We start from the raw sequence: 144,179 nt of genomic DNA on the forward strand, positions 1-144,179 counted from the left end.
TAGTTTTGTTTTTTATTTTTTGAGGGACCTGCATGGTGTTTTTCATAGTGGTTGTGTTGGTTTACATTGTTGTCAGCAGTGCACAGGTGTTCCCTTTGCTCCACATGCTTGCCGAAACTTGTTTCTTGTCTTTTCAATGCTAGTCATTTTGGCTGCTGTGAGGTGATGGGCTGTTGTGGTTTGGGTTTGGATTTCTCTGATGATTGGTGATTTTGAGCATCCTTCCATGTGGCTTTTGGCCATCTGTATGTCTTCTAAGTATCCATTGATGGGCATATATACATGGAACCAAAACAATAAAGAAATAAAAAACAAACAAAAAGCGAGCTCATAGAGACAAAAAGCTCAACCAAAAAGCGAACTCATAGAGACAAAAATCAATTGGTGGTTACTGGTGGGAAGGGGAGTGGTGATTGGCAGGATAAGTGAAGAGGGTCAAAAGGTACAAACCTCCAGTTATAAAATAAATAACTCATGCATAGTCACAGGGTAACTATAGTTAATAATACTGTATTGCATATTTGAAAGTTGCTAAGAGATTAAATTTGAAGAGTTCTCATAAGAAGAAAAGTTGTAATTGTATGACATATGGTAACTAGACTGTTATGGTTATCATTTGCAGTATATACATGCAATATAGAATCATTATGTTTTGCACCTAAAAATAATAAAATAAAATGTTATATATCAATGCCACTATATATATATATATATATATATATATATATATATATATTATTTTTTTGACATTTATTTACTTTTGAGACAGAGAGATAGAGACATATGTGGGGAGGAGCAGAAAGAGGGGGAGACACAGAATCTGAAGCAGGCTTCAGGCTGCAAACTGTCAGCATAGAGCCCGACATGGGGTTCAAATCCAATGACTGTGATCATGACCTGAGCCGAAGCTGGACACTTAACCGACTAAGCCACCCAGGTGCCCCTATATATTTTTTAATTAAAAAAAAATGCACTCACACACTATATTTTGACATGGTGCTTAAGAGATGTCATAGACCTCAAACATAAGAGCAAATGTATAATATTGATTTAGTATAAAAAATGTTAGAAGCATTATGTATATTTTATTTATATATTTTATTATACATTTATATTTATCTATTATCTATTTATTATACATATATATTTATTTATATACCATATTAATTCTGGATTAATCTATATAAATTAATGAGCAGTTAACTATAACATTGAGTGTGGAGTCTCAATGGACAAGGAATCAGAGTTTCAAAAGAAAATATAGCAGAATATATATTTTTAAATATTTTGATTTTAAAGCATGATAATGTATAATATGCTCAGAAATGAATAAATGAAATTAATTTTTAAAAGTTATATTTGTGTGTATGTGAGAGCAAAAGAGGAGAGGGAGATGGAGAGAATAGGAGGAAAAATAAAGGAAAATAAAAGAATGGTGAGAAGATATTTGAGGATCCTTTAGGGGACATGGAATAGGAGCCCAGCTTCTGAAGTCAGAGTGCCAGGTCCCAACTCTTGTCCAGCAATTACTGCCTATCAGACTTTAAGCATGTGACACATTCCCTTTCTAGTTTAGCATCTTAACTGGTAAATATTAATACTTCTTTATAGTAGATTCAAACCTATAGTGAATATCAATGAATGTACTCATTTATTATTCAAAATTTTCATTTTACAAAAAAGTCCTGAAATATGAAATAAGTTATTATTTAGTAATTTCATTATTTTTCGTTAAATGTTTATTGAATCAACTAGAATTTTTGAAGTTGAGGTATATCTAAAGGGGACCGAAAATAAATCATTTTTGTTGATTATTAATCTTCTAACATAACTAAATCCTACTTGTTAATTTAATGTAGCGCAAAAATGACTATTTATAAACATATAAACACTTATGTTATGCAGCAAAAACATAATGGCTAATGCCATACTGTATAACAAACATTATCTCATCTATAAAAAATAGAGAAAAGTAAGTAAAAAATAAGCAAGAAAGTAAAGTAGAAAATAAACTGTGATTGCCTCACAGTGATAGAAATTTGGGAGATTTTGTAATTTTCTGTAGGATTATAATTTTTTAAATTCATTCCTTTGGGTATACTTTATTATCAGTTTTATGAAAAAGCTATATAAAATGAAAAATAGTGCTTAAACATTTTATATTATTGATGTTACAGTTGATTTTATGCAGTTTAATCAGAATATTTTGAATTAGTTTTCACAATTAACTTTATCATAAAACATGTATTTATTAAAGATAATAATGTATGAAATCCAATTTTAAATGATTATGTAAGGGAAGAACCATCTTAGAAACACACAGCTACAAACCCACCTGGAATTCCCATATCCCCTTTGCTAGCTTTGTGACTTTAACAAAATCACATATTTTTATCACTGAAGATCACTAACATTCATCTAGCATGCTAAGAGTCACTAGTCTTTGTCATGTTAAGTACTAGATTTCTGGGAGTATGTAACCTATGAAAATTTTTATTTTCAATTACCTACCTAAAGAATTTGTGAAATGTTTAGAGGGAAAACTCAAGCTTCACTTTTGGACATTGTAATTATGAGATACCTATTAGGCACCCAAAATCCAAGGTTGAATAAGAAGCTGAGTGTAGGAAGTGAACTCAGTGGACAGATGAGTACTAAAGAAGCAAATTTGGAAGTCTCTAGCGTATCAATGGAATTAACACCCTGGAGATAGAGAAAATCTGTTAGGGAGAGGTTATAAATAGAAATGAAAAGGGAGCCCAGGATGAAGTATTCAGATATTCAAACATCTAGAAGTTGAGTAAGTGAAGAAGAGCTTTCAAAGAAGAAAAAGTGAGTGACTAGTGAAGTGGGAGGAAAACAGAGGGGGTGAAGGGAATTGTTAGGAGGATTATTATTATTTTTTACTGAAAGAGAGAGAGAGAGAGAGAGAGGAAGCAGAAAGAGGGAGAGAAGGAGAAAGAGAGAATTTCAAGCAGTCTCCGTGCTCAGCACAGAGTCCAACATGGGGCTTGATTTACCACCATATCATGACCTGAGCTGAAATCAAGACTCAGTCCCTGGCACCCATTTTATAAGGATTATTGTGAGGAGATAATAAAATGTTGAATGTGTGAGTACTCTGTAAATATTAATATCACCTTCATTAATAAGGAAGAGGCATATTGTCAGAAAAGTTTTTCAGATAATGGACCCAATGACCTACATCAGCTAAGTCTAGCCAGGTGATATTTGCCAGTGAGAAACACAATCATGAGAAGAATACCAATCACTATAAAAAAAATAGATACAAGATGGAAAAAATGTACCTTAGCATAACATCCTGAACAAATATTGTGGAGCGACTAAGAAAAGTAAAATAAGCTGCGCAAGATGTCAGGAAACTAATTAGTGGCCAGGACACTCAAGCACAGTTACAGCAAAGACCATAATGTCCTACCAATCTCCTTGTGAATCTCAACACAAATAATAAAATCTCTCTGGGTCTCCACTTATTCATATGTGAAATGGGAATAATTATATTACCTACCTCCTAGTGTTCTCAGTAGGAGTAATTAAAGCAATATTCACAAAGTGCTTATCACAATCCCCAGCACAGAACTCAATATGTAGTAATCAAAATGACTGCCACCATTACAGTCAATTAGGATTCAAATCGAGTCTCTGACTCCTGGACTTTGGTAGTATTGTTATAGAAGGAGTTCATGTATTAGTTGGATTACAAAACCTTAGAGAACATGTTCAACCCTGAAGTATCTATAAAAATTTGATGAAATGATGAGTTGTTTTAAGTTCAAATTTCACTTTTTTTCCTAATAATTATAAAAATCTTGCACTGTAATTTTCAATATTTCTGTGACACACACAGACATAGAAATACTTTAACTTCCTCTACATGTCCTCATAGATAATTTCATTGCCTATATGTACATGCCAATAACATGAGTATAAATGACCATTCAAGCTTCTCTGTGTGTTTTATTTCCCAATAAAGGAAGGTACCCCAGTATACAATAAATAGTGTAGGTTTGGTAGCAGAATTGGCTTTATGCCAAGCACTGCATTCTATTGGTTATACACTAAAGACAAGTTATTTGATCGATATGAGACAGCGTTCTTCCCATTTGTCAGAGTAAATAATGTACTCACAAAATATTTCATGTTTTCTCTAGCATTTCCAGTCCCATTTCCAGTTAAATAAATCCATATGAAGAAGTATGGACAATGTTGCAAATTGCAGAAGTTTTTATCTCTAGGTTGAAGCACAAAGAGATTAGGTGTGAGTTTCCATGTGAGGTCTTTGTATATTCTTTTCACCATTATTGCTATTGTGGAGGCCTTCTGTTGAGAGAGTAAAACCACAAAATCCCAGAAGATTTACTACTTGAATTACCTCATGAGTAGTAGTTGATAAGTCACCTAGACCACAGCAGAATTTTGAGCAAGAAGTAAACTTTTATTATCCTTAAATCACTTTTTTAAATTTTTAATATTTATTCATTTTTTTTTTGAGAGAGAGACAGACAGACAGAGGATAAATGGGTAGTGGCAGAGAGAGGGAGACACAGAATCTGAAGCAGTCTCCAGGCTCTGAGCTGTCAGCACAGAGCCTGACGTAGGGCTCAAACTAACGAACCACGAGATCATGACCTGGCTGAAGTCAGACACTTAACCGACTGAGCCACCCAGGTACCCCTTTAAATCGCTTATTAACATGGCAAATCTATGCTACCTTGACAAATGTACTTCTCATCTATGAAAGGATGACAGTTATGTGGGGTTGCTGTAAATATAGAGACAATGTACATAAATAGACCAGCAAAATAAGCATGTGCAAAAATAATAATTATGAATATTGTTAAGAAAAAATAGGCATTTTGACTCATATCATGGGAGAGTTGTCAAACTTTCATACAATGAAAACAATATTAGTCTTTCCAATACCACATTACAATATTGTCTCTATAAGCATCATTTCAAACATTCAAAGAGGACATCGATTTTAAAGATAATCTAGAATCAATTGTATCAAGTTTATTTAGATCTAAGCCATATCACACTCAAGCATTTTGACTACATGGTTGAGATTATATTCTGTTTTAAGAGATATACTAACTGTGGTCCTGAAATTCAATGAGATTAAATTTTAAATAGTATATACCAAATATTCTCAATTACTGTGTTTGATGAAAAAAGGAGGGGATGGTATTCATTTCAATTAATAAATTTATCATAAATTGTCAAAACAACATGCCTAGTGTAAATAAAGCCTTTGCAAATGTGTACACCATTTCCACAGCAATTTTGGGACACCTGTTATATAGGAACAGGCTTCTGAAAATTAACAACAAGAACAAACACAGATGTTAAAGACAAGTCACTTTATCTCTCCAGTTACTATCAGTAGAGTTTAAAAGTTACTATTGGTAAAAACCAAGTATTAAAAATGATTCTAATTAGAGAAGTATGCCCTATGTTGAAATAAATGTCCCTTATGCTATCTATTTCTTAACACAGACTTCAAAAGGTGTGAGAAAACTTGGATTATGGTGAAGACTTCTGAGCACAGCAGAGAAAATTAAAAGCTATACATCTTACTTTCTGTTTTGTAGAACCAGAGGGAATGATTTAAATGATTTAACTTTACCTGCAATATACAATATACAATATACTATGTACACTGATTCATAAAACAAAACCTCCAAACCTTAGTTCCCTAGACTAAAGCAGATTTACTATGCTAACTTAACATGGGATATAGACAGTTTCCATACATCATTTTAGAAATGGCAAAATATTTCCAAAAGGATGAATGCAATCTACTGTTTTATCAGTAAAATGCTGGATGACAAATATGACAATGACATTGTATCAAAATATATTTTTTAGAAATTTTTTTCTAACATTGGAGAGGAAATCAAGGCTATGGAGCCAAATCACCATATACTCCTAATCCTGCTTCATTCATACCCTTCTTTAATGAGCTAATTAAAGGATAAAACAAATAAAACCATTTTCCCCCTTGCCCAACATTGTTTATGTCTAGGTTTGGAACTTTACAATAGGTATGCACTGAGCACATTATACCTCTTGACAGGTATACCTATTATACCTATGACAAACAATAGTGGTAATGATAATAGTAACTTCTGACAAGTTGTATTTGATTTGCTTCCCTGCTTTCTGAAACAGACTTTCAGTTCAGTTTTTTAGCCTTATGAAACAGTAGGATACAATCTGTTTTAGATAAGTCATAAAATAAGAACATCCCTGTGCCATTAAGCATAGGGGGATATATAAGCAATACTCAGGTTTTGACCCTCCCCCCTCTTCCTTTTAAATATTACTTTAAGAAAACACCTATTTCATAAGTCACATGTTTTTGGTATCAACTTGCCTGGATAAATTGAATTCAATCATATTATTTGCTAAAATCTTAAGAATTATACAGGATGGAAAAGTCTCTTTTCAGTGTCTTGAACATTATTATACCATTCTATTTAATAATGGTAGTCATTAAAGGTCAAATATTAGATTTGATGACTTTAGCAAAACTTTAATTAAAGAATACCTATCAGACAAGATTAGAGATTAATGTGAGGACCTTTCCATATTTTGAAACAAAATAAAAAATAAATATCTTTAATACTAAGCATATCATTATGGATGTGAACACAATCTGATTTGCATTAAACAATATGATCATAATGATAATGGAATCTGAAAGTCAAAGTTTAACATGCACAAACACACACAGCACACATTTTATATTTTACCAAATAAGTTATAATTACAATTATAATCACTGACTTTCCTCTGTATATTTTAAGTCAGCCAATCATTAATAAGATTACTTACATTTTCAATATCTTTTTTAAGCCTCCCCTTCACCTACTTGTTCTAAATAAAACTTTATTTTCCCCACAGATTTTGCTTTCCCTGTTGCATTCTCAAGTGGTCATGTTTCCCCTACAATACTCTTCAGAGCACTGGGCTGAGGATTAAATTTCCTCTTTGCCCCTTGTTGCTTGCTTCTAGAACTTTAGCCTCCTATCCTCTAAAAATCCCAGCTTTGAATGAAGGTTAAGCCATCAATTTACACTGCCTACTAAACTTCCCTCTGGTAGTCATTTATAGCTCTGGAGACATTACCTTCATTCTTTGGATATTCAACATCTAGCTACTGCCTCCTCACTCCCAGGGGAATCCGGAAACCTTAGTGATATGACTTTCAAGGTAGCGATTGTTCCAATAGCTTTGCCCCTCAGTCCCATAACCTCCTTTACTCTAATGATCTAGCTAGCTACCTACCATATTTTGGACAACTACTCTATATTACATTATCATGTCATTACCCAGAACCACATTCATTTCCTCCTAGCAATTTTACAGATGCCATTCTCCGACCTCCACCTTTTATTTTCTGACTCACCCATTTTAGTACCAGATTCCAGCAAAGATCTTAGCAACGTTTTACTCTCCTCCTTCTCTTGTTCTAATTTTGTCCACACACAATTTAGGTAATATGGCTCTTTGTACAAATTCTCCCTTGTTTACATTCTCAACATATTCCTTCCTTTTCCCCTCTACTGAGCTCCGTCTCTGGTGAAATCCTTGATCCAGTTACTCTCTTCTGTATTTGTGCAGCTGATATTATCTAAAGACAAACTAGAGAGACCCCAAACCTATATCCATCTTTTATTATATATCTCTTGATTTTCTCCTCCAAATGTGTTCCTTCTGCTTGTTTTTTTTTTTTCCATGAGGGAAATAAATGGCACATGTAGTTTTGAGCTTCTCAGACTAAAATCCTTGTGAGCACTCTTGACTTCCTTCTTTCTCTTATATCCCACATCATCTATCCAGACTTATACCAGATTTTAGCACCTCCATCATCACCTGGGCTTAGTCACAATCCACTCTCACTTGTAGCATTGCAGTATCGCCTTTAATCATGCTTTGTCTCCCTATAGTCTATCTTCCATGCTGCAGCCAGACTGATCCCTTAAAATCCATACAAGAACATGGTTTTCTTCTGTTTAAATACTCTAAAGTTTGAATCTCACTCAGACAGAAAGTCCTCTAAGTGATCTACAAGACTCTACGTGACCTGATCCTCCCCATCTATCCACACCCTGATCCTAGTCACTGATCTCTTATTGTCTGTCTTAGCCCCATATCTAACCTTGCCACTGAGTGTGTTCCTCTGACTAGCAGCACTGGAATCACTGGGGAGCTTGTTAAGGTGTTCACATTCAGATCCCAGGGCACATCTATTAAAAATGAATCTGCATTTAAAAAAGAACACCAGATAATTTACATGCACATTAAAGTTTGAAAAGCACAGATGTATTTCTTGTGTAAGGACCAATACCAGTGAAAAATAAGAGGCTTGATCCCCTATTGAAAATAAAGGAAGAGATTTCCTTCTCCTCACTTTTCATTAGAACACTTACCTTAGAAAACTTGAAAATGGTGATACTTTCTCCTTCTCTTTAAAGTGCATATGAATCGTTTTAGAAACTAAAGAAGATTTTGTCAGCTTTATGACCTGGAAAGATCTTTCTCCTGGACCTGGGAGCCATCTCTTTGAAATATAAATATCAAGGAATGCAGTCACCTTAACTCCGTTTCTGTGGGAGGGAAGGAACCTAACTTCAGTGGGCACATTGTTCCAGGTTGCAAAATTTCCTACTGTCATAAAGGTAGAAGTTTGATTTCCCCCTGGATAAAACCAATAACACAGATGATTACCAGCATTACTAGTAAGAAAGAACTATGTATGACACAAGGTGCTGTCAAGTCGTCTTACATGAGGACTAGTTATTGTTTATCTTGAAAACTTGTTATATAATGAGTTGTATATATTGGCTATAAGTAATGGTGTTCCTTTCTGTCTTTACAATCTCCTAGCTGGCTACCTATGATGCAAAATCATATTCTAGTTTAATGTTTATTCAATAATAAAAATGTTTTCTCTCTCTACTGCCTTTGTGGAGATACTTCCTGGGTTGGGAAAATATTTTATTTTTAGTTGTATTTTCCCAACATTTGCAAGTCCTAATTTGGAAGTGTAGGGGGATTCACTCGTTAATCTGCAAAAATCTAAAACGTCCTTTGCTCACACTACTCTGAGACACCAGAGTACCAGCATCCTTTAAATTCCTTAAACACTTGAAACACTTAAAACTTCTGTTTTCTCTGCATGCAAACTCATCCCCACGATGAGTCTCATTTACCTAAAAAAAAATTGTCAACTTATCAAAGATTTTTCATTGTTCTATTTATAAAAAAAAAAAACTTCTCCTTTCCCTTTGTTGTTAAATTTTCTCTGCTCCTAAACATCAAAATTATAAATATATTTTGCTTTGTTTTTCAATCCTCAGAATGTGAACTCTGTTAGGACGGAAGTATTCTTAATTTTTTTCCTCATCTCTATGTAGCCCAGTACCTAGAATAGTACCCCTTTTATACGATATGTGTGCAATAAATATTTGTAAACTAAATTACAGAATACACTGTCATGCATATAAATGTGTTAATGATCCTAATCAAATGTTTAAGAAACATTTAGTTTTTTACTTAAAAAAATAAAGCTATCAAACTAATTAACTTAGGCTATATACTATGGTGATTTTGATGACTTTTATTTACATTATTACTGCAGAGTAAAATATTATAAATAAATTAAATCTTTTCTTTCTTGATATCCTTTCAAATTCCTGTTCAAGATCCCACTCCAGATTACCACCTCTCACTGTCTTGATTACACTGATGACCCCAATCAAAAGGCAATTACCTACTGAGGGTAGATGGTAATTATTCCTATCAAGTAGAGATTGAACACACCTGAATAGACAGCTGCAGCTCTTTTCAGGACAACATTATTACCACAAAATTTGACTCTGGAAATTTGTGATGTATGTAAAATCTATGATAAATTTTAGATTTATTTGCAAGATTTATAAGACAGCTACTCTTTCCACTAAAAGCCATATCTCTAAAAGGCAAAGTAAATAAGGGAGTATTTTGGATTTGGAGAAAGCAAAAGATTTATTCAAATGTCTAATTTAGACTTGCAAAACAGAGTGCATTTAAGTTGATTTTACTGGACTAAGAAAATCTTACAGAAATTTCACCAAAATGTGTATTTATAAAGCTTATAAAATCCTGAAACATGCAATGCACTATCACTCAGAAATGGGAAAAAGTCAATCATAAAAATGGCAAATTATTTTCACACCCTAACATAGTCGTAAGTTAAAATCATATACTACAATGAACATTATTTAGAAATTTAAACATACTAGATTTTTTTTTATTTTTTAACGTTTATTCATATTTTGAGAGACAGAGCATGAGTGGGGGAGGGGAAGAGATAGAGAGAGACACAGAATCCGAAGAAGGGTCCAGGCCCTGAACTGACAGCACAGAGCCCAATACCAGGCTTGAACTCACAGACCGTGAAATCATGACCTGAGCTGAAGTCAGATGCTTAACCAACTGAGCCACCCTGGCGCCCCCATACTAGAATTTTTTTTATATGAAATCAGTTCCATTTAGGGAGTTTCAAAGGTAGCTACTTGCAAGAAGGAGGGAAGATTCTTCTGCTCCTATTCCTACAACTTCCCTCAACCATCAGTATATACAGAATACAGTCTTCGCCTTCCAGTTCCCTTGGTAGCTTCTTTAAAGTGAAATTAGAGCATTGGTCATTGAATTAATGTTAAAATTATTTATTGTTAGAAACTTCATCCTAATTATTTATTTCATTTCTATTCCTCAGTGTGGTGTCTAAATGGGGTCTCTCTCAATCAGATGGGGGCCTCCAAATGTGGGGTGATGATAGGGTAGAAGTTGGTGACACAGGAGGTGAAAGAATTCACCTGCAGCAGAACAAAGGAGATAAATGTTTATGGAATACACCCCAAGGGAGTGGTGCACAGGACAGCAGAGAAGAGGCTATCTGCAAGGAGGTAGTAGGAGGGGGCTGTTTTTAAAGCGGGAAGAAGAGGTGACGTATGGAATCTTCCTGTTCTTGGTAACTGTGCCTACCTGTGAGTACCCCATTGGTCAGTTACAGCCTAGGGATATTTTGAGGTGGGTCGCCTGATGGGTCTGTCTGTATTCTGCCAGGTGGGTGGTTACTGTGGGCCTTTTCTACATTCTGTTGCTCAAGCCTATTTGCCTGGAAGTGTCCTCTATACTCAGTACTACATAAACTCTGTTAAGGGATCTGATATTTTGTTTACCCTAAGGTCCCCAGAGCTTGAAACAGTGCCTAATGCATAGTAGGCATGCTTTGAACATTTACTAGGAGAAAAATTTCAATGAATAATATACAGCTGGGATCATAACGTGGCTGTAAAAGAAAACTGCTTCTATGCTACTTTTGAGTGCTCTTTCTGATAGAAAGAATCTTTCTGACAAAAATAATCAATTACAGTTTTAATGCAATAAAGAAGAGAGATAAGAAAGAATGAGGAGGGATCTGAAAGAGGAGTCTTGTCCATGGGTCCCAAAGCTACATTTCCATATTAGAGAAATTTACAAGCAGGGCTTACTTTTAAATGGGTAAGAAATTGCAAGAAGAGTGAGAATTGCCCAATAATGTTTTGTCCCTGTGAGGATAAAATTCAAATTGGAAATGAAAAATACTATCAGAATTTTTTTTAATGGAGGAAAGTTCTGTCTTGCCTATGTTTTCTTATGTAACTATAAGACCCGACAATTACCAGTTAAATAGCAATTTCTTTTAAGCTGATTTGATTGACTTCTTTAAATGTATAATACATACAACAAGGTACTTTTTCATCATTATCTTATTTAATCCTCTCCACAACTCAATTATGTAAGCATTATTGTGCCCCTTTTCAGGCATGGATTCTGAGGCTAAGGAGGATTCTATACATTGTTCATGTTCTGGAAGTGCCAAGTTTTAAGCTCTAGAAGCTTGCTTTTTTTACTATAACACTAGAGTCATTTGATGGATATGGCAGCAAGCACGTGAACTGCTGTAAAATGTTAATATTACCACTAACATTTAAATGCATTGTTTTTCACTTCTAAAATTTCTAAAATCTTATTGTTATTGTATATTTTCCATGTGTATATATATTTGTTGTTGTTGTTTGTTTGTTTGTTTGTTTGTTTGGTTTTACTTACTTTTTTTCCAAATACTTCTCACTGAAATGAATTTCTTTCTGTCAAAAGACACTGGATGACTAGTTATCCAAGATTCACTGAAGAGGGTTTTTGATCCAAATCCAAACAACAGTCAATGAAATCATAACTTTGTATTCATAATTAAGTAGATAGTTGTACTAAATCATTTCTAAAATTCTTTCAGAAGTGGACACATTTTCCTTGCACCTTGTATTTACCCTAGTTAATCTCCTCTAATTATCTGTGCCCTTCATTAGGCTTGTGGGCATTAGTGTCTTGTGGGCAGAGCCACCATCTTGCTCACTACCACATACCTAGTAAAGACCACCATGCTTGGTGCATAGGATTTGCTGAATATATACTGAATTAATATAATTTACAATCAAGTGTCTATGAGTTATATGGGTATAAGAATAAGAAGAATAAGAAGAATAATTGCTTGATTGCCAAGGGAAATGCCACACAAAAAAAAGATCCTGAAACAAGAATTACCAGCCCACTGCCAAATTAAATTTCACCAAAACTTGCATCACTTCCTGTAGTCTTCCCTTATTCTACCTTCACTGTACAACTCAGTCTGCTAGAAGTAAAAGATATTATTTATAAACTAGATATGGTACATATCATTTATTAGCTATAGTCCGTATAACTCTGCTTTAGTATTGTCCCTAATTTCATTGCTGTCAGACTCTGTATTTAACATTTCCATCCCTAATATGCTAATAACCAATTATCCTTTCTAAACGCAGCATGGTTTCAACATTCATTTGGAGTTAAAGGATACAAGTGGAAGTAACCACTTAGCCCAGAAATGAAGAATCACAATAATGTATATATTTTTAATGTATAAACCTTTCAACTTCTGAGAAATTCAGTTTGTTTCATTACCCTCTCAACCAACCAACAAGGGAGCCCTCAGCTCTGGACAATGAGTAAGACCACCACATAATGTGACATGGTCTTTTCACATCTCCAGAGGGTGCAATTCACATTGACTTCAGTTTGAAGAACATCCCTATGGCTGTGCAGTGTAGCTGCTCCGACATAGAAGGTGACGGTGGCAGGATCTCTGTCTCTGTGTAGTTGATAAGATTTTCTTTTAAAACCATATTTTTTAATGTTTTATTTATTTTTGAGAGAGACAGAGACAGAGTGCAAGCAAGGGAAGGGCAGAAAGAGAGGGAGACACAGAATCTGAAGCAGGCTTCAGGCTCCAAACTGTCAGCACAGAGCCTGACACGGGGCTCGAACCCACTAACCTTAAGATAATGACTAAGCCAAAGTCAGACCCTTAAGATAATATTTTCTGAGAAACAGGAGATGGGGAAGTAGAAACAAACTTTGTTGTTCTTTACTTTGGTGCTTCCTTGGTGGCAGGCACTGTGTTATGTAGAAACTCTGTATTCCTTATCATATATAATCTTCATGTTTTACGGTGGAATGAACCAAATTTTGGAAGGAATAAGTAAATTGCCATAGTTAAGTGGCAAAGCATATGTTAACCTATGTGGTTCATCTGCCTCTATAGTCTAAACTTTTCGATAATTCACGTAGGTAATTTTGGAACAATTAAAGGGCTTGCATGTCATGCAATTGGATATGAACTTTATCTGAAGGCAATAAGGAGACATGAGAAGCTTTATCAGGATCATAACATGACTATATAGATATTTTAGAAAAATAACTTTCAAGCATGAGTAGAATGGGTATTGGTAGAGTTTACTGAAAAAATCACAAAAAAACAACAAACAACAACAACAACAAAAACAGGGCATCTGGGCGGCTCAGTTGGTGTAAGTATCCAACACTTGGTTTCAACTCAGGTCACGATCTCATGGTTCCCTGAGTTTGAGCCCGTGACAGGCTCTGTGCCGAAAGTGTGGAGCCTGCTTGGAATTCTCCCTCTGTCTCTCTCTCTCTCTCTGCCTCTCTCCTGTTAGCACTGTATCTCTCTCTCTAAACTAATTAATTAATTAATTAATTTAAAAAAGAGTTTACTGAGAAAACCAAGAAACCTGAAAATACCCATCAATTATACTAGTGCCTTAGAAAGAAATCCTAAGGAATTATCTCTAAAAGCAGGTGATGTGGCTTCCAAAAGCAAGTGTATCAAATTAGTCTCAATAATCAGTAATTGTTTTTTGCACCAAAAGCTTCCAATAGGAAAATAAATTTTGGCAGAAGAACAAATAATTCAATCAAATGCTGACTACAAGGAAAAGGCAGGGGTGAGAGGTGACGGAAAAGTAGAGCAATCTGAATGCATGTTAGTCAGAAGCTAGACGTACTCAGTGGAAGGAACGCCCCAAGGCAGAGTCCCAAGTCCTTGAAGGGGAATGATTGAAACATGTGCTGGAGGCAAGGAATATGACAAATAAACTACATATTAAAAGCCTATGGGAACAACATCCTGTCCCTGTTGTTTCTAAGACCTTAAGGCTGACAAATCAAGAGGCATAGATGTGGAGTTTGTGCTCTCCTCTTCTACCTCTGCCCCAGGGTAAACCCTAGACTCATTGTAATGCATTGGCATTGGGGTACAGCCCCTGTTTGATGGAGAAAGAATTGTGATGTACAGTAGGGTGCTCTCTAATGGGGAGTGCTTCCAATCATTTGGGAACTTCTCCAACAGGTTGGGAGGGTGAGTTTTTGACCCTACAAGGTTTCTACTGGAAACATCATGGCAGCCTTTCTCCATCAGGCTGTACCTGAATGCCTGGAAAGATGCAAGAAATATACAATCCCATAACAACCTATGACATGTCCACCTCCTGGAATCTGACCACTCTCCCACCTTGAGAGTGTACCTTTATTTTAATAAACTGTTTTGTGCTTTCTACTTTCCTTCTGGTTATCTTTATTTGAGAGTAGATCTCTAGGTGAATGTTCTTGTGGGGAATCCAAGGAATTGAGACCTCAATTCACACAATGCAGACTCTCCCACAGGGTAGTAGGAAAGGGTTGTTGCATCTTTCCTTAGGACTGCTAGCATGTGTCTCTTCCTCTAAACCTGACACTAGTGCAAACTTTATGACATGCATTGTAAGATCTGTATTTTAGTAGGTCAAGAGAACAAGGAGGAAATATTTAGAATCACAGTGCTGTTTTTGTTACCATGTGAGAAATAGAAGACATGCAAATGATCTTTTTGATTCATAGATGATAAACAGTTATAGTATGAATCACCCCTTTAGACACCACATAAAAGCTTTTAACACCACTACGTTTTCCAGATCTTTAATGGCTTGAGTCAACTTGAGATTATATTTTTCTTGCCTATGGATCTAACTAAATAAAGCCACAAGCAAGTAAACAAAACAAAACAAAACAACAAACAAAAAAACACAAAGTTACCTTTCCATACAAAATAAGATTAGCCCAACACCTTTTTAAAGTTGTTTCTGGATTCATTCTTTAATATGTTTTCTTTTTATTCAGGAACTAGAAACTATTTATTTTGAGCATTGTGTTCATTCTGATAGGGTTTTTTCAATGCTCTTCCTTAATATTCTGGTGGAAGTCATATGGAAATTGCAAGTGCAATCCCGGATTAACCTTTGCAAGATTAAATTTTCTTTTATTTACTTCTCTTTTTATTTTGTATTACACAGAGAGAGAGGGAGCAGGAGAGGGGAAGAAAGATAGGGAGAAAGGCTCCACACACACTGTGGAGCCTGATTCAGAGCTCAATCCTACGACCCTGGGATCATGACCTGAGCCAAAATCAAGAGTTGGATGCTCAACTTACTGAGCCACCCAGTAACCCTAAGACTGACTTTTATAGCAGTATTGTAACCATCAGGAATATACAAGGGCATCAGATATGTTAAAAACCCTGAATAATTTAATCTTTAAATTATTTCAGTGACCCAAGGGAAGATTAGAGAACAAACGGTTCCATGAAACAAAACAATATATGTACCATAAGAGTCCCAGTAAATGAAGATATAGAAAAAGGGGCAGAAGGTTTATTTGAACAAATTATAGCTGAGAACTTCCCTAATATGGGGAAAGAAACAGTCATTCAAGTATAAGAGGCAAAGAAAATTCCCTTCAAAATCAACAAAAACAGGTCAATACCATAACATGTCAAAAGTAAACTTGCAAAATACAAAGATAAAGAGACAATTCTGAAAGCAGCTAGGGACAAAAAGTTCTTAGCCTACAAGGGTAGACAAATAAGATTAGCAGCACCTGTCCACTGAAATTTAGCAGGCCATAAGGGAGTGGCAGGAAACATTCAATATGCTGAATGAGAAAAATATACAACCAAGAATTCTTTAACCAGAAAAGCTGTGATTCAGAATAGAAGGAGACATGAAGAGTTTCCCAGACAAACAAAAACTAAAGGAATTCTTGACCACTAAATCAGCCATGCAAGAAATTTTAAGGGGACTCTCTGAGTAGAGGGGAAAAAAAAAGACCAAAGCTACAAAGACAAAGACTACAAAGACAAGAGAACGTCACCAGAAATACCAACTCTACAGATAACACTGTGGAACTAAATTCATATCTTTCAATAATCACTCTGACTGTAAATGATATAAATGCTCCAATAAAAACACATAAGGTATCAGGATGGATAAAAAAACCAAGATCCATCTATATGCTGCCTACTCATTTTATTTTTAAAGAGACTCATTTTATTTTTAAATTTTTTTAGAAGTTTATTTACTTACTTTGAGAGGGGAGAAAGGCTGAGAGAGAGAGGTCGGAGACAGAATCCTAAGCAGGCTAAGCACAGAGCCCAATGTGGGGCTTGATGTCACAAAATGTGATATCATGACCTGAGCCGAAATCAAGAGTCAGATGTTCAACTGAATGAGTCACCCAGATGCCCCAAAAGACTCATTTTAGACTTAAAGGTACCTGTAGATTGAAACCAAGAGAATGGAGATTCATCTATCATACTAATGGATGTCAAAAGAAAGCCAGAGTAGCCATAATTATATTAGACAAACTACATTTTAAAACAAAGTCTGTAACAAGAGATGAAGGACATTATATCATAATTAAGGGGACTATCCATCAAGAACATCTAACAATTGTATCTATTTATGCCCCCAACTTGATAACTTGATAACACCCAAATATATAAAGGATTAGTCACAAACATAAAGAAACTCATTGATAATAATGCCATAATAGCAGGAGACTTTAATACTCCACTTACAACAATGGATCTAAGCAGAAAACCAACAAGGAAACAACGACTTTGGCTTAGATGGATTTAACAGATATATTCAGAACATTTCATCCTAAAGCAGAATACATATTCTTCTTGATTGCACAAGGAACATTCTCCAGAATAGATCACATTCTGAGTCACAAATCAGCCCTCAACAGGTACAAAAAGATTGAGATCATATCATGCATATTTTCAGATCACAATGCTCTGAAACATGAAATCAACCACAAAAAAAATGTGGAAAGACCTCAAATCCATGGAGGTTAAAAAATATCCTAACAGTGTACCTCAGTGGATCACTTTGGTTAGGCTGCTGACTCTTGATTTCAGCTCAGGTCATGATCTCATGGTTTCTTACAGTGTTGAGCCAGCTTGGGATTCTTCCTCTCTCTCTCTCTCTCTCTCTCTCTCTTTCTCTCTCTCTCTCTTTCTTCGTCCCTCCCTGCTTGCTCCCTTGCTCTCTCACTCTCTCTCAAAATAAATAAACTTAAAAAAAATTAAAGAACATCTTTAAAATTTTTAAGAACTATAGAATGAAAGACCTAATTAGGAAATTAAAGAAGAAATTAGTTTTCCATATTTATATATATGGAAGCAAATGAAAATGAAAATACTGTAGTTCAAACACTTTGGGATGCAACAAAGGCAGTCTTAAGAGGAAAGTATGTCTATGTCAAGAAGCAAGATAGGTCCCAAATATGCAACCTAACCTTAGACCTAAAGGAGCTAGAAAAGGATCACCAAATAAAGCCTAAAGTCAGCAGAAGAAGGGGAAAAATATTGAAGCAGAAATAAGCAGTATAGAAGAAAACAAAATGAAACACAAACAAACAAAAGCAAAGAAACAAACAAAACCAGCACAACAGATCTGTGAACTAAATGCTGGTTCTGTGAAAGAATAAACAAAATTAATAACCCCTTAGCCAAACCTAACAAAAGAAAAATGAAAAAAATGCAAATAGATACAATCATAAATGAAAGAGGGGAGATTACAACCAACATCACAGAAAAACAAACAATTATAAGAGAATACCATGAAAAATTACATGCCAACAAACTGGGAAGTCTGGAGGAAATGGGCAAATTTCTAGAAATACCCACGACTAAAACTGAAATAGAAAGAAATAAAAAATCTTAATAGGCCCCAAACCAGCAAAAATTGAATCAGTTATAAAAAACTTTTCCATAATAAGAGTCTTGGGCCATATGGTTTCCCAGGGGAATTATTTCAGACATTTAAAGAAGAGTTAAGGGGCACCTGGGTGGCTCAGTCAGTTAAATGTCCAACTTCGGCTCAGGTCATGGTATCACGGTCCGTGAGTTCGAGTACCATATCAGGCTCTGTGCTGACAGCTCAGAGCCTGGAGCTTGCTTCAGATTCTGTGTCTCCCTCTCTCTCTGACCCTCCCCGTTCACGCTCTGTCTCAAAAATAAATAAACATTAAAAAAAAGTAAGGAAGAGTTAATACCTATTCTTCTCAAACTGTACCAAAAATAGAAATAGAAGGAAAGCTTCCAAACTCACTCTACGAAACCAGCATTACTTTGATTCCAAAACCAAAGACTCCACTAAAAATAATTACAGGCCAATATTCCTGATGAATCTGGATGCAAAACTTTTCAACAAGATACTGGCAAATAAAATCCAACAATACATTAAAAGAATTATTTACCATGATCAAGAGTGATTCATCCTGGGCTGCAGGGATGGCTTAATAATTGCATATCAATCAATGTGATACACCATATTAATAGAAGAAAGCATAAGAACCATACAATCCTCTCAATAGATGCTGAAAAAGCATTTGACAAAATACAGAATCTTTTCTTGATAAAAACCTTCAAGAAAGTAGGGATAGAAGGAACATACCTCAACATCATAAAGACCATATACATAAGACCTGCAGCCAATATCATCATCAATGGGGAAAAACTGAGAGCTTTTCCCCTAAGGCAGGAACACAACAGGGGTGTTCATTCTCACCACTATTGTTCAACATAGTGCTGGAAGTCCTAGCCTCAGCAATCAGACAACAAAAAGAAATAAAAGGCACACATATTGGCAATGAAAAAGTCAATCTTTCACTCTTCACAAATGACAAGATAATCTACATGGAAAACCTGAAGGACTCCACCAAAAAACTGCTAGAACTTGTAAGTGAATTCAGCAGTCACAGGATATAAATTCAACATACAGAAATTGGTTGTATTTGTATACACCAATATGAAGCAGCAGAAAGAGAAATTGAGGAATTGATCCCTATTACAACTGCACCAAAACCAAAAAATACCTAGGAATAAACCTAACCAAAGAGATAAAAGATATATACTCTGAACACTATACAAAGCTTATGAAAGAAATTGAAGATGACACAAAAAATGGAAATACATTCCATGCTCATAGATTTGAAGAATATTGTTAAAATGTCAATACTACCCAAAGCAATCTACGCATTCAATACAACCACTATCAAAATAACACCAGAATTCTTCACAGAGCTAGAACAAACAATTCTAAAATTTGTATGGAACCAGAAAAGGCCCCAAAAAGCCAAAGTAATGTTGAAAAAGAAAACCAAAGGTGGAAGCATCACAATTCTGAACTTCAAGCTGTATTGCAAGGCTATAATTGTCAAGACAGTATGATACTGGCACAAAAACAGACACATAGATCAATGGAACAGATAGAGAACCCAGAAATGGACCCACAAATGTATGGTCAACTAATCTTCGACAAAACAAGAAAAAGTATGCAATGGAGCAAAGGCAGTCTCTTCAGAAAAGGTGCTGGAAAAACTGGACAGCGACATGCAGAGGAATAAAACTGGACCAGTTTCTTACACCATACATAAAAATAAAATCAAAATTGATGAGACCTAAATCATAAGACAGGAAGCCACCAAAATCCTAGAGAACACAGGCAGCAACTTCTTTGAACTTGGCCACAGCAACTTCTTACTAGACATGTCTTTGGAGACAAAGGAAGCCAAAGCAAAAGTGAATTCTTCGGACCTCATAGAGATAATAAGTTTTTGAAGGAAACAATCAATAAAACTAAAAGGTAACTGATGGAATGGGAGAAGATATTTGCAAATGACGTATTGGATAAAAGGTTAGTATCCAAAATCTACAAAGAACTTATTAAAACTCAACATGCAAAAAAACAAGTAATCCAGTGAAGAAATGGACAGAAGACATGAATAGACAATTCTCCAAAGAAGACATCCAGATGGCCTACAGACACGTGAAAACATGCTCAACATCACTCACCATCAGGGAAATACAAATTAAAACCACGTTGAAATATCACTTCACACCTGTCAGAATGGCTAAAATTTAAGAACTCAGGAAAAAACAAATGTTGGCGAAGATGCAGAGAAAGGGAAACCTTTTTGCACTGTTGGTGAGAATTCAAACTGCCACAGCCACTGTGGGAAAAAGCAGGGAGGTTCCTCAAAAAATTAAACAGAACTACCGTACAACCCAGCAATTGCACTTCTAGGTATTTATCTAAAGGATACAAAAATGCTGATTTGAAGGGGCACCTGCACCCCAATGTTTATAGTAGCACTATTAACAACAGCAAAATTATAGAAAGAGCCCAAATTTCTATTGACTGATGACTAGATAAAGAAGATGTGGTATATATATACAATAGAATCCCAGTTGGCAATCAAAAAGAATGAAATATTGCCATTCACAACAATGTGGATGAACGAGAGTCTATTATGCTAAGTGAAATAACTCAGTCAGAAAAAGACAAATATATGATTTCATTCATATGTGGATTTTAAGAACCATAACAGATGAACATAGAGGAGGCAAGGAAAAAAAAAAGATAAAAACATAGAAAGGGGCAAACCATAAATAGACTCTTTAATACAGAGGAGAAACTGAGGGGAGGTTAGTGAGGAGGAAATGGTATACCTGAGTGATGGTATTAAGGAGGGCACTTTTTACAATGAGCACTGGGTGTCATATAGAAGTGAAGAATCAGTGGGTTCTACTCCTAAATCCAATACTACAGTATATGTTAGCTAACTTGATTTTAAATTTATTTAATTTAAAAATAGTAATAAATAAATAAATAAATAATAGATAAATGAATAAATAACTTCTGTGACCCAAGTTATGTTTTCACAAATCTAAAACATATTCTCAGAGAACATAGTTTAAAGTAAAGTAATAAGTGAAGTAATAAGTGAAAATTCCATTTGTGGTTCTATGAATTTGCAACAACAACAAAAAAAAGGAAATTAAGAGTTGCTCCCTTGAGAGTTCTTAGATTCTTCAACTAACCTTTTACCTTCCTAAATAATAATAAACTTCACATCAAATGGTGGAAAAATTGAGCACTTCCACTCAATGGTAGGAATAGCAAAGATTATTAGACACATTATAAATAAAATATACTTTAACCCTTGATGAAATTCTTTCTGTGCATTTCTAGGAAAAACATAACATTACTGTTGAGTTGACTGTATTTATATTGTGGATAGTGTTTTGTTAGACAATAAGTGTATATTGACATATTCACTCATTACTTTTATTATTGTATACTTAGAATTTATGCCCTGGTTATAACCAATGGTTAATAAAAAATATATTTTAACAATCTGTACCTTCCACAAGACAAACTTTGCCTGCCAAACATATGAATGTGTTTAATAACTTTGTATATTTTTTTTAATTTTTTTAACGTTTATTTATTTTTGAGACAGAGAGAGACAGAGCATGAACGGGGGAGGGGCAGAGAGAGAGGGAGACACAGAATCAGAAGCAGGCTCCAGGCTCTGAGCCATCAGCCCAGAGCCCGACGCGGGGCTCGAACTCACAGACTGTGAGATCGTGACCTGAGCCGAAGTCGGACGCTTAAGCCACTGAGCCACCCAGGTGCCCCAATAACTTTGTATATTATTAGTCTAAAGTTATAACAGGTCTATCTTATATACAAATGACTTACTGAAAAAATAGAAACACATAAAACCTTATCAAGCTGATATTTGATATATTAGACCATTTTTTAACTTGGAAGACTTGTAATTAATTTTTTTAAATAACACATCAAACATTTTCTGTAATGTAATAGTGTTTAAACACACAGTTGTTAGATTCTAGGTTGGATACATAGATAACCAGTTCAGTCACTTCCTCTTGCAATTTAAAGTCTTATAAGCAGTATTTTGAATATAATGAAGTGAGTGGAATAGAGGACTAATAATAAAATGGTCTATTTCATGCAAAAGAATGTATAACATAAATAATATTATCTGTAATCACCAATGTGTTGTTAATTAATTAGATTATCCAAAAAAGGAGAAAATATAAAGCCCTGATTTACAACATTTGCCAGTCTTCATGGTAAAAATACTGCCACCATGGCTTATTTCAGGCTACTAATGTGATGTCACTGAACTTGGAGTTGGGAAGACATGCTCACAGAAATTTGAAATCAGATATGCACTGGTTCCCGCACATTATTGTATGATACGTTCTGTATTGCATGATTATGTTCTAGTGGAACTTAGCTTTTTGAAAGAAATAAATAATACTGACAAAAATCAATAGCACGATTGATTGACTTTTTAAGTTTGGTCAAGTTACTCACCTTCTATGGATCTCAGTTTCTTACTTTATAAGATTCCTTTGATGCCCCATACCAATTTAAAATGTTGAAGAATTATGTAACTGACAATAATGGGAAGGGCTGATTACCCAACTATTTTTTAACTTGTCAACAAATCGGTAGTGGTTCCAAGTATCACAGAATTTATCTTTTTAAATTTTTTTTAAAGTTTTTAAAACTTTATTGGGGGAGAGAGAGAGAGAGAGAGAGAGAGAGAGAGAACAAGCAGGGGAGGAGCAGAGAGAGAGAGAGAGAGAGGGAAGAATCTCAACCAGGCTCCGCACTGTCAGCACATAGCCCAACACAGGACTCAAACACATGAACCATGAGATCATGAGTTGAATCATGATCAGCTCCAGACAAAATCAGGAGTTGAATGCTCAACCAACTGAGCCACCCAGGCACTCCAGAATGTATCTTTTCCCACGCCTTGTTGACATAATCCATGAGTGTAAATATTTGAGAATTACAATATTGAACTACCAATTTGATTTGTATTTTTAGAAACTAATAGAGTTCAGACATTCATAACATTGAGCCAAAGGCTTCTTTAAGCCACATCTTCTTTAAGTATCCTTAAAATATCCTTAATCTTAACCTTATCCTTAACCTGGTTATTACTTAGATTACCTACCATTCTGTCATCTGCCATTCTTCTCCAAGCAGAAAGGCCCTTTGCCATTCCTTGAGAACAAGTTTCCTCCAGTCTCAAGATTTGGGGCATTCCTCTTCCTGACAAAGTTACCTTTTGTCATACACACACATACACACACACACACACACACACACACACACACACACACACATTCTTTTAGTTGAATAGGGAAGAGTATCACCTGCATGCATTCATTCAGTTGAACCCTTCTGGAGGCTGTGGTCAGTCAATTTCAATTGAATATATTCACACAGTGACATCAATACTACACTATGAGTATTTTTTTATTATTCTTTTATTGTTTATTCAGCTGGAGCTAATGCATTCTAAGACATAGCTGGACAGAGAGATAATATGTAACAGCTTTTCTGGTCCATGGTAGGAAGGGAGAAAGAGACAGAATTTCTCTTCAAAAATCAACTAATTAACACTGAGCATTAAAGCTCCTTTTCCTTTGTATCTTTTTGTTGAGTAAACAGACATCCAGTTATTTGTATTGAATTTATTTTCTAGCTCGACAGCCTGGTATTTGGCTGCCTATAAGTAGATTTCTGAAAGATGTGTTGACATTTAATTTATGCATAGCCAAAAATCAATTTATTCTAGACAGAAAAATTGGTTTTGGCAGAGTAATTGAGATTATAAATACAAGTATTTTTTCCTTTCATATGGAGAAGTCTCTGACAGTGTTACTTTTACCAACTTTATAAACATTTTAAAAGAGAGTCATGGATTGTACATAGATTTAATTGTCAGGACAATAAAGATTTATGAGAAAAAAATAAAGGGTAACTGATAATATGACAAACTACTACCATGGCATTCAGCAAGGAGAATATATCAGTAATTCTATTTTGAAGCCAACAAAAATCATCTTTCTGAAATTTGTCATATCAAGATATTTGTGACTAAGTATCTTCCTTTGGACTTGATTTTCTGCTGTATGTTAGTCTCCTTTTTCCTTGCTCTCTTCAAAATTATACCTTCTCCATTTATATTTGACTATAAATATTGTCTCCAGGATGCTTTGATGCAGATTAATTTGCCTACAGATAAACAGCAGAGGCAGATGCTTCTCTGACTTCTGAATTCTCACTTTAAAGAACAGTGAATTTAAAGGTTAACAAGGTGCAAACGGATAAGTTATGTCTTTGGTCTTGGAATCTATCTGCTATTGTACTTATAATAAAGTAAGTCATAAGGAGGCATAAGGTTAAACGTGAAATTTGTTGTTGATGTCTGTTTGTTGATTTATTTCAGTTAATAAAAACAATTAAATTAGTTATACCTATCTTGTTCTGATTACTTATTGATATTTTTCTAATTCAAATTTAAACATACTGATTTATCTACAGAAAAGGACAACAATACAGCCTAATTTATGGTTTAAAAAATTACATGATATCAATTACTCTATAAAGGGAAAAATTAGGACAGAATGTAGTGTGATGTTTTACCGAAAACCAGGATTGCGTTCATGCTGACTCTGAATATGGTGCCTTTGGAAATTGCATATGATCCATTCAAGGCTCAGTTTCTTCCTCTGTAAAATGGAATTAAAATAACATCTAATTCATAGAATCACTGTGAGGATTAGGTGAAATAACATATGAACAATGTTTAGCACAGTAGCTGGTTTAAAATCCTTGTCTGTGGATCTAGAACCTGGCAAGGGCAAACGTTCTAGTTTCTTGGGCTCTAACCTACAAAAATAGGGGTAATTTAAAAAGGAAAAATTTAAATGAAAGGGATCTCCTGGGTGGTACTTCTCCTCATCTCCAAGCCACACAAAAGCCTGAGAATTGTGCTGAATCCTCTTCCTACTTCTTTGATCTTGACTTCTCTGATTAAAAATCAGAGCTATGGGGGCACCTGGGTGGCTCAGTCGTTGGAGCATGCAACTTCAGTTCAGGTCATGATCTCACAGTCCGTGAGTTCGGGCCCCACGTCAGGCTCTGTGTTGACAGCTCAGAGCCTGGAGCCTGCTTCAGATTCTGTGTCTCCCTCTCTCTCTCCCCATCCCCTGCTCATGCTCTGTCTCTCTCTGTCTCAAAAATAAATAAAAACATTAAAAAATTTTTAAAAAAACATAGCTATGTATTGTGAACATCTCAACAGTTCATAAGAAATCCAGCTATGTAAAATTTAGAGAAAATGTAGAAGTAAATTTATATTACCAATACAGATTTATTGAAAGTTTAACATGTATTACTATATAAACCGTGTTACTTGAGCGTAATAGAATTCATTAGGTATAATGAAAGGGAAGGCATATTTATTAAAATTCTGATAATCTCTGTAGAATGTATAACTCAATATCTAAAATTATATTTGGGCAAACCACTTGCTTTCTATGACTGCATACTGTGGTTTGGAAAATTCTAAGATTAGGTTGTTAAAAGAGAGTGCATAAAACTGCTGATTCATTACTTTTCTAATAATAAACTCTGACGAGTAACTATAAATGATTATCAGAGAATAGAATGAGCAATAGCTATAATGAACACAGAGGGGGTACATTTCTAAAATAGCATGTGCCATATGTACGCACAAACCCAATTATGCAAGTAATGTACACATCACTCACGTCATTTTTAGCAAATCAGCAAACCTTTTAAAGTTCCTTCTAATGAGAAGTTTGCTGATTGTTGCCCGGGGAAAATTAAGAAGGATCTGAGTAGTACTTTCTGGAGAAAATTACAGCTGATTTTGGGTTTCTTTCCTTTAATCAACAGGAAAAATATTCTTAAAGTAATAACATTTATAAGCCTTTCGTTCCATAGTTAGGACTAACATCAGGCATCTAGCATATTTGTTACAGCACTCTTTCATGGCTCCAGCAATATTTATCTACCTTGCCAGCCTTTATTGAGGAAATGGTAAGGTATATTCATTTTACTCCTAGAAGTTGATTTTTTGCATTGTTTTCATATATTGTCTGAACTGTGCCAGTTCTGCAAACTCTAAGGGAACTTCCCATATTTTTATATATCAGGACAAATAACACAAGGCCACATAGTTTGTAGATTGAATTTAAATTTTAGCTGTATCACTTTCTAGATAGAAAACTCTAATATATAACCAAAGCAGAGTTTACTACTTATTCCTATAACCCCCACATATGTGATTTTAACAAGACATTTATCACCCTTTTTATTATCTGCTTATAAACATGTTTTGCAAATTAGGCCTTCATCAAACATATAAACTTATTAATTATGATAACCCTAGCACAATACTTTATCACCCCTAGGAACTTCTAAAACAACCAATACATATCAATTCATGATTTATTTTGTCTGTTTACAGATATACTTAAGTATATCTGATCAGAATAATAACTTAGCGCCACTTGAAGATAATGACTAAAAATCATTTCTGAATAAAAGTAATGAAAATTACTGGACATATCAACCATATTATTTAATAAATAAGAATGACAAATAATCAGACTATTGGCAAAAGAATAATTCAATATTACTGAAATCAGAAAGTACATTAAAAATAATCACAAAATTGGCCTACTATTTACGACCACACATGATGCTTTACAAAGAAAGGAACTTAACCAGGTGTCAATTTCAGATTTGTACAGGAATTGGTTGTCTAGATAGGCAGTTATAAATATAGCTATAGATATAATATTGATAATTTGTATGGTGTGTATACTTAATATGATGTGATTGTTGATAACTGTATTTTACCTCTGTGATCTTCCTCCCCAAAATCTAGAACTCCATTCTCATAATGAGAAGAAAATCAGACAAATCTGAATTCAGTGATATTCTACAAAACAACCAACAAACTGTCAAGGTCATCAACATAAGAGGAGCCTGGCCTTTGGCATCAAAGTTCAGGAGTTAAATACGGACTTTGTATATTCCTGGATTTTAGATTTGATACAAATTGTCAATATTTTGAGATGCTGAGGTTTTTTTGTCTATAAAGCCAAAGGCTTCATATTAAATAGGATAATGTAGACTTAGCAAATGCCTGGAATGTTGAAAGCACCAAATAGTGCTTCCTTTTCCTCTCCTTCCTTTTCCTTCAAGCTCCACCAGGAGCTTAATCCATTCTAAAGTGCTGAAGTTTACATCATATTCTTGACAGTTAACTCTTTTTTATTGTTGTTTTAATTATTTAAATAAAACATGACAGGTGACTTATCTTTTTATTTCTGGGATATTTATAGCAGTCTTAAATATATACTGAATTTATGACAGAAGTAGTTTCTTTGCAAATGCTTTCTTCCGATTAAAATTTTTAGTTTTGATTGCTTTGCTATTGATTCTTTAGGTTCATGTATACCATTGTCTTGTGATAATAACTTCTTTTTACCCTAGTTAAGTTTAAATGTCCTATACTTTAATTCCAAAGTGAAACATTACATTTGTTAACATTTACAATATTTTAAGAACGCTGACTGATTGAGGTTTATGAAGACAGGTTGTGGTTTATAACCAGGAGTAAAATGACACTGTTGGATATTTACTGGGTTTTTAAAAACAGCAGAGTCACACTCATCTGCCCTATAGATAATGAGAATGTTCCTATATTTTATTTAGAAACCAAATTACTTTAAGAATTGTAAGCCATTTAGGTACTTCACAAATTAAAAAAAAGAACATTTCCTCTTTATGTTTTATTTTAGAAAAGTTTGGTCCATTTGTGCTTGTTTTTAAGCATAAGCACAAAATAATCACTAGTTTGAAAATTATCTCATATCAGTTTCTCATAAACCATGAGAAAGTTAGCACCTACTTTGGTTCTGGAATAAAAGAAAGATAAAGTTAGTCTCTAATTTTAGCCTAGCATTTGCTTTATATTTTGGAGGATGACAATCTTAATGTGAATTATAGATAATTCCTTTCTTTGTGATAATGTTAACAAAAATATATTAGATCTTTAAAATGAAATAGCTTTTACACTACCTTCAAAGTATTTGGCAAAGGGATTATAGAAAACAAACATAATATAAAATATTTCTAAACAAATTTTCCCTTGCTTGCTGTTGATTTTAATTTTAATCATCCAAAAATATGCACAAGTTGATATTCAATAATACCAAATTGACTACAATATCCCTTTCTCCTGAGGAATATGTTTCATTATCCACTTACACCCATCATCTATGAATAAAGAGGGTATTTTGTATATTGGCAAAGATGTAGAAGGCATGAAACTTCCCTAATGTAATTTCAGCTAATTAAAGACTCGTTAAGAAAGAAATAGGAAATGCCTGAGAACTTGCAAAAGTAATTTTAATTTTTAATCATTTTATTCTCTCACTAATTAAACAGTTTGATGTGTACCTATAGGCTATCTACCTAGTTTTCTATATTTTATCCTACAATTTAGTATGTGTGCTCACTAATCAAATCATGTTAGTTTTTATAGGTGTTCAAAATTTTCCTACATTGTTTTCAAGCTAAGTACAATGTTTGTATACTTCACATAGATTTGCTATATACTTTTATATAATTCCCTTCAATTCTACAGAAATAGAATTGTAGTGAACCCCAATATTTAAGGAACAGATGCAGTCGAGGAAGGAAAGTCACTAAAAAGGAAAACAAATAAATAGTAAATGACTGAAAAGGACAATGATAACAGGCAATAAGACACAGTTAAAAAACATGGCCTGAAGTCTATGAACACTTAGGTTTGAATCCTAGCTTTACTATTTACAAGTTGTATGACCTTGTCTGATTTACGTAGCTCTCTGAACCCTGGTTCCTCCAACTATAAGTAAGTTCTAACACTACTTCCCTTAAATAGTTGGGAGAATTAATCACACCAAACATAACACATTTATCACAGAAGCTGGCACATGGTGGTGGCTGCCAACTAACTCTGGGTCACTCTTCAGTTAATTGCAATCTACTGGGTTTTAGTCTAACCCATACTTTTCTTATGTCCATATAAACTCCTTCCTAACCGCCTTTTGAAGTATACTTCTGCAACATCAAATAGCTCACATTTCCATCTTCATGAGTCTGTGCCTTTGCATTTCTAAAATGCTTACTGAATTTTCCTTCCAGCTGGGGAATTTTATTAGGGGAAATCCCTGCTCTTCTTTCAATACTTAGCCTGAATATTCCTCCTTGGTGAGGTTTTTCTTAAATCAGCCAAGAATAATTTATTATTTTATTTCTGAGTTCCAATAGTAATTTATTTAAACCACTGAAATTGGGTATAATTTTCTATTTGTACATGTGTTTCCTCTGATAGGCTATCTTATTCACCTTTGTATTCTGATTTCTATGTGCTGTTCAAAACCAATTCTCAGGAAATGTCTATTTCATAGTGAATTATATATAATAATCTCACTTCTACTTTGTAATGGTGTTCCCTGTTGTTTTGTCTGTAAAATAAGATATAAAATGATTAATTGGATTTAAAAATCTGCCTCTATTTTTTCTTTACTATTAAGAATGTGATAGATGTGTGGCAAACTTTAAATATTGCTATTCTTATTAATTTTAGAACACTGGCCTTTCACCATAAATATAAAGAGGAAGATGATTTTTAGGTGGCTGTGGACTGATACATTTTTATGGAGAAATAGACTGTCATCATTTGAAAAGTCATTAGTGGAGGTTTTATTAGTTGCCTTGGGGACCTGATAATAGCATCTAAAGACACTCATTCAGGTCACCACAATCTTTGACAACACAGATGGTAGTGCAAGTCAGTATCATCTGATGGGCCACACAAAAAAGTTAACTTTATCTGTCAACACTGAATACATTTGGGTAGAAAAACAAGAATTGTTATCATGTAATGTTTGGATTTTTCATTTTCTCTAAATCATATAGAAGAAGTTTGGCATTTTATCAAGATAAATAGAGGAAAGATCATCTTCCTCTCTTTTCTTTATTCCTCTTCCTTTAATGATAATAGTTAATAACAACAATTCCTTGAGAAATCTACCCTTAAGTGAGTATGGTAAGTATAACAGTCGTCTTTTACTGAGAATAAATTATGCAATGGGATCTATCCTGAGAACATCATACATCATTTCATTTGTTCCCCATAATAAGCCTGAAGACATCATTTAAGTTTTATTTGCCATAAGAGAAAAACTGAGTCTTAGTGAAATCCAAGTCCCACACACCTAATAGATATTTAACTGAGGAATTGAACCATGTGCTGACTTGTTACAAAGCACATAATATAAAACAATTCAGCATTGGGCACATTTCAGTTTATACAATATTTTCTATGAAATGTTTCATTTTACCCTTATGTGAATTCTATTTTTTTCTTGTTTGGGAGCCAGTACACAGGTGGGAAAGTTGTGTTGATAATCAGGATATGATTTACATAAATGTTCTGCCATTGGTGGTCATGTGCCTAATATTGGAGAAAGGTATCCTAGAGGAACATGGAAACTTACCTACTCAACAATGTCACTGTGACAGAAGAAGAAAGCTATATGGGACTAGATGCCCTTATATTAAATCCTCAGTAACTTCTTTCCAGAATTTAAATATAAAAAAACAATATCATCCCAATTTAACATTAAGGAAAACTGAAACTTAATATCCTACCTCCATTTTTCTATATTCTAATTTCGGGATAATTATTTCACGGTCCTACCAATTCCACACCACTGCACTGAATCAATTTCAGTACTGCAAATAAAAGTATATTGTAAACTACACAATGTTGTAAATGTCTTAGAAGAGGCACATGTGTGCACGTATGTGATCAGAGATTGTCAGCTACTATATGGCAGCAACAAGACATAAATCTCATGCTTTTCATTCCCATTCATTAGACTATTCATTCTGCAAGTGTTTTTTGTAGACCCAAAAGTATTTCCACATTATGCTAAGTTCTGAAAACTTAAATTAGAAAGATGACAAAGAAGACGGAAGTTAATGCGTTCATTTGTGATACATTTTAGACTTAGAACCGAAAGGACATTTATTCTAATATTTCCAAATATCCATTATATTTTTATCATTAGTAGTAAAGAGCCAGATTTGAAAATCAGGTTTTTAAATCACTCTTATACTTGTTCTTAATAGTTTTCACACATTAGGCTTACTTCCTCTTCCACATTAGAGAGGAAATAAAAAAAAGAAAAACTTAGAGATTTAGAAATACTTTTAAGAACTTAAAGTACACAGACTTAAAAATATGAAAGGTATTGGGGAGCCTCAGTGGCTGAGTAGGTTAAGTGTCCAACTCCTGATTTTGGCTCACATCATGATTTCAGGGTTGTGAGACTGAGGCCCATGTTGGGCTCTGGCTGGGTGTGGAGCTTACTTTAGATTCTCTCTCTCCCTTTCTTTTTCTGCCCCTCCCCTGCTCACGTGTGCATGTATGTGCACTCTCTCTCCCTCTCTCAAAAAAAAAAAAAAAAAGATGCTATTTACTTTGGTTGAGTAAGCTATTAAATAATTTCTTTTTGAAGAGACACAATTTAATTAAAATGTCTTTTTTTATTTTTCAGAATAAATAAATGGTATTTACTTCAAAATTAGAGTATAAATGAACTAAAATAAAAATATTGAAGAATATAAATCTATTTCATTTATCATTTTAATTTTAATAACATATATATTTATTTTTTCACAGATAGAACATAAGTGGGGGAGGGGCAGAGAGAGAGGGAGTCACAGAATCTGAAGCAGGCTCCAGGCTACCAGCTGTCAGCACAAAGTCCTACGTAGGGCTCGAACCCAGGAACCATGAGATCATGACCTGAGCCAAAGTCAGACACAACCAACTGAGCCACCCAGGCGCCTCATCATTTGTCATTTTAAACTAACCATAATACTATTTCACAATTTCACAATAATTTTAATGTTATCTTAAGAATGATTGATTATTTGGGGCACTCTGTCAGTTAAGCTACTGACTTTTGCTTGGATCATGATCTCACAGTTAGTGAGTTTGGAGTCCCACATTAGGCTTTGCACTGACAGTCTGGAGCCTGCTTGGGATTCTGTCTCTCTCCCTCTGTCTTTGCCCCTCCCCCAATCTCTTTCTCAAAAAAAATTATTGTTCATTAAATGCCTATGTCAGTATCACTAAGATTACACTGCACTTATTATTGTGTACTTTGTTACAATGTAATTATTTTGCAATTATTTTGGAAAAATTGATAAAAACATAATTCAGGAATCTTAAAATATAACCAGCACATCTTGAAGCTTATTGGCAATTATTTCACTTTATTTAAAGCACACACACACATATATACACAATAACACAGGAAAAAAAATCTTAGAAACACTGAATTTAATGAAATGTAAAACTTATTTAAATTACTCAGAGCTCCTAAATATACAAAGCAAATAATAACAGACCTGAAAGGAGAAATAGACAGCAATACAAAATAGTAGGGGACTTTAATACCCCATCTTCAACAATGGATAGATGACCCAGACAGAATCAATTAGGAAACACTGGGCTTAATCTACACATTGGACCAGCTGGACTTAACGAGTATATACAGAACAGTTCATTCAACAGCAGCAGTACATCTTATTCTCATGCACATATGGAACATTCTCCAAGATAGATCATGTGTTAGGCCACAAACAAGTTTTAAGAAATTTAAGAAAACTGAAATCATATCAACCATCTTTTCTGATCACAATGGTATGAAACTAGAAATCAATCACAAGAAGAAAACTAGACAATTCACAAATATGTGGAGAATACACAATGTACTTCTGAACGACCAGTCAGAAAAAGAGGGGTCAAAGAAAAAGAAAAGAAGAAAAAAACTATCTTGAGACAAATGGAAATGAAAATACAACACATCAGAACTTAAGGAACACAACAAAATCAGTTCTTAAGCAGAAATGATAGCATATACCCCTTAATATACATTAAGGAAATATCTCAAATATTTTATTTTTATCCTAGTGAGAAAAAATGGAAATTACTTTAATACTTAAGTGGAGTTTAACAACTTATTCTGTAGGTTTAGGGCAGGGGTGAGGGAGAAACATCACACATTGAATGAACAACTTAAAATAATGTGTGAATAAGCTACCAAAGGAGGAACACTTTTGCAACTGGCTTTGAAGAAAATTTTCTCCAGTCTGAGGTAGCTATAGCTTATCAGACAATTCTGAAAGAACATCCAGTCCATTCTTGTCTGTTGATATGCACAAAGGAATATTTCTCAGCTTTAAATAGGCAGGTAGTCCTGCTGTTCACAACAACATGAATGAAGCTGGAAGGCTAAGTGAAATAAGCCAGACAGAGAGAGACATATACTGCATGGTATCGTCTATTTGTGATATCTAGGAGCGCCTGGGTGGCTCAGTTGGTTAAGCGGCCGACTTCGGCTCAGGTCATGATCTTGCGGTCCGTGAGTTCGAGCCCCGCGTCGGGCTCTGGGCTGATGGCTCAGAGCCTGGAGCCTGCTTCCGATTCTGTGTCTCCCTCTCTCTCTGCCCCTCCCCCGTTCATGCTCTGTCTCTCTCTGTCTCAAAAATAAATAAAACGTTAAAAAAAATTTATATGTGATATCTAGTCAAACAAAAAAAGTCAAACTCAGAAACAGAGTAGAAAAGTGGATGCTAGGACCTGGAATGTGAGAGAAATAGGGAGAGGTTGGTCAAGGATAGACATTTCCAGCTGAAGATATATTAGGTCTGAGGGTATAATATAAAACTTTATGATTATACTTGATCACATTGTATTAAACAATTAAAATTTGCTAAGACAATAAAACTTAAATTTTCTCACCAAATAAATAAATAAAGGTAAATATGTGAGGTAATTGATGTGTTAATTTGATGAGTGGTTTCCCTTCACAGAGAATATCAAGTCATCATGCTGTATATTTTATTTTTTAATTTTTAATATAATTTATTGTCAAATTGGTTTCCATAGAACACCAAGTGCTCATCCCAACAAGTGCCTTCCCCCCTGCCCATCACCCACTTGCCCCTCTCCCCCACCCCCATCTACCCTTTGTTTGTTCTCAGTCCTTAAGAGTCTCTTGTAGTTTGCCTCCCTCCCTCTCTGTAACTTTTCCCTCTTCCCCTCCCCCATGGTCTTCTGTTAAGTTTCTCAAGATCCACATATGAGTGAAAACATACATAACTTGAATTGATGTTCTGCACGATATGTCATAGTGAAACTGAAAAAATACAAGGATAAAGAGAATTCTGAAAGCAGCTAGGGATAAATGGGCCTTAATATACAAAGGTAGACACATACGGGTAGTAGCAGACCTATCTACTGAAACTTGGCAAGCCAGAAAGGAATGGCAGGAAATCTTCAATGTGATGAACAGAGAAAATATGCAGCCAAGAATCCTTTATCCAGCAAGTCTGTATACTTTAAATACCTTACAATTTTATTTGTCAAAAATACCTCATTAAAAATGAAGAAAGTAACTTACTCATATGTCATTAGTGTATAGATAAATAAAAAGTCCTAAGCTTGACACCATGTGGTAAGAATCTGAAATAAGACCCTTAATCTTAAACTATATTATTTTAACATACTTTTGTATGTCATCAACTCATTACAAGGTAACAGATGTTAGCTTTAAAATACTCTTTTCTTAAAAATAAAAAGTATATCTTTCTTATAAAAACCAAAGGTTCTACTTACTTCTTTCCATTCGGCAGCAATGATTTTATTTTGTTTAAGTATTAAATATTTCAACAATAAGAATCAGACATTTATTATATGTCAGGCACTGTGCTATGTGTTAGTACTAATTAGATAATTAAGGTAATGCTTTAGCATCTGATATTTAGGACTAGACAGTCTAAGAGTTAAGAATTATGACAATAAGTGGCTTAAAAATTAAATTTAACTTGAATCCAAAAGTAATCAAACTTTCAGATTCGATTAAAGGAAAGGCTCATTCTGGTTAATGTGATTTTTATTAATTAAGAAATCATTAAGGAATAACTAAATGAAATCCTGCACCATAACTTTCCAAATTAATTTAATTCTCTAATTGTATTCTGTTCCTACCACTTGGGGCAAATTCCAGGTTCTGATTTGCTTCTGCCTATATTTTGACATTTCATATCCCATCAGGTATTCTGCTACTTTATTTCCAAATGTTATTATGCCTAATCTAAAATATATCACAATTTCATTTGTATGTTTGAGTGTGTGTGTGTGTGTGTGTGTGTGTGTGTGTGTGTAATTCAGAATTACATGAAGGAGGGGATGTCTATCCTAGACTTATTCCAATCTATAAAGAAAAATAAAATCAACCATTTCATTTACTCAGTATTGTGTTTTATCTGCAAGATTAAAATTATAAGACTCAATAATCCATATTGGGGCTACTGTTGAATTGTTATGTGAACTTCCTTATATATAATATAGGTCCAGGTAGGATTTTTCCTGAAGGTAGGGTCATTTCTACTGTCCATTCCATTGAGAAAAGGTTTAACCTGGAGTAGAAAGGTCTTAAACTGGTTTAAGGATACAGTTTTTCATCTCTCTAAAAATTCTTAGTAATGTGTGCTGCAGTGAATTTGTGGTGTGTGTGTGTGTGTGTGTGTGTGTGTGAGAGAGAGAGAGAGAGAGAGAGAGAGAGAGAGAGAGGAGAGGAGGGTTGAGAGATAAACCTATTCCTATCATATGAAGGTGTTGAGAACTAGGCAAATGTGTATGTTTACAAGTGATGCCAACTGCAGATTTAGACCTAAGTACTATGAACAAAGCTGCATCTTACAGTAATGGTTGTAATGGTTTTGTGTTTCTTTCACTCATTTGGAGCTCTAAGTTCACATTTACATGGAGCTCTAAGTACATATTTACAATGTAGAAGTAGCTTCCATATTGGCTTCATTATGAGTAGCAGTCTAATTCAAAGGGCTTGTTCTAGTGAGCAGGATAAATCAGTTCATATTTATTGTTTGTCTATCATCCTAGGAACCAAAGATACATTTCTGAAAAAAAAATGACAACATACATGTTCTCCAGTAGCTTACAATTATGCAAAGTATTATTAAAGAGAAATACAAGAACTGTGAGAGCATCTTTCAGAACACCAAACCCCATCTGAGGAGTGAAGAAAATTTTCTCTAATGCTTTTTTAGACAAAGATGTGAAAGAGAATCAGGAGATAAGGGGATGAAGAGAGGGTTCTTAATCCTGGCTGCATATTGGAATCACCTAGGAAGTTTTTAAAGATACACTGAAACATGGGCCTTACCCCCAGATAGCATTATTTAATTTGTTTTGGGTGCTGCTTGGCTGAGATTTTTAAAACTTCATCAATGTACAGTCAAGATTAAGGACCACTCACTATGTCAGACAGTGGCAAGAGCACGAAAAAGGCCAGAGACTGACTAGAACTGACATGTTTAAGCACCTAAAATATTTCAGCTTGGGTCCAAGAGAAAGATGGAGTCAGAGGGCCATTGGCAGCAAGGGAAGCTATGGAGCTGGGTAGTATGAGTCTCAGAAAAAGGAGACAAAATCTTCAGTTGGGTGTGGAAGGATTATTTCTGCTGATGGGGTAAACACTTCATCATTACTAGGTGTTAGGATAATAGCTGAATCAATTCTAGTCATGTAGTAGTAACTTTTTATAGGTGATTATGTACCATCACGCATTATACATGGCTTAAAACCCATTCAAAATTAAAGTATAGCTAATGGAAATGGTATCTAATAATTAAATAAGATTTATGAATTTTTCATCTATTTAATGCCAGGTGACTTGGAAGTAAATTTCTTGTCATTCTATATGGCAAAAAATATTTCTTGCAAAAATTAAATACTGTAGCTTTGGGTATTCAATGACTCATGTGCTGATAATAGATACTGCAGAAAATCATAGGTCTTAACTAAGGAACAATGAAAATTTGGGAGATAGAATTTTCAAAGGACAATCACAGCATTGATTAGCTTTGACATATTCTTATGATTTATGCTTTTCCAAAAGTAAACAAATGTGTAAAAGAAACAACTCTTTTTAATTTATCCACCCAGCTATTCACATAGGAGAGGATATGTGGTTAGGAAGAAAAGATGTAGACTGGGAGAAATAAATGGCTAGCTGGCAAGATATTTATAGGTCATTAAGGGTTTAATAAAATGAACAAAGTTTAAATAAATGGAATCTTCCCAGAAATAGCATCAGAAATCTTGGGGAAAAAAGCATGAATACAGAGAAATAAATGGCCAAATCAGATGACTTTCAATAAATGTTATTGTTTAATTGACAAGAAGAAAATATTTAAACTTGGGGAGAACTTTAGAATAGTGGATATTTGTTGGTTGCTTATCCAACATCTGGCTCTTAATAAGTAGGAAAAATGTTGTTCAATTAGCTGACTTTTCCCCACACTTCCTAAATATTTCTCTCTGAAGTATTAACCAAGTTCCAGAGGTAGGCCCTGCTCTATTAAAGAGCAATGCTATCTACTCTCCATGGAGTTTGGTTTAGAAAAAGGGATTTGAGTCAATCAATCCACAGCATTGGTCACTGTCAGAGATTTGTTCAGGAGCAGCCACATGACCTTCACAGAAGAGAACTGTCCTAAACATTCCAGGTCACAAAGTTCCACAAAGCCTTTTAAAATAGCTACACTAGAGATTTTCTTGCTCCTTGTGTGGATGTGTAACTTAAAATTGCTGTAGCCATTTTGAAAACATCTGAAAGCCTACATTAAAATGAAGCTGACTTTGCAGAATGTGCAGTTGAGATATCTCATGACATCCTAGAGAAATGTCTTTTTAACTGTGGGCCTTCCTGTTATATAATTGATAGGTCCTCTTTATTGTCTAAGTCATTTTAGATTGGTTTGTCTGTGACTTGCAACAAAAGAGCCTAAAAGGATAACCAAACTATCTACAGACAAAAGTAGGGTTCATGATTGTGACCCCTTTTCTTCCAAATCTGTCTCTCTACTATGTCATGCCTTATAGATTACTTTTATGTGAAATCTGGCCATAACTCAATTTTTCACTGAAGCATTTAATGTATTTTTCTCCTTTGCTAGCACACTAGTATAAAATTATTGGTTCATGAATAAAATATAATACTAATCAATTCTTCTCAGTTCAAGTCCAGTCAAGTGTGTTCTGACCCAACCTGGATTTTGTACAGACTTCTATTTTTCAAATTTGTTCCTGTCCTTTTCATTGAGTTTACCTTAAAAATAATCCTCAGGTGCTCAACAAGAAGAGATTTATTTTCTTGACAAATAATACACACTTCAACTGAAAATTACAATATTTTTTATTATCTTAACAAATGAACTGATATATTTATAATGTCTTTTAAGAAAGCAAACATATAGATAAGAGGAAGGGCATATCAAGATGAAGGTAAGATTGAATTAGGTTTCTTTGCTTTATATAACTAAAATAGTACAATGAAAACTTGTTGGACTCAAAGATCTACTAAGGGTAATAGAAACAACAAAAGTTTCTGATGACACTTTCAGTTTATAGAACTTGGATATAGTTCTCAATATCATGAAACAGTGTTATCATTGTTCAAATTTTGGTGGAATACATCCTAACTTTTCTGTTGTCTGTACCCCTTGTTTACAGTGTGAAATTCACTTAGGAATGTTCCCATTTTACAGTCAAATATCAATGCGTTTTAGAAAAGTATATTGGCAAATCCCAGAGTGTTTGCAAAACTATTATTATGTTAAAAAAAGTACACTTGTATTTTTACAACTTGAACCAGTTTGCCCAAATTATTTAGAAGTGAAGGATGCCACACAGGGATGCATTATTTACAGGACTTGTGAAGGCATTAGGAAAACAGGCTTAAAGTGCTGCATTTGCATTAAAGCACAGCTTTACTGCCATACAAACAGTGCCTCTCTTGAAATGGAAATTGTTAATAAATCTAGCACTTTTATAGCTTTGCCGTGTAAAAACCTTTTTGAGGGGAGGGGGATCATTTTCCCTTGATGGAACAGCGCTATCATTGCTCAGCTAAAGCAAATTGAAGAATGGCTGGGGAATCAGCAACGCACTAGTAATGTTTCAGATTGATGTGTTTTATCACCCGTGGAACTTGGATGAAACCCTCCTATTCTTTTTAATACTCTTTCTTAGAGGCTAAACTTCAGATTTCCTCTTTTACGTGAAAAGAATTTAAACAGACTTTAGTCTGGGTGCATCAACCATGGCAGTGCAGTACCCAGCAGTCTTGACATCTGCACAGGCCTTCTGTGTCCTTGGTAGCTTCCCTGCCACTGTTGGAAACATGTCATTATCATCAGATGATCTTCCATGTGGAAAAGTCCAGAGTAAAGCAGCTTCTGCCTTGTTACGATAAACATTTCTGAATACTGTACATTAAAAACCACAGTGGCTGTGGAAAATTACAAAGATTTGAAGTAAATTATAGGTGCTCCTGCCCAGTAAAATAGGAATATAATTTCTCAAGATATATAGGCTTAATGTAAAAAATAATCACAATAATAATAAAAAAGCATACTTCTCAACCTAAACATATGAGAATTCAATAGGTACTGACTATGGGCAGGTAATAATTCCCCTGAATAACTTGTTTGCTACCTATTGTTATCATTGATCTTCTATAAAATCACTCAAAATTTAAAACTGGTAAAAATCACCAACTTGACATAAATTACAGTCTGTGTCCCAATATTTTCTACGTAGTACATAGAAAAAGCAATTTCTAAAATATTTTGTACTTTTTGTTCTGTTTAGCACGTAAGTGCAGACATATGGGACCAGATTGTTGGAAAAAAAAATAAAGCTTGCTACTCATCATTTCTTCAGATCTTTTGGTGCCTATTGTTTTGAGGACATTAAATATTCATATATAAAAGAAACTAATGATAATAACGACTTCTTCATTACTGTAAAAATATCTCTAATAAAACAAAAGTTATTTACAGACACTTGTGTGATATGCTTTGCCTGATTCTTCTGACTTGTGTGAAAATGTGTATTACTTAAGTCTTTTAGAAGCTGAAAATGCTCCCCAAATAAGAAGACATTAAAGGACAGTGAAGAAACCAGATCTCCTGTCTCTATCTCATGAGTGTCACAATTTGATGAGCTTATGTGGTTATTCATACTAACATAGAAGAGAGAGCATGTGGATAGGGAGGAAAAGAGCAAACAGATGATTTAAAGCACACACAGGTACTTGTTATCTTTTGTCACAAGATATAGGAAAGAAAATAGAAACTATTTTGACTATAGATCACATCCCAAATTGGAGCCTGTCAAATTTAGCTGTAGAGCAGTGTTTTCTAATCTTTATTTATCAACCAAAGTCTCTTTAATTATATTTTCCCTTTCTTTCTGTATCCTCATCTCTCTGTGCCTTCCCATGAGTTTGAAACTAGCAGATTTCTGTCTAGTGGATTTCAGTTTTAGGTAATAATTATTTAATTATTTTCTGTAGAAGCTAAATGTCAAGGGGGCTGTTTACTACCCAATCTTTTCAGTGGCTGTCTATGTTCCTCTGGGGGGCATGACTGCTCTCCCAAGTTTTGCCTCATGTTCTGTAAGAAGCTATCATTTTTCCTCACCCTAGTCATTAGTTCTAGAGAACACACGAAACAAATGTGGACAATCACTAGATTCTCATAGCAAAGATTCTCTTTGTTATGAGAATACACACACACACACACACACACACACACACACATATATATATATATATATATATATATAATTTCTCTGAGGCACTTGAAAATTTTGAAGATAATTTTTAAGCCACTAATTCTAACTTCAAAAGCTTGAAGTTTCCCTTTTAATTTTACAGAGAGACTAAGAGTCATAGTGTTATTTAGTGAGGACTCCTCTCCAAAGCCCTTAGGCAGAATATTAGAAAAGGGTGGGTGGATCATTGTGAAACTATAGGAGGCCAGGAGGTGAGTTCTTTAGTCCTGTATTGTAACCCTTGTAACTGAAAATAATAGCTATAAATAATCATAATTTCTAATATGTTGGGTCTGAAAAAAATTTAGAACTACTGCCTTAAAGCTAAAGAAATGAGCTCTAAAAAATCATTAAATTAATAAGATTTAAGATGATGGAGTTGGAGGAGTAGGAGTAGAAGGATCCTAGGTTCCTCTTGCCCCATGAATACAACCAGATAACTATCAAATCATTCTAAATACCACAGAAATCAACCTGAAGACTAATAGAACAAAGTATATAACTAAAGGGTGAGAAGAAGCAGAATGCACATACTTTTAAAGTGTGCATGTGACATTCTCCAGAATAGATCATATACCGTATCAGAAATCAGGCCTCAGCAAGTACAAAGAGACTGATATCATACTATGAATGTTTTCTGACTACAACACTATGAAATAACAAAATAAAAAGTCTGCAAAGACCACAAATACATGGAGATTAAATAATATGCTACTAAATGATGAATGGATTAACCAGGAGATAAAAGAAGAAATTTTAGGGGCGCCTGGGTGGCTCAGTCAGTTGAGCGGCCGACTTTGGCTCAGGTCATGATCTCACGGTCCGTGAGTTCTAGCCCCGTGTCGGGCTCTGTGCTGACAGCTCAGAGCCTGGAGCCTGTTTCAGATTCTGTGTCTCCCTCTCTCTGGCCCTCCCCTGTTCATGCTCTGTCTCTCCCTGTCTCAAAAATAAATAAACGTTAAAAAAATTAAAAAAAAAAAAAAAAAGAAGAAATTTTAAAAAATACATGTAAACAAATGAAAATGACAACATAACAGTCCAAAAACTTTGGGATGCAGCAAAAGTGTTCTTAGAGGTAAGTATATAGCAATACTGGTCTACCTTAAGAAGCAAGAAAAATCCAAATCAACAACCTAACCATACACCTGAAGCAGCTAGAAAAAGAACAACAAATGAAGTTTAAGCTAGCAGAAGCAAGAAAATAACAAAGATTAGAGCACAAATAAATGATATAGAAACTAAACAAACAGTAGAACAGATCAATAAAACCAGCAGCTAATTCTTTGAAAAAAATTAATAAAATTGATAATCCCCTAACCAGAATTATCAAAAATAAAAATGGAAATGACCCTAAAAATAAAATCACAAGTGATAGGGGAGAAATGACAAGGAACACCACAGAAATACAAACAATTCTAAGAGAATATTATGAAAAACTGTTGGACAACAAATTGGACATCCCGGAAGAAATGGATAAATTTCAACTTACATCTGAACTGAAACACTAATTGGATCTGTCATCTCAGTTCAGAAAATTATTGAACGAAGAATGAATCACCACTAATAATTAAATGTATTTTACTCCTCACTAACATCACTACCTATAGATTAATAAATATAATATTATACTTATATGTTATATTTATTATATTTAATATTTATATAATTTAATGTATCATATAAGAATATAGTATATTATATTTATAACATATTATTATAAACATGATAAAATATAGATTATTTTATTATTAAATTTTCAATCAGAGGTAATATTTAAAAGTGAGAGGAATTGAGGCATAATCTCAAATTCATTATGAGTTATTTATACAATTAATTACTCTTTGTAATAAATATTTAAATATCTAATAAATGTTAGGTATTGCTTTTGGTACTGTGTACACAATAAAAAAAGAATTAAAGAAATTACTTCCTCTTAAAAAAGCAACTTACTAGTCAGGGAAGATGGACAATAGTAGGTAGTGAAGAATAAATTAAGAAACTCTTTGTCAGGAATCCATAGGTACTCAGAAGACAATTAAACAGGCATGGGAGTAGGATGGCTGGGTGCTATTTTAGGTACTTATTTTATTGTAAATTATTATTCATATTATATCATAAAATGTATATATTTCAGTTTGTATCAAACTATTGTCATTGAAAGTGACTTGCTCCTATCTTATTTTATCAGTTAGTTTGTTTATTCACTTTTATCCCCTTTGTCTATCACCATATTGTTCTCTCATCTAAAAGCAACTATTTTAATGTACCCAATGAATATTATACTGTTTGCGTATGTTCTTATAAACTATTATTGATATGATTAATTAATTGTAGTGAACATACAGATCTCACTTTCTTCTCATTTTTTTTTCACTTAAGTCTATGCTTTGCTACATGTACATCTAGTCAATTTCTTATAATTTTGGCCTCTTAAACCAGGGAATTCATTCAACAGATATGATTCATCCATTCTAGGGGACATACTTAGTATCAAACAATCAGCTAACCAAACAAGATGGTAAAGTATATATTTAAAATTTATGCAACATTATTTTTTCTATCACTCTTCTTTGAATCTTAGATTCCCAATATTGTAATTAAATTCTAATGTCATGTCTAATCCATTTTTCAATGCTTTCATTCCCTCTACAAGACCCAAGCTGACATATGTGTTGTTGAATAGTTGATTATATCCAATGATCCTAATTAGGAGATAGCCCAAAGTAGAGTTTGACAATTATGACTATTAATTTTTTTTTTATGATTAGAGGAATAAATCTGGTGAAAAATGAAAATGTTAGTGGCAAAGTAGCATCTAAATAAGTAGAGATGCTAATATGAAATAGATTTATAAAAATAAAAATGTGTTAATTAGGAAGTTCAGCTGGAAACAGAACCCAAAGTGGGAATAGAAGTCTCTGAAGTCCATGAATCGAAGTATTGTAAGAGAAAGGTTCCCACAAACTTTAAAGATAAAGGGAGAAGATTATGTGATCTTCAAAGCCAAATGCAAATCAAAACCACAATGAAATGTCACCTTACACCTGCCAGAATGGCTATTATTAAAAAAAGATAAGAAATAACTAGTGTTGGCGAGAATGTGGAATGTGCACCCTGGAAGGGAATGTGAACTGATGCAGTCACTATGAAAAAGAGTGTGGAGATTCATCAAAAAACTTAAAGAGAAATACCATATGATCCAGCAATCATACTACTGAGTATCTATCTGAAGAAAATGAAAACACTATATTGGAAAGATATATGAACCCAGAAGTTCATTGCAGTATGATTTACAATAACCAAGATATGGAAATAACTTAAGTGTACATCAATAGATGAATGGATAAAGAAGATATGGTATGTGTGTGTGTGTATACATACAATATATATTGTGATATCTGTCTATCATCTATCATATACATACAATATATATTGTGATATCTGTCTATCATCTATCATCATCATCATCTATCATCTATTATCTATCTATCTATCTATCTATCTATCATCTATCATCTATAGTAGAACACTATTCAGCCATTAAAAAAGAAAGAAATTTTGCCATTTGGGGTAGCATTAGTAAAACTTAAAGGCATTATATTAAGTGAAATAAATCAGAAACAGGCAAATATGTGGAATCTATTTCAAAACAAACAAAACAAAACCAAACCCAGACTCATAAAGACAGAGAACAGATTATTGGATTGCCAGAGAGAAGGAGGTTGAGGGGGGCAAAATAGGTAAAGGGAATCAAGAAGTACAAAATTTCAAAATGTAAAATAAATAAGTCATAGGGATGTAACATACAGCATGGGTAATGCAAATAATATTGTATTAACTGGTATAGTGACACATGGTAATAATATTGTATTAACTTCTATTGTGACTTTTCTGATAATCATTTGCAATGTATACAAATGTTTAATTGCTATGTTGTACACCTGAAGCTAATATTTCATTGTATGTCAATTATACCTCAATTTTAAATATATATAAAGGAAAAGAATTTAATCTTTAATGCCAAAGAGAAATTAGAAGTAATTATTGTTCTTCTTAAATCTGTATCTAGAAAATATTACATTTTAATTAGGCTCATGACAATCTAAAATTCTTTTTAAACTCACTGCCTTACTTTATGTATGACCTATGGAAGAGGCAGGTTTCCTTTTCTCATGTGTGTTTCCGAAGAGGACAGGGGCACCTGGGTGGCTCATCCAGTTAAGTATCTGGCTTTAGATTTAACCTCAGGCCATGATCTTACAGTTTGTAAGATTGAGCCCTGTGTGGGGCTCTTTGCTGACAGCACAGAACCTGCTTGGGACTCTCTTTCAGCCTCTCCCTCTACTCCTGCCCCAGTTTTGTGCACACACAAACATATTCTCTTCAAAAATATATAGATTTTAAAAAACTTAAAAAAAAAAAACAAATAGGACAAATGTAAACATGACTTGTAGAAGGTAAAGCATTTAAATTGTGCTTCAAACAGAGTAGAAATTATTTCAGTGAATTAGTTTCTTTTAGCCAGCCAGACAAAAGGAAAAGTGCATAGTCTAAAAATCAGAAAGGAAATAATCTGTACTTCCCTGTTCCCATATTGTCTTTTATAAGCACCAAAGACAAGGTAACTATAGGTACTTCCTAGAGAAGGAAATATTTGTTTTACTCCAGTTTCAGTAAGTATTCTCAAGTTTCTAAGTGGAAGTTGTGAGAGTAATGAGGTTATGCCATGTCAATGTCAGGTTTACAGAAGTCTACATGATAAAGGGTAAGTAAGTTCATTATAGAAAATGAGGCCTTATGATTTTTAGACAAAATTAAGAATATAGCAAGCAAATTAGGAGTTGCTACTACGAGCAACTTAGGAGTAAGGGATATAAAACAATACAAACAAAATTTAAACAAAAATAGAAAAACCCTGAAGCTCTGAGATTAATTTGAAAAAACAAAAAAAATAGATTATCAGCAGCATTCTCTACTGAGCATATACAATGCTACAAAATATCAACAGTAATAAGACAAGACATTCTATGTCATGGTGAAAATAAGCAAAACTAAGACTGATCTATAAATATATTGGAATATAAGAAAAAGACAGAATAATATAATACAATAAAAAACAATTCCCACTCCCAAAAAATATGAGGAACTAATTTTTTATTTATACATTTTATGGTTATTTATTTATATTGAGGGAGATAGCACATGAGAGTAGTGGAAGGTCAGAGAGAGAGGGAGAGAGAGAATCCCAAGCAGGCTCTGTGCTGTCAGCACAGTGCAGAGCCCTACCTGGGGCTCCATCAAGAATCAGACACTTAATGAACTGAGCCACTCAGGCCCCCCACTTCTTAACTTTTTTAACAATAACAATCTAGCCCTGATTTTCCCTCACACCTGCTAGACAAAATAATAATAATAATAATAATAATTCAATATATCCATTCATAACATTGCCTTGCTTCCTTACAGAATCTAACCCAAAACAAATCACCCACTTCCTTTACCCCTTACTAAATCACTCAGCAAACGTCCATACCCTATATCAAGGCCGTTCTAACTCCTCCTTAGCAAGACACCCCAGAGTTCACTGTGATGTATGGTCTCCTTTTCTGCAAATCAGTAAATTTAAGTTTGTTCAACATGAGCTAAGTCATTGAGAATGAGCTGTCAGTGTAAATCATGAAAATAAGGATTTTTGACTGATGGCAGCTTCTGATACAATCTGGAAATGTAGGAATACTACAATCTAAGTGCTATTTTTGGAATGTTCATCAGAAAAGGGGCATCATTATCAGCTGAATACCTACATTACTTTCTCCTTTATAATCACATTATAGGTCTTTGGGTAAATGATAGTGGTTGCAGTAACTGGAAGAAAACAAAATTTCTAATCCTTTCCACTGCTCTGGAATTTTTCTTGCCATGAAGCATAGGTAAAGGATTCTGATAACAACATGGCCATATATTCCTGATAAAGTGGGTCAACCATGCCTTGACTAGAATAACATTATTAGACACCCTAGCATGCCTTAAAAACAATATTAAACTACATTTAATTTCATTTTTAGGCACTTTTACCTCTTTCTACCAGAAGAACACTATGTTCCAGATAGGGATGCCCCTTGAATCTGGTTCCAGAAGAAGACACATGGAGCAGACCCTCAGTCTATCCATATATTGAAGCAGAACAATTTCCTGAACTGTATGTGTGTGTATATATATATATATATATATATATATATATATATATATCACATCTTCTTTATCCATTCATCCATTGAGGGACATTTAGGCTCTTTCCATACTTTGGCTATTGTTGATAGTGCTGCTATAAACATGGGGGTGCATGTGTCCCTTCAGAACAGCACACCTGTATCCCATGGATAAATGCCTAGTAGTGCAATTGCTGGGTCATAGGGTAGTTCTATTTTTAGTTTTTTGAGGAACCTCCATACTGTTTTCCAGAGTGGCTGCACCAGTTTGCATTCCCACCAACAATGCAAAAGAGATCCTCTTTCTCCACATCCTCACCAACATCTGTGGTTGCCTAGGTTGTTAATGTTAGCCATTCTGACAGGTGTAAGGTGGTATCTCATTGTTGTTTTGATTTGTATTTCCCTGATGATGAGTGATGTTGAGCATTTTTTCATGTGTCAGTTGGCCATCTGAATGTCTTCTTTGGAGAAGTGTCTATTCATGTCTTTTGCCATTTCTTGACTGGGTTATTTGTTTTTTGGGTGTGGAGTTTGATAAGTTCTTTATAGATTTTGGATACTAACTCTTTATCTGATATGTCATTTGCAAATATCTTCTCCCTTTCTGTCAGTTGCCTTTTAGTTTTGCTGATTATTTCCTTCGCTGTGCAGAAGTTTTTTTTTATTTTGATGATGTCCCAGTAGTTCATTTTTGCTTTTGTTTCCCTTGCCTGTGGAGATGTGTTGAGTAAGAAATTGCTGCAGCCAAGATCAAAGAGGTTTTCGCCTGCTTTCTCCTCAAGGATTTTGATGGCTTTCTGTCTTATATTGTTTGTTTCTTGCACCAACTAAAATATCATCCATTTTCAGTTTATTTTTGTGTATGATTCCAAAACCAGACAGAGACCATCTACTGTTTTAAGCCCTTGGTATTTAGGGTTGTTTATTGTGATAGCAGTTGATAACTAGTACATTTGGTGTCTGGAACAAAAGGTATTTCAGAAGTGGTACATGAGGTCAACATTCTCTATATTCAATGTCCAAATCATTACTTTTATAATCCTATGGCATCCGCTCCTTTCTGACTCATGCCACCTCCCTAAACTTTTCTCTTTCTCTCCTATGTCATTTACAAATCTGCTTTCTTCAATACATTCATTATAGCTTTAGCAGATGGATCCTGTAAGCATGGAGATCGCAAATGATTTCTCTTTCTCTCCCATTACCTATTTTACCTCAAAAATCAAACAAACAAATTTTATGTTATTTTTACCCTATTTTATATACTCAGAAACTGAGATCAAGAGAGGTTAATTGATGTTTTGTTTGTTTTTATTATTGTTGTTTTACATTTTAATATTTTCTGAGAGGGAAAATGAATGTTAAATTTAAGATACATGTGCTGAAAATGGCAGATCTTTTTCCAGCTCTGAAATTGGACCTTTGAATGTTGGCAATTAGTTGTAGATAATTAGAACTTTGAGTGTGTTAAATTTTATTATATCATTTACCAGTCAGTAGATTACAAACAACTTCTGATCTTTTTCTAGAGACTTTTGAAAAACATTGAGATGTTTTGATAACTTCTTTGATTATTTCTTGCTTATGCTTCTGGGTTATATGAATGATATTTAAAATTGAATTTAAGAACTAATACACATGTCACTTGATTTGACATATGATATTTGTCATGTTTTAGAGGAAGTATGTGGTAAACTTCCTGAGGCTTGTGAAGGGAAAACCGTACTTGTGAATTTTTAAGTAATATAATGGTAATGAAAGTATAAATTATAATCTTATTATGTAAAAATATGGAAATATTAATAAAATGAGAAAATCTATTTGTATATATGCTTGATTTCCATTTTCATGTTAGGTTTTTATAATTTATAATAATTAAAAATATCAATTTCAGTTAAATAAAAATGAGAAAACATGAGAAAATTGAGTAAAGGATATGTGGTAGCCAGCCTCCAAGATATCTCTTAAGGATTACTTCCTCTTATTTGATAAAAATACTTTATTTCCTTTCTTCTCTTTACCTTTCTGTTTCCAGTAGTCCAGTACCCTTCTGTTTCCACTTTTGAACCTTAGTGACTAGGCTTTTCTGGATCTAGAACCCCTAATTAAAACTGGAACTCCTTCATTTGTCCTCCTTGCTGTAGTTGGCATTGTCTGACTCTTCATTGCCATTTTTTTCCTCTCAAACAGGTTATATCTCAGATACTATGAAAGTTAACAGTAGTAATCATCTTTTACTGACAGAGCAATCTGGTATGTGGTCTGCAGAAAAATACAGATAACAACCAAGATCTCAATTTATCAAGAGGAAACCACTCTGAATACTAGAAGCCCACTATGAGAAAGAACTTTCAAGGAAATTTCTACTTTAAGTCCCTTATGCACATTTAACCACTACTTTTCTGTGCACCAAGTTACCTGTATTCCTGCGCCATGGTGAGGTGGCAGAGGTCTGCAGATAGTTCTTTGCTGTTGGAAGCCTTGTGTCTGGGGAGAAAGCCTCTGCCTCTTAGCAGCTATTCTTTCCATTCAAAAAAATATTTCTCAACACTCACATTATACCAAGCACATAGATGTTCCCTGGAATCACAGGGGATATGTTTAAATATTCTATTAACCAGGTCTTTAAATATGAAAGTCTTGTATATAGATGCATCTTTTTAAATTTTAAAACAAGGATGAAAAATCACTCATTTCAGTTATGCAAATAAATAAGTTCTGGATATCTTAGTGTTAGCAATACTGTATTGTATATTTAAAATTTGCTGAGAGAATAGATCTTAAGTATTGTCACCACAAAAAAACAAACAAACAAAAAAGGTAATCTGTGAGGTGATGGAGATATTAACTAGTTTGGTTATGGTGGTCATTTATTTTTGTCAAATATACCCCAGTAAAGCTGAAAAAAAATGTAAAAAATACTTTAATCACTCTCTATCAATATGTTAAAAGTTGGTAATAGAAAAAGAATACTCTATAAATCTCTGACTTTAGCCCAGTAAGTGTGAAAGACATGTAAATAAATACAGCATAACATAATCTGGTAAGTTTTATAATAGAAATATGATCAAACTCCTGAGGGATACTGAAGAGAAACTGATTTTGCAAATCATATTTTATTATTTTTTACAGTGTATACATCCCTAATTATTATATGCTTGTTTGTTCTTTTCACATGCCTTTTTAGTTCCCAGGATAGAAGATATTTATTCAAACATGACTAATCATAGTTCAGTTAATTAATATTTTTTAAACAACACAATTAAAATGTAAAAAATAGCCCACGTTTAGGTGACATGTTTCAAGTAATAGGGAAAAATACTATATGCCTTAAGTGATTGTAGGTTTTGTAATCTTAGACTGTCAAAGTATCTGAGAATTTTGTAGGTAAATCTAGGCACAGCATGTATATAACATGAACTACACATTTTAAATAAGAGTATCCCAAGTCACATAATGAAAAAAAAAATGTGCTTGAGAAATGTCCTATACTATAGTTTCATTAATCCTTGATTTCCAGCCAAAGTTTCTCCCTTTTTTCAAATAGATCTTAAAATTGCAAGCCTGCTGGTAATCACTGATAAGTCTCCGTCCAAATACGGAACTATCCAACTCTTTCCCTAAGAGCTACTTTACTGTGCTGAGTACATGGCATATTTACTGCCTTCCTTTAGATTTTTTAAGTGCTTTATATTTTGATATTTATCACTTTTATATTTTATTGTTCAGTGACATAAGTGTCATACTTTACTAGTGTCGTTTTCTGTTTTTATTTTTAATTTAATTTTCTTTGCATTACAGTTTTTAGGGTACCACAGTTTATTCTATATTTAAATATATACTTTTTTACATACTTTTTGATTACAGTAATAATAATCTAAGGGCTATAAAAATAAGACAACTAAAGTATTTAAAAGTGGCCAATGAATAGTAAAGTGGAAACTTATATATATGTAAGATCAGAACTGAAATATAACATTTTTGATTAAATATTCTCCACTAGCAAGTATAAGTTTGTGAACAATGATGTGAACTGCTTGGCTATAAAATACGTTTAACGTTAGCATGTGAAGCTGTTTCTTTCAGCTATTTTCCATATTAGCAGTTGATATGTATTTTTCCCTAGTCTACCTTATATTGACTCTCTTTCTCTCCCTATATACTGTCAATAACTTTATCATTCTTTCTTACTGTGTTTAGTACTTCACAATTAAACATATATACATAAATGTGCCCACACAAAGACATAAACATGAAAAACGGATAGAAAGCTTTCCATGTTTAGGTGTCCAGAAGAAAGATGATAGTACCTAAGGCTACAGAAAGTATTCTTCCTGTTGTTAAAATTTTTGTTTTGGTTAAGGATTTTTTAATTAAATGAATGTAAACTAAACGCATTATTAAGAGAAGCTAAAAATAGCATGTGACGGAACATAAAAAACATTCAAGCTGAAAACAGAATTTGGGGACAATCTGACTCTGAAGTCTGATCCCTGTAACCAAAGTAATCCTGCTTCTTTTTTCTCTTTTAATATTAGATATTGAAGAAAAGATAAAACTTCATCATTTAAATTTAATCGTACCAGAATTTTCCACCAAGAAATTAGTCCATCTAATCCTTACCTTTATATTCCTGGAGTAACAGCATCTTATTTGTAAAGTTCTCCAATCCTCAGGTCTGACTTACACAGAGTTAGTTGCTCAATATACATTTGTGGCAATGACTATAGATGTATGCACATGTAAATATACATTGAAATCATTACTTCAGGGAAAACCATATATATCAAGTAAGTGTGTATTTTGAAAGCATATTTCTATTATTATATTATATACAAGTTTTAAAAACCGTACATTTAAAAAAAAGGGATATGATTTGAATATAGGGTGATGTCCTCTATATTTTAAAGTATCTACCGCAACTAATCTTTATCAGTTAATTTTTCTTATCTCTAGCAACAAAGATTTCCTCACTAGGTAGGGATTTATATGCAGTATAGAAAATATGCATCTCTCCCAAAAACAAATGAGCAAATACAGAAACCTGATGAGTCAGGTTGCCTCCCCTCACCAGAGAGCTGCAGAGCCAATTACTCTTAAGTGGAGCAAGCTCACTTGATGTGGAGCAGCACCCTGCCTCTGTGACAGCTGCTGGAAATCAAGTGCCATGAATGCCCTCCAGGCCTGTTCTCCCAAGCACCCTAGGAGACTGTGTGGGGAAACAAACATCCACAGGCATTAGTCTTTTATTATCTTTTACCTTTATTTAAATTTCATAATACTGCAGTATTTCAAAAGTTTAGCAACTAATTTCAACTTTACCACAAGAGTCTTGGACAAACTAGGCCTGACCAAATTTAACCAATTATAACGTGAAAGTTGCAATGCAAAGCGGTGAAAATATCCCTCACCTATTTCTGCCATTAATGCCAACTCTCCTCTTTAAGAAATGTTTAGATGTGACAATTAATAAACATAATTTGTGTTTATACAAGGACAAAAATTTCAAAGATAGTGTAACTTTTAATGGGATTTCTATATCATATAACACAACAACTGAATTTCTCAGCCGTGGCCAAGTTTTTTCATTTGAAGGTAGGTTTGTGTTTTGCAAATGTTCAATACTTCTTCAGATTCAAGCATGGCAAATTAGGTACGTGAGTAACTTCATTACTATTACATGTTTAGTCAAAGCTGAAATGTGACTGCAAAATTTTTCTTTGTGGCCTAAAACTTAGTTCTATTTTATAAATTTTTTTAATGTTTATTCATTCTTGAGAGAGAGACAGAGCATGAGTGAGGGAGGAAGAGACAGAGAGGTAGACACAGAATCTAAAAATTCTCCTCAATTTGACTAAATGTTATACACATTTCTTCCTCACTAAAGTTCCCTGACTTCCCTTATCTAAGAACATTTACTTTAGAAGACTTGCAATTGTAAATTACTTATCTACCTATTTGATGTGTATATAAATCTTCTCTTAGCCTGTTGCCAGTTTTGTGACCCACAGAATGTCTTAGCCAAGCATTGGGAATCATCCCTTTTAAATGTAATCATCATTACATTTTATGTAATCATCATTACATTTTATGTAATGATGGCCCCAAGGGCCAAGATGGCCCCATTTTCCATTTTTAATAAAAAAGATTTGTCTTTAATTTTTGTGCTGTATTTTTTACATTTTTTGTAAATTTTTGAATTTTATTTTATTGTCATCATTTCATTTTAGTCTGTTTTATTGGATTCATTTTTTCAAATTTTCAAATGTTTTCCTTTTTTCCCCCTATTTTTTCTTTTTTTCTTTTCTTACCTTTCCATTTTTTTCTATAATCTATCTACCTTCTTTCAACAACCATATCAAAACCCATCTTTTTTTTTAAGTTTATTTATTTTTGGCAGAGAAAGAGACAGAGCATGAGCAGGGGAGGGGCAGAGGGAGACGGAGGGAGACACAGAATCCGAAGCAGTCTCCAGGCTCTGAACTGTCAGCACAGCTTGAATTCACAGACTGTGAGATCATCACCTGAGCTGAAGTCGGACACTCAACCGACTGAGCTATCCAGGTGCCCCAAAACACATCCTTTATTTAATGTCTTTGTGTTGTTTTTAATTATTTAGCTTTAATTTTTTAAACTTTATTAATTACTTATCTTCCTCCAAAATGATGAAATGAAGGAATTTACCCCAAAAGAAAGAACAGCAAGAAATGACAGCCAGGGACTTAATCAACACAGGTACAAGAAGATGTCTGAACCAGAATTTAGAATCACAACAATAGGAATTCTAGCTGGAGTTGAAAATAGATTAGAATCTCTTTCTGCAGCAATAAAAGAAGTGAAAGCTAGTCAGGATGAAATAAAAATGCTATAACTGAGCTGCAATCTCGAATGGGTGCCATGGTGGTAAGGATGAATGAGGCAGAACAGCAAATCAGCAATATACAGGACAAACTTACAGAGAATAATGAAGCAGAAAAAAAAGAGGGAGAATAAGGCAAAAGACCACGAAATAAAAATTAGAGAACCCAGTGACTCATTCAAAAGGAATAACATCAGAATCACAGGGGTCCCAAAAGATGAAGAGAGAGAAAAAGGGATAAAAATTTAGGTGGGCAAATCATAGCATAAAACTTTCCTAACCTGGGGAAAGGTTCAGGAAGCACACAGGACTCCCATTAGATTCAATAAAAACTATGATAAGGTGTATCATAGTCAAATTCACAAATTCACAAAATACCCAGGCAAAGAGAGAATCATGAAAGCAGCATGAAAAAAAAAAGTCCTTAACAGACAAGGGAAGACAGATCAGGCTAATAGCAAACCTATCCACAGAAACTTGGCAGGCCAGAAAGGAGTGTCAGGATATATTCAGTGTACTGAATCAGAAAAATATGCAGGCAAGATTCTTTATCCAGCAAGGCCGTCATTCAAATAGAAGGAGAGATAAAAAAAATTTCCCAAACAAAAATTAAAGGAGTTAGTGACCACTAAACCAGCCCTGGAAGAAATTCTAAGGGGGACTCTCTGAGGTGAGAAATGATGAAAACACACACACACACACACACACACACACACACATACACATTACCAAAAGCAACAAAGACTACAAAGGATGAGAGAACACTCTAGCTCTACAGGTGACATAATGACAATAAATTCATATCTTTCATTACTCACTCTAAACGTCAATCGTCTAATTGCTCCAATCAAAAGACATAGAGTAACAGAATGGATAAGAAAACAAGATCCATTTATATGCTGTTTAGAAGAGACACATTTTAGACCTAAAGACACCTTCAGATTGAAAATAATGGGATGGAGATCCATCTATCATGCTAATGGTTGCCAAAAGAAAGCTAGAGTAGCCATACTTATATCTAGATTTTAAAATAAAGACTGTAACAAGAGATGAAGAAGGGCAGTATATCATAATTAAGGGGTCTATCTACCAAGAAGACCTAACAATTGTAAACATTTACACTCCAAACTTATATGTACCCAAATATATAAATCAATTAACCACAAACATAAAGAAACTCATTGATAACAATACTGTAATAGTAGAGGACTTAAACACCCCACTTACAACAATGGACAGATCATCTAAACAGAAAACCAACAAGGAAACAATGGCTTTGAATGACATACTGTATCAGATGGATTTAACAGATATATTCAGAACATTTCATCCTAAAGCAGCAGAATACACATTCTTCTTGAGTGCACATGGAACATTCTCAGGAATAGATTACATACTGAGACACAAATCAGCCCTCAACAAGTACAAAAAGATCGAGATAATACTATGCATATTTTCAGACCACAACATTATGAAACTTGAAATCAATCACAGGAAAAAAATTTGTAAACATAGCAAATACTTGGAGACTAAAGAACATCCTACTAAAGAATGAATGGGCTAACCAAGAAGTTAAAGAGGAAATTAAAAAGTACATGGAAGCCAATGAAAATGATAACGCCACAGCCGAAAACCTCTGGGACGCAGCAAAGGTGGTCAGAAAAGGGAAATATACAGTAATCCAGGCCTTCCTAAAGAAGGAAGAAAGGACTCAAATGCACAATCTAACTTTCTACCTCAAAGAACTGAAAAAAGAACAGTAAATAAAATCCAAAACCAGCAGACGACAGGAAATAATAAAGATTAGAGAAGAAATCAATGCTATTGAACCAAAAAAAAAAAAAAAAAAAAAAGAAAAACAGTAGAACACATCAATTAAATCAGGAGCTGGTTCTTTGAAAGAATTAACAAAATTGATAAAACTCTAGCCAGTTTGATCAAAAGGAAAAAGGAAAAGACCCAAATAAATAAAATCAAGAATGAAGGTAGAGATCACAACCAACACAGCATAAATAAAAACAATAATAAGAGAATATTATGAGCAATTATTTGCCAATAAAAAGGGCAATCTGGAAGAATGGACAAATTCCTAGAAATATACAAACTACCAAAACTGAAATAAGAAGAAATCGAAAATCTGAACAGACCCCTAACTAGTAAAGAAATCAAATTGATAATCAAACCCCGCCCCCCCCCAAAAAAAAACAAGATTTCAGGACCCAGTGGCTTTACAGGGGAATTCTACCAAACACTTAAAGAATAGTTAGCACCTAGTCTTTTGAAGCTGTTCCAAAAAATAGAAATGGAAGGAAAGCTTCCAAACACTTTCTATGAAGACAACATTACACTGATTCCAAAACCAAAGACCCCACTAGAAAGGAGAACTACACACCAATTTCCCTGATGAATATGGCTGCAAAAATCCTCAACAAGATACTAGTCATTGATATCCAAGAATACATTAAAAGAATTATTCACCACGACCAAGTGGGATTTATAACTAGGATGCAGGGCTGGTTCAATATATGCAAAACAATCAATGTGATTTATCACATCAATAAAAGAAAGGACAAGAACCACATGATCCTCTCAATAGACTCAGAGAAAACATTTGAAAAATATAGCATCTTTTTTTGATAAAAAGTAGGGATAGAAGGATCATACTTCAGTATCATAAAAGCCATATGCGAAAGACCCACTGCTAATACCATCTTCAGTGGGGGAAAACTGAGAGCTTCCTCCCTAAGGTCAGGAACATGACAGGGATGTCCACTCTCACAACTGCTATTCAACATATTATTGGAAGTCTTAGCCTCAGCAGTCAGAGAACAAAAGGAATAAAAGGCATCCAAATCGGCCAGGAGGAAGTCAAACGTTCACTCTTCGCAGATGACACAATACTTTATATGGAAAACCCAAAACGTTCCACCAAAAAACTGCTAGAACTGATCCATGAATTCAGCAAAGTCACAGGATAAAATCAATACACAGAAATCAGTTGCATTCCTATATACCACTAGTGAAGCAACAGAAAGTGAAATCAAGGAATCAATCCCATTTACAATTGCACCAAAAACCATGAAATAACCAACAAGTGAAAAATCTATACACTGAAAATGATAGAACACTCTGAAAGAAATTGAAGAAGATACAAAAAAAAAAAAGGAAAAAATTTCCATGCTCCTGGATTGGAAGAAAAAACATTGTTAAAATGTCAACACTACCCTAAGCAATCTACATATTTAATACAATACTTATCAAAATAACACATTCTTCACAGAGCTAGAACAAACAATCCTAAAATTTGTATGGAACCAGAAAAGTCACCGAATAGCCAAAGCAATCTTGAAAAAGAAAACTGAAGCTGGAGGCATCACACTCCCAGACTTCAACATGTATTATAAAGCTGTAATCATCAAGACAGTATGGTACTGGCACAAAAACAGACACTCAGATCAATGGAACAGAATAGAGAATCCAGAAATGGACTCACAAACATATGGCCAACTAATCTTTGACAAAGCAGAAAAGAATATCCAATGGAATAAAGACAGTCTCTTCAGCAAATGGAGCTGGGAAAACTGGGCAGTGACATACAGCAAAATGAACTTGGACCACTTTCTTACACCATACACAAAAATAAACTAAAAATGGATGAAACACCTAAATGTAAGACAGGAAGCCATCAAAATCCTAGAGGAGAAAGCAGGCAAAACCTCTTCGACCTTGGCCACAGCAACTTCTTACTCAACACATCTCTGGAGGCAAGAGAAACAAAAGCAAAAATGAACTACTGGGACCTCATCAAAATAAAAAACCTTCTTCACAGGAAAGGAAACAATCAGCAGAACTAAAAGGTAACTGATGGAATGGGAGAAGATATTTGTAAACAACATATCTGATAAAGGGTTAGTAGTCAAAATCTATAAAAAACTTATCAAACTTAACACCAGAAAACAAATTATCTGATGAAGAAATGGGCAAAAGACATGAATAGACACTTCTCCAAAGAAGACATCCAAAGATGGCCAACCAACCCATGAAAAAAATCTCAACATCACTCATCATCAGGGAAATACAAATCAAAACCACAATGATATATCACCTCACACCTGTCAGAATAACTCAGGCAACAACAGATATTGGCGAGGATGTGGAGAAACAGGAATCCTTTTGAGCTATTGGTGGGAATGCAAACTGGTACAGTCACTCTGGAAAACAGTGTGGGGGTTCCTCAAAAAATGAAAAAAAAAATTCCTTATGACCCAGCAATTGCTCTACTATGTATTTACTCAAGGGATAGAGGTGTGCTGTTTTGAAGGGGTACATGCACCCCAATGTTTATAGCAGTGCTATTGAAAATAGCTCAAGTATGGAAAAAAACCCAAATGTCTATCAACAGATGAATGGATAAAGAAGTGGTATATATGGGATAGAAGGAACATACTTAAAGATCATAAAAGCCATTTATGAAAAGCCCACAGCTAACATCATCCTCAACGGGGAAAAACTGAGAGCTTTTTCCCTGAGATCAGGAACACGACAGGGATGCCCACTCTCACCGCTGTTGTTTAACATAGTGCTGGAAGTTCTAGCTTCAGCAATCAGACAACAAAAGGAAATCAAAGGCATCAAAATTGGCAAAGATGAAGTCAAGCTTTCGCTTTTTGCAGATGACATGATATTATACATGGAAAATCCGATAGACTCCACCAAAAGTCTGCTAGAACTGATACATGAATTCAGCAAAGTTTCAGGATACAAAATCAATGTACAGAAGTCAGTTGCATTCTTATACACTAACATTGAAGCAACAGAAAGACAAATAAAGAAACTGATCCCATTCACAATTGCACAAAGAAGCATAAAATACCTAGGAATAAATCTAACCAAAGATGTAAAAGATCTGTATGCTGAAAACTATAGAAAGCTTATGAAGGTAATTGAAGAAGATTTAAAGAAATGGAAAGACATTCCCTGCTCATGGATTGGAAGAATAAATATTGTCAAAATGTCAATACTACCCAAAGCTATCTACACATTCAATGCAATCCCAATCAAAATTGCACCAGCATTCTTCTCAAAACTAGAACAAGCAATCCTAAAATTCATATGGAACCACAAAAGGCCCCAAATAGCCAAAGTAATTTTGAAGAAGAAGACCAAAGCAGGAGGCATCATAATCCCAGACTTTAGCCTCTACTACAAAGCTGTAATCATCAAGACAGCATGGTATTGGCATAAAAACAGACACATAGACCAATGGAATAGAATAGAAACCCCAGAACTAGACCCACAAACGTATGGCCAACTCATCTTTGACAAAGCAGGAAAGAATATCCAATGGAAAAAAGACAGTCTCTTTAACAAATGGTGCTGGGAGAACTGGACAGCAACATGCAGAAGGTTGAAACTAGACCACTTTCTCACACCATTCACAAAAATAAACTCAAAATGCATAAAGGACCTGAATGTGAGACAGGAAACCATCAAAACCCTAGAGGAGAAAGCAGGAAAAGACCTCTCTGACCTCAGCCGTAGCAATCTCTTACTCGACACATCCCCAAAGGCAAGGGAATTAAAAGCAAAAATGAACTACTGGGACCTTATGAAGATAAAAAGCTTCTGCACAGCAAAGGAAACAACCAACAAAACTAAAAGGCAACCAACGGAATGGGAAAAGATATTTGCAAATGACATATCGGACAAAGGGCTAGTATCCAAAATCTATAAAGAGCTCACCAAACTCCACACCCGAAAAACAAATAACCCAGTGAAGAAATGGGCAGAAAACATGAATAGACACTTCTCTAAAGAAGACATCCGGATGGCCAACAGGCACATGAAAAGATGTTCAACGTCGCTCCTTATCAGGGAAATACAAATCAAAACCACACTCAGATATCACCTCACACCAGTCAGAGTGGCCAAAATGAAGAAATCAGGAGACTATAGATGCTGGAGACGATGTGGAGAAACGGGAACCCTCTTGCACTGTTGGTGGGAATGCAAATTGGTGCAGCCACTCTGGAAAGCAGTGTGGAGGTTCCTCAGAAAATTAAAAATAGACCTACCCTATGACCCAGCAATAGCACTGCTAGGAATTTATCCAAGGGATACAGGAGTACTGATGCATAGGGGCACTTGTACCCCAATGTTTATAGCAGCACTCTCAACAATAGCCAAATTATGGAAAGAGCCTAAATGTCCATCAACTGATGAATGGATAAAGAAATTGTGGTTTATATACACAATGGAATACTACGTGGCAATGAGAAAGAATGAAATATGGCCTTTTGTAGCAACGTGGATGGAACTGTAGAGTGTGATGCTAAGTGAAAGAAGCCATACAGAGAAAGACAGATACCATATGGTTTCACTGTTATGTGGATCCTGAGAAACTTAACAGAAACCCATGGGGGAGGGGAAGGAAAAAAAAAAGAGTTTAGAGTGGGAGAGAGCCAAAGCATAAGAGACTGTTAAAAACTGAGAACAAACTGAGGGTTGATGGGGGGTGGGAGGGAGGGGAGGGTGGGTGATGGGTATTGAGGAGGGCACCTTTTGGGATGAGCACTGGGTGTTGTATGGAAACCAATTTGACAATAAATTTCATATATTAAAAAAAAGAATGCAAAAAAAAAAGAAGTGATATATATATATATATATATATATATATATATATATATATACATACACACACACACAATGGAGTATTACTAGGCAAACAAAAAAAATGAAATCTTGCCATTTGCAACTATGTAGATGTAACTGGAGGGTATTATGCTAAGTGAAATTAGTCAGAGCAAGACAATATAATATGATTTCACTCATATGAGGAATTTAAGATACAAAACAGATGAACAATAAAGGAAGGGAAGCAAAAATAATATAAGAACAGGGAGGGGTACAAAACATAAATGACTCTTAAATATAGAGAACAGAGTTCCTTGTGATAGGAACTTGTGATAGGAACTTGTGATAGTTCCTTGTGATAGGTGTGATAGGTGGGGGAATAGTCTAAATGGGTAAGGGGCATTAAGGAATCTACTCGTGAAATCATTGTTGTACCATATGCTAACTGACTTGGATGTAAATTAAACAATTAATTAATTAATTAATTAATTAAAATAATAAAATAAAATAAAATGAAATAAAATGTAATCATCAGGGAACATAGCATCCCTATCTGTCAGTCTTTGTGGGAGGGAAAGAGCCCAACCTTAATGGGTGCCAATTATTGAATACAGATGGCCTAATCACTGAGAAAAAAACTTTCTAAACTCAGGAACTACTTGATGTGATGAACGCACGTCTTGATCAACACATCCCTTAATCAACTTCTTCCCTAACATCCTCTTGTACTTTTGCACTAGCTCACCCAGTGCTTATTAACCCCCCCACCCCATTTTTTGTTTCAGTAGACAGAAGTCCAGTCTTTCTCCATTATTGCATTTGCCTGGAATAAGCTTTCCTTGTCTGTTTGAATTCACCCAGTACAATTTTAGCTTTGACAGTCAAATCACATGAAGGGAAATTGATAACCATGAGATCTGGAACAAGTTAATTTCCACTCTAATTACTTATTTTGTGATTGATAAAATAGGAATTATATATGTAATGCACCCAGTATCAGTATGAGAATTATATGTGTAAAGTCCTTCACACAAATCTTATGTGATCTATTATAAGGTGTGGTTAATTACTAATGAATTAAATAAAGCATATGAAATAGTTATCAGTATATGAATATCTTTTATTTTAAAATTGATTGGAGATTTGAATATAAAACTAATGTTCTTAAAATTATTTTAAAGTTAAAGTAGTTGTGCACTTAAAACTAATGTGAAGCTATTTTTTTTTTAGGTTGAGAGTTCTGAGTAGCATATTTAAAGACAGCCCTGAATGACCCAATAAATAATATGTTTTCATAATTATTCTGAACTAATAGATAAAAAGGAATGTGAGAATATTAAAATGAGAAATAAACAAAACTAGTTTTCTGGACGTCTGATTTGGGCAAATATTGGCATTGTAATTCCATTTTTTCCCCATATTGTAGTCACATGAAAATCTATCAAAGAGTAGGATCTTGAAAGATATGGTTGATAATGTCTATTGAAAACTGCTGTCAGAGAATACGATCAGCCTTACTTTAATGGGGGTAGTCAGAACACTGAACTTCAGGAATTGGAATAGTAGTTTATTGCCAAGTCCATTACTTTTTAGTGTTATGACAATGAACTCTTCAAAATCATCATAGTCTCTCTAATTGCCTAATGGGTTACAGTCTACGGTATTCATAGTTGGGTATTGATGTTCTTATCTCATTTAATTTCTTCTTTAAATTTCAATATTAAGTGTCTTTTTTGACAGAGTATACTCTGAGATTTTCTCATTTGGATAATGCTAACTTATTGCTTCTTTAGAAATTGTTATCTTATTACATAGCGCATAACTGTACACTTGTGTTATACAAACATTAATGTGTATCAGACTCATATTTCCTGATAAGAATTATCAATTTTTCCACCTGCTATTAGACTTGATCACCATATGCTAATTTATATTCCATAAAATGTTCTCCCTACACTAGAAGGAAATAATGGAAGAAAGTACTGTGTTCTCTTAATAGTATCAGTTCCAAGTTCAACATCAAACTCTTTCACATTCCTGGAATCTAATGCCAGGTAAAACTATACTTACATAGGGTTTTTGGTCTTTTTTGTTTCCTTTTTTTAATGTTTCACCATTTAAATTTTATGAATAGTTGTTTTAAATTTTTTCCAGTTTAATACAGTCAATGCAGAACATTTTCCAGCATAATTATGAATTGCTTGAAAATGGTCTGAACTGACAGCAACCCATATGCTGAGTGACAAGGCAGGTTCTGTAAAACAGCAAATGCCTTATACTGGTTATTTATCTTCTCATTGTGCTGAAAATTTCAGGTGATTAAATCCTTAAAATGTATTTTAGAACTGGAAGATTAAATCTTGTTAGGTAATTTTAAACCTTTAGAGGCATAATACCATAAAAAAGCATTTTAATATATTTGATTTTATTCTATCAAAAACAAATTATTTTTCCAGTATAAATATCCCCAGCTTACTATAAGTCCTATCTGTCGATACCACAACATGACAGCATTCAGACACCTGTTATCTGCAAAGGCAGTGTATCTGCCATTTGTCACTAAGCAACATTCAGAAACAACTTCCCCTTTTCTATTATCATGCAAAATGTGTTGAGAACAAGAAATGCACACAGAGAAAATTACTCCTCTGGTGAGATATTTTGACACAAAAAATATTTCCTCGTCAAAGATAAAAAGCACCTTGTCATTCACTTCTAATTATTCCCTCATTTCTGTCAATGTAGAGAGAAGCCAACTCCCTGTGGCGACGTCACAGAAGCATTTACCAACATGCAGAGTTGGATTTGGCCTGTGAACAGTGTTCACTGAGCTCAGCCAGGTCTGAGTTGATGCACACTGATAGTGCTGATCTTTAATTATAACTATCAGTTTTTAAAGTCCAAGAAAGGACATTTTGCTTTTTTTATGAATATTTGCTATTCCACCTGTGATATCAATGGACACCATTTTCTGATATGCCGAAGGCATTAAAGTGTAATTACTAACATTCACATTGCAAGAATCAATTTGAAGAGTTGTAAACTTATTAAACATTAAAATAAAGCATTTCCTGTCCTGTGATTGTGATTAATATCCATAACCAAATGAGCTGGGCAGTAATAGAGGGATATGAAGGTTGAGCTAAGCTGCAAAATCGTTAACCACGTGTGGAAATCACTTCCTTACAAGAATTCTAATTCTGGCCACTCACTTACAATGGCTTTTCCAGGCAGGGCATTATGAAACAGAGGAAGAAAAATAATCATTAGTGAGCAAACCAGCAACAATATTAAGACTTTCAGTAATTCCACACTGTACTGAAGCCAGATATTTGTAGGATCCTTTAATAATGAGGGTGGATGGGATACTGGAACCTCAGGGCTTTCCTCTTTAAGTATGCTTTAAGTATATGATGCCATTGCTAAAACTTTGTGTAATACTTTTTTTTTTCTCTCAGGACAACCCCAAAAGAAAAGAATTTCCAAGGAAAAGTGTCAACAATATATTACCAGAGGAGTATAGAAGAATTGTTTGCATTCCCTCACCATTTTCTCATTGCTCTTCGCATTGATCTGTTATTTTTATTTCAAGTCAACTATGCTATGTTTCATTAGCTGATTCTCAAAAAGAGTGTGATGTATTCATACAGTAATGCTTTACTGAGGAGCTATTATGTGTCAGATATAATATTAGGCATAGGAAATACTAAGATGAAACAAGATAGAAATAAAATAGAAACAATTTGTGTCCTTGAGGACCTAAAGTTATGTATTATATCTTAATTAGTTAGAGACATAACTTTAGAGTTATGGCTCAGATGATAACCAACTTTTGACACCAGGAAGGCACTTACTAGAGTATTTTAAATAAAACAAAAATTGATTGGCAAAGTCATTCAGTCTACCCCCAACTTTAATACTGGACTATCTTTAAACCTCTCTAAAATTGTTTTCTCTTCTCTCAACACATTCTCTAAAACAGTATGCTAGAGTAGAAAAGCCAACAATTTTAAGTCAGAAGGCCCACAGGCATGTTTGTGCTATGCCACTTTCTACAAGTACAAACTCAGAAAACTATTTTTACTTACTATAACAAAATTCACATTTGCTGAATATTGGTTATATGTTAAGCATGATACTAAAAGTATATATGTCTTATTCATTACATCCATGTAACCACTTATGAGAAATGTTTTGGTATCATATTTCATTTTACAGATGAGAAGGGAAATTGAAGTTTAGAGTGATTAAGAACATTATACAGTGTCAAAGAATTAAGTAGCAGAGCTGAGGAGCAGGGTGAAGCTAGGTCAATTTGACAGTAAAATTTGCATTCTTACATTTTGGTTTTCATCCATTTTAGGTATTTAGGTTTTCATCCATTTTAGTTATAGCTTCCCAAGTACTGTCTCTATCTCCAGTTTTTTTTTCTCATCTCAAAGTCATTTTTATTGTTGCCAGAGTGATCTATTTAAAATCTAGACCTGACCATAGCCCACTGCCTAAAATCCCTCAATAATACCTTGTAGTCCTCTCAAGAGGAGACATTCTTTAAAGTACAAATGCCCGCTTTCATCATGGCTCAATTAACTCCAGCACGGGGACATCACTCTCTGCATATCCTCCTTTTCTTCCAGGGACTTCCCTACCTTCTCACACATGCTTCATAATTTAATCATCCTGGGTAATGAAGGTATTTTGCTCTCACAAAATGATTGTAGGGTTCTATTCAAATTTGAATCCATTTTTTCACAAGTATTTATACTTTGATATTATGGGTACTATTAATGCTTAAAATGTCTAGTAGAGTTGAACCTTTATTTGTCCCATGAACTAAAGTGGAATCATAGAAGGCTAGCTCTTGTCATTACTCAATTATCCCATCAACTTCCTCTGAACGAATATCAGATGAGAATCTTGAGTTGCCTTTAAGCAAGAAGGTAGGTTTTATGAACAGATTTGGAAACCACAGCAAAATATGCTAAATATATGTTGGGTAAGTTAGAGAAATTAACATATTATTCTAATCTTGTAACCACCTAAATATTTGAGTGAAAGTAAGAATTTATTTTTGTTGTAAACTGTGATACTTAAGGAATTTAATATAGTATATTGATATTTCTGAGCTTTACAAGCCAAGCAATTCCATTTAGTTAGTTATCTAATTAAAAATAAACATAATTACCACATTAATTGAAATATTTATTTAGAAAATAATACTTTTCTCTTTACTAATATTGCATTAGTAATATATGCTATCAAAGAATATATTTTATATCCTTTTTTGCTGAGCCCTGCAGCATTTTTTCATGGGTTTTTGCTATTTTAAAATACAAAGATATCTTGAGTCCTTTTAGTAAGTGTGATAAATTGGAAATTGATAATCCTTTGTTCAACTTTACTCAAGGCATTTTACAATTATGCTGTCATTTAGTTGTTTTGACATGTGAGGAAAAAAATAATTTTCTTCCGTTTTACAAAGAAAGCAAGTAGTTAGGTCTGGTTGCAGCATCCAAACACTAGAGCAAGTGACAATTCTAGAAGAAACAAACAATCACAACTGTGAAAGATCATTCTTTATTTGTAACCATGTTGGAAATTATGTGTTCACAATTATTTATTCCCACTGTGTCTTTGCTATTTCTGTGCCCCATTAATCTTGAGTGTGGCCATGGGATTTGCTTTGAGCAAGGAAATGTGGATAAAACTGACAGTATACTGACTCCTAGAAAAATGTTTGGAGAATGTGTGTTTCTATTTGCCCTCTTAGTGTTGTCCTTTGACACTAGAGAATATATTTCCAATGCAGTTGTCCTTCAGCATGTGTCCCAGATGAAGAAGAAACATAGAGCAGTTACATATTACCACAGAACCCAGAACTTTACCTCTAACCCCCAGCTGATATGATGTGAACAACAACAACAAAAAAAAAAACTGGGTTATTGTAACATTGAGTTTGTTATTTTGCAGCATAACCTAGTAAAAGTTGACCAATAGTATGTCCTTTCTTCTTCTATTTAGCAACTTATGTCAATTTATACATTTTACCTGACAAATTATAGTACAGCAAAATCTCTTTGTAAGAGTTTTTGTAATCAAAATTATGGAAAAAATAAACTTAATAATAAATAAATGTAATAAAACAATTGTTTTAGAGGGGCGCATTGCTGGCTCAGTTGGTTAAGCATCCGACTTCAGCTCAGGTCATGATCTCACAGCTTGTGAGTCCAAGCCCTGCGTTGGGCTTTGTGCTGACAGCTCAGAGCCTGAAGCCTGCTTCAGATTCTGTGTCTCTCTCTCTCTCACTCTGCCCCTCCCTCACTCATGCTCTCTCTCTCTCTCAAGAATAAATAAACATTAAAAAAATTGTTTTAGAAATAAATTTTTAAAAGGAGACAAAAGATGTGCACACTGAAAACTATAAACATTGCTGAAATAAATTAGAGACACATAAATAATTGGAGTGACATCCTATGTTCATGGATTAGAAGACAATATTGTTATGATAACAGTGATACTCAAAGGAATCTGTAGTTTCAACACAATCCCTACCAAAATTCCACTGGCACCAAGTTTGTTTGTTTCCTTGTTTGTTTGTTTGTTTGTTTGTTTGTTTCAGAAAGAGGGAAACCCATGCTAAAATTCATACAGAATCTCAAAGGATCTGTACAGCTAAAACAAACTTGAAAAAGAGCAGAATGGTAGGACAACAATGTCTTGGTTTCAAAACTTACTGTAGAGCTACAGCAATAAAAGCAGTGTGGTACTGACATAAAGACAGGCAGGGACTGATGGAATAAAACAGAGAGTCCAGAAATAAATCCTCATATTTTTGGTCAGTTGACTTTTTACAGGGTTCCTAAGATCATTCACTGGTGAAAAGACCATACTTTCAATTAAATGTTGCTGGGAAAACTAGGTATCCCACATGCGAAAGAATGCTGTTGGACCCTGAACTTTAATCATATACAAAAATTAACTCAAAATGAATCAAAAACCTAAATATAAGAGCGACAACTATGAAATTTTTAGAGGAAATAGTGAAGAGGAATATTTATGAACTTGGATTTGGCAATGATTTCTTAGATCATTGATTTCACAGAAATCTTAGATTTCCAACATAAGCACAGGCAACAAAAGAAAGGATAGATGAATTGAATTTCATCAAAATTAAAAACTTTGCATCAAAGGATATCATCAAGAGAATGAAAAGACAACTCATATAATGGGAGAAAATATTTGAAAATCATATATCTAATAAGAGATTATTATCCAAAATATATAAAGTACCTATAATTCAAAAACAACAAAACAAACAATTTAATTCAAAAATTGGGCAAAGGACTTGAATAGACACTTCTCTGAAGATCTATGAATGGCCAATAAGCACACAAAAAGATTCTCAACATCGTAAGTAATTACAGAAACATAAATGAAAGCCACAATGAGATACCACTGCACACCTATTAAAATAGCTTTTATCAACTAATGGAAATTAGCAAGTATTGACAAGGATGTCAAACAAGTATTGACAAGTATTGACAAGGAACTTCTGTGCATTACTGGTAGGAATATAAAATAGTACAGCGACTGTGGAAAAGAGTTTGGCAGTTCCATTTTTATGTCTACACCTGAAAGATTCCCAAACAAGGACCCAAACAGAGACTTACACACTAATGCTCGCAACAGCATTATTTATAATATCCAAAAGGTGGAAGAATATAAATCTCACCAAAGGATGAGTAGACAAACCAAAAATGTAGTGTAGATAACTATACAATAGAATATTATTCAGCCTTAAAAAAAGTGAAATTTTGACACATTCTACAACATGGATAAAACTAGAAGACATGGCTAAATGAAATAAGCCAGTGATAAAAGGACAAATACTATGTGATTCCACTTATATGAGCTACCTAGAGTAGGCCAATTCATAGGCACAAAAGTAGACTAGAGATTACCAAGGACTGGGAGAAGGAGAGAATAGAGAATTATTTCTTAACAACTCTATATTTTCACAGTTGTACATAGTTATATTGTTATAACTATACTGTTAATAATTACAACTGTATTGTTAATGGGTACAGACTTCTGAGATGATGCAAAAGTTTTTAAGATAGTCATGATGGCTACACAACACTATGAATTAACTTAATGGCACTGGATTGTACAATTAAAAATGGTTAAAGTGTCAAATTTTATCATATATACTTACCACAATAAAAAAATAATAATTGGTAAATTCCTGACATGGACAAACTCCAGTAAAATTATTTACTGAGTGTAATATTATGTCTTAGATGCTGTACTAGGCACATAACCCATCATATTTTATTTGATGATCACAAAATATCTATGAAAGGATATTCTCTATGTCTTAATAACTGAGGAACATGAAATAAGGGATGTTAAATAATTTGACCACAGTTACACAGTTACTGTGGGACAGAACACAGGGTCTAATCCATGGTTGCCCATATTCTTCTAGCTCACATGCTGTCTTCCACATAAGCATTTCCATCCTTGCCCTTGCTCCCAGGATACTGAATGTTTTAAAGGATAACTCACTTTTGTTGAGTCTTTTATTTTTTAATCACTTACACAGGCAAGCGTGTAAACTAATTTTTGTTCTGTTTTCACAGATATAAAAAGCAAGGCTTACTCCCTGTTAATCTCTTCAATGATAATACATAAAGCTAGGATGATACTATATGGTGAAGTAATTATAACTGTTGGCTTTAAAGTGAAACTGCCGGTTCAATCTTGGCTCCACTGAGTGAATTGCTAGGTGATAATGGACAGTTTATTTAATCTAACTGTATGTCAGTCCTCTCATCTTCAAAATAGACATAACATTACCTTCACGATATGATTCATAAGAGAATAAAATGAAATTAATTTAGTAATGTGTTTAGATCACTATCTGGAACAGAGTAAGCAATAATATTACCTATTGCCATTATCTCTGTTCTCTGAGAAAAGACTTCTGACACTCCTTTATTGGTTTAAATAATAATCTTTGGTTCACAGGATGTTCAGTGACTGCCAAATGCCAGTAATCTTACATATGAGACTATATATTTTATGTAAATACATTATATTATATATTTAGTTGTTAATTACATATGTGTTTCTCCATTTGAGAGCACATTTCAGAATATAAAAGCTTGTTAGTTTGCACTACCATTTACAATTGTAAGAAGTGTCTAGCACTTTACATGGAAGATGCTATGTAGTCAATATTTGTTGATTTCAATGGAAATGATTTCAATTGATTTGACTCATTTTTTTGTGGAATTTAGAGATAATATTTTAATTTTACAACTGTATTTCAAGGTAATAGCAAAATTTCATTAAAAGAGAATCTGATGAAACAATTTTTTTAAAAGCTCAAAAAGAAATGTTAACTTTTTTTTCATTCAAGAAATGTGGAATATATTTTCCACCTAGAATTTTTGTCTACTTTTCTTTATGATTGGATAGATCAACCTATTTTTGTTAAATTTTTGCTTGACTTTGTTTCTGTATAGTGGGAGAAATACATTCAAGCCTTGCACACATAATTCTAAAGGTTCTGAGAGAGCCAGATATAATGTAATTGTGTAATTATACAAATAATCAGTGCTAACAAGTGATATCATTAAACTGATGATTTAAGTTAAATAGAGTCATATATAATCTAATACTTGCTAAAAATAATAAATCTATATACCATAACTTGGATTTTGCATTTAATTTTGAAATAGTGTTTGTTTTCAGTTTCTCAGTGCTCTTCTAGTTTACTGGTGTCTCATGATAATCTTGGGTTAAGACTCCTAGTAGAGTAAGAATGACAGTTCTTGGGCATCTGGGTGGCTCAGTTGGTTATGCATCTGACTTTGGCTTAGATCATTATCTCACAGTTCATGAGTTCAAGTCCCACATCAGGTGAGCTCAAGCCCAGCTTCCATGAACATGAGCCCTGCTTTGGGTCAGCCCCGCTTCTCTCTCTCTCTCCCTCCCTTTCTCTCTCTGTCTCTGCCCCTCATGGCATTCCCTCTCTCTCTCTCTCTCTCTCTCTGCCCCTAGCTCACTTGTGCCCTCTCTCTCTCTCTCAAAAAAAAGGACAGTTCTTAAAGATCGTTAATAGACTTAAGGCATTCTACCAAGTATAAACAAAAGAAATATAATAGTAGTGAAATGGTGAGGCATTTAAAGTGGAGGTTATTTCATTCCATTTTTGTCTTTAGTTTCAATCTTTTCCAATTTTTATTTTTAAAAGTTTTTTATTTTTATTTATTTATTGTGAGAGAGAGGGGACAAGTGGGAGAGAAGCAGAGAAGGAGAGAGGGATACAGAGAGAGAATCCCAAGAAGGCTCTGCGCAGTCAGTGCAGAGCCCAACACAGGGCTCACACTCACAAACTGTGAACATTGAGATCATGATCTGAGCCAGTGTTGGATGCTTAACCCACTGAGACACCAAGGTGCCTCTATCTTTCAAAATGTTTAAAAGGAAAGACTAGTAGTCTTAATGTTGAACACGTGTAAAGTGAATCACAGTTGAAAAGCAGAAGTAGGGAAGTGGAGAGTGAGAGTAAAACATCTTGTCCTTTCTTATACTTAATTTCTAAGTGTCCTGTATTCTAAGGTTACAATAAATAATATTAACTTACATTTATTGCAGTTTTTGTCCTTTCAGAAATTATTTTCACATAACCTCATTTGATTTACACAGGTGAACCAAAACCCATTGTAGTGAAAGTTTATGTTCTATTGTTTTACATACACTGTAGAGATCACTTTGAGTTTTAATAGTCCATTGAGGATGATTCTTCCTTTCAATGTTATGTTAGTTGTCTGTGTTAGCAATAAACCTGTGTGTGTGTATGTGTGTACCTTTGAGCTTGCAAAGGAGGTCTGTGATATCAAGTATATAATTCTGCTGATTTAATTTCAGTTAAAAAGGAAAATCTTCTCTAACATAATAGGTCATCATTCAGCCATTATTGGTTTCCAGTATATACTGCATATGAAGTAATGTTGGAGGATGAAAATAGGAAAAAGAAGGCTTGGGAAGCAACCAAGTATTAGTAATAAGAGAGTGGGATTTGGAGTTACAAAGCTGTGAGTTCAAGTTCAAATGCTACTTCCACCTGGGACTCTTTAAATACCTTTGGGCAAGTTATTTAAGCTCTCTGAGTGTGTTTTGCATATTTAAAGAGGAATATTACAATTTACTTAACTGGGTTATTCAATTACATTAAATTATATTAAACAAAATTAAATTAAAATATTGGCACAAAATAGATAATTGTTAATTGGTAGTTTCCTTCTCCTGCACTTGGCAATCCTGAAGCTTGGTGTTATCTACATCTGTTTATCACTGATTTAAATAAATATTATTTCATTCTTCCAAATATTGGGGTAAGAAAGTTTTTAAAAATAGAAGCTTAATTTAAAACCAAATAGAGAAACTAATTATTCCTTTTATCAAATATGCCAAATGAGAAAGCTCATTTACTTTAATAATAATCCCATTAATATAACAAACTTAATATAATTTTATTTTCTCCCTTGTGTTCTCGTGAACACTCATTAAATGTTAGTTTATTTTTACATTAAAACACAACATTATATTTATGTCTTAATTATTTTGGATTTATTATTAAAGGAAACATGCCTTAAGAGTGTTGATGAAACCATGGGTAGATGTCTTTCAGTTAATTATTTGAACAACAAAGTCATTGTCCTGCACACTGCATGTACTCAACATGTTTGTTGATAATGTTGGGAAAAGTTATCCATGAAATATGGAGCAATCAATATCCTGCTGACAATTATGTAAAAAGATGGTTTGGAATTAATAAAATTAACTGATTTATCTTGAACATGCTTTATAAATAAGCCTTCTCTACCTCAGCTTTCTCAGCTATAAAGCCAGAGATTATAGTTTGTATTCTGTGTGATTAAATGCCGACTGTCATTCACGTAGCAAATGCTCAATTACAAATGGCTGCTATGATTACTATACTAGAAATGGACCCACAAATGTATGGCCAAACTAATCTTTGACAAAGCGGAAAGAATATCCAATGGGAAAAAAAAGCAGTCTCTTCAGCAAATTGTGTTGGGAAAACTGAACATGGACCACTTTCTTACACCATACACAACAGTAAACTCAAAATGGATGAAATACCTACATGTAAGACAGAAAACCATCAGAATCCTAGAGGAGAAAAAGGCAACAACTTCTTTGACCTCAGCCACAGTGACTTCTTGTAAATGTGTCTCCAGAGGTAAAGGAAACAAAAGCAAAAATGAACTATTGGGAGCTCATCGAGATAAAAAGCTTCTGCACAGTGAAGGGAACAATCAGCAAAATAAAAGGCAACTGACGAAATTAGAGAAAATATTTGCAAATGACATATCTGATAAAGGCTTAGTATCCAAAATCTATAAAGAACTTAAATCAACACCCAAAAAACAAATAATCCAGTGAAGAAATGGGCAAAAAAAAACATGAACAGACACTTTTCCAAAGAAGACATCCAGATGTCAACAATACAAATGAAAAGATGCTCAACATCACTAATCATCAGGGAAATATACATCAAAACCACAATGAGATATCACTTCACACTTGTCAGAATGGCTAAAATGTAACAACTCAGGAAATAACAGATATTGGCAAGGATGTAGAGAAAGGGGAACCCTTTTGCATTGCTCGTGGGAATGCAAATTGATGCAGTGACTCTGGAGAATAATATGGTGGTTCCTCAAAAAATTAGAATAGAGCTAACTTATGACACAGCAATTGCACTACTAGGTATTTATCCAAAGGATACAAAAATGCTGATTCTAAGGGGCACATGAACCCCAATGTTTATAGCAACACTATCAACAATAGTCAAATTATGGAAAAATCCCAGATGTCCATCAGTGGATGATTGGATAAAGAAGATGTGTGTGTGTGTGTGTGTGTGTGTGTGTGTGTGTGTGTGTATACACACAATGGAATATTACTCAGTGATCAGAAAAATGAAATCTTGCCATTTACAACAATGTGGATGGAACTAGAGTGTATTATGCTAAGCAAAATAAGTCAGTCAGAGAAAGACAAATACCATATGATTTAACTCATATGTAGAATTGAAGAAACAAAACAATGAGCATAGGGGAAAAGAAGGAGAAAAAAAAGAAAAACAGAGAGGAAGGCAAACCATAAGAGACTCTTAAATACAGAGAGCAAATCGAGGTTGCTGGAGGGGAGGCAAGTGCAGGGAATGGATTAAATGGATGATAGGTACTAAGGAGGGCACTTGTTGGAATGAGCACTGGGTGTTTTTGTAAGTGATGAATCACTAAATTCTACTCCTGAAACATTATTACACTATATGTTAACTAACTTGGATTTAAACAAAATTAAAAAAAAAATGAAAAAAAAAAGAATGGATGCTATGATAACTTTGAAAAACATTCATGTATGATTTGTAGAGCTCTGAAAGTAGACTTTTTAAATTTTTTTCTAACATCAGGAATCCTGAAAGCCATATTAAAATGTCTTTAGTTTCAGGCATTATATTCAATGTAAAGAAAACATATCCTTATTGGAATTACATCGAACATAACTTGTGCACATGAGACCACAGGGAAAATTAAAATTAGAGGCTTGTATATTGGGTCACCATCTAAAGAGAACTTGGGTCACTATAAATGTAGGAGATGGAAGCATCTGGAAAGTAAAACCTGATTAAAGTTACCAAGTGTCTGAAGGAAAGCATTTTTCACAATATTGCTGAAGTCAGTATAAAAATAATAAAAAAATAAAGACCACAAAGCTTTTTTAACTACAAACTAAGTTAAATAAGAAAATAACATTTTTACAGGCGTAAGAGTCAAGCCACTCTACTTTTTCCAGATTACAACCGCTCCTTTACCCACAAGACCCCCCTGAAGTGTGTGTCAGAGAGGAAGGCTCTATCATTCTACCCTTTGCAACTCCAGGATGATTTTTGTGTCTCTGTGGCTATGAGATCAGATTCTAGTTGCACTGGGGGGCCTCTAACTGATTCTGGATTGAAGCTATCCTATTTTGTTTGATCTCATGTGAAACCAATTTCCTAGAGCATAGGATTCATTTAGTCATGCTTTATTATTTATTTTATTAGTTATTTTATAATTGTATATTTCATATATTAATTCAATGCTTAGTAGCAGCAAAGCATGTTCTATAGGGTGAGATTATGTTATTGAAACAAAATAATATTGTTGACTACATGGAATATTTGTAATATTGAGCAAGGTATACAGTAAACAAACAAAACAAACAAACATATAATAGATTTACTGATAAGTGTAAGTGAAGAAAATAAATCATGTTAAAATGGATGAGAAGTAAAATTTGTGCTAGTTAAGACAATGTGATGAGGAAAAACTTATCTGAAGAGCTGACTTTTGATTGGCTATTTAAATGAAATGAGGGGATAAGCTAAAAGAATGCCAGAAGTTGGGGCCATTCTAGGCAGAGTTAATAGGGATTTTAAAAGCCTTGAGATAGATGTGTTTAAGGGATGTCAAGGAGGCCTGTGTGTCTACGGTGAATTGAGAAAAAAAAAAAAGAGTAGGAATAAAGGATGAAAGATAGTCAGGAACCTTATATCATGAGAGTGCTGTGGGCTATGGTAAGAATTAATTATGTTATTTTGTGTTATTTACAAACACGGCGGGGCTTTAAGCAGGGGGCTGTTATAATCTGATTTATATTTTTAACAGATAACTTACACTGCTCTAATATGAACTAAGAAGGCAAAGGTGAAGCAAGAAGACCAGTTAGGAGGTGATTGCTATAGTTCAGGAGAGAAATAATGGTTGTCTGGAGGATAGTAAAGGATGTAAAACAACATCATTTTGTGGAATATGTTAAAGGTTTTTGCAGCAAAATTTGCTTATGCATGGGGTGGAAGAAAAGGAGAAGAGTCACTGATGTCCTCCCCCCACCATTTTTAAATTTCTTTCAGAGGGTCATGGTAAAGTTTGTCTGCATTTAAGTTGTCCCAGATTGTCTTTCAAAAATCTCTAAAATGTATTAAAATCATTATAGCCATCTCCACTTTCATCTGACCTTAAATTTCTTCATAATTTTTGGAATTGTCTGAATCTAAATTAGAATCCCTGGGACTATATTTGATGACAGTTAATTGGAAAAAATGACCAAAGTCTATAATAAGTAGAATGCTGGGTGGCAGAGTATCACCATAATTCAGAGGTTTACTAATGTACTTTAAAGAGCTTGTTCTATTTACTCATACTGATGTATATTCATGTACATGTACAAATAAATTAATTGAGCACTTAGTATACTAAAGGAATATAATAGTGGAATGAGGGAAAGCCTAATTAATTAATTTTCCATAAGAACTTCATAGTTAAGGAAAGTAACAGAATATTAATTCTATTATTGATTGATGCCTTAGAATGTGTTATTATTGCTAAAGATAACATTAATATATATTGCATAGAAATTCAAAAGATTTTTGGATTCATAGAACATCATAATGTCAAATAAGCCAAAATACATGTATCCATCAGTCAACCAACCATTTGAGGAACACCATTTGAGGAACACCCTCACATGGGTAAGTCTTTATCTTTAAGCAATTACCTATAAACAAGAATACCTGTACTGAAAAATATCAATAATAAATTCAGAATGGCGGTAAGTCCAAAACCATCAACAGATATAATACAGGTAATCAAATAAGATTTAGTCATCTAAAAGCTAGAGAAAGCAAAATCAGGATACAGCAGCAGAACAACCATGTTCTTCAGAGACAGAGTTGCAAATGTTCTAGTAATTCCCATTGTCTTCACTATTGTAGCATAGTTGCAGATGATAATAAGGCTGAGAGAGTAAAGCACCCCTCTTTTAACTTAATCTTAAATACACAAAGCTAAATCTGACTATGATTCAATATTTTCCAAACATACATTGAAGACTATAGCATTTGGATTATATATATCCCATCAGTCTCAGAATCACAAAATATGATATAACTCCTAGGTATAGTCAAACAGATATATAGACTATAACAGAATTGCCATTCACCACTTAGCCTTTGGGACATGAACATACCTGAATTTCATTTTGTAGAACTAAAACAAATGTCAGGTACCCAGAATTCCCTGAGTCATTCTATTTTGCAAAGATTATATATTCCACAATAATTTATAGAAAATAAATACAAATGAAATGATTTTTCATCAGTTTGAAAGCAAAACCAAAAATTTTTGAAAGAGATTCATATGGGGTCAAATCAGGAATTATTAGTAGGGCTTCTCCCTACTCCATTCAGCAAGTTGGAAATAGGAACAAAAGTACTGGTGAAAAGAATATCCACACTGGGCCTTAGACTGTGCCTCCTCATTGCCATGCTTTGCAGGTTTAGGGAATCTTCAAGTTTACTCAGAATATGGGGGTTGCTAGTGGGTGGCTGGTGATGGCACAAAAGGAAGGAATTTCAGAAGATTCACACACCATATCTCAGAGGATCTGTAGTATGAGAGAGCACCTGAAGTGGCTTTTCCACTCAGGGAGGGATGGTGGTCATCTACCTGCATTGACAGAGTCAACAAACACCGCTGAGTTGTACCAGGTGTTGACACTTGATAACCAAGAAGAGAGATAATGCTGACAGGTGGTACAAGACACTGTGATGTCCCAAGGACATCACAAAAACCAGTCTTCCTCTCCCCTTGTCACCACCATAAGAATACATAATTTTCCAACTGCTTCCAGACACGTCTTGGAAAGGAGTGGTGAAAGATAATGCCTCTTGCCTGGGAAGATAATACTCAATTAGAGAGTTCTATGAATCAACTGAACATTCACTCACACAGAAATTGTGGAAAGTAGAGAAGACTGAGTTCTAGTTAGCAAGTTAATTTTTTTCTTGTTTCCTTCTGATTTTAGGAGTAGGGATTCAAAAGCAACATGAGGTCAGTTTTAGAAAATATAAGAGGGATGATGGGTGCCTCAGTTGGTTAAGCATCCGACTTCAGCTCGGGTCATCTCATGGTTTGTGGGTTCGAGCCCCATGTCAGGCTCTGTGCTGATTGCTCAGAGCCTGGATGGAGCCTGCTTCGGATTCTGTGTCTCCCTCTCTCTATGCTTCTACCTCGCTCATGCTCTGACTCTGTCTCAAAAGTAAGTAAACATTAAACAAAATTTAAAAAAAGAAAATGAAAGAAACCCACATTTTGGCATATCTAGCTTATCATGATTCAATATCTCTCTTTCTGCATAAGTTATTGTTTCTAGTATGTAAATCATAAGAGCTAAGTTAAAAAAATAAATATATTATGGAAAAGAAAATGAGTAGTAAAAGCCATTTCAACTGCATTGGTACTCTCAAAATACCTGTGTATGAGACAGTGAATTTAAAGAGTTAAATACTTCAGCTGTAGTAGACATCATAAATAGATAACATTATTTCCAGAGTGCTTCTTCAACACTGTAAGGTTACTCCACAGCTTTTCAGAAAGGCTGGTTCTGTGGTAACACAACAGGTTCTCCCAAGATTACTTGGGTCTTTTCATACTCCTGGATATTCACAAGGCTATCATGTACACATCTTACACACTGAAGAATTCTGAACTTTGTAGCTTCACTCAACACTGGTCATTTAATGTCTCAACCTGTGTAATACATGGCACATATCACTATTGATGGCATTTGTCATATATATATATATATATATATATATATATACGCACACATATATATATTGCATGATATATATATTGCATGATATATATACACACATATATATATATACATATATATGTATATATATATCATGCACTATTACTCAGCCATAAAAAAGAATGAAATATTGCCATTTGCAAGAACATGGCTGGAGCTAGAGTGCATTATGCTAAGCAAAATTAGTCAGTCAGAGAAAGACAAATACCAGATGATTTTGTTCATATGTGGAATTTAAGAAACAAAAGTGAACATAGGGGAAGTAGAGATAAAAGTGGGAAGCAAACCATAGAAGACTCTTAATTATAGAGAAGAAACTGAAGATTTCTGGAGGGGTGGTGGGGAGGCATGGGCTAAATGGGCAATGAGTATGAAGGGGGGCACTTGTGTTTAGCACTGGGTTTTATATGTAAGTGATGAATCAACAAATTCTACCCTTGAAACCAATATTACACTATATGTTAACTACCTAGAATTTAAACAAAAATTTGAAAAAAAATAAAATAAATAATTATGAAAGGGGAATGAGATATAAGCATAGGAAAATTTTTGTACCACAACAACTATATTGCTTTTGGTTAGATAAGCCTGAATTTGAATATCAACCCATTTCTCAGAGCCTGAACAAACCTGGAAAGAAAAGTTTGTTGAAACTCTCTAAGCATTAATATCTATATCTGCAAAATGGAGCCAATGATTCTTACCTATAATTTTCTGACTAGTGACATAATGTATGCAAAACATTTAGGATACCAACTGGTTTAGTCTACTATTAGTATATAATAAAGATCAATAATTACTAGTGTAATAGTAGGTTAAAATGGGGTTTTTAGTTTCAGGAGAGAATCCAAGACAATAAATAGATGGTAAATATTGCATATTCCAAAGATAAGTTCTAGTTCTCCTATTCTGGACTTTCATACCACTTTAGGCACCATTTACTGAACACGTATCATCAGGCTTTACAAGTTTACAAGGAGGCCAAGAGAAAGTTGGAAACCACAAAGAGGATTTCATCAGAAAGATACAAATATGCTGCGAGTACTCTCCAATTGGTCCTCGGAAAATGTAGTGATTGTTTTCCCTACTTTCAAACGAGGCTTTTCAAACTTTCAAATGAGGCTTTAAAACTACTAGGAAAGCTTAAAATGTGGCCATAGGAGCCTGTAGGTCAGAGTGGACTGTTTCTGACTCATATCTGAAAAAATGAATCTGTGGGCAGCTAGATGAAGGAGTCTGTGACAACAGAATACAGGGATAAGAATGAGAATAAATTCGTTACCACTAAAGTGGGCCAAAGGCACATGCTTTCCATGGATCACATTGACTATTTTCATGTAGACCATCTATAAGAGCAAGGTTCTCTGTGGTTGTCTTATAATCCTCCAAAAATATTTCCCAGAAATAGTGAGGCAAGCTCAGCTGATTGGTTGTATGATAGCACAAGTTTAGGAGCTGAGGAATTGTAAGTGACCTTTTAGAATAAAGGCATTTATCTTTGTTAAGATAACTGTAGATGAGAGATTTCAAGAAACTGGGAATTGGTGGGGGGGCAGAGAAAAGGGGGGATGTCTCTGAAGAACACTCAAAATCCCTATAGTTAATGATTCAGCATTAAATATATGTCAAACACTGGAATTAGTACCTGCTCATGACATTACCAGCCAAATAATATCTTCCTTAGAATCCACATCTTTACCATGTACCTACTTCAAACTTTTGGGAGACTGATCCTGCTTAATGAGCAGAGGATTTGAAATGCACAAAATGGAGAATTAGAGAAAAAAATGTAAAAAAATATTTTTTTCCCGGTTTATTGGCTTCCTACCTGGAATAAACTCTTCCTAGAGAATAATAGAATTGTGGCTATTATACAATACTAAATACCTGGGTTGCTTAAATAAGATTGTTTTGTGTTCTTTAATTACTTAAACTCATTGGGCATCACCCCAGAGAGATCTCCCATACACATTCTTTGTCACCCCTCACTCCAGTCCTCAGAGGTAGCTATTTTTCTGTTTTATTTTTCTCCCACCATAGGTAACATTTGCTCTTTTGAGAGTTTAATATACACAGAATTGTATAGTACACACAACTTTGAATAGGGTTTCTCTCATGCAGCATGTTTTTGAGATTCATGCATACTGTTATATGATCAGCAGTTTTTTCCTTCTTACTGATGAATAGTATTCCTTTGTATATCTCCATTTGTTTAGCAATTCACCAGTGATGGACATCAGACTGTTTCTAGTTTTAGGGTATTGTGAATAAACCTGCTATAGTTATTCTTGTACATATATGTTTCATTTGTCTTGGGTAAACACTTAGGAATAGAATTACTAGCCCATCGGGTAGGTCTATATTTACTTTTATAAAAAAAAATCAGGAAACTTTTTCAAAGTGATTGGACCACTTTTCACTTCCATCAATGAGTGGGAGCTCTGGTGTCTCAAAATATGCCAGAATTTTATTATTTTTTTTAATTTAAAAAAATTTTAAGATTGTATTTATTTTTGAGAGAGAGAAAGAGACACAGGAGGAGCAGGGGAGGACCAGAAAGAGTGGGAGACACAGAATCCAAAGCAGGCGCCAGGCTCTGAGCTGTGAGCACAGAGCCTGATGTGGGGCTTGAACCCCCAAACCATGAGATCATGACCTGAGCCAAAGTTGGACGCTTAACCAACTCAGCCACCCAGGTGCCCCTATGCCAGCATTTTATATTATCAGCTGTGTGTGTGTGTGTGTGTGTGTGTGTTTTAATTTTGACATATGAGTATGTATGTGTGTGTATATATTTGTTCTTCCACATGGCGATTCTTGAAAAGTGAAAAGCAAATGTTAAGAAAATGATCACATCAATCACACAGGCTGAAAACATTGTAGCTAAAGATGTTTTATGATATCAAAAAATAAACACTTGGGATTATTGATGAAAGTCACAATCAAAATACACAAAGTAAACCTTAAAATGGACCTCATTAGTATAATCTAAAAAATTGTTTTACATTTAATGTTTCTAAACTTCTACCACCTTCATTCTAAATATGTATACAAGCAGGCTCTGGGAACATTATGCCCATGTCTAAAAACAAAAAGGAAATAAAAGCTTTTGTTCATGTTAGAATAGCCACTTTCTAAAATCTAAGACGCCAGGGGTAGGAAGTTCTAGGATCATTCTGGAATGCTAGATTCCAAAATAAGAATGTATATTTCCTTTATAACATAATTGTCCATCTATCCATCCCTTGATCTATTAATTTACCTTGTATACCACCATATCCTATTCTTAAATGGGGTTATTCCAAGTTTACCAGTTAGTTTTGTATAACTCTATTTATAAAGCTTGTTCCACAAGGAAGCAAACTTCTCCTTAGCATCTCCAGATGGCCTCAACCAGACCTGCTGCCATTCCAAGTGTTCAATGCCCCCAAATGATCCATTACACCATGGTACATCTAAAATAAATAAAGGTTAAAAGATCATAAAAACAAGACCATATGCCCAAACATGTCATGTGCACCTTGGCAGTGAGAATATAAGGACTGACTCAAATTATATCCTGCTTTCCAAGAAAATGGATCAAATCTAGGAAAAAAAAATATAGTGATAAATTCCATTGGAATGAATATTTAAAGGATAGCGATATCTCAATTGAATAATAAACATTACCTTTTTAAATTCAAATATATATTGTCTTACCCTGCACAGTTAGGATGTTTCTGTGAAACATTTGCTCAAAATTTCTGAGAAGATTCTATAGAGGAAGACAAAGGTAATAATTATTGCACAATACTTGAATATGTTGATTCAGTGGATTCACTGACCTGTGAGTGGGAGCTGATTTATTTCTAAGAGGCCGGACCTGAACAGCCCTATTCAGCACGAGGAGGGAGGGCATGGTTGCCACCAGTCTTAATGAGTTTTTCTGATAATTAGGAAAAGACACCCTACTGGGAAGATGTAGCCCTAATTTATTTGGCAAGTGGTGCATGGGTGGTATTTCAGGCTCAAATTTCCACCTTGGCCATAAAACTTGTGCAGTGAATAATCTGACTAACTGTATCTGATGACATTGGGAGGGTCAGGTGACTCTTCAGTTAGAATAAGAAGGAGGAGATAGAAAAAAAAAAAAAAAGAAGGATGGAAGGAAAAAAAGAAAGCAAAGAAGGAAGTGAGAAAAGGGAAGAATACAAGGAAGTAAGGGAGAGAGGAAAAGAGGAAAAAGAGGGAGAGAAGAGAAAATAATATAATCAGCATCAAATCTGTTTCCTCTCATCATTCTAAAATAGAGGATTTCCTAAAAATATGATGACCCACATCTAACAAATTTGAGAAATACTTCACATCTTTCTCAAAAATTTCTCTATATAGTGGAGACGGGGTTGTTCTAAAGCAATAAATTGTCTCAAAATCGGGTAGGGACCAAGAAAGGGGCAAAAAAAAAAAAAAAAAAAAAAAACCAGATCAGCAGTAGGCAAAATCCAGAGCCACATTATTTTCTGTTTGTTTGTTTGTTTCTGCTCAGAAATGGCAGTGGCAGCAACTGCTGTTCTTTCCATTCCTGTTGCAAGCCTGTGTCCCCATCTGAGTCCTCAGTCACAAATGTACTTCCCCCTGATAGGGTCCAGCTCATTACTAGACTTGTAACTATTGCCAGCAGAGAAAATTCTGTGAGGGAGCTAACACCCCCCTGACCACATCAGTGGAGAACTCAGGAAAGTAGTCTTCTTTCCCAGGTCTGTGAAAAAGTCACAACTGATGTGAATGTAGATAACAAGAAAAAAATAACCTTGAGGGAATCAAGGTCTTTATGGCATAGCACAGGCTGAGGATCTGTCAGAATCAGAAAAGGGAAGTGATTTGCAGTGACACAGAGACATTTATGAAAATAAATTATCTCAGAAATTTTTTGTATTACATCTTAAAAATTAGCCTAATTCCATTTCTGCTTGAACATCAATTAATCAGAATTATTGCCTTGTTTCTCAGAACTCTGTGAAAGTTAATAAGCTATATTTAACACATAAAATCATACTTAAAGGCAATCTTCACATGAGTAAACCATAATACCAAGGAAAAAGTCAAATATAGCATTATTTCTAAGCTATCATTTTAGTGCTGTGAAATTAATTTTGCCTAAGAACAAGAACTGAAAGAGAACACAAAATTTAAAATGCATTATGTTACTGTACGGTGAATGTGAGTAAACAATTGTTCTTTATTTTTTTCTTTTAATAATTTGATATATACATTTATATATAACTAATCTCTAATGTATCTTTGTTTTAAAAGTTTTGATTTCAATACTTGAGGTTTTATTCTCAGTTACTATTACCTTTGGGAATAATAAAATAAATTTTTAATGTTTCTATGTCAAAAAGGCTAGGAGAAAGTAAACAAAATGGAAATATATTTTGTAGTTATTCTGATAAGAATTAAATAATAATTTACGTATGAATAGCAGCAAATGTACACAATTTACATTTGGATAGAACCAAACTTTGGAAGTCTTTTCCAAATAGTTTTATTATATATCTTATATGATAAAAAGGCAAAGCATAATGTCCTTTAGACATAAGGCCAACTCTTGAATTCTTCTCATTTGGTTGTGTAACTCGGAACACATTTCTTCTCTTGGCCTTAAATTCCTTATTTGTAAAAACATTAACTTTCATTACTGGTTGTGTGGAGGTTTAGGAATTGAGAATAATGACTTAATCTACCACAAGAATAAGGGTGTGTAATTATGAGTTTTGGTTTGCATATATTTAAATTGCCTCTGAGATACTCCTGTAGAGAGGCAAGCTTGTTAATGGGGTAGTTCAGAGAAAAAGCCTAAGGAAAAGACACCATCCTAATAAGTAATTAGGTTCAGTCTATGGCATTAAAAACATAATACAACAGTCACAACAATGTATAATTAACTGGTAAGAAAATGAGTGCTAATATATAAGTAATACTACCCGTATATTTTCTGACTTCCCAGTGTTTCCTGGCTAATGCTTTATTTGAAATATCAAATACATACGCATATATGTATGCATGTATGAACACATCTATGCAAGTGATTTATCCCCTTGCTTTGCAAGAGTACTGAATTTCCCTATTGAGGAATCTCACACTTGGAATCAATACATGCTTACAGGCATTAGTTCAACTATGGGTCTGAGAGGAAGACTCCACATCTGCAGGTCCTGACTCCATCCACTGCTAATTTGTTACATTATAGGTCCTTCAAGTATGAAAAACAATGTGATTTGAACTTCTGTCTCATCTGTCCAATAAGAGATGTCCAACATCTGTCTTATCTTGTGGGGGTAATGACTTAAAATACACTATGATTTTAAGAAATAAGCGATTAGCTAGAATTAAAATAAATTTTGAGCCCATTTTTTATTTATCTTTTTATTTGAATGCCTCAGTATTTGGATATCCAGAGTCTGTCATTTCACCACTCATTTGTATATATTAACAAGCAGTACATTGGTCATGACCCCATTTTCTGGAGTAGAGATTATGAGATCTACTTAAGGTCTTTGATTTCAATTTCTCATTACAACTATTTTATATTTTTTGCTTTTACCACTTTCGTTGTAAAATTACATGTATTCATCTTCACTTTTCTTTTTCAGAATGAAAAGTGAGCTGAAAAACTTCATATCTATTTTCCAAAAGATTGATTATTTTTAACATAATGGAGATAAGATTAGTATGAAGACTACATTGTAAGAAGATTTTTAAAATTACATAACATGAAATATAATTTTTATTAAGGAAAGTTCTCTGAGTAGACCTCTTTTGATATCTTTGTTTTTAATTTTAATTTTTTTATTTTATCCTTTTAAAAATTTAAATCCAAGTAAGTTAACATAGTGTATCATAATGATTTGATGAATAGAATTTAGGGCTTCATCACTTGCATATAATGCCCAGTGCTCATCCCAAAAAGTGCCATCCTTAATGCCCATCACCCATTTAGCCCATCCCCCGACACAACCCTCCCTCCAACAACACTGTTTGTTCTCTGTATTTAAGAATAAGATAGAAATAGAAAGGGAGACAAACCATAACAGATCATTTTTCATTTTATTTATTTATTTATTTATTTATTTATCTTATTTTTGCTTTACATGCCTTATGTTCATCTGTTTTGCTTCTTAAATTCTACATATGAATGAAATCAGATGATATTTGTTTTTCTCTGACTGACATATTTCGCTTAACATAATAAATTCTAGTTCCATGCACGTTGTTTCAAAGGGCAAGATTTCATTATTTTTTGATCACCAAATAATATTCCATTGCATTCCATTGCATGTGTGTATATATATATATATATATATATATATATATATACACACACACACACACATACATATGTACCACATCTTTATCCATTTATCAGTCGATGGACATTTGGGCCCTTTTCATACTTTGGCTATTGTTGACAGTGCAGCTATAAACATTAGTGTGCATGTTCCCCAGAATCAGCATTTTGTATCCTTCAGATAAATACCTAGTAGTGCAATTGCTAGGTCATAGAGTAGTTCTATTTTTAATTTTTTAAGGAAACTCCATACAGTTTTCAAGAGTGGCTGCACTAGTTTGCATTACCACCAGCAGTGCAAAAGTGCTCCCCTTTCTCTGCATCCTTGTCAACATCTGTTGTTTTCTGAGTTGGTAATTTTTGCCATTCTAACAGGTATGATGTGGTATCTCATTGTGTTTTGATTTGTAATTCCCTGATGATAGGTGAGGTTTAGCATCTTTTCATGAGTCTGTTTGCCATCTGGATGTCTTCTTTGGAAAAGTGTCCATTCATGTCTTTTGCCCATTTCTTCAATGGATTATTTGTTTTTTGGGTGTTGAGCTATATAAGTTATTTATAGATTTTGGATACTAACCCTTTATCTGATATGTCATTTGCAAATATCTTCTCCTATGCTGTCAGTTGCCTTTTAGTTTTGCTGATTGATTCCTTCACTGTGCAGAAGATTTTTATCTTGATGAGCTCTCAATAGTTCATTTTTGCTTTCGTTTCCCTTGCCTCCAGAGACATGTCATGTAAGAAGTTGCTGCAGTCAAAGTCAGAGAGGTGGTTGCCTATTTTCTCCTCTAGGATTTTGAAGACTTCCTGTCTTATGTTTAGGTCTTTCATCCATTTTAAGTTTATTTTAGTGTATGCTGTAAGAAAGTAGTCCAGGTTCATTCTTATGAATGTTGCTGTACAGTTTTCTAAACACCATTTGCTGAATAGATGGTCTTTTTGTCTATTGGATACTCTTACTTGCTTTGTCAAAGATTAATTGGCTATATGATTGTGGGTCCATTTTGGGACTCTCTACTCTATCCCATTGATCTATGTGTGTGTTTTTGTGCCAGTACCATACTGTCTTGATAATTACAGCTTTGTAATACAGCTTGAAGTCTAGAATTTTGATGATTCCAGCTTTGGTTTTTACTTTTCTTCTTTTCTTTTCTTTTCTTTTCTTTTCTTTTTTTTTTTTTTTTTTTCTTTTCTTTTCTTTTCTTTTCTTTTCTTTTCTTTTCTTTTCTTTTCTTTTCTTTTTTCTTTTCTTCTTCCCTTTCCTTTTCCCTTTTCTTTTCTCTTCTTTTATGTTTCTTTTCTTTTTTCTTTTCTTTTCTCCTTTCTTTTCTCTTTTCTTTTTTTAGCTTATTTTTTACTGAGAGATAGAGAGAGAGAGAGAGAGAGAGAGAGAAAGAATCCCAAGCAGGCTCTGTGCTGTCAGCATTGAGCCCGATATGGGGTTCGAAACCATGAACCATAAGATGATGATCAGAGCTGAAATGAAGAGCTGGATGCTTAACTGACTGAGCCACCCAGGTGCCCCTTGGTTTTATCAACATTACTTTGGCCATTCGGGGTCATTTCCTATTCCATACAAATTTTAGAATTGTTTGTTCTAGCTCTGTGAAGAATGCTGGTGTTATTTTGATGAGGATTGCATTGAATATATAGATTGCTTTGGGTAGTATCAACATTTTAACAATATTTGTTTTTCCAACATATGAACATGGATAGTCTTTCCATTGCTTCATGTCTTCTTCCATTTCTTTCATAAGCTTTCTATAGTTTTCAGCATACAGGTTTTTTAACTCTTTGGTTTGGTTTATTCCTAGGTGTTTTATGGTTTTGGTGTAATTGTATATGGGATTGATTCCTCGCTTTCTCTTTGCCTACTTCATTATGGCATATAAAAATGCAACTGATTTCTGTACATTGATTTTATATTCTGCGACTTTGCTGAATTCATGTATCAGTTCCAGCAGTTTTTTGGTGGAGTCTTTTGTGTTTTGCACATAGAGTATTATGTTATCTGCAAAGAGTGAAAGTTTGACTTCATCCTTGCCAGTTTGGATGACTTTTATTTCTTTTTGTTGTCTGATTGCTGAGGCTAGGACTTGCAACACTGTGGTGAGAGTGGACATCCCTGTCATGTTCCTGACCTTAGGGGGAAAGCTCTCAGTTTTTCCCCATTGAGGATGATATTAGCTGTGGGTCTTTAATATATGGTCTTTATAATGTTGAGGTATGTTCCTTCTATCCCTACTTCCTTGAGGGTTTTTACTAAGAAAAGATGCTGTATTTTGCCAAATGCTTTCTCTGCATCTATTGAGAGAAACGTGTGGTTCTTATCCTTTCTTATATTAATGTGATGTATCACACTTGTTGATTTGCAGATATTGAACTATCCCAGGAATAAATCCCACTTGATCATGGTGAATAATTATTTTAATGTACTATTGGATTCATTTTCTAATATCTTGTTGAGAATTTTTGCATCCATGTTCAATAGTTATTCTTTTATGTGGGGCCTTTGTCTTGTTTTGTAATCAAGGTAATGCCAGCCTCGTAGAATGAGTTTGGAAGTATTCCTTCCATTTTTACTTTTTGGAACAGCTTCAAAAGAATAGGTGTTAACTCTTTAAATGTTTGGTAGAATTCCCGGGAAAGCCATCCAGCCCTGGACTCTTGCTTATTGGGACATTTTTGATTACTGAGTCAATGTCCTTACTTGTTATGGGTCTGTTCAAATTTTCTATTTTTTCTTGTTTCAGTTTTGACAGTTTATATGTTTCTAGGAATTTGTTCATTTCTTCCTGATTGCCCAATTTTTTGTCATATAATTGCTCATAACATTCTCTTATTATTGTTTGTATTTCTGTAGTGTTGGTTGTGATCTCTTTTGTTTCATTAATGATATTATTTATTTGGGTCTTTTCTTTTTTTTTTTTTTTGATCAGTCTGGTTAGGGGTTTATCAGTTTTTTAAAATTCTTTCAAAGGATCATCTCCTGGTTTCATTCATCTGTTCTGCTGTTTGTTTGTTTGTTTGTTTGTTTTTTAATGTCATTGATTTCTGCTCTAATCTTTATTATTTCCCTTCTTTTGCTGGTTTTAGACTTTATTTTCTGTTCTTTATCCAGCTCCTTAGGTGTAAGGTTAAGTTGTATATTTAAGACCTTTCTTCTTTCTTTAGGAGGACCTGGATTGCTATATACTTCCTTCTTATGACCACCTTTGCTGCATGCCAGAGGTTTCATATTGCTGGTTTCCATGTACTTTTTAATTATTTAATTTCTTGGATAACGCATTCATTCTGCGGTAGGATGCTATTTAATCTGCAAGTATTCATGGTCTTTCTAAATTTTTTCTTGTGATTGATTTCAAGTTTCAGAAAGTTGTGGTCTGAAAATATGCATGGTATGATTTCAATCCTTTTGTGTTTATGGAGGGATAATTTGTGACCCAGTATGTGATCTATTCTGGAGAATGTTCCATGTTCACTGGAGAAAAATGTGTAATTTGCTGCTTTAGGATGAAATGTTCTGAATATATCTGTTAAGTACACCTGGTTCAGTGTGTCATTCAAAGGCATTGTTACCTTGCTGATTTTCTGCTTACATGATCTGTCCATTGTTGTAAAAGAGATGTTGAAATCCTCTACTATTACGGTATTATTATCAATGAGTTTCTTTATGTTTGTGAGTAATTCATTTATATACTTGGGTTCTATCAAGTTGGGGGCATAAATATTTACAATTGTTAGATATTCCTGATGGATAGAGCCCTTAATTATTATATAATGTCCTTCTTCATCTCTTGTTACAGTCCTTATTTTAAAATCTAGTTTGTCTGATATAAGTATGGCTCCTCCAGTTTTCTTTTGATAACCATTAGCATGATAGATGATTCTCCATCCCCTTACTTTCAATCAGCATGTGTGTTTAGGTCTAAAATGAGTCTCTTATAGGTAGCATGCAGATGGGTCATTTTCTTATCTATTCTGACACACTCTGTCTTTTGTTTGGAGCATTTAATCCATTTACATTTAGAGTGATTATTGAAAGACATTAATTTAGTATCATTGTGTTGCCTGCAGAGTTGGAGTCTGGTGATGTTCCCTGGTCCTTTCTAGTCTTTGTTACTTTTGGTCTTTTTTGTTTTGTTTCATCTTTTCTCCACTGGAGGAGTTCACCTTAAAATTTCTTGCAGGGCTGGTTTAGGGTCACGAACTCCTTTAGTTTTTGTCTGGGAAATTCTTTATCTCTCATTCTATTTTTAATGACAGCCTTATTGGATAAAGAATTCTTGGCTGCATATATATATATATAAAACAACGTGCATGTATATATATGTGTGTGTATATATATATATATATATATATATTTGGTTTTGTTTGTTTGTTTGTTTGTTTTTTTATTCAGCGTGTTGAATATATCCTGCCACTCCTTTCTGGCCTGCCAAGTTTCCATGGACAGATTTGCTGCCAATCTTATGTCTTCCTTTGTAGGTTAAGGACTTTTGTTTTTTCCTTGCTGCTTTCATAATTATTTCCTTGTCTGTATATTTTGTAAATTTGACTATAATATGCCTTGGTAATGGTCAGTTTTTGTTGAATCTATTAGGAGTTCTATGTGCTTCTCAGATAATGATGTCTGTGTCCTTCCTAAGATTAGGAAAGTTTTCTGTTATAATTTTCTCACATACATCTTCCTCACCTTTTTTCTCTCTCTTCAACTACTGGGACTCCTAAGATTCAAATGTTATTCCTTTTTAATAAGTCACTGAGTTCTCTAAGTCTTTTATCATGATTTTTTGCCTTTGTTTCCCCCTTTTATTCTGCTTCATTATTCTCTATAATTTTTTCTTCTATATCGCTGATTTGCTGCTTGCTTCATCCATCTTTGCTGTGGCATCCCTTTGAGATTACCTCTCAGTTATAGCATTTTTAATTTTAGCCCAACTAGATTTTGTTTCTTTATCTCCACAGAAAGGGATTCTCTGGTGTCTTCTATGTTCTTTTCAACCCCAGCTAGTATTCTTATAATTGTTTTATATTCTAGTTCAGACGTCTTACTTATATCTCTGTAGATTAAATCCCTGGCTGTCATTTCTTCCTGTTCTTTCTTTTGGGGTGAACTCATTTGTATTTTCATTTTGGAGGCAGAAAAAAATTAATAAAAAAAAAGATTAGTTAAGAACAAAACAAAAAAAATCAAGTAAAGGCATCTGGATCCTACTAGGTTAGTTTTGGCCTTGTTGAAAAAAGCTTAATAGAATAGAGAAAAAAGGGAAAGGAAAGAAAAAAAGTTAAAAAAATTAAAAATCAAAGAAAGTTACATAATAAAATAGAGTAAGATAAAATAAAGAAAATAAAAAATTAAAAATAAAATTAAAAATAAAAAAATAAAAAAGAATTTGCTCTGTATTCACGGAAAGAAATAAAAGAAAGAAAAAAAAAACATTAAGCAAAAAAAGAAGCAAAGAAAATGAACAAATAAACAAACAAGCAAACAGAATGAAACCTGAATCAAGTTACGTCCAGTTTTCCCTAGAACTGAAACCGTGAAGCACTCTATAGTCCAAACACTAAGCAGGTGGAAGGATTTGTGCTGGTATGTGGCGAATGTGCCTGGAGGGCACAGTTAGGCAGTGTGGCTCCATTCTCCACTAAATGGCACTTCTTAGTTTACTGGAGTGCATCATTGTGCGTGATCACATGTGCGTGTATGGAAGAGGTGAAAATGGCTTCACCCAGTTCCCTAGTCTATGGTGCAGGAACTTCACACTCTTGCTGATCCATGATCAAGCACCCCTCCTTTGTGGCAGACCTCCTTCTGCTCTCTGTTTCTACTCTGTCCTTGTCCCTGCCAGGGACACCTGCTATTCTCCTGCCAGGTGACACCTTCCTCCAGGGTTTTAGCTCAGATGGGGTTGTGTTTCAAAACCCCACACCTCAGAGACACCACCATGACTTGGACCCACAATGATTCTCTGGGGGAGAGTCTCACTGAGGAATGGCCCATGCCAACTTGCCCTAGAAAATGTTAGTGTGATCACACAGTAGCAGAAGTTCAGAGACTATGGTAAATTGCAACACACAGCTGGCACCAGTTTTCACTGTACTCTGACGTCTTTGTCCTAATACCAGCAAACATGGCTGCTCTCTGGGGTCTCTTGGGACCTGTGCCTGCAGGGAGGCTATATGGCCTCTATCAAATGCACTCCAAGCAGAGATGCTTCTCCCCATCTAGCACCCAGGGCCCTCAGACCTTGCTGCCTGCTCTTGGGGATTCACTGTACCTACTCACCAGATCACTGCCAGGCACTGAGCTCTGAACCTTCAGACTCTGAACTCCACTGTTTATAGAACCCTGTTGGTATTGAAATCCTCTCCTTTCTCCCCATCAATGGTTTTGAAGAACATATTTCTTATTCAGTTCCCTGGGAATGTTTTCACTCTTTCTCTCTTTCTCTCCAGCTACTTTTAAAGGGAAATGCTTTTCTTGCAGGATCCAGATGTGCCACACTCACTGCTTTCCCTTTCTCTGTCTTTTCTCCAAAAAAAAACAGCTCCATACCCTCTTCAGCTCTGTGGCTTTTCTCTCCAATTCACCTCTCTGCACCATGTACCTGCCAAGTTTTATGGCTCAAGCTATGCATATTGTTGTGTTAATTCTCAGATCAACTTCTGTTCAAAATGGTTTGATGCTGGTCTAGCTGCTTTTCAGGGAATAGACAAGCTCAGGGTTGCCATACTACTCCACCATCTTAAGTCCTCTGACATCTTTAACCAAGACCTGAAATAATTTAGGGATCAAAATGTTGTGTGCTTTATTTTTCCTACTGTTTTTGGTTAACAAAGGATTAAAGTAGACAAAGTAAAAGGGGATTTTTCCAAAATACATTTCTTGAGAGGTTTTTACATACTTTTCTTAACAGCAAGGTATGGAATTATTATTTGACAAAATATTTGCTTGCAAAGCTCTTAGTCATGATACAGGAAAGCTTTCCTGTGATATAGATGCCCTACTACAAGCGTATTTATGCCCTTCGAAGATGAGATGAGTGTGTTGCATATACTTAATCACAAAAGAATTATCTTTAAGAAGTTTGCCAAATAAATTTATCAAAGATTATCTGTATCTGAGAAGGCTGTTTTATGAGTAGTCACACTTCATTTTTTAAGTTTATAGTTTTCAAATGCTGGATTTTATTGAAGGAATTCTTTCATAAACATAGAAGTAGCATAACCTAGTATCCCTGACTATTGCTCTTGTAACAGCATACTTCACTGTAATTGCACATTTACTTGACCTATTCTATTGCCATCTCCAACACATTATTTGACTCATAGTATTTGATTGAGCTATGTGAAATTTCTATCTTTGTAGGTTGAAATGTGACCTTTTTAAAAATGAATGACCAATTATTATGTCTTTTTCTATTTCAACATAAGATTATTAGTACATGCTGCATAAAAGTTTTTTTTCTCTTTATGCAGCTTAAATTATGCAGAGTTTGAAATCATGAGATAGATGATAGATATAGATAGATGATGGATGGATACATAAATAGAGTAGAAGCAAAGACAGAAATGAGGCATAATATTAATTTCAGATTACCTTAAAGCCATGTGCAAGGCTTTTTACTAAAACTTAGAATGGGCATTTCAAATGTACTTTAATTCACAAAATTAAAGATTCTTAGTATTGATAGTGACCTTGGGTATCATATCATTTTCCAACTGCAAGATAACTCTTACAATGAAGCTTTCACTGGTATCACATAATTTAAAATGTCAGAATCTTTTTATCATACTGAACTGAAATATCTTTCTCATTGTTTGCCTTAATTCACAGTCTTAGTCTTTGGAGCAAGGCATATCTGTTCTAATCCCTCTTCCACATGACAGTCCTTTTAAACAGCTGAGAACATGCATGTTGTCTCTAAGTCTCTTTTTCTCCAAACTACACATCACCACTTTCCTCATTTTCCACATGATAAAGATTTATCATCCCCTGCTCACTTCTCACTTCTAGGTTGCTAATGCCTCTCTTCCAAAATGTGTCTGATCAGAACAAAGCAGAGTGATGCTAAAGCAGCCTTGATTCTGGATAGCATTTCCTACTAACATTTTTAGTAGCCATGTTTCATTACTATTGGATTATAGCATTCTAATACTCCCTTTCTATTTTATTTTTTATTTTTTCATCTGTTTTGTGGGGTTGTTTGTGTGCTTTATATGTATCTTAGGCTTTTCTCTGCTGACATATGGCCCTAATTAGAGCCACTTCCTATGTGATTCAGTAATATTACTAATATCCAACTAGAATGAAAACTCAAACTTGTTTGGTTGTAATTTATTTTATCCGAAAATTTATTATACTACTAAAAATAAAATAACTAATATAATAATTTAATTGAATTTGGACACTAAAATCTGCATTAAATGAACAAAAGTGACATAATTTGAAATTTCATTAAATATAATAATTTTTTCAATGATCACCTTAATTTGTTTTAGATTACAGGCAAAAACCTCAGTGATTAACTATTTATTATTACAACATTGATTCAAGTCTCCTATTCCCTATATCTGTCTCCCACCCCCACTCCCAGCAACAGGTGTCTCTGAACATGGTTGTAAGAAATAATTTGTGGAAACCTACAATTCAAATTGCTCTCACTAGGTAGAAATATTTTTAAACATTTATAAATTATGTGAAATTTTATTTATTTGCAACAAGTAGAAAATTATTTACTGATATTTAACATTATTTTTCAATGCTTTTCTTAACACTAAAATGTTTTTAAAATATGGAAAATATCAGCATGACAAATAACTCTCATAACTGGTTTATTTAAACATAAGTTAGATACCCTATTTGTTAAAGTAGGGCAAGGTGATCTTGAATCAAATTTAAATTACCACTTTTATTTTTATAATTTATAATTATAATCTGCATTACTATAATGATTTCTATTTGTATGCTAATTACACTGGGAATTTCCCTACTCCTTTTGTTCTTTGACAGTAATTTTATTCAGTCATGGCATTTCATTTAATTTTTCTTAAATTCCAAATGTAAGAGGCTGGGCTCAAGGTGTATTTCATGAAATTCTAGATCTCCGGAATTTTGTCTGCTCAATAATTCAACAGACATTAATGGTTTTCAGGACAAAGATGTTCTTATGAGGCTAAATCTAAGGTTTCAGTTTTTCCTTCCCCTTTTCTCTATTTTTCACTATTTGTAGATAAAATACTTCCCCTTACAAAAAGAGTACAAAGCATGTAACCTATGGGTCATAGTATATCCCATTAAATCTCACGGTGATCCAATATGATACATATTCTTATTATTATAATTTTACAAGTGTGGACCCTGAGACTATGGGTTTGCTTTATATATACTACTATGAAGTAGCACAGTTGGGTTTCACATTCATGCTTTCTTTTTTTTAAGTAGTCTGTACACCCAGCTGGAGTGAACAACCCCAAGATCAAGGGTCGCATGTTCTCTACCACCGCACCCCTCACATTCATGCTTTCTGATGACAAGTGTCATATCATTTCACACTTCCAAACTGCCTTTAAGTTTAAATACCTCAAAAAGTCAAGCTATGAAACTAGTATAGAAACAATATCAAATGTAATTATAAATTTAAACTATTTGAATTTGTATTCATTTTGTCTGAAAATAAACTCTAGGTCTTCTACTTGGAGAAAATTATATTTTGTTTTGAAATACACATTTATATTTATTATAGATCAATGTTAAATATTTTATTTATCATCAGTGTATTTAAATTTAAAAATCTGGGAATTAAACTATTTTAGCTAGCTATGGGTATTCATTAAAATAAGACTCCTTTCAAGGAGAAGCCTCTTCTCCAGTTATCACATTGAATTCTCACTTTACTTATTGCTAGATTTTTATTAATTTACAAAAGGTGTAACATGCAAATATGATACTAAGGCCTTTTTTCAAATGTTTTATAAGGTACCAAATATGTCAATCACCCAAACAATTAGACACCTTGTTTTTTTGTTAAACAATCAGACATCTTTAATGAATTATTATTTGACCAGGAAGGTCAAATTGGGAGACACTTAGAGAAGAAGCAGAAGTAAGCAAATTTTTTTTTCTCAAAACACTGAAAATATGAAGCCTGAGAATAAAATTTGTAAGGAATAAATGGAATTATATTTTATACTTGTGAATATGTACAATATAGATTTATGAAATCAAGGTACCATAGATTTTGCAATCAATTATTTTCTTTTAATTATTTACTTTTATATAATATTACTAAGATTATTAAGATAATAATTATTGCTTAGAGAAAAATCTCTCTGTACTTGTCCTCTTTGCTGTTTCTTTGCCCATTTCCTCTCAAATGCACTCAAATCAGGTGTTCATTCCCACCATAACTACCATTTCACTTGCGAAAGTTCTTGGCAAAGTAACAATAAAATCAAAATAAACAAGGTCAATGTGAACTTTTCATCATAGCAGACCTTTGGTATGGTTTTTCACATCCTCTTTCTTAAAAGGTATCCTTATAAGGCATCTGAATCACCATTCTTCCATTTGCTTTTCAATTTCTGTAGCTGCTCCTTCTTCAGGCTCTTTTCCTATTTCTCCTTATCTCTGTAACCCATGTTTTAGTCTATATAATTCTTCCTTTCCTGACCTTCTTTTTGATTATTGGCATGAAACATCCATTCAGACTCCCAGTTTTATATCTCTAGCCAATTCTGCTTTCTTAAATTCCAGACTTATATGTTCAGCCACCTATGTCAAATAAGATCCCACATTTTCTGAAAATAAACTCCTTACTTCCCACCCCATCTCCCGAAACCTGCCATTTTCTTAATCTCAATAAGAAACTCCATCTTTCTGGTTGCCTAGGCAAATCCCACTTTCCAGTTACACAGGGACAAAACACTAGTGATATGTATACTTTTTGTTTTCTTTCATGTCATATCTAGTCCATCAACAGATACTTAAAATGTAAATTAAGTCATGGTACTTCTCAGTTCTAAATCCTTCAACAGCTTATCTCCTCATAGAACATAAAAGCTAAATTCCTTACAATGCCTCAAAATGAGTTATTTAATTTTTCTTTCCCACCTGATTTTACTTTTTCTACCTCCTCCAATCTTATTAAACAATAACAATAGCAACAAAATAAAATTGAAAAAAAAAAAACTGAAGTTATTCAGGAGCCGACCAATAGCTCTTGGCAGTAAGAAAAGACAGACATTCTGCTACTCCTTCAGATATGGTAGGTGACATGCCAGCTCATGCTTGTAATTGGACTATTACTGATTCTTACTATGTTCCTCAATACAAATTAATAGTATAGGAGACCAAGGCAGACTTATCCCAAAAGGACCACTTTGGCATAAAGATTATTTTGTGTTAGATAATCAAAACCCAAGGTGCCTGGGTGGCTTAGTAAGTGTCTGACTCTTGATTTCAGCTCAGGTTTTTCAGTCTCATGGTTTGTGAGATGGAGCTCCACATCAGGCTCTGCGCTGACAGCATGGGCTCAAGCTCTTTCCCTCTATCTCTCAAAATAAATAAATAAACATAAAAAAAAGAACCAAAACCCAGAAGATATAGGAATAGCTGTCTGCACTCCCTAAAGTGCCTAAATTTACATTGGAAAGGAGAGACTGTACCAAGTAGAGAGCTATTAACAGAGACTCCACTTTACCTAAGAAATTTATCTGCATAATAAGTTTTTTGGTTTTCCAAATATCTCCTATCACTTTCTTGCTAATGAGTTTTCTTTACTTTGTGTCCTTAAACCCATACCCTTCTCCTCAGCTCATATAAGCTTCATCTTGCATCATTGTCTTTGGAATTCCATGTCTGTGTGGATTCCTCATATATACGCCTATTAAATTTGATTTTCTCCTGTTAATCTGTCTCATGTCAATTTGATTCTAAGTCCAGCTAGAGGGATCACAGGGCAGAGGAAGGGTTTCTTCCCTGTCAACAGCAAACAATAAAAGGTAATTCAGTACACGCAATTTTATGAATGAAAAAAAATGACGTTCAGGTTATACACCTGTCCAGTCAGACTCAATACAAAGATAAATTTTAGAAGACAAGTTAAACATTTTTAAATGACTAAGTTATATGTCAGATAGTAGATACTTTGTTTTGTTATATCTTTGAAAATATTTTGTTTTAATAGTAGTATAACATTAACACACACTTGTACTAATGCAAGTTGAAGGGGCTATTTCCTAAAAATATATATTGAAGAAACCCAATTTTCTATATCACATCAATTCAATTTTCACAAACAAATAAGTTCAAGGATCTAATTAAAACTAACACATATAACATGGCATATGATATTCTGAAATATGAATACTACAGTAATAATTATTCCAAATTTAATATTATAGTAATTATTGAAATAGCAAATAAAGCAAAATTTAGTATAGTTTTAATGTTTGTTTTCTTTCTTTTTTTAAAATAACTTATTATCAAATTGGCTAACATACAGTTAGCTAAGTGTCCTCTTGGTTTTTGGGGTAGATTCCCATGGCTCATCGCTTACATACAACACCCAGTGGTCATCCCAACAAGTGCCCTCCTCAATGCCCATCACCCACTTTCCCCTGTCTCCGACCCCACCCCCATCAGCCTTCAGTTTGTTCTCTGTATTTAAGAGTCTCTTATAGTTTGCCTCCCTTTCTCTCTGTTTGTTACTATTTTTTCTCCTTTCCTTCCCCCATGGTCTTCTGTTAAGTTTTTCAAGATCCACATATGAGTGAAAACATGATATCTATCTTTCTCTGACTGACTTATTTTCTTTAATTTAACTTTATATAGGACACAGAAATAATTCTTTTTGTTACACTTTAGGTATTCTTAAAAATATTTCTCACACATCTTCATCTTTATTCTTTGAAAGCACTCAATAGATAAAATAGATACTTCTGAAAAAGTATGACTTACTATTTTTACTGCAATATTTGCAAACTAATTAAAATTCTATATGCATAATACACATTTCAAAAGTCTGTTGAAAGATTACACTTATCCTCATTTCTCATTCAGCTAAATATTAGGAAAATATTAAGTGTACTGCCTGTTTTCAAAACAAATTACAGAGAAAAATTGTCAAAACTGTATACTATAATTTCCCTTCCAACTCCAAAGGGTGTTAACAAATACTCTACAAGTATCCTCATATGACTTTAAAATCATTCTCCTTAAAGTAATTTTCTAAGTTCACTTAAATTTTAAAGTAGCAAAACACAATGATTTGAATATTTAGTTATAACTTAAGACTTTGTAATTCTTATAAGAAATCTGTACCCATAAAATGTTTTTCTTCTTATTATGTTAATTGCCTTTTGCTCTTGTTTCTATACCCATTGTTTATGTGAACAGTTTAGTTCTTATTCCTACCTAATTGTTTGGTCCATAGATATAAATACAATTGTTAAATAAATAAGAAAGATAGCTTTTATTTCACAATATATTTAATAGCAATAGGAATATAAGACAAATTATAAAATAATATAAAATGAATATTGCTTAAGGTATTGCACAACAGTTTTTATCCTGCTTGGCATACCTCTGTGAAGCCATGCCATTCAAATGACTCTGAATGCACCAATTACACTCAGGTTTATCATCAAACTATGAGCACCTTACAAAAAAGTGAAAAATGATTTAAACAATTTATTTTGACTTTTTTACACCTAATAGCTAATTTGATATTTTGGCTGAACCATTCTGTTTTGATGTATTTGATACAATGATTTGATACATTTATTGAGTTTATTAGTGTGCAAGACATATACCCCCAATAAATTGAAGTATAGAATTGAACTAAAGAAAAAGTTACTTTTATTCCAAGACTAAGGTTAGGGTGAAGAAGGCTCACACACTCACTGAAGAAATTTGTTGTAAGATTCAGTGTGTTTTCATAAAATCTGTCCATACTGTGCTTTTACCTTAGTAACAGATGCTGTTACTGTCCCAATCCGTAAACCCTTGATCCACCTACATTCAGGGGACAGTTCCTGTACTCACTGACATTTTCTCCCCTACAGAGTCTGAATTGCATCACTACTTCTCTGCCTCAAGGTTTTCTCTAGCACCATGGAAACTTTTTCAACCAAAGCAAGGCAGCCCCAAATGGCCCCAGGGTTTAGTGCTCCAAAATCAACACTCAGCCAATGAGATCAATGCAGGACATATTCAGTGAAGTTTCCTATCTCTTTGGTGGGACATTTCTGAGGCATATTCTATGTTAAACCTCAGTGGGAAGTTCGTGCGTGACACAGTTCCAGACACTTGTATCTGTTGACTTGCTCCTAATTGTGCCTTTTCTTGACTTTTCTTCCTTCCATGTCTTATTTCCTCACGCTCTCTTGTGTTTCCTGGGATCATCTTCCTGGTAAACTATCAACACCAAAGTCTTCTTATCAGAGTATGCTTGGGAAACCTAAACAGAAGTGACTTTCAAAAAGTAATCTGGAAATAATTTTTAGCATGTGCACCATACAGGTAACATGACTTCAGCGAACTTGTGCTTTGAAAGGTAAGAAATTGAAGACTGTAGATTCTACCCAATGTGGCAGAAGAGATCTGTGGCTAAAAATTGAGACTCTAGAACCAGATTACATAGATTTGAAACATCCTCAGTTACTCCTTGATCTCCCACTGCTTTGATTTACCTTAGGTATATTACTAATCTTGAATCAGAAAGTTGTGAAAATCAATCATAGAATACCTTCTAATACTTAATAAAGTGAATTATGAATTTTACCTATCGCTGTTATTACAGGTTTTACTAATTTGGCCAAAAAGTGGTCATTGAAACAGTTCTGATGCAATTGAATATAATTTCCACCAGAAGTATTTATTAGAAATGCAGTGACTATCCATTATTGTTTTATATATATCCATTTGACTTTGCTAACACTTAAGTTTATAATGAGAAAGTCCACAATACCTACTCAAATCAGGAATACTGAAACAATTAGAGCTACATTTAATTATTTATTACAAATAATACTGTTATACAAATCTTTAAACTCAAAGATGACATCCACAAAACTAAGCATAACAACATAAGCAGAAACATAAACAATTTTTCAATCAAAACTGTAGTTCCACATTGGCAAATAGGGCCATGATTTATTGTGTCAAATTATTGGTATTTTTTTGTGAAATATAGAGTTTTGTGTTAAATTTTCGGTCACATTTTTACCTTTGAACAAGCTAAGTAAATATATTTTGTATTGCTGAGATTTGTCTTACCTGGCACTTTCAATTTTCAAGATTCTAGAGTTCTATTTATTTAAATGTCCTTAAGCTCTTTTTTCTATTCTGCCTCCTTTCCTGTTTATTTCTTACACACAGTCTGAGTAATCACTGCATGTCTCCAAGAGTCAGAACCAGAAAGCAAAATTGAAGTGAGCAATGTTTGGGCCTAGTTTAAGTCCACAAGGTGTGAATAAGTCTACTATAACCAGAAATGGCATTGAGAATAGTTCAGATCTGTGCCATGGACTTCAGTGTGGTTAGATATTGGTTTTACCTAGGTACCTCACTCAGTTAGGATATGCTGACCCTTCCTCAATCTACACAGATGACTTTCACTAAAAACTTTCTCATTCCCAAGCACTTAAAGGTAATCATATCTAAGTGCTTTAGAAGAAAAAGCAATTAGTATACAAAAACTCTGGATAAGTATTTCAAGGACTTTAAAAATTCTAGTAGGCTAGGGAATTGACTTTCCCAGAAGGTAAGAAACTGGTTCAAGCAACAACTTTTAATTATTTTCTTTATGTTTCCTTAAAATGGAACATGTCTTATAGATTTATAATAAAAGCTATCCAGTTGTTAGTGGGTAATGGATACATTAAATTCTTAGATAACTTGTGATTTTGCCTTAATCAAGTAATTATTAGATTCTGTTGAAATTCCCTACACCATCCCTGTTCAATATAAATATATAGGCCATAAATACAAGCTACATATGTACTTTTAAAGAAAAAAGAAATAGGTAATGTTAATAATATATTTTATCAACATAATATATCCAAAGTACCATTTTAAAATTTGATAAAAATAAAATTATTAATAAAATATTTTACCTTTTTCCATACTCAGTCTTGGTTATCTGTGTTGTCTTGTATGATTCCAACACACTTCAATTTAAATAAGCCACATTTCAAGTGCTGAATAGTCACATATGTCTAGTACCTACCTTTATTGGACAGCACAACTTTGATTCAACCCAATGTTTTCTTTACAGTTTTCTCTCAACTATCTACTGCTTTATGAATTACTTCTAAGTTGATTTGCATGTATAATTATTGTATGTGCTTTTTATAGTTTCTTCTGGCTAACACTGTAAGGCTGTCCACTCTCAATTCATGGAATGGTCCTATCTATTTCTAGAGGCCCAGCTATCATCTCACATTCTATTTTTAATCTGTTAAAATTATAATAAAATTATAGTATAAAAATTATAATGATATTTGTTAGAATTGTTTTTAAGGATGCTTACATGGATATAAGTGAGACTATGAGAATTTCTAAGAGCAAAGGATATGTCTTTTATCACTCAAGGCTGGCATATACTGGCTTCTTTTAAATTCTACTTCCCAGCTCTCGATCTCATTCTGGATAGTTTATACTTTCTAATAAAATGACATAATACACCAATGCACATGACGTGTGTGTGAGAGAGGGAGAGAGAGAGTGCACTTGTACAAAATTGATGAGTTGATGATCAGTACAGTTTTACCCATAGCTTTGGGAGCATAGCATTTTTTATCTTCTACTCAAACAGGTCATCATGAGGATGATAATGTGACAATCTGTTACCATTAACTCTGTTGAAGTGTTCTGAAGACACTAGAAAGGATTAAATGACCTGGAAAACTCAGTCTGTGGAAAAGTCTATTGTACTCATCTCAGTTATTTCCACTGCTACGCATCACTGAAATCTTAAAACAATACGATTTGCTATAGTGACATATAACACAAAAGCCATTTTTCACCTTCTACTTTATTCCAAACAAATCTCATAGATCCTTTAATACTTTCTCTTCCAACATGCTAGCTTAATATTAAATATTTAAATATTATTAAAAGATTCAGGATATAATAATGAAATGTTTAATTATTTTAATAACTTACTTATGTGAGAAGTACATAGAAGTATGAAGTATTTAACATAATATATTGTCTGTAGATTAAGTATATGAGGTGGTGGTCAAGCTAAATTCCTGAATTTCCATCATTCTATAGACAAAAAAAAATAATAATAATGAGTATTTACAACTACTATAAGCAATCTTAAATCTTAAGCTTTTTCTTTATTTGAAAACCTATTTATCCCATTCTATGTGTAAGCTATAGCACCCCCCCCACACACACACACACAAATCACCTAAATCATATGTGATTAAGAACTTTTTACTGAGGATATTGTGTTTCTTTTTTTTTTCCCCATCTTCAACATGTCAGAGGAAAATTAGTTAAGAAAGAAAAAATGGGTTGAAGAGTAAATATACCTACTTGTCTAACAGTGTAAAAGCAAAAGCGTAATTTTTAAAAAATGACATTTCCTATCATGGTAGTAGAATAGAATTGACCAAAATTATAATCTGGTGCCACTGTGTTCAATTATAGACAATTTATCATGGCTCATATACATGAACTAATCACTAAAAAGCATACAGAGATATCAATTTCTAAGTTACAGCCTAAGGAAAAAAAAATATATACATATATACATATATATACGTATATATACATATACGTATATATATGTATATATGTATATGTATATATATATATTTTAAACTTGATTTTCAATGGAAAAAAATGCTGCTGTGCTAAGTGAAGTATACCATTCATGCAATAACGTTCCACTTTTTGAAACCCAGCTATTGCCTCTTAAAGTTTACTAAGGCAGAATACTGTCACTTAAAAACCATTTATGGTGTAATTTTCACTGCTAATAGTCTAATTAGCTAACTCACCATACATTAGCTGTAGGGATTTTCCACTTCCTTATTTTGACATATTAGCCCTAAGGATCACTATTTGAAGACTACTTAACATCTGTAGAGGCATGACTGTCAACTTGCCTTATTTACATTTGAAGTCTCTGTGGATCACGGTCTCCATAGAAAAGAGCAAAACTTAAATCCGGAGGAATAATTTGTAAATGAAATTAATTTCTTTATGTAATATAAAAATCTGTCTTTGTAATGATGGATAAGAGCTATATCAATCATTACTTATGCAGTTTTTGTTCAAATATTAAAAATACACTGTGTATAAAACTTAGTATAAGATTAAAGCATCTAGATTTAAAAAGTACTGTATGGGAAATAAAAGAAGATGAACAAATATGTATATCATTCAGTATATGGCATAAGTCTCCCATTTTATACAAAAGAAACTGACACTTTTTATGGAAATGGTTGCATTTGACCTTAATCTCAAACATGAAAAGAGGGGAAACTGAGGATAATGGGCATACACAATAAGATTAATAATAACAAAAGTGAAATTAAGGAAGAACAGTAAATGCAAACTTATAGATAATTAGTAGCAGGAATGAGAGAAACATATTTTTTTGTGTGTGAATAATAGTTGAATCACTTAGGCATAGTTACATAATAAACCATCCCCAAATTCAATGTTTTAAAACAACAATAATTTATTACCACTTACTTAGGTTGGGTGGCTGAGGGTGAGCTGATTAAGGCTAGGCTTAGCTGGGATCGTTCACCTGAGGTGACTATACTATACATATTTATTTTTGTTTATTTTCATGGTGATGGGAAAAGAGCAAAAGAGTTCATGGAAATATACAATGTATTTTACGGCCTTAGGGTCAGTGTACTATGACTTTGCTTCATTCTATTGACGAACGCGAGCCACATGGTTAAACCCAAAGTCAAAGGGCAGGTAAATACATTCTTTTTTTTTTTTTTTTTTTTTTGCTACATTAAGAAGAACTGAGGCAGCCTGGGTGGCTCAGTAGGTTAAGCGTCTAACTTCTGCTCAGGTCATGGATCTCCCAGTTGATGAGTTTGAGCCTCGCATTGGTCTCTGTGCTGACAGCGCAGATCCTGGAGCCTACTGCAGATATTGTCTCCCTTTCTCTCTGCCCCTCCCCCACTTGCATTCTATCTCTCTATCTCAAAAATAATAAACAAAAAACTTTTTTTAAATAACTGGAAAGTTAAATGCCAAATAATAAAGATACAGAGAGAGCTAAAGACAAAATAGCGATCTACCATGCTGGTGAAATGTAAACATGCAAATTTTTTCTACAGCAGATCTAGAAAAAGTATTAATTGCCAACATCAAATCTGTTTTTATTTTACAAGCAAAAGAGAGCTATTAAAATTTGGGGGACCCAGATGTTTCACCATAATCTCATTTTTTCTTTCTTTTTTTAATTGTAGCTACATTTGTCCTTTTGTTCATTCACAGACTGTTTTTCTTATTTAAAAATATATTTCTTTATGTTAAGGTCATGAAATTAATACCAGTATTTCTTCCCAATGTTTAAAACTCTACTTTTTCAATTTAGGTTTTAATTCTAACTTGAGTTATTTGTTTATTTATTTTGCATGGCATACTGAGAGGCCTGATTTCATTTTATTTTTTCTTATGGATAACCTATTTTACTAGAACAATGATATTGTTTATTCTTTCTCCACTGATCTGCAGCATCACATCGCTTGTACACCAAACTTTCACGAAGACACAGAAAATTATCTGTGCTTTGTTTTATCAAAGGCCTACCTTGGGAGCCGACTGTATCCCACTAACACACTATCTCAATTATTTGTAAAGTTGAACCAAAATGAAACTAGTTGAGTAAGGAGTAAGACTTTTTATGAAATGATGTCTCCCATCTATGAACATGATATATCTCTGTTTTTATGCATTTCTTTAGGCTTGTATGTGTGTGTCTATTTTTTGTTTGCTTATCTTTAGGCATCCTCTTTAACTGTCAAGATTAGCCAAAAAATTTAAAAAAAAGAAAGTCATTGTATTTTAAGCAGAAAGGACTGTAAACATTAGGTGCTTATAAACTGTTAGAAGTTCTGAAGGAACAAATGTCAGGAAAAAACACTGCAAAATCTTCAATTAACAACTAGATTTCAGAGTCAGAAATTGCAAAAACTGTAGATAACTGCCAGCAGTGATTGTAGCTTTTAGCACTGAGACATATGATACTAAAAAAGCATCTGGAGCCACTGTAGCTGGAAGGACAATGATAAGATTTCTGGTTCTCTTATACCTCTGATATCTCATGTTTCCCACTGAACAGCATTTAATCCTTAATCTTGGTGGCAGGTCTTCCTAGAAACACAGTTATTAGGCCCCCAGGCCCCCTAATGTATTGAAGAGGACAAGAATGAGGAAATAGTGTTATGTGTCAACACAAAATCCAGCAGAGAATTATGTAATCATTGTTTCAATTATAAATGGAAGTTTTTTTCTTTTGTATGCCAATTTCTAATATTTATAACAGATGGATCACTTTTCTATGTTAATCGTATAACACAACAGCCCCAGAATGTAATTATTAATACCAAAAAAGGAGCTGTATCTACTTTTTTTTCTTCCTGCCTCTACCCTCTTCCTCACTACCTCCATCTCTCTTTCTTTACTTTCTTTTTTCCCCTTTATTTCCTTCCTCTCTCTCTTCCTCCCTACCACCCCTTCCTCCTTCCTTCCTTCCTTCCTTCCTTCCTTCCTTCCTTCCTTCCTTCTTTTCTCTTTCCTTCCCTTATTTCCTCCTTAACTCTTTCCTACACTCTCTATCTCCCTCCTTCTCTTCCTTCTTTCCTTCTTCCTTTCTTTCTTCTTCTTTTTTAAATTATCAGACTCCATAAAGGTTTGTCCTACTCAGTGACAAAATAGTATCATACTCATTCTATTACAATAGTAATCATATTAAACACTTTTCATATGCCAAACTCCAAATATATGTGTAAGAGTGTGTGTGTGTGCCTGGATAAGAGAGAAATGATTAGATAGATAGATAGATAGATAGATAGATAGATAGATAGATGATAGAAAGATAATAGATGATAGAAATATAGATAGATGATAGATAGATACATAGATTTGACTTGCTTAATTTCACCTACTTGCACCCTTGTAAAATGAGACATTATCCACTTCTTAAAGCTGAAGGCAACTTGAGGTCCATGGCTATTAAGCCAAGTATCTACAGTTAGCAAATTTACAGCAGAGATTCAATCCTGGGTCAGCCTTATTCAAAAGCCTATAATTGTTCCATTTGTCAAAACCACCTCAATACACTCAGCACATGTGACAGATTTTAGGGAAAAGTCTGTATCTTATTAATCAATGTCTGTCTGGGATTCACCCTGTATACTAGGCTTCATACAGAAAGACTAAGTGGATTTTAGAATTTCAGGCATTTACTGGTAGTGATATATCTTCTCATATATTTTGTAGGATAGATTTGAAGTGTTCAGGTAACTGAGTATTCAGGCTAAGTGTTTCAATTGCAGGTATGTAAGCAAGATTGGACAGAATATTTCTTATATTTGAAACATGCTCCAGAAAAATCATTCTGTTTTTTTTTGTTTGTTTGTTTATTTGCTTGCTTTTCATTCCCGGTCTTCCTTGGCATTTAAAAATACAGGAAAGCATGACACAGCCTACACATCAGTATTTTCTATTTTCTGTTAATTTTTTTCCACTACAAAAATATTTAATAAAAGTTATTATTTACTGGGCAAGTGTTATGTATGAGATATTTTGCACACATTCACACTACCCAAAGTCTTTGAATGTTTACAATTTATGAATGCCTTGCATCATGGTAGCGAAGGTTTATGCACTACAAAACCTAGGCACTGTCACATTTTCACATCAAAATTTATTACTATTTTTTCCTTCTTCTTGCTTTGGGAAAACCCAGTTTCCTTTCCTTTCCTTAGAAACTCCAACTTGAGAAATATTAATTCACCATATCTTCTATGAATAAACTGATACTGAAAATAATCCCTTGGTAGTAACTCAAATCACCCCTCCCACCTCTACAACTAGCAGATAGAAATAAATGTTATCTAAGAAATTCATACAACTTCAAATTATATAATATTTCATGCCCAGTGATAAATCACTTATTTAAGTCATTCCGTTTTGGTTCACATGTTAAAGTATTTTTGTATACTTTATATAGCAAATGTTCTTATGAAAGATTTCAAAACAATATCTTCCAAAAGATAATAACTGAAAACATAGAATTTAATAGTATATAAAATAGTATTATTAACAAATGGCAAAATACAGATATCTGGAACAAACACCTCAAAATAAAGATTGCATTATTGAATAAAAATTTTGGACAGAATCATTCCATCCTCCTTACTGACCATTAGAAATTGTACATTTGTACATTCCCATAGATTTCACACACTACACCAGAAGGACAATGGTGGACATTCCATTTACAAAATATTTCAAATATTCAGCCAAAATAAACTCCATGGAACTTCCACATTATTTTATGTCATCAGTTTTGGTTACAACACAGTAAACATAACAAGTAGCAGTGCTATTAACATACACAATACATATGTAGCAACTAATGTAAGTTAAAAGGTTCTTTTTTCCTTTCAAGTTTTGATGTAATTGTCGAGACAATTAGGATAAAAATTAAATTCCCATTTTTGAAATTGGGAGAACATCCAAGTATTTTTATCAGCTGTAATACTCTATGACTGCACACACTGATAGTAAGGAATAGATATTTTTCAATAGATGGAAATTCTACTATTTCTGAAAATCTATAAGCCTAGATCCACTCAGGCTCTTCTCTAATGGAATGAAGCTCTCTTGGAACTGTGCCAATGCTTACTGGATAAGAGTTGTGTAAGTTATTGAGTGAAACATTTCATTCTTAGAGGATGAACTCAGGACCCTTCAATATATGTTGCCTCTTATTATGGCAGGAATTTAGTTGATTGTGTCAAGATAAAGCTGTCAATGTCTCTCTTGAATGTTTTTAGTAGTCATAGTGACAGATTGGGTGCAAGTACATGAATGAAATAGGATTTATTTAAAGTGACACCATGAATCTACTCTCATCAGATTCATCAATTCTAATTCACTTACATCTTTTTGGAGTGCTCAGTCCGTCTCACTTGTTTCAATTGCTTCTTATTCTACCAATATTCTTTTCAATTAGGTGGGCAGAGCAATAACAAGAGTGACTTAACAAGAGTGAACTGTGCTATGCCAAAGCTGCTTCCATAGGTTTCTTGTACATTTAAGAAGCTCTATATTCTCAATTTGAAACCTGGATTTATTAATAGCTTCACAAAAAGTCTTGATTTATTAATAGCTTGACAAAAAGTCTCCTCTAAAAAATTAATTAGAGTTCTGTTGAATTACCTGAATTTAATACAATTCAGCTTGTAATTGATAGAGTGCACCAGCTCACAGGTGGCAAAGACATTAACTCCATTCTATTTCCATCTGCTGATATGTCTACCATAAACTTAAATTGCATATCAATCATCCATCTGGAAGTGAGCATTAGATCCAAAATCTTCTTACCTACAGCTGCTATGCTGTGTTCAGTTGTCTTTCTTTGAAAATGTCACAAGCACCATAAATAAATGGTTTCTAACATTAAAAAAATCTAATTAAGGTGTCTACATATAATTTATCTCCGGTATTCACAGATATCACAGAAGTACTAAGTTAATACAGGCTTTGATTTGATAAGATGTTCTAGTAGTTAAGAGTTAAGGACAAAATGTGTTATACACCTTCCAAGATTTATATACATAATTCGTAAATAGATCACAAATTAAATTTTATTTTGTATATATAACCTATTCGGAGATCATTCTCATTGTAACAAATAGAACTATGATGGAAAAATTTGGCTGAAAATTGTGTCTAATATTAAAATGTAGCAATGGATTAATTTATGGGAATCTATTCTTTTCCATGGTTTGGAAAAGACTCTCAGAGACTTTCACTGTCAGAGGCTTTCTATCCACTTCTTTATCTTTTCTCTTCCCTTGTTTTCCATTCTTTGGGGAAATGTCAAAGTTATGGTTGCTTTTCTCCACAAAATTAATTTAAGGATAACTTGTACTGTACGGGCCTTCAATTAGGGCCTTCAATAAAAATGACAAGCTGATATGATTTAATGGAATGAATGAAAGACCCTTGATATATAAAATTTTCTGCAGTTGCCTTCCAGAATTTTGGCCTGACTTGTGAAAGTAAAATTATACTGTCAAACGCTTGACACGTACACTCTCCTCCAGAACTACCTCAGATTCAGATTTAGTTACTTTCTTTCTTTAACTCTAATTTTCAAGCCTGAAGAAACTGAAAACATGCAGTAGGCTGAGTAAAATATTTTCCAATATTTTTAATCAGTTAACTTGAATTAACCTGACAAATTAAAGGATATATATATATATATATATACCCTAAAATTGGGTATGATATTCTCCATATTTGATAAATAATTAAAAAACAAAAATAAATAATTCTATATAAAAATTATTTTACCTCTTAGGCTGGTTATCTAAAGATACATCATAAATATTATAGTTACGTAGTACATGGTAGATGTAATTTGAGATGACCTGTTGATGTCTACTTACTCATTAATATAAACATGGATTAATCATATATTCTAAAATATTTTAATGTGTTAATTTTAAAGGACCGTTAGGTGGAAATAGATGCAATTAATATTTAATGGTTTGGGTTATTGTATAGCATTATAAGCATGTGGAGCACCACAAAAATCATACAAATCACTTTCATTCAGAAGTTCCCTATTAAGGTAGGGATGACTCAAACTCATTCTGCCCATGACTTTCTTCTTATATAAACTTAAGCATGATCTTCAAATTCAAGCCATCAAAAGGAACAACATCCATCCACTACCACATTATATGTTATTTGAGGAAGAAGTAGGATGCTATATCAGAGTACTATTTCTCTTATTGTTTCCAGCAATTTAACACAATATTCATGTGCTTAATATAAACTTAATAAGCAAACCATAAACTTAATAAGGAAAATATTTTACATTAATATTATTTCTAGAATATTTGTAGAATGTTTAGCTGACACAATCAAGGCTTTTTTTTTTCCAATTTGAAGATAAAACACTTATTTTGAGTATATAATAAGTTTACCATACTGAGCAATGTTAAGAAGTTCCATAAATGATGTATGCGGGTTTTATGTATTTTTCCCTTCAACATTCCTTTCAGTTATAAAGGCAGATTAATAAAAGAAAAACTGTACCTGCTTTCTGAAAACAGTGTCCAAGTTAGAAACTTCAAAAACAAACTTGCTTATCTTTTTGCAGTTGTCATGCAAAAATGATGCTTAGTAGGTCTTGAATGACATAAATAGCAATCCTTGAAGGCCACCTGTTAAGGAACAGGCTCTATTTAGTTATATAAGAAATGATTGTATACTATTATACTGTTTAACCATACCAACACATATTTATAACACTTTAAACACTAGATATTTATTTAGTCATTGTTTTTTTTAAGATTTAATTTTCCTCTGTAGTTTATATATTATAATAAACACAGAAAAATATCACTTTAACCCAATTTTCATAGATTTCAATAGTTTAAATCATTTAACACAGAATGCAGACAGGACATCAATATAGAAGCATTGGACTTAAGCTACACACAAGAGCAGATGGTCTTAACATATTTAGAACATTCCATCCAACAGAAGAATATGCTTTCTTCTTATAGATTCATGGAACTTTTTGTAGAATAGAAATATGTTACACAACATAAGTCAATACTTTAAGAATATTGAAGATTGAGGAGGGGTCAACATGGTGGAAAAGTAGGGGAATCCATACTTCCCATGTCTCTCAAACAAAGAAGGGTTGAAGCCAAAGGACTTTGAACCCCAAGAGTCTGGGAGGAAAAGAGACTGAGTCTACCAGGGAGAAAATGGGACAACCTGATGGGCCATAGGTGGGTGATTGCAAACTGAAGGAGATAAAATGGGCTGTGTAGGCATGGAGGGGAGGGATCCCCTTCTGTGTAGAGACAAAAGGAAGAGAAAAAATGGCTGGGGAAGTGTATGACAGTATCTGGACAAGAGAAAAAAACCTCGGAACGGGACGGAGAGGGATCTCACCTCTAACTGCAGGTTAGAGGATCTCTAAATGCAGATCCCATTTGTGGACTGGGGCCAGCTGCCCTGTTCACACACCTGGGGAGGAGTGAAGCCACTTCCGGCTTCGGTGATAGATCAGGGGCACAGTCTGCAGCAAGAGAAACTGGTCCCCTCCCCTGAAGTGCTGTAGCACAGGACAAACCAGCCAGGACCACATATTGGGAGGTGCTTCCTCAGTACCAGGGTGCACAGAGTGGGAGTTTAATTCCCAGCCAAGTGCCAGGGCAAAGGAGTGGGTGGAGTGAGACAGACAGCCTCACCTGTGCCCGCAGCACAGTGAGGACAGCTCCAAATGAGTGATTTGGGACACCCAGTCATGGAGAAGAGACTGGAGGGTCACCATTTTTCTCCCCACCACCACCAAGGCAGGACTCAGGGATGGGTCCACAGGGCGCACAGTGGAGACAGCACCAACCTACACCAAACCACGCCCCTTCCCGCCAGGTAACTGTGTATCTACTGGAGCAGGATAGACGCTGTGGAACCAGACAGACCCCTCCTCCAGACCAATGTTGCTGCATTGCCTGGATTAATTCCAGGACAATTCTTGTTATATAGATATATTCTCCCTTCCATTTCTTCTTCTTATCTCTTCCCTCTGCTAGGCTGGTTACTCTGGTTGTTTGTATGTTTAACAGACATATTTAACACATTCTCTTGATACATGTTCTACACCTCCTTCTTTACATTTCTTTCTCTCTCTCTGGAATAATCAAGCAGTATAGTTTTTCTATATGGGTAACTTTATCTTGGTTTCTTTTTCCCTGATTCCTTCCTTATTTTCCTCTCTCTCTCTGGATTAAGCCTTTTAGTCTCTCTACCTGGTCAATGTTTATTTTTTTTTCTTTTGCCCCACCCCTGTCATTTCTCTCTTTATATGTGCTCTTCCATCAGCACCACCTCCACTATGTTCTTTACTTGTAGCTGGTATTTCTGGTTTTTGCTTTTGGATTGTTTTTAGTTTTTTTGTTATTTGTTTTTCTTTATTTGTTTGTTGTATTTGTTTGTGTGTTTGCATATTTTTGTTTCCTGTTTGTCTGTCTGTTTGTTTTCCTTTCAAGGGCTACTTCAAGGAACAAATCAAAGCACATCTGGTGGGGGGTCCAAAACATTACAACAGGTAGGGAAATAAAATAAACGAAGTCACAACAAGAGAGAGCAAGGAACACGCTCCAAAAAACACCTCCTAAATGGCCAGGTCCTGGACAGTGTATGAATCCCCTTTAACATAGCAGTACTCACAGGTGAAGAGCACATAACAAGCTTTTAAAACTCATAAAGGACTGAAAACTAGCCAAAATGATGAAACAGAAGAATTATCCTCAGAAGAAATTCCAGAAAGAAGTGACAGCTAAAGAATTGATCAAAACAGATATAAGCAACATAACTGAACACAAATTTAGAATAATAGTCATAACATTAATCACCTGACTTGAAAAGAGCATATAAGACAGCAGAGAATCTATTGCTGCAGAGATAAAGAGACTAAAAAATCATCATGATGAATTTAAAAATGCTATAAATTAGGTGCACAATAAAATGGAGGTGGCCACGACACAGATTGAAGAGGCAGAGGGGAGAATAGGCAAATTAGAAGATAAAATTATGGAAAAAGAGAAAGCTGACAAAAAGAGAGCTAAAAAAAAAAAAAATTCAGGACCATGAGGGGAGAATTAGAGAAGTAAGTGATTCAATCAAACAGAACAATATCTGTGTCATAGGAATTCCGGAAGAAGAAGAGAGAGAAAGGGGTGGAAGGTGTACTCGAACAAATCAGAGCTAAAAACTTCACTGATCTGGGGAAGGAAATAGGCATTGAAAATCAAGAGGCACAGAGAACTCCCTTCAGATCTAACTTGAATCAATCTTCTGCATGAAATATCATAGTGAAACTGGCAAAATACAAGGTTAAAGAGAGAATTCTAAAAGCAACTACGGATGAATAGGCCTTAACATACAAAGGTAGGCACATAAGGGTAGTAGCAGACCTATTTACTGAAATTGACAGGCCAGAAAGGAATAGCAGGAAATCCTCAATGTGATGAACAGGAAAAAATATGCAAACAGGAATCCTTTAACCAGTAAGCATGTTATTCAGAATAGAAGGAGAAATAAAGGTTTTCCCAAACAAAATAAAAACTGAAGGAATTCATCACCACTAAACCAGCCCTACAAGAGATCCTAAGGGGGACTCTGTGAATTAAATCTTGCAGGAACCACAAAGTACCAGAGACATCATTACAAGCATGAAACCTACAGATATCACAATGACTCTAAACCCATATATTTCAATAATAACACTGAATGTAAATGGACTAAATGCTCCAGTCAAAAGACATAGGGTATCAGAAATATAAAAGTCAAGATCCATCTATATGGTGTCTACAAGGGACTCATTTTAGACCCGAGGACACCTTCAGATTGAAAGTGAGGGGATGGAGAACTATCTATCATGCTACTGGAAGTCAAAAGAAAGCTGGAGTAGCCATACTTATATCAGATAAACTATACTTTAAATTAACAAGAGATTAATAAATGTATTATATAATAATTACAGGATCTATCAATGAGGAAGAGCTAACAATTATAAATGTCTATGCACTGAAATCGGGAGTACCCAAATATACAAAACAATTAATCTTCAACACAAGCAATCTTATTGATAAGAATGTGGTAATTGCAGGGGACTTTAATACTCCAATTACAACAAAGAACAGACATTCTAGACAGAGAATCAATAAAGAAACAATGTCCCTGAATGATACACAGGACCAGGTGGACTTGACAGATATATTTAGAACTCTACATCCCAAAGCAGCATAATATATTTTCTTCTCGAGTGCACATGGAACATTCTCCAAGACAAATCACATAATGGGCCACAAAAAAAGCCCTCAATAAATACTAAAGAACTGAGATCATACCATGTACACCTTCAGATCACAATGTTATGAAATTTGAAATCAACCACAAGAAAAAGTCTTGAAAATTGTCCAAAAGCATGGAGGTTAAAGAACATCCTACTAAAGAATGAATGGGTCAACCAGACAATTAGAGAAGAAATTTTAAAAAAATGTATGGAAACAAATGAAAATGATAATACAACAATCCAAACCCTTTGGATGCAGCAAAGGCAATCCTAAGAGGAAAACACATTGCAACCCGGGCCTATCTCAAGAAACAAGAAAAATCCGAAATACAAAATCTAACAGCACACTTAAAGGAACTAGAAGCAGAACAGCAAAGACACCCCAGACCCAGCAGAAGAAGAGAAATAACAAAGATCAGAGCAGAAATAAACAATATAGAATCTAAACACACACACACACACACACACACACACACACACACAAAACACAAAAAAACAGTAGAACAGATCAATGAAACCAAGAGTTGTGTTTTTGAAAAAATAAACAAAATTGATAAACCTCTAGCCAGGCTTCTCAAAAAGAAAAGAGAGTAGACCCAAATAGATAAAACCATGATTGCAAATGGATTTATTTCAAACAATCCCTCAGAAATACAAGCAACTATCAGGGAATACTATGAAAAATTATATGCCAACAAAAAGGACAACCTGGAAGAAATGGACAAATTCCTAAACACCCACACACTACCAAAACACAAACAGGAAGAAATAGAAAATTCGAACAAACCCATAACTAGTGATGAAATCAAATCAGTTTTCAAAAACCTCCCAACAAATGAGTCCTGGATCAGATGGCTTCCCTGGGGAATTCTACCAGACATTTAAAGCAGACTTAATACCTATCATTCTCAAGTTCCAAAAAATAGAAATGGAAGGAAAATTTCTGAACTCATTCTATGAAGCAGCATTACTTTGATTCCCAAACCAGACAGAGACCCAGCAAAAAAAAAGGAACTACAGGCCAATATCCCTGATGAATATGAATACAAAAATTCTCAACAAGATACTACCAAACCGAATTCAACAGCATATAAGAAGAATTATTCACCATGATGAAGTGGGATTCATTCCTGGGCTGCAGGGTTCATTCAATATTCACAAATCAATTCACAAATCGCAAATAACATGATTCATCACATTAATAAAAGAAAAGATAAGAACCATATTATCCTGACAATCGATATAGAAAAAGCATTGGACAAGATACATCCTTTTCTTAACATCCTTTCTTAACAAAAACCTTCAAGAGAGTCGGGATAGAATGAACATACTTAAACATCATAAAAACCATTTATGAAAAGCCCACAGCTAATATCATCCTCAATGGGAAAAAACTGAGAACTTTCCCTAGGAGATCAGAAACACAACAGGAATGTCCACTCTCACCACTGTTTTTTTAACATAGTGTTGGAAGTCCTAGCATCAGCAATAAGACAACAAAATGAAAGAAAAGGCATCAAAATAGGCAAAGATGAAGTCAAACATTCACTTTTTGCAGACAACATGATACTCCATATGGAAAACATGACAGACTCCACCAAAAGTCTGCTAGAACTGGTATGTGAATTCAACAAAGTCACAGGGTACAAAATCAATGTACAGAAATCAGTAGTATTTTTACACACCAAAAATTAAGCAACAGAAAGAGAAATAAAGAAACCAATCACATTCTCAATTGCATCAAGAACCATAAAATAACTGGGAATAAACCTAACCAAAGATGTAAAAGATCTGTATGCTTAAAACTATAGAAAGCTTATAAAGGAAATTGAAGAAGACACAAAGAAATGGAAAAAAAAAAAACATTCAATGCTCATGGACTGGAAGAATAAATATTGTTAAAATGTCTATACTACCCAAAGCGGTCTACACATTCAATGCAATCCCAATAAAACTTGCACCAGCATTCTTCTCAAAGCTAGAACAATCTTAAAATTTGTATGGAACCACAAAAGACCCAGAATAGACAAAGTAATATTGAGGAAGAAAACCAAAGCGGGAGGCATCACAATCCCAGACTTTAGCCTCTACTACAAACCGTAATGATTAAGACACACATGGTATGTGTGGCACAAAAACAGACACATAGACCAATGGAATAGAATAGAGACTCCAGAATTGGAAACACAAAAGTGTCGGAATGGATAAATAAAACAAGACCCATCATTATGCTACATACAAAAGACTCATTTTAGTCCTAAAGACACCTGTAGTTGAAAGTGAGGGGGTGAAGAAACATTTGTCATACAAATAGACATCAAAAGAAAGCCAGAGTAGCACTACTTACATCAGACAAACTAGATTTTAAACCAAAGACTGTACAAAAGATGAAGAAGGGCACTATATCTTAATAAAGGGATGATCCAACAAGATCTAACAAGTATAAATATTTATTCCCCCAATATGGAGCACTCAAATATATAAAACAATAACAAATGTAAAGAAATTAACAGACAATAATACAATACTACTAGGGGACTTTAACAACCCACTTCCATCAATGGACAGGTTACCCAGGCAGAAAGTTAACAAGGAAACAGGGGCTTTGAATGCCACACTGGACCAGATGTACTTAACAGATATATTCAGATATTTCATCCTAAACCAGCATAATACACATTCTTTTCAAATATATACGGGACATTCTCCAGAATATATCACATACTAAGTCACAAATCAGGCTTCAACAAATACGAAAAGATTGAGATCATGGCATGTATCTTTTCTAATCAAAATGTCATGAAATTTGAAGACAATCACACACCCACACAAAATTGAAAGACCACAAATATATGGACATTGAAGGACATGCTACTAAAGGATTAATGGGTCAACCAGGAAATTAAAGAAGAATTAAACAGTACAAGGAAACAAACGAAAATGAAAACATTAAGTTCCAAAACCTTTGGGATGCAGCAAAAGTGGTCATAAGAGGGAAGTATATGGCAATACAGATCTACCTCAGACAGGAAGAAGCAGTTCAAATAAACAATCTAACCTTACACCTAACAAAGCTAGAAAAAGAGTAATAAATGAAGCTTAAAGCCAGCAGAAGAAGGGAAATAAAAAAGATTAGAGCTGAAATATATGATATAGAAACTAAAAACAAACACTAGAACAGATCAATGAAACCAGAATTTTTTTCTTTGAAAAAATTAATTAAATTGATAAATACCTAACTTTTTTTTCCTAAAGTTTTTAAACTTTGGCAGAGTGATAGCCACCTAAGCAACTAAGTAAAGAATCATATTTCTTTCAGTTTGGGCTGTCTCTGGGAGTAATTATGTAAAAGTCAGAATTCTGTGTTCCCATTAATGACAATAATGTCTTAATGAATACATGACACATTATTTTTGTCTCCTATTTCATTGAATTAATGAGAAAATTAGATGAGATAATGCACAGAAGTTTACCAACATGCATGGTACATATTGAGCATTTAATAAATATCACTAATTATTATTTTCCCACTTTATGAATTAATATAACAAAATAAGAAAATATAACTAAGAGTTGTGTTGTTATGATTCTTGTTTTTAAATTCCCTCCTTCAGTTTTCTTCTCATAAACAAAGCCTTCCACTCATATTCTCAGTAAGCTCATGCCTATCTTTTAAGACAGTATGTTGTAGTGAAGAAACAACATCTGAAGTCAGTCATATTCTGCCACACTCTTAGATCTTGAGAAAGTCATTTAGCATTTCTAAGCTAGTGTCTTGAAATGCAAATAATGATGTCAGATCCTCTTCCTGCTCGAAGGATTATAATAAAAGTTTCAAGAAATAATAGATGAGAAAGTTCTTTCTAAACTCAGTTTTACATATGTTAGTTGCTATATCTCAAGTTCTACCTTGTAAAAGTTTATGACCTTTGCCAACCTATCTTTTTCTCCATTTCTTTTAAAAGTAGATCAAACTTCACCAAGAAATCCTAGGTGAATTAATCAGAGAAGGTGTGTTGTCTCATTATCCATAACCCTGATTCACTCACCTTTGGTCAACATGAATTTATCTTATGTGAGTCTACATTTTTTTTTCATTTTAGCATACGTTTTGCTTTGTACACAGGGAAACAAAAAACAAAAAACAGTCCTTTACAACCGGTTTAAAATTGCGGAAAAAAAAGCATCTAACATTTTCCTTTTCTACATTCCTAAATTCCTCTTTTTCAAATTACCTCCAAAGCATGTGGCATGTATCTTTTTTTTTTTTCAGTTTATCTTTTAGAACTTTTTGCAGGTGACTGCCTTTAATAAAATCTGCTTTCAATTTTTCATCTCTAATGGGTCAATGATTAGAAAAACAAATAAATGAATTTAACATGAAAAAAAGCCTCTGTTTAGAACTTAATTGATTGTTAATGTTTATTTATTGACAATATATTAATTCCAATACAATATCCAACACTACTCTATTCTTCAAATAACTTGCCCATCTTAAGAACTTCTTTGCATATTAAAATTCCTATTAAGAAACGAGGTGCCCTTAAGTGTGTATGTGTATCCTGAAAAGAGCACATACAATGACAGGCTCTGCAAGACATCTGGGTTAGGGGTGAAGGGTAGGGGATGGTGTGTGTTGGGGATTATTTCAAGAAATAATGAACCTGGTCATCCAATTTCTGTTGAAAGAGAAATAACCTAAACTAAGAATAGGTAAAAAAAAGTGGACAGTGGCAAATGTCTTGGGTCAATGTTCTAGGGCTAAAGGGAACCATTAAAAGATTGGTGTTGTGGGCTCAGTTTTGCCCTTCCAAAACTCATGCTGAAGTCCTATTCCCCAGTACCTCAGAATGTTACCATATTTGGAGATAAGGTCTCAAAGAGGTGATTAATTAAAATGAGGCCTTTAGGTAGGCCCTAATGCAATATGACTGGTGTCCTTATAAGAAGAGAAATTTTTAACCAGAAACATTCATAGGTATAGTAGTAATAACCATGTGAAGACATAGAAAGTTAAGTCAAGAAGAGAGCCTTAGAAGAAATCAAACCTAACAACACCTTGATCTTGTCCTTCCATCCTCCAAAACTGTGAGATAAATTTCTGTTGTTTAATCCACCTAATCTGTGTTATTGTATTAAGGTATGTTTACATATGAGGTTGGGCACTCTACCATCCACTGAGAAAGAGACATTAAACAAACAAATACACAGAATGGTTTGCCCAACTAATTAAAGCCAGTCTCCATTATCAGCCAGTCTAATATTTGCATGTGGACCCATGAACAAAGTGGCAACCTTGTTAAAGACAGAGGTTAGGCATGGGCCCATGAACATAAGAACTTACACAATAAAGTGGATCCAACTACTACCACTATACAATGTCCAACCTACATTGAGCTCCCACTGTCTTCCACCAGTTTGGTCCTATTCCATGAAAACTTTAACCAGCTGCTTGGTATCAAGATAAATACATTGATATCCTTCCAACCTGGAAGGGGAAGGGATTCTCCCTGACTAGAATCAACACACATTTTAGGTATGGGTTTCTTTCCCTTACCCTTAAGTCTTCAGCCAGTACTACTCTCAAAGAAGTTACCAAGTGTTTGAGCCATGACATAGACCTTGTATGATATTGCATAGGACCAATGGCCACACTTAAAAACAAAAGAGGGTACATCAGTAGACAAGGGAACACGGGATTCTCTGGTTTGATCACATATCTTACTAACCAGAGACTCAAAGGGATTACTCTTAATGGTATTTATTTATTCAATAATGTTTATTTTTTCAGGAGAAAGAAACTCTCTCAGGAGAGAGTATGAGCGAGGGAGGAGCAGAGAGAGAGGGAGACACAGAATCCGAAACAAGCTCAAAGCTCTGAGTTGTCAGCACAAAGCCTAACGAGGGGCTTGAACTCACAAACTGCGAAGTAATGACCTGAAGTCAGACGCTTAACTGACTGAGACACCAAGGGGCTCCTTCTTAACAGTATTTAAATACATGCATCTCCTCCATCTTAAAAAAATATATGTGTGTGTGTACACAAACACATATACATACATATACACACACATCCTTTCTGAGAACCAATAAGGATATCTTTATATAAATATACTACAAGGAATTGGGCTAATGTGAAATGTGATTATGAAGAGCAAATCTCAACATTTGGAGTCAGCAACGTGGAGGTGCAGGAGAGCTGGTGGTATTGTCCCAGTCTAATTCTGAAGACCTGAGAACCACTAGAGTCAAATGTTATAGTTATAGTCTGAAATCTGGCAGGCCTTGGTCTAAAGACCAAAGAAGAGCCTGTTTCAGTTCAAATCTGAAAACAGGAAAAAGAAATTGATGTTTTGACTTGAAGGCAGGAGGAATCCTCTCTCCCTCACTAGAAAGTTAGTCTTTTTGTTCTATTATGACATTCAATTGATTGGATAGGGTCTACACACATTAGGGAGGGAACTCCACTTTGCTCAGCCTATGGATTGAAGTGTTAATACTTTCCAGAAACACTCTCCCAAACATACCCAGAATAATGTCTGGCCCAGTCAAGTTGACACATAAAACTAAGCATCACATTTTCTTAATGTCGTATCTTTAATTTTTGCCTTATTTCACTGTCATGAAACACAACCACATTCCTCAAAAGGGATATCTATACTTATTGTCTTCATTTTCACACCTCACATTCATTCTTTTCCCATTGATATCCACATTCATTCTCAATATCCCATTGTGCTTTCCTGAACTTTGGCATAATCAGATTCCTTTATTAGGCTCTTACGTGTGAAATTCATCAACAGTTGATCCTGGCTGGGGTGCCTGAGTGGCTCGGGAGGTTAAGCACCCCACTCTTGATTTTGGCTCAGGTCATGATCTCACAGTTCCTGAGACGAGCCCCATATCAAGCATCGGGCTCTGTGCTGACACTACTGAGCCTGCTTGGGATTCCTTCTCTCTCTCTCTCTCTCTGCCCCTTCCCTCCTCTCTCTCAAAATAAATAAACACATTTAAAAAAAAAGATCCCGACCTTCTTTAATTCCTACCCTATAATCTCTTCCTAGGCAATTCTTGACTTCAATATACCACGTATATACAAACAACTTCCAAATTTAGAACCTTTCTTCCCTTGTGTTTCTCAAAGTTATGACTATATTCATAGTCCTAAAATTGAGTCCAGGAACTACATCTACTTACCACATCAACTCCTCCAACAGTAACAATAACCACATTTCCTTGGGTTCTAAATCTCAGGGAATAATTCCATTGTGAAAGCCACAGATTTTAAGGCCATCTCTGATATCACATTCTTCCCCACCCATAATATCAATTATTTACCATATCATGCTTATTTTATCCCTATGTACGTTTCAGATCTTTACCTTCTCCATTTCCATGACCACACTTGTTTAAATGAGAATATTTTCTGCATTTGCTATTGAATTGATCTCCTTGTATTCCATTCTTGGCTCATATTAAAATGTTTTTCATGCTGCAGCCAGAATGACAGTTCAATTGTTCAATGACAGTTCAATTGTGTGTGCACAATTATGTGCTATTCGCCATGCTAGTTCTTGGAAGTACAAATGTGAACAAAATAAACACCTGCCCATCACAGATCCAGTGAGAGAGCAAGACTGATAAACAACCAATTTCAGTGTTGTATGATAAGTACTATAATTGAGGTCAACCTAGTGCTATGGAATCACAAGGAGAACACCCAGCCCATTTTTGAGCATTCTGGAGAAGGCTTTCAAGAGGGACATGACTTCTAAGCTGAAGAAAACAGAAGAACTGAATCAGGAGTGGATGGTCATACTCACTGTCATGGAGATGTATTGAGTTATGTGGCTAGTGATCTTGTTTCCTGCATTATGGAACTCAGACATGTTTACCAGGTTGTTGTGAAAACAGTCTATTGAATGAATTCCAATGTCAATACTATTTTACATACTTATACACATATTAAATACCATAGTTTATAAAAACAAACTTCCAAATATATTAGACCATGGTTTTACTTCAACCTGGTTTTACTGATGTCAAGACAAATTTTCTTTCAGACAGCCTATAGCACACAGGAGGTTAAAGAGTAAGTAAATGTCAGAATCTAGAATAGCACAGTCCAATCCACTTTTTCTATAAATAAGATATAAAATTCTGTCATTTGTAAATGGACTTCATTAGTCTAGTACTATGAAGATGACTTCTCAAATATGTAATTAATGTTAGACATTCTTGACTTTTCAAGGATATTGAAAACCTTAACTTTTAACTTAAGTGTATTGTAGTGAACTATTTATGACACAGTTTTTAATGATACCAGGTGGATCATCATAATTCCAGATTAACTACATCCCACTGACACAATTTCTTCCCCACCCTGCCACCACCTGTCTGGTACCAAACTCATTCAGCTGTGGAAAATGACAGCTGGTTCTTTGGGGGGAGGAGGGAGTGTTGGGAGCAGGAGTCAGGTGAAAATGACTCATTAGCAATGGAATGGAAAAATTGTGCAGACTTCCCTGTGGACATTTTGGATGAAGCATAGGTCTTTTTTCCAAGGCTTCTCTCTGATTGTTCAATTGAGAGTTAATTGCAAAACAAAATAAAACAAAAAAAGAATGTATTTAATTCTCCAAAGTTCTTGAGATTACTATGATGCAATTCTATCGTATCTAACCAATGTATTTATATTCTCTCAACACAAGTTGGAGTTTCCATTTTGACATGAATCACAACAAAGTGCCAAAGGAAAAATCCTCTGATGTTTTAGCTTCCTGAGCATGCCCAGGGCATTACATTAGAAAGAATCCTGGAATCGGGAGTGAGCATACTGAATTATACACAAAATCACATAGTTCTCTTACTTCTATGGACATCAGAATGTACATGAAGAAAACAAATTTAATGGATATGGTGATTGAATTTGCTTAATCATAAATTTTTCTATCCATTTCCTGTTTCCTTTACTTTGATTTACTTAAAGTTATTAATAGATTACTCATTTCTCTTAAATCTCTTATATTTGTGGATTTTTATACTGTTTAAAGATTTTACATTGGATGTGTGGAATATTTGAAATATCAATAAAAACAAAGTGCTATACTCAGAAAAGTACAGAGATAGCTTTGTTATGGTGAAGTTAAAAATACAGTCATTTTACAAAAACTTTTCAGATCTATATTCTCATACACTCCGCATATGCTATTAGTATCAAAACATTTATAGGAAATTGTATTATAGTAATTTAATTGTTGTAAAATGTCTCTTAAATGCTCTTCCAATTATGGCAAGTTAATTATATTTCATTAAATAATTATTTGAATTTCTCAGGCCAAAATGGTAGGAACACTAAAATGATAAGAAAGGAACTTAATTTATGAAGAAAGAGCTATCAGTGCATATTGGCACCCTGATAGTAAATAGTAGTGTATGCCTTTTTGGACCTTGGTTCTCAAGAGTATGTCCAAATGTTAGTGATGCACTGATATGCCAAGAATAACCCTAAAAACACTAAGACAGACTGGTACAATTCCAAATATAAACTTTTCTAAGATCACATCTCATCTTTTATCATTTGAACTCTTTTCTCACATATGTGCACTTGTCTTCTGACCTTTTTCATTTCCTGACAGTCTGAAGCTCTGCCATTAGTAACAGCCACTACAAGTCACAGTGTTACTTCCGTCACTCTTAGTTATGGATACCATCCAACTTCAAGATAACTAGAATTTTTGGTCTTTAGTCTTTTTTGGCTTCCTCAGTTTGGGGTCAAAAGGGCTGCCTGTAGCAAATTACCAAGCATAGAATTGGTTGTTGAAATATTTCATTTCACAAAACCATGAACTCCCAGACCAACCTTGTTACTGCCATTTGTCACACGTTTACCACACGTGTCTGCTATCTTGAAAAAGTCATACCTCCCCTAAGTCCAATGTCATAGAACAAAACTGCTTTTCAGAAACCACACCAAAAATCTTCACAAAGGATATAGCAGGCTGAAGTCAGTTTTTACAGACTTTATTCTCTTAGGGTGCTGACAATCTGTGAGAGCAACTAAAGCTGAAAAAGGTCTTTCCTGCCTTTCTACCACTGGTGCTGCAGCTGTTAGCACTTCTGGTGTCAAGGTACAAATGTCATGAAGGTACTGTCAGTAAAGTAACAGCCATGAAAAACAGCCTGACAGTCTGGCTCACTGCCAGAGTCCCTAATTGTCTAGTTATACACTGCTAGGAGGTGGACTTCTGTTATCACTGTTCCCTCCAATTGCTCTTAATTGAAGCAGGGGGATTTGCTTCACATCAATGAAATTAAAGGATTTTTTTACTCTGTTTAAGAGAGTAATTTCAAAACTGAAGACTAACTGAGGTGCTTAGAACATCATGCTTAAACCTTCTGTAATTCATATACATGTGTGTCATGGGAGGAAATGACTTGAATTAAAACCATTCCATAATTCCTCACCCCATAGTTTTCCATGGAAGAGAGTACATTTGAAAATTTCAAATAGAGGAAAGATGTACAACATTTGAATGTCTTGTTTGATACCTATATGTTTTCTAATTACAGAAAATTGCCCAGGTATAGGAAAATGACTGACATTAATAGATAATTCTAGAATTTCGTAAAAAATGTATAAACAATTTTAATATATCATGTCTTTTCTAAACTCTGTGACTTAATTTTGGTACAATACATAGTAACAAAGGGGCAGTAGGAAGATGCCTTTCTTTAGGGAGTCATACTGTTGACTAGGGATTTGAGTATTGACAAACTGTGTGGCATCATCAATTACTTTCTGGTTTGCAATTATCACCAGCTTTAATCTTGTATATGGTAATTTAATAACCTATTTGTCAGTGTCTACAGGATGCCCTTGGCCTTGGAGAAAAGCTTGTAGACACATTTCTGGGGACATCTGTCACCAGAACACATAATCAGAAAATAGGAATAGCCCCTCTAGAAAAAAATGGCATATGCTCCCTTTTACTATCCAATTAAAAAGACAAATATCACAGACATTACTTTCCCAAGTTCACATTTCATATTTATATACACATGTCCATACATTCCCACAAGGTACACAAATTCATTTACTTCTGTACCATTTGTACCATTTGTACCATTCTATGAAAACTGCTTTGCTAAAGTTATAGCAGCCTGATAATTAAACTATGAACTAAACTATGAATTAAACTATGAACAAATTACTGGCTTACAGTAGATAATCAGTACACACGCTTCACTGTCTAATTACCAACATCAGTAGCCCATTTCTAGGATTTATCTTCCAAAACTCTAAGGGTCTAATCAATATACCCATATGGACATGTTGCAGGTCCCTCAACCTTATTATTTTCGTGTCACCCCATAACTTCAACTTTTTCAATATTACCCATTTTCCTATGGCTTTTTCATCCATGTAGTTACTCGGGGGAAAAACAACAAACAAAATAAAACAAAATATAAAGTACTATTTTCCTTGATATATATTTAATTTTTTTACATTGATTTATTTTTGAGAGATTAGAGAGACAGAGCATGAGTAGCATGACATGACATGACTTGACCCACGAACCATGAAATCATGACCTGAGCTGGAGTCGGACGCTTAACCGACTGAGCCACCCAGGTGCCCCTCCTTGACATATATTTTTACCCCAACTTTTCCAACTAATATTTCACTATATTCTATAATTATAACTCAGAAAAGGTGCCAAATCTGGATCCATCTTCAATACTGAAGTTCAGCCTGGGGTTTCTTTCATTAAGCAATAGCAGTGGCCTCCTAACACTTTTTCCTGTCCCTCTTCCTTGCTCTACTTCAATTTTTTCTGTCCTTTAAACTATAACCTGTTTGCTTCTTTACAGACCTATAGCACCACACTTATGAACAGAGGCTTTTTTAAGGCTTCCCTTTGCCAAAAATTAGTGTTCAGAAACCTTTTGCTGAGGCTGATTATACTCTTTTCTTTCCAACTCCATTATCTGACAGTCTCTCTATATCCAGTGGAATAGTCACCAGACCAAATGCTTTTGTTAGAGTAGGTAGGTAGTTAGGTTCTAACAGGATACCTGGAGGTCAGCATTGAAGAAGTTACAGCCAGCTGTGGAAGGTCAGAGACTTATCCTAACCATACTCCACAAGAAACTGGATCAAACCAGACAGGCTCAAAATGGCACATGCCATGACAGGAAACCCCTGGCTATATCAAGAAAGAAAAAGTGAGAAACCCTGCTTCCTTCCCCAAGTAATGAATATTCCAACCCTAGTTAACAACAATCCATAAAAAATAGAAATCCAGCCCCTGGGGCACACAGCATATGCTCCTACTTGCTGCATGCTCTCTTGCTCTCTTTCTCATTCCTTTACCTGCTCTTGTATCTCCAGAGTATGCTTTTCACTTTAATAAACTTTCCTGCTTGTTAGTCATTCATTGTGCTACGTGTCTGTCCTTGAATTCTTTCTTGTGACAAGTCCAAGAATCTTCAGCGAGTCCTTCAGGTCTGGCTGGGTTGAGGCCTCAGGGCGTGAGGACTTCCCAGTTCACCCAGCAGCATCTTTTTGGGGACCAGGAAGGAACAAGGTAACAGCAGGTTGCACAACCCTCTTCACTGGTGAGTCTCCAACTCTTGCCTCCCCTGGCTGGGGAGTTGCTTAGTCACTTTTCCTTTTTTTTTTTTTTAACTCTTTCTTTCTGATCTGTCCAGAAACAGCACAGTCTGGTAGCATTTATGAGAGACTGATTTTCAGTTCTGAAGAATAAAGAGACACTTGTTCCTTCCCACTGAAAGGTGTTCTTAGGTGAGTAAGGGCCCTGGGGAAATATCTGAAGTCATTCCTCTAGATATGTAGCAGTTGTATAGGGAACTACTTCTCAAGGTAATTAATTTCCAGCTCACCCAGGGACACACATATAAGCGTTGACCATCTAGTGCTCCGAGCCCCCATGGATGTTTTAAACGTCCAGTGGGTGAAACTGAGACACGTTAAAGAGTGCTTCACAGCCACTCATGGAAGTAACACTCACAAGCACCACACCGAGATCCACTACTCTAATCCCTAAGTGACTGTCCATTATTTTCAGGCTGTCTCTATCTCATCAGAAATATTTCTGTGGATCTTTCCCTTAAGTGTTAGTGTCTCGTGCTATTTATCTCATCTTTTCTGACCAACTATGTTTATCTGCTCTCTCTGACAACTGCGGAAGTGGGACAGCTCAAGGCTAATATTGGGCAAATTGAATGCGTTGGAGTTCACTTTGAAAAGTGAGAGTGGCAGAGGCTTGCCCTTATGCTGTGCAGTGTCCAGAAGTTCTATGCCACGTCTCTTGGGTATGAGATGCTGTGATCCCCCACCATCACCATGCTTCCTCTCATACCTACTTCCACATTCTCCTGTGCTTGTGGTGGGGCAAAGAAACCTGCAAGGTGTTCTGCCACCTATCCCAGAGATCCTGTAACTAACAAGTTATAAGGCATTTTACTTCCTACCGAGGGATCCTGCCCAATGAGATTTTTCCCTGTGGGTTTGCCTCAGTTCACCACTTAATTGAATGCCATTCAATCCAAGCAATTCAGGGATTCAGAGAATTGGAAAATAGAGGTTGATTCTACCTGCACTAGTGGCAAATTAGAAGAGATCAAAAGATTTCTGTGGGTCTGACAAGAAATATTTTAGACCATCAAAGGGACCCCTATCCCTGGCTGCCATTATTTGTCACTAACTGTTGAGAGGCCTACCAGAATGAGGGGAATGAAATATTCAGAGATCTTGGAGTCAAGATGATGTCCTCTCAGAGTTACTTATGGGACATGATTTTTATCATTCTTGTTGAGGGGTTTCAGGAAGGCTGACACTCCTAGAACTGCAGTGCTGAGATGAGGTACAGGCCCTGGGACACCAGGTCATCACAGGGCATGCTAGCCACTGTGATGAGATGAATGGACAGCAGGCTGGGGATGGGGATGCCCCCAGTCCACTCACCATAAGAATTCTCCAAGATAATTCCTAATTAAGGCCCTATTGATATCCTAGGACAAAATCAGCTCCCCTTGGTATAATAGGACTCTGGGCTTCATTGGGGTTATCAAATGAAGATCTTCCATTGGGGTTCTCAGTAGAGGGTTGGAGTACCCTCTTGAAAATGATGGGAGCCCAGGTTTAGTTGGTCCTTTTTATAGGAGTCAACTCTCTCCCAAAGACAATGAAAAATTCCACCTATGCCTCCAAAGATTTTCCCTTAAGGTGTACCTTGAGACACTAGGATCAGCTCCCATTAAAAGGCCTAAGAAAAGAAAACAAAAATTGCTTTTTGGCCAGATTAAATGCCATCTTAGTGCAGGGGAGACTTGTCTCTTCAGGAAACTCCTGTTGATTGAAAGAAAGGATGAGTGGGTGTTCCCTGTTCGGGAGGTGCACTAGGCCAAAGAGGTCTGCAGGTGAGGGATGCCCATCTGAACCTGGAATGATAATTTGAGGGAGTCCCTTTCTATCCAAGGCAATTGTCTAGGGGTTCAGCAGGGATGTCTCTAGCTCAGGTTACTGTCACTGTCTATCTTTCCTTTAAGTGGATACCCAATCCTAGATCCCATCTGACACTCCCTTGAGATACATCTTGAGAAATTAGGACCAATTTGACCCTGATGACTCCTATGCTTAACTTTCCAAGTGTACTTCTTTTGTAACACTTCCCAAGTGTACTTATATTGGCATGAATATAAACTAGAGGATGGGAATATCTGAAAAAAACAAATAGTAGTCTTAACTATAACACCATATTACAACTTGATCTCTTCTGTATAATGGGCCAAAGTTTCATATGGTTAGGCCTTTATGGCCCTGTACCAAAACCCTGATCTGTCCATACTCCTTAGGAAGCTGAGGATACCCTTCTCTTCACCTTCTTCCCCTCTTTCCATCAATAGGCCCTTCTACTTCTGTTATTCTGCCCCCTTACCTGTGTTTTGACAAGTTCTCTATGTGCCTTCCCTTTGTCTCTCTTATACACAGGTTGCTGCCAAGATCCTATAAATAACCTCCTTCTATTTTTCCTGAGTCACTCGTCTCCTCTTTGTTTGCTTCTTCTTTTCTGTGTCAGATTGAAATATATCTTGAGAGGAATGGACAAATGTTGCCTGACTCTTATTGTTTGTGGGGTTTTCTCCCTCATTGGTTTCCTGGGTTGTGATAATTGGAGCCAATTGTCTTGCTGGTCACCTTGGGATGGGGACTTTAAGGAATATTCCAAGCAGCTGCTGAAACTCGTTTTGTTTCAGGAAGGTGCCCTGTCTTCTCTGGCCCAACATGAATTGCCTATTTTCATTTTTTTTTTAAAGGTATCTGTGCATGTGTCTAAGATGATGAGCTTTAGGACCAGGAATCCTTTTCCTCTGCCCTCTGTGCTTTTATTCCACTCCCGCCTTGCTGTTTCCAGCTCCCTCTCCTCCTGTCTGGGCACCAGCATGCTCATGGCTCATGCATAATGGGCTCCTATACCATCTTCAGTGCCTCTGGCACCATTGTCCCCTGTTCCTCCTACACTTGCCACCAAGGAGGAAAACAAAACAAAACACCCCAAGCTGATGGGTTGCCTCCTTATGAGGTTCAAACTGAAGCACCAAATCAGCATTAAGGGGCCCCAGAGTTGCCTTGGACTTAAACTACCCACTTCAGATTTCCACATAGGAGCTCAAGTAAAATTGACCATAGGGAACAAATTACTTTCTACTGAAGATGGTATAGTACATTTGGTATTAATGCTAATTTAAGTCTGTTGACTTAATTAAAATAGACATGTCTTTAGAGTTATCAGCATTAAAATAAAACTTTTATTCTACCAAGTTTTACTAAAGATTGAATAAGCTCATGTTATCTCTGTTGCAATTTGTCAACAAAAAGATGACTTAAAATGATAGATAATTTTGTCTGTCTTGTAACATTTTATGGGTAATTGATAAGAACAAGCAGATTGAGTAAATAAAAAGATTTATAGTTTTCAAAATCTTCAGTAATCTGTAACTTTAAAGCTTTGCTAAGTTGGGGCACCTGGGTGGCTCAGTCGGTTAAACATCTAACTTTGGCCCTGGTCATGATCCCGGCGTTTGTGAGTTTGAGCCTCACATCTGGATCTCTGCTATCAGCACAGAGCCTCCTTAGGATCCTCTGTCCCCTTCTCTCTGCCCATCCTCTCCCCGCCCCCACCCAAAATAAATAAACATTAAAAAAAGGATTAAGTTTTGCTAAGTTAAATGACAAATTGGATTGAATTCACTAGATATCTAAGTCTTTTATTAAAAAAAATGAAAGTATTGATTACTGAATATAAGTTTGTCTGCTTTTGGCTTATTATTGCAGAGAAACTGAGGATACTTGGGTTTATTAACAAATATTCCTTATGCTTTATTGAAAGATTGTACTATTGAAAAATATTTGGCTTTTGAATTTATGAAATGTATTCATAAACTACGGTTCTAAAAAACTCTGGTGTAACAAACAGTTCACAATCGGTTACTACTTAATTTTCACTGGAGACTGAGGTTTCTAAGAATTAAAATTCTGGTAAATGTAATTAACACTGATAGAAATAAGGGAAGTAGCTCTATATGTAGGAAAAGTCAGATGCATTTTTGATTAAAAAAAGGTATAAGGAATGGAAATACATTCAGGGGAAAAATCTAAATAAAAAAGAAAATTGTAGAAGGTTAATGAAGAAAAACTTTAGAAAATAATTTTTTGTGTGGTCAGAACTAAGATTGTAATGAATGGATTTTAAAAGTATACTGGTATAAAAATGAGATTCAGCTTTTCTCTCTATTACAAAGATGAAGTTTTCTTGGATGTTCTCCTGATCTCAGTAAGAAATTGTAAACAAAGTGTTTTTTTTTTCTGCCCAGAAAACAAAAGTTTCTATGTTTTGTCTTTATCAGGTCTTTAATTACTTAAGAAAACTGAATTTTCTTAATATTATATGAGCTAAGTTTTGCTAACAATTGTACAATTTTCTATAGAATCCCTTAATGCCACCTTGGTTAAATATAAATATTAAATTTATAATTATCTTTATTTCTATTTAGGCCTGTGCTTTAAAACTTTCTGAAGTTTTTAGACAAATTTCCCAGGATTTGAATTCTAAATGAAATCTTTTCTACTAATTAGGCTTGTTCATTTGGTATGTTAAGTTATTTGGGAAGCGTTGTCAAACAAATGATAATACATCTCCTTAGGTTGTATTGGAAGGGTAAATGCTATAACTATTCTAGAAATTATATGAAATTCCTGAAGTTTTAATATATTCTGGTATAAGGTCATCACTTGACATTTTAATTATTAAAAGGTTATGTCATAGAAATATCTAGATTTCCTTGTCAACTGCATTACAATGGACTCTCATCAGATCTTTAACCATGTCTATTTCTGAGGTTTTTATTTTTTTTATCATCTATAGTTATTGTTCTTATCCTCTTGTAAAATGTGTTTCATCTTCAAGGAGATTCATGAAAAGGAATTTCTAACAAATACAGGTTTCTGATATCTCTAAGATCATAAAACTCAACTGGGTAGTAATTTCTGGAACTAAGGGGAAAGCTGCATTCACACAGAACAGGAATTAATAACATAGCACTGAATGAATTGAAGAAGATGATTATTGCTTTTTAAGACTCTTGTTTGAAACATTGTTGGTTCTCTAATGTTTGCTCTTCCAGATTGAGGAATTTTTTTTCTTAAGATATTTATGACTTACAGAAATATGATAAGATATCCCTTTGTGAACAAATTCAAACATTTAGCTTTGCTCCCTACCCAAACCCTCTGAAATTCAGAATATTCTGGGTGAATATTCTTTATTTCATATCAATATAATTATTTGCATAAGGTCAATGCGGATCTGTTATCTTTGTAACCGGACATTACTGGAAATTGATTATATTACCAAGTCTTTGACTGGAATGTCATATTTGAGAGAGACAAGCATAGACTCAGATATGACCAGACAGCTATAAGGAACTAAGGTTGACTTTGTGGAGCCCATTGGAAATGTTGGCCTGATACTGCTTACAGAGTTCTCAGCAGCCTTTTCAGATGAGTGAAGACTGTCACTTCCTGGCAGGTGCACGAACCTCACGATATTTTGGGGACCTCAAGAAGAGGAATTCACCCATGTTTATATGTGTTGCAGGCAAGTCTGATGACATTTGGCTTGGCTCTGGCTTCAAGAAGCTATTAAAACTTCAATCTGGAGATTCCTTATGAAAAGTTCTAGCAAACCAGATTTTTAAAACTTATATGACCAATCACTATTCTTGCTGAGTTTATGTAAATAATTAGGCCAAGTTTGTTAAAACTGGACTTGTTTTACAATGAGTTAGTCTTAATTTGTCTCTCTTTAATGGAAATGAGGGTGATTTCAGAAAGAGAAAATGTTTCACTAACATTCCTAGTATCTTTGTACATACTAGATTTTAATACTATTTACTATAAACTAGACTAGACTCTAAATTCCTCAGGTTTCCTCAAATATCTGGCTATATCTCTCCAACTTTCCAATCTTATTCCATTCTCTTGACTTAAGGTCATTAAAAACGAAAGTGCTTTTTTTTTCCCCTGAAGCCCTGAAAACTGAAGTTGGACAAATTGAAGTCAACTTCAAAGAAATTGCCATAAAACTCACATATAGACCATCTTTGTACCTGTTGGTGTATGGGACATTCAAAAGGATCACCCAGAGGGGTGCCTGGGTGATTCAGTCAGTTAAGCATCTGACTTCAGCTCAGGTCATGATCTTGCAGTTCCTGAGTTTGAGCCCTGCATCAGGCTCTGTGCTGACAGCTCAGAGCCTAGAGCCTGCTTCAGATTCTGTGTCTCCCTCTCTCTCTGTCCCTCACCTGCTCACTCTCTGTCTCTGTCTCTCTCAAAAATAAAAAGACATTTTCAAAAAAAGATCACCAAAGACACTGGAATTACAAGCCAGAAAACCCATCTAACTACCACTGCCTGCCCCCACTCCATCTGAGGATGCTTTGAGACTGAGATTTAGAAATTTCATTGACAGCACTTGAGACTCAGACACTGGGTTTATAATTTGCTCCAACCATTAACCTATGTTTTTCTTTTGTCTCCATAGTTCCTCTTAGTAATTACCTGATTTCTTGCTAAACAAAACAAAGTCTATGTGACAGTTAACACCAACTGCTAAACCTGTATTAACTTCTCCTGTGAAGCAAGAATACATATAAATAAGCCCGCAAGTCACTTTGCTACAAACGGCCCTTCACTACATTCTTACAAAAATATGAGCACATCATGCTATGTATGGATCAATTCATCTGGAGAGGTTTAAGAAAGCCTTCAGGTCACTGTGACAGTAACTAACTGGACAAAGGTTCCCCATAAACCCACCCTACCTTCTCCTCCTGGTGGGACTCCTTGTTCTACTGGTTTCCAGACCTTTCATGGTTATATCCTCTTTTTGGACCCTTAATAGAATACTCCTTATTCTGATGATTGGACTTTGTATCCTAAAGTTACTGACAGAATTTATTTCCTCTTGCTTCAGCCAGAGAAATCTTCAGATGGTGGTCCAAAGCAACTCTGAAACAAATGACCATCAACACGCACCAGACTGAGCCACAACTTCCTTTTACTCCCCATTGTCCATCCAGACTCTCTAAAACTTAGATAGCAAGGACTCCTTGCAAGGGCTTCAGGCAGGATCAACATCCCACATTAGCATGAAGTAGTTACTGAAGATGGAGCATCACCCACTTACCCTTAAAAGATTTTAGAGTCCTTAGGTGGGGGGGGGGGGATACTAGAGTCAGCCATTAGTTAGGTTCTAACAGGATGCCTGGCGGTCAGCTATTGGGAAGGTCAGAAGCCTGTCCTGGAAGCACTCTAAGGAGGCTGGATCAAACCAGACAGGCCCAAGATGGAGGATGCCCTGATAGGATACCCCTGACCAAATCAGGAAGAAAAAGCAAGAAACCCTGCTTCTAGCCCCAGGTAATAAAGGTCCTGCCCCCTAGTTAACAACTGTCAAAAGTAGCGCTCTCTCTCTCTCTATAACCCTCATATCTTGAGAGTGTACTTTTCAGTTTAATAAACTTTCCTGCTTGTGTTACTCATCCACGGTGCTACATGTCTGTCCTTGAATTCCTTCTCGTGACAAGGCCAAGAACCTTCAGCGACTCTTTTGGATCTTTCTGGATTGAGGCCACAGGGCCTACGGATTCCCCAGTTAATCAGGCAACACTTTCATTCTTCCGTGATGTTAAGTGTTCTCTTAATTCTGCCTGGAATAAACACCAACATCGTCCCCACCTTTTATTACCTCATTACTCAAGATGTGGTCTTCAGAACAGCAACACAAGCACTGCCAAGGAGATTGTTAGAAATGCAGAATTTCAGGCCCACCCCATGTCACTGAATCAGAGTCCCCAATTTTATAAAATCCCAACCTTTATTATACATGACAAATATTATCATTTCCATAAAGCCACTCTTTTTTTTTATATTTTCCCAAAATATTCTTTCACATTGACTGTGGTGCACATTCCTAAAACATTATGGATGTAATTAAATTTGTATACCTCCTCCCTTCTTGTCTTTCTCTAATTTCTCCTTTTTTCATCCTCTTCCCTCTTTTCTTTCTCTACTCTCCTTCACTTCCTGCTGTCAATTAATAGCAGCAATATTAATGGATATTGTGTTAACATATTCTTTTGGCTGTGTTGCCAATCCATGACTCAGTTTACTTCCACCTTGAATTTTCTTCCAATCTTGCTCCACTGAAGGCTGAATTTTCTTTTTTTTTTTTTCTTGGCCCAGAAATTACTCTTTCTTGCTGTTTGATGATGAAAGTGAAGCTAGTATTTACAAGCAGAGTCACCACTGAACCACTGAACACAGCTATTTCCAATAAGATACCATAAATATATACTATATACCATGCTTAGTCTGATCATATCCATCTTTATGGAATGAGTGAAAGAGCAATTCAGATTTCTTCATGTGGGTAAAATAATAGGATATACTCTTGCTATCAAACTGTATAGTTGCTAGATTTTTTAGAAGCAACTGGATTGTTGTGGCAGGGCACCTGGCTGACTCAGTTAGTGGAGCATGTGACTTTTGATCTTGGGGTTGTGAGTTCAATCCCCATATTGGGTGTAGAAATCAGTTTAAAATATTAAAAAAAAAAGAAAAAAGAAAAAAGAGCAACTGAATTGCTAAAATATTTCAATTGCTTAAAATATTACATAAAGCATATATGTGCACCCATTCCACTTGGACTAGTAACAGTTTCATTAATTAAATAAACGAATGATTATTCAGAAAAATTACGTGACATGAATTTTCATATATGTAATGTTACCGATCAACTATACACACTTTCAAAACTAGCATTACTCAATGTATTGAATATATGTTCACTACCTGGATCTTGCAATTTGCTTATACATGGTCAAATGGCTTTAACATATCACCTAATTCTTAGCCCTTTTAGGCTAAAATGGGTTCATACCTACATTCTGACTTATGTACCCAAATACTACCAGCAAGACAACCCACCACTCTTTTTTACATTGAGCCCAAAATATGATTATCCCAGAATATCTTTTTATGGACAAATTCCTTATTAAGTCATTCAAGTCCAAGTCATGACTAAGGCTAAAGTAATATAAAATTATGGCACATTTTTGGGGTGCCTGGGTGGCTCAGTTGGTTAAGGATCCAACTTTGACTCAAGTCATGTATGGGGAATAAGTTTAAGAATTCTGTACCCTTGCACCAATGGATTAACAAGGCTTGGGGCCGAAAGCTGCCGCAGGGTAAAAGCGGCCAAAGTTAGTCATTAAGTAAAACAAGGCTTAGGGTAGAAAGCTGCCTCCTCAGCAGGAACATATCCAAGAACATTTAGAGAAGAAAAGCTGATACAGGCGAAGACCCCCAAGGTTAGCTAGTGAAAAGGGTGCCTTATTAGCCTTGAGGCAGCATGCTCCAGCAATCTTAAACTTTAGAGGTAACAGCTACTTGGCTATATTGCCCACAGAGAAACACTGTCCATCTGGCGTCTAGTGCCAATATAACATTGTGCTTTAATCACAACTTCTAACGCCCCCCCCCCCCCCACCAATCCTTTGCTTCTTACATACACAAGTTAATAGTCACTATCTTACTGTTTTCTTCTGCACATTCACCACATATGTAAACCTTCAGAGCTCAATAAATACGGAGACAAAACCCCTGTTCAGGGCTCTTTTCTCCTTCTGGACATTAACCTCTCTCGTTTTCATTTCTGCATCTGCTCTCTCGCTGGACAAGAGAGAACCCCAGACTCATAGTCTGCAACAGTCATGATTTTGTGGTTCATGAGTTCAAGCCCAGTGTAGGACACTGCTGACAGCTCAGAGTCTAGAGCCTGCTTCAGATTTTGTGTGTCCCTCTCTCTTTGCCCTTCCCCTGCTCATGCTCTCACTTTCTCTCAAATAAATAAATAAATAAATAAACAAACATTAAAATTGTTTTTTAAACTATGGCACATTTTTGTAAACACAGTAACTTCTAATCCAGATGTAAATTATTAGATTAAATATTTGCTTTTCAGTTGTTTTGATTATTATATACAAGTTAAATGACCTTTTTAATCAATAAATACAAAATTAGTGAGTATTAATTTCATGTGAATTAATCAGTCTCAAAAAAGAAACAAATTTTTCTTTGAAAATGTACACTTGGAGGTTAAGTAAGGTGCTTTATATTATATGCAGGGTCTGTGTTCTGTGGTAAATTAAATTCACCTAAGCAGGAAGGATCCTCTTAAAATCCTAAATAAATCATTTGGTCTTCTCATTCAACAGGTGAGAATTTTCTTGCTGTTTCAGTGTTAACACCTCAGCACATTTTTAGCTGTCTATAAAAGGCTTGAGTCTAGAATAAATTAATGGAGGGACATGTTGATCTTAGAAATTAAAGATTCAAATAAAAATGTATTAACCAAAGTGAAAATCTGTGTCAAAAGACAAATAATTCAAGCTAAAAATGGGTCACAATGATTTACATATTTCAAGTTAATTTGTTTTCACTCCTCAATCATGACCTACATTTATGAAGTTATTTTACTAGTGTGATCCTATATGTTGATTGTTAAACTTTATTTGGTTTATATTTGATCTCTATTCACTGAGCTTAGTATTCTAGAAAAAAGAGTAGGAAACAACATCAACAAAAATCTTAGAATCTTGGATAATGTGATGATGCCTGAGAAAAAGCCTAATCTGTCTATAAATTAGGTGTAATGTGATTCCAAACAGCTCTGGATGCTCCGCTTCTTTTATCTATTTCTTCTGCTCTCTTTCTACTAAAGTCACCCTTGTTTTTCCAAACTGTGAATACAATGAGTTTATTCATGAAAATCTTATTACCTCTCAATGGAAGACCTGAAATCCCATCTCCATTGTTTTAATTGCTTTTTGCCATTTAATTGTTGAAGGCTTTAGAGCTAATACCTTAATTTCTCTGAACTCTTTTTTTCCCCTATTTACTATATATGATCTTTGAGAATATAATAACAATGGTTAATATTTATTGAATACTTATTAAATGCTGCAGAGTATTCTTGACACTTCACATACACTATTTGAACTCTCTCTCACAACGATCCTATGCAGAAAGGCTAAATAATATTTGCCAACACCATATAATTCAATGTAGGTAAACTGGGTAGAGCCATTTTCTTAACTTTCTGGTTATATTTTATTGCCTCTGCTGAAGGAGAAAGGATATTAAAGTAGAAACTATTATGTATCATATGGAAGGAAAAAATGTATTTCCTGAACTTTACACATTGTGTGAAACACTATATCTAATGTTCGCAGCAATATCATAAAGATAATCAACATCATAATCTTTAACATATAAGGAATTCAAGACTCACACAGAGACGATATAATTTACTTCAGGTCAGAAAGAAAGTATGTGGCAAGATCATTTTTCAAAACAACCTATGTTGTCTTTAGTGCAGGCACATCTTAATATATATATATATATATATATATATATATATATATATATATTTATTTTTGCTCTCGAGCCTTGCTAGTCCATTGCAATTTCTAAGGAAGCAAATAATATATATGCCACTGTTATGTATTGTTTAATTTGTTTTTTGTTTTGTTTTTGTCTGTTGGATTGATGTAAAATATGTACCTAAATTTCACTGGAACAAATTTTCTCTATTGCATTTCTGATACTTCATTTTAGATGGTGCAGGCCTGATCACAATCAAAGAATGAATTGGAGGCCTTTTGAAATTTCTCTCCTGGCTGAAAGACAGTGACAGCCAACAAAAGAGCCATCTGTTGTGATATTTTCAGTGACAGTGGTTTAGGAGATATTAAATTCTAAAGAGAATTTTGCAAGTTATATCTCTAGGTAGTAAATAGGATTAAGATATAATTTTCAGATAAGAAGCTAGAAAAGTATTTCTTAATCTTCCTTTGGAGTTTTGAAGATGATCAGAGAATTACAGGTATTGGAATATTATATGCACAACTAAGAATATGGTCAATTTTAGTATTACAAGAAACTGTCATGAATAGTAAGGTACAATTTCCTTAAAATTATAATTCTATTGATTTTAAGAGTTAGACTTATTGAAAGGTTCTATATTTCAAGAATGTAAAAATAGATCTAGTGTTAGGTCATTTTTAGAACCTTTTGAAGAAATCAAAATAAGAATGTTTTATTTTTAGTAAAAAGAGCCCCCAAGGAACAAATTTGAGAATGGTAATGTGATGAGCTCTTTGGACTCTCTCCCTAGTGAAACAACCATAATTGGTGAAAATTATTTTTTAAAAATATCTAAATCTCTGGGAATTGTCCTTAGAGTACACAGCAAATGAATAGACATTTATTCAAGTAATCTACTAAATCTGTTATAAGTGCCAGAGTCTGTGTTACTTGAGCCATGACTTGCTCTTTCTTTCCACCCCCATCACCCCTCACACTATAATGGAAAGTTCCACTCTAGTGGGTGTGGCCAAGAAGATTGTGGCTAATAGATCTCCATTCGCAACTCACTTGATAAGGTCAGCACAACCCGAAAACAACATCTGACAATGGCATTACAAGATAAAAAATATAGAGAGAACAATGGCTTTCCTAAGTATGAGCACAAATTTTTTTTGATAAAAAAATTAGCAGAGCAAGCCTGGCAATATATAAAAATAGATAGATAGATGAGAGATAGATAGATAGATAGATAGATATGGTACTGTGGGAAAAAAAAAATGGTAGCTAGGTTTTCTATTTAAAAACCAATCAAACTTGGGGCCCCTGGATGGCTCAATGGGTTGGGAGGCCAACTTTGTCTCAGGTCATGATCTCACAGCTCCTGAGTTCAAGTTCTGAGTTGGGCTCTGTGCTGACAACTCAGAGAATGGAGCCTGCTTTTGGGTTCTATATTTCCCTCTCTCTCTGCCCCTTCCATTCTTGCACTCTGTCTCTCTTTCAAAAATAAATAAACATTAAAAAAATTAAAAGCTAATCAAACTAATTAATTATATTAAAAAATAAAGGAGAAAAAAAGGTAAATACTCATCCTAATAAAGGCAGAAAAATGTTTGACAAATTTAGCCAATAGAGGCTTAAAAATTGTGATTTTTCTCACAAATAAAAATAAAATTTTCTGATATATTCAATAGAATGAACAAATCTCAAATGATATCTTAAGGAAAATTTAAAGATGCAAAAGTATATAGTCTATGATATTATTTATGTGAATTTCAAGAACAGGTATAACCCATCTCTGGTAATATAAATCTGGAAATGATTATCTATTTGTCATGCAAATTGAATGACAATATCACAAGGGTACTGTTCAGGTTATGAAATATTCTGTATTTGGTTGGGATGGTGTTTATGTAGGGGTATACATTTCTAAAATTCATTAAAATGTACATTTATTGCAAATAATTTAACTGTTGTAATGTACCTTAATATAAATAAGAATAAAGAAGGGCAAAAAAGTGTAAATTATATTATGAAAAATTTTCTAATTAAATAATTAACACCATAATTCTGTATATGGCTATGGCACTATTTAAGAGTGTTCCATTATTGGACATTTATCTTACATTAAATTTCTTGAGATTTTAAATTATGCTGTTATAAATATCTTTATGAAAATACTTTTGTTTCCAGTTCATAGCATTTCTTAGGAATTGGTGTCTCAAAAGTTGAAAACCTTTAAATCTCTTTTAAAAAGTTTTTTTAATGGTTATTCAATTTTGAGAGACAGAGTGCGAATGGGGGAGGGGCAGTGAAAGAGGGAGACACAAAATCTGAAGTAGGCTTCAGGCTCTGAGCTGTTAGCAAAGCAGCAGCAGCAAAGCAGGAACTTTGTTCCTACCAGAACAAAGTAAAACATTTTTTTTTACAGAAACCATATAGTAACCAGAATCTCAACAGTATGCATCACTTATAGTGTGCAACATACAAAACAAAATAAAATAGCAACAACAAAAAGATATTTAAGGAAACAGGAAAAAATGGCTGATAAAAGTGATAAAATAGTTGATAGATGCATACCCTTAAATGATCAAAAAATTGGAGTTAGCAGAAAATAATCTCAAAATAACTACAATTGGCATTAAATAAAGAGGAAAATATGGAAAATATATGAAAAGATGAAGTATTTTAATAGAACTCATTGAATGGATTTAACAGAAACCAACACAGCCAAAAATAATATTAGGGAATTTAAAGTCAATAGAAAATATATACAGTTGAAGTGGAAGGAATAAAAGGAAAGAAAAGTACCCATGTGCCAAAGTCCTAACAAATACTTATAATAGGAATTCCAGAAGGAAAGGAGAGAGACAGGGGCAAAATCAATAAAGAAATCATGGAAGGACATTTTTCTGAATGTGTATATTAATTTGTATTTCCTCCTTGGGCAATTGTTCATTTGCGTTCTGGTATTTTAATATTTTCTCTTCCATTTGTAAAAGCTCTATATTTTAGTATCAATATTAGAGTATTCCTAGCCTCAGAAATGAAGTGTAAAAGAGACATAAGGATTTACCATGTCCTTTCATAGAATTTTCAGACTCTCAATTTTTATACAGTAAACCCAAACTCATGATTTGTGAAAACTAAATATCCCTAAAGATGTTAGTCACTCACTCTTCTAAAAGTAATGTACTGTACCTATATTACCTACATCTATATTGCAAGAAGTATGATGCAAGTTTTGTTTATTGGTCTGTTTCTTCTACTCTACTATGAGCTCTTCAACAGCTCTTTACTTGTATGTTCTCTGTAAATCTTTCTTGAGTGGATAGAAGAATAAAGCAAATACATAATAAAAATGGAGTAAGAAGTTATGATTTACAGTTGGCACTAAAAGGAAACAGAAGGGGAAGCAAAGGCTGCAGAATACAGTTTGGATATTCTCCATTATCTTGACAGTAAATTAGCTTTTCATTTGGATGTTGCTTTCTTTCAGAAGAGTTTGATACATTTTAAGTTGATGCAGCAGTGCATGTTATTAAAGCCAGGCATCATAAATTATTCTTTAAATCACTGGGTCTTGGGAAAATAGAAAGCCAATGCATCACATACCATTTGAACATTGATTTAGTTTTTGCATAAGGTTATGCTGGGTCTAGTGTATGTGTTTGGCTCCAGCAGGTCTGCATACTTTCTAATTTGCTTGAAAACTGCGTGAAAATATTCCCATGGCCCTCTTGTAAAATATGACAGCCTGACATTTTCTTTAATTACAAGACCTGATCTGTTTAATAGCCCAAAATTGGCCTCCAACTTGACAGGCCTCCCCTTTAAAATCAATGGTTAGACTCTAGGGCACCAGCTTGGTCATCAAGATCAATATCAGAAAAAATATAGCTTGTCAAGACCTCTCAGCCTTTTATTGATTCAAATGAGGAGCAGCTCACAGATTGAATAATGATATTAGAGCTCTGATCCAACAAACAGAAGCCTCTTACATTAATTTCAGTATAGGCAGATGATTCTGTGATAAATGACACAAACATAATATAATTATCCAAGTGCTGTAGTTAGATAAAGCTGAATGTTTTCATATATACATTTCTTTATATTTATCAATGAGTGAACAAAATAAGAAGAGTTACCTTGGTCTTACTAGAAATAAAGCAAAACAAAAAACACTAAAAAGTCATCTTATTATCAAAGAATAGAAGGGAAATCATAATGAAAAGTAAACGAGAAAAATCACCATGAGAAAAAATAATTCATTATTTCCTCTTGAATAATTTATTTACATAAATAAAAATTTGCTAAACTTTTAGAATGACTAACTAGAAATCAGTGTTCTTCAATTCTAGTTCTAGATAATTACATTGTTACCCAAGTTACTAAATTTACAAAGGCCTTGATTTCATCCTCTGTTTTAAAACAAAACAAAATAGTCTAATGTTAGTTACTTTTATATTAGTAATTGAAATAAGTCTGTATATTTGTTTATTTTCACCTGTAATTGAATGTTAACAGAAGGTTTGAATGCAGGTCTTATCAATGGGGAATTGGAAAAATAAACCATACCCATGAGGATATTGCATCATACTACAAACACATATTTCAAAAAATCAGAAACAGGAGTTGGTGATCCCTTGATACTTTCAAAAGTTTATGGATTTTGTACTTACCACTGAATTGTACACTTAAAAGTGGCTAAGATGGTGAACTCTGTGTTATGTGTATTTTACCACAATTAAAATGTTTTTAATATGGAAAACTAGTTTTAGTCCATATATAAAAGTTAGAGAAGTACATATCAACAATCTGTATTCTAGAAAAACAACTTGGGAACACCTTCATATTGCTAGCTAATTACTGTATCACCAATGATAGCTCACTGAGTATAACTTAGGGCACTATGGTAGGTATTTTATTTCCTTTCTTTCTTTATTTACCTCATATATAAGAGATAAGTATTTATTTTATATTTATATGCTTCATATATTTAGTTTGCTTTTTTTATTGTTACCTC

Source organism: Panthera tigris, chromosome D1, assembly GCF_018350195.1.
Source record: "Panthera tigris isolate Pti1 chromosome D1, P.tigris_Pti1_mat1.1, whole genome shotgun sequence".
Lineage (NCBI taxonomy): Eukaryota > Metazoa > Chordata > Mammalia > Carnivora > Felidae > Panthera > Panthera tigris.